The sequence below is a fragment of the Bos taurus genome, chromosome 3 (genome assembly GCF_002263795.3).
Source record: "Bos taurus isolate L1 Dominette 01449 registration number 42190680 breed Hereford chromosome 3, ARS-UCD2.0, whole genome shotgun sequence".
NCBI lineage: Eukaryota > Metazoa > Chordata > Mammalia > Artiodactyla > Bovidae > Bos > Bos taurus.
This window is the reverse complement of record NC_037330.1, coordinates 113,557,989-113,698,838: the sequence shown is the minus strand read 5'-3', so window position 1 is coordinate 113,698,838 and position 140,850 is coordinate 113,557,989. Positions and strand designations below refer to the sequence as shown.

Here is a 140,850-nt window from a genome sequence, read left to right as displayed (position 1 = left end):
CTTATTGCCCTCACCCAAAAGGTGTTCTTCCTGTAAGTCTTAGTCATCAGCACATTGGCACAAAGCCTGTGTCTAAAATCCCCAGAAAATCCCAGCGCCTAAATACCCACTGCCTTCCACCCTCCCCACACACACATCATCCTTGAGTCCCCCAGCTCCTGGCCTCCTGTTGGGCCACCCTCCTTCCTGCACTAGGTTCCAGCCACACCGGTATCCTTGAAGTTCCTCCAGGACAAGCGACTTCCATTCCTTGACCTTTGCTTGTGCCATTCCTTCCACAGGACATGGACATTTCTCTTGCTTCCTCACCTGCACATCTTCCTATCATGTGGGTTTCAGCTTAAATAGCACCTCCCAGGAGAGCTTCTCTAACCACCCACCTGAAGGTCACACATCCTTTCCCCCTACTTCAGCTGTCTGCTTCTTCCCTCCTAGCACTTAACACAAGGGGTAGTAATTTTGCTTGTTTGTTTGATATTTTCTTTCTCCTATAGACCTAAATCAAATTCCTTATGACTGTACAGTGGGAGTGAGAAATAGATTCAAGAGACTAGATCTGATAAACAGAGTGCCTGATAAACTATGGACAGAGGTTCGTGACATTGTACATGAGACAGAGAGCAAGACCATCTCCAAGAAAAAGAAATGCAAAAAAGCAAAATGGCTGTCTGGGGAGGCCTTACAAATAGCTGTGAAAAGAAGAGAAGTGAAAAGCAAAGGAGAAAAGGAAAGATATACCCATTTGAATGCAGAGTTCCGAAGAATAGCAAGGAGAGATAAGAAAGTCTTCCTCAGCAATCAATGCAAAGAAATAGAAGAAAACAATAGAATGGGAAAGATTAGAGATGTCTTCAAGAAAATCAGAGATACCAAGGGAACATTTCATGCAAAGATGGGCTCGATGAAGGACAGAAATGGTATGGACCTAACAGAAGCTGAAGATATTAAGAAGAGGTGGCAAGAATACACAGAAGAACTGTACAAAAAAGATCTTCACGACCCAGATAATCACGAAAGTGTGATCATTCACACTCACCCAGAGCCGGACATCCTGGAATGTGAAGTCAGGTGGGCCTTAGGAAGCATCACTACGAACAAAGCTAGTGGGGTGATGGAATTCCAGTTGAGCTATTTCAAATCCTGAAAGATGATGCTGTGAAGGTGCTGCACTTAATATGCCAGCAAATTTGGAGAACACAGCAGTGGCCACAGGACTGGAAAAGGTCAGTTTTCATTCCAATCCCAAAGAAAAGCAATGCCAAAGAATGCTTAAACTACCGCACAATTGCACTCATCTCACACGCTAGTAAAGTAATGCTCAAAATTCTCCAAGCCAGGCTTCAGCAGTATATGAACCGTGAACTTCCAGATGTTCAAGCTGGTTTTAGAAAAGACAGAGGAACCAGAGACCAAATTGCCAACATGCGCTGGATCATTGAAAAAGCAAGAGAGTTCCACCAAAATATCTATTTCTGCTTTATTGACTATGCCAAAGCCTTTGACTGTGTGGATCACAATAAACTGTGGAAAATTCTGAAAGAGATGGGAATACCAGACCACCTGACCTGCCTCTTGAGAAATCTGTTTACAGGTCAGGAAGCAACAGTTAGAACTGGACATGGAACAACACACTGGTTCCAAATAGGAAAAGGAGTACGTCAAGGCTGTATATTGTCACCCTGTTTATTTAACTTACATGCAGAGTACATCATGAGAAACGCTGGGCTGGAGGAAGCACAAGCTGGAATCAAGATTGCTGGGAGAAATATCAATAACCTCAGATATGCAGATGACACCACCCTTATGGCAGAAAGTGAAGAAGAACTAAAGAGCCTCTTGATGAAAGTGAAAGAGGAGAGTGAAAAAGTTGGCTTAAAGCTCAACATTCAGAAAACTTAGATTGTGGCATCTGGTCTCACCACTTCATGGGAAATAGATGGGGAAACAGTGGAAACAGTGGCTGACTTTATTTTTCTGGGCTCCAAAAATCACTGCGGATGGTGATTGCAGCCATGAAATTAAAAGACACTTGCTCCTTGGAAGGAAAGTTATGACCAACCTAGATAGCATATTAAAAAGCAGAGACTACTTTGCCAACAAAGGCCCGTCTAGTCAAGGCTATGGTTTTTCCAGTGGTCATGTATGGATATGAGAGTTGGACTGTGAAGAAAGCTGAGTGCAGAAGAATTGATGTTTTTGAACTGTAGTGTTGGAGAAGACTCTTGACAGTCCCTTGGTCTGCAAGGAGATCCAACCAGTCCACCCTAAAGGAGATCAGTCCTGGGTGTTCTTTGGAGGGCCTGATGTTGAAGCTGAAACTCCAATACTTTGGCCACCTGATGAGAAGAGCTGACTCATTTGAAAAGACCCTGATGCTGGCAAAGATTGAGGGCAGGAGGAGAAGGGGACAATGGAGGATGAGATGGTTGGATGGCATCACCAACTCAATGGACATGGGTTTGGGTGGACTCGGGGAGTTGGTGATAGACAGGGAGGCCTGGAGTGCTGAGGTTCATGGGGTCGCAAAGAATCGGACACGACTGAGTGACTGAACTGAACTGAACTGGCTGATAGACTGTGAGCTTCCCTGATAGCTCCGTTGGTAAAGAATCCACCCACAATGCAGGAGGCCCCGGTTGAATTCCCGGGTTGGGAAGATCCCCTGGAGAAGGGAAGGGCTACCCACTCCAGTATCCTGGCCTGGCGAATTCGATGGACTACAGTCCATGGGGTCGAAAAGAGTAGGCCACGACTGAGCGACTTTCACTTTCACAGTAGACTGTAAGTTCCACAGGGCAGGATCCACACCTGTCTTGTTGATGTCAAAGTGCAGCACCCAGGTAGCTCGGTTCAGTTCAGTTCAGTCGCTCAGTCGTGTCTGATGCTTTGCGACCCCATGAATCGTGATGCTAAAGCACCCAGGTAGAAACATGATTAAATATTTGTTGAACGAATGCGTAAATGAATGAATGAGTGAGTGAGTGAGCCCCCTTGGTCTCTCTGAACCTCAATCCAAGTCTTTCTGTTTGAAGCCTGCACAGATTTCTGGTGCACAAAATGTACACAAAACCATTCCCTATGAGATGACGACCGCTAAGGTTTGTGATTCTGTTACTCTTAACCTGGTTTGAACTCAACTCTGTTATGGCCTTCCAGATTTAACTGACTGCACCATCTGGCTCCAAACTCCAGGGTCTCATTAAATGAGCAGTAATAATAGAAGTAATTGCAAAAAGTAGAGGAGATTAAGGAGACAACAATAAAATAACATTGCCAGCACAGGGCTATTGATTTTGTTTGTATCCTGCTGGTGCGGAGGATAAATCATTTTATTTCTCAGATTCATTTGTTTACAATAAACATTGACACTGGGCATGCAGGGCAGCCGCTGATGAGTGCTAAAGAGCGATTACTACTAAAAATGTCTCTGCAGAGTTCCATCATGTCTGGTAAACCTAGAAGATTAAATAGAAGCCAACCACTTAAATTCAAGCCACAATGATTTCTTTCATTGTTCTTTTTCTGATTGGCAGAAATGTACACAGCAATAATTCCAGCAGTTTCCTGCTGTTCCAACAAAAAGGATTTAGTTAAGGTATTAAAAGTTCTGTGTCACTAAGGGAAGAGTACAGTGTAACTTTTCTTATGTGGCCTCTGGAAATTTATATAAAACTTATCATTGGAAGCTTAATGAGAAATTTGGAAAAGATGAATAAAGATGTATGACATCCATCATAGACTAATAATTCATTGTTATTACCTTTATCATTTCTCTTGAGACAGTTTCTTTTCATTGTGGTCATCCTTCCAGTAATATTATTTGAGAAAAATCACTAAATTTAGAGCAAGCATAAGCCATGTGTGTACACGCTAAGTTGCTTCAATCACATTCAACTGCTTGTGACCCCATGGACTACAGCTCACCAGGCTTCTCTGTCCATGGGATTCTCCAAGCAAGAATATGGGAGTGAGTTGCCATGCCCTACTCCAGGGGATCTTCCTGACCCAGGGCTCGAACCCATGTCTCTTATGTCTCCTGCATCAGCAGGTGGGTTCTTTACCACTAGCACCGCCTGGGAAGACCAAGCATAAACCATATCTTCATCCAATCCATAAACCACAAATTTTGCAGCTGTCTTCCAATTTATTGTAATAGCCTGGTTTCTAAACTCCTGAACTTCGCTGTCTTTTTCCATGTTCTCAAAACGTCAATATTATTGTTACTTTTATTTTATAGGGGATGGCATGTTTATTTTCAATCAAAGTGGCAGAAATCAGAAGTTCTCAAAGGGTGTTCCCTGGGCCAGCAGTTTCAGCATCACCTGGCAACTTACTGCAAATGTAAATTCTCAACCCCCAACCCAGACCTACTATGTCAGCCACCCTAGGGAGAAGAACCAGCCATCAGTGTCCCACAAATCCTCCAGGGGATTCTGATGAGCACTCAAATGGTTCTCAGTTGGGAGTCAGCTTGCCCCCCTACCCCCAGGGCATTTCACAACATCTGGAGACATTTTTAGTTGTCAACAACTAGGGGAGAGGTTGTAGTGGGCATCTAGTGGGTAGAAGCAAAAGATTCTGTTGAACACCTTACAGGGCACAGGACAGATTCCCATAACAGAGAGTGCAAGTCCAAAATGTCAAGAGCTCCAAGGCTGAGAAATCGTGGTGAAAGGAAAGAACTCTGATGAGCAACTCCGAGTTTTAATGTTTCCTATTCATTTTTATTTATTATTTTATTTTTGGTGTTCCACGTATCACAAATGATTTTACTTTTCATTTCTTATTTTTATTTTAAACCCACTCAACATGATTTCTATTAGTGTCATCTTTAGACAGTCTTCCTCCAGCTTGGAATAACATCAATGTTTACCTATGTGTTAGATTTCCTTTTTTATACTTAGTTAATCCATTTGGAATTAACTTTCATAAAAGTTGTGAAGTTTTAACAGTTTCTTTACTGTATTAAAAGTCTTCATACATGGATATGAATTGCTTCTATTTCCTGACCGAGCCACAGCTAAGAGGATGTGCTCCACAAAAACAATGGAATTAACTGAGCAAAAAGACCAGTTTGAATCAGCTTCAACCTCATGTGACCAAAAGCTTAATACTAGATTGAATGCCAGATGAAAGTATATTTCTCACACTAAAAAATAAAGATGTGGCAATGAACAGACTGGTGCTTGGTTTGTGGTGCTGTAATTATTAGGGGCTTAGACCTCTGCAAAATATCCTTGTCATTATGACCCAAAATGCCTGCTGAAGCTCCAGCCATCACATTCTATTATGTGCAGTTTGATGAGGAAAAAGACAGAAAAGGGTGAGCCTCTTTTCTTTAAGGACACTTTCCAAAGTTAACATACATTATTGTTTGTATCTCACTGGCCAAAAATAAGTTATAGAGCACACCTATTGCAAAGAAGGCCGGGAAATACAATCCACTAATTAGGACATTAGTTATAGAGGTAGGGATAATAATCTTTGCCAAGTTGAGTTGCAGGAACCAGGGGTTTAATGTGCCAAAGTTTTGAGATAAAGGGGATCTCCAGGATGACAATTCTGTGTGTGTTGGCAGTGGGGTGTGCTGGAGGGCAATCCTTTAATGGAGAGTCCCAAAGAGAAAGTGAAAGAAAGTGAAGTCTCTCAGTCGTGTCTGACTCTTTGTGACCCTGTGGACTGTAGCCTGCCAGGCTCCTCCATCCGTGGCATTTTCCAGGCAAGAGTACTGGAGTGGGTTGCCATGTTCTCCTCCATGTCATCTTTCTCTGCAGAAAAGGGAAGAGAGAGATGATTTGCATTACTGGCATCTTTGCCACACAACTCCAAGTGCTCAGCCCTGGAGCAAATCCTGAGTCTGTTTCCATTTTCACAACCAACACATAAGCATCACTTAAGAGCAAAGAAAACTAAAGAACTCAGTAACCCCCAACAAAGAATGATTTGCAAGCTTTTACCCTTCCATTTTTCCAGTAGTCATGTATGGATGTGAGAGTTGGACTGTGAAGAAGGCTGAGCGCTGAAGAATTGATGCTTTTAAACTGTTGTGTTGGAGAAGACTTTTGAGAGTCCCTTGGACTGCAAGGAGATCCAACCAGTCCATTCTAAAGGAGATCAGTCCTGGGTGTTCATTGGAAGGACTGATGCTAAAGCTGAAACTCCAGTACTTTGGCCACCTTGTGTGAAGAGTTGACTCATTGGAAAAGACCCTGATGCTGGGAGGGATTGGGGGCAGGAGGAGAAGGGGACAACAGAGGATGAGATGGCTGGATGGCATCCCTGACTCGATGGACGTGAGTGTGAGTGAACTCCGGGAGTTGGTGATGGAAAGGGAGGCCTGGCGTGCTGCAATTCATGGGGTCGCAAAGAGTCAGACACAACTGAGTGACTGAACTGAACTGAACTGAACCCTTCCATTAACCACATCTAGCCATGTTCCAACCCCTTGGAAGCACAATGCCATTTCTATGAGACTGGAATAAAGCTAATTTTAAAATAGCACACTTTTATTTTAAAAATGTAAATCAGAGGACCTGTTTGCAGGCTCAATCACTGAATGCACTCCAAAGATTTATTTAAAAGCTTCTGTGATTTTTCCAAATTCTTGAGATTGTTTGTACCTCTCTGAAATGAATTAGAAATATTAATTTTTTTCTACTTGATAAGATATGGATATTTTCATGACAGCCATTTTCCAAGCATATGCTTGTTTGAAGGACAGAAGGAATGGGACCTATTTGGAGCCAGCATGGCTCTGTCTCCCTGCTGATTCCTGGCAGGTCAGCCAACGCCAGGTGACTGAGGCTGTTAAACTCTTTCTATTGACTCACATAGATGTAAATAATACTGACAGTCTTTCATATTCTCACCAGATGCCCTGAATCACTCTTGTCTTCCTTCTAAAGACTGGTGGGGAGAAGACTCAGGACAGGAGAATAATAGAGTTTGTAAATTCCTCCTCTAGACAATATTCTGCCTTCCAAGGCTAACTGCTTACTCCCTAATCCTATTATGCATGTTAGAAACTGGGAATTATCTCTGCCTCCCTGCAGGATGTTGATATGTTTCTGATCTGGGCTCCCTCCTCCCACCCCAGGCAGATGGAAATGCTAGGCCAACTGGGGAAATGTTTGTGTTCTCAAAGAGGCAAAAAAGAAAGTTGTTTTTGTTCAGTGGCTAAGTCCTGTCCAGCTCTTTGCAACCGCATGGACTGCAGCATGCCAGGCTCCTCGTCCTCCACCATCTCCCAGAGTTTGCTCAAATTCATGTCCATTGAGTCAGTGATGTTATCTGACCATCTCATCCTCTGTCGTCCCTTCTCTTCCTCCCCTCTATTTTTCCCATCATTAGGGTCTTTCCCAATAAGTCAGCTCTTTGCATCAGGTGGCAAAGTAGTGGAGCTTCAACTTCAGCATCAGTCCTTCCAGTGAATATTCAGGGTTGATTTTCTTTAGGATTGACTGGTTTGATCTCCTTGCAGTCCAAGGGACTCTCAAGAGTCATCTCCAGCAACAAAATTGGAAGGCATCAATTCCTCAGTGCTCAGTCTTCTTTATGGTCCAAATCTCACATCCATATATGACTACTATATAGTCAAACCTTAGCTTTGACTATACACACCTCTGTTGGTAAAGTGATATTTGTGCTTTTTAACATGCTGTCTAGGTTGGTCATAACTTTCCTTCCAAGGAGCGAGCACCTTTTAATTTCATAGCTGCAGTCACCATCTGCAGTGATTTTGGAGCCCAAGAAAAGAAAATCTGTCACTGCTTCTATGATTCCTTGTTCTATTTGCCATGAAGTGATGGGACTAGAGGCCATGAATAATTTCCAAATTTCCCTGCCCCCATCTGGATGCAGGCACTTGGATGCTTGCCTTTTGCCAAGGTCTGTGTCAAGCCCTCAGGTCCCACAACCACCGGTCGTGTGCGTGCTCAGTCTCTCAGTCATGTCCGACTCTCTCTTGACCCCATGAACCGTATCCCACCAGCCTCCTAGGTTCATGGCAAGAATATTGGAGTGGGTTGCCATTTCCATCTCCAGAGCATCTTCCCAGACCAGGGATCAAACCTGCATCTCCTGTATTGCAGGCGAATTCTTTACGGCTGAGCTATCAGTGAAGCATGACCACCCCATGGGGGATGCTAATAGGATCCCCTTTAGGCAGACAAGAAGGCTGGGTCCAGACAGTAGGCTTATGGCGGAGGGGGGCTGGGCCCTTCACAGAAACCTCACACTGCTGTCCACGAGGTATACGTGGCCCTGGGGGTGATAAAGATTCTCCCCTGGGAGGGAGACGAGCACTAGAGGTTTGATCATAGAGCCAGAGCCTGGCAAGCAAGGATGAAAAGGGAAAGACTCAGTAAAAATTGTAGGGACTGCTTCCTTTGACTAAAGCCCCTGTCCTGGCCTTCTTCATGGCCAGTAGCCCGAGCAGACTGGGCTCAGGCCCCGGCTCACTCTGACAGATCACCTTCCTCTGCCCACTGCAGGGCTCTGCAGTGGCTCTCCAGGATTTCCTTTGATGTCACACTGTTCACCGTGGGAAGATCTTGAGTTCTCCTGTCTGCCTCATTAGACAGTGAGTCCTCTGAAGGCAGGAACAAAGTCATTTATTGCAAATAATTCAATAAGTGACTTGTTGAGTGAGGGAGGGAGTACAGATGAGGAAACAAGTTTTGCAACCTGCCCAGTTGCCCATAACCAATCACTCCTAATGAATGTAAAAGTTGTCTCCTAACTTCTGGCCCAGAGCTTTTTCTTTGATGCTTTATTAAACCCTGATTGTATGTCCTCTTTCAGAGTCCTCTATAAAATCTGGATAGCAGTGTGGGAGAAATTAGTTTAACCACTTGGAAGAGAATAGAGACTAAAGACCTAGGAGGGAAAAAATTGCAAAATTAGAAGGAGAAAAAGAAAACATATAAAAAAGAGATGAAAATCATTGGTGGCTTCAGAGGGTCTCAATTCAGAACAGTTCAGTCGCTCAGTCATGTCCAACTCTTTGAGACCCCATGGACTACAGCACGCCAGGCCTCCCTGTCCATCGCCAACTCCCAGACTGACCCAAACTCATGTCCATTGAGTTGGGGATGCCATCCAACCATCTCATCCTCTGTTGTCCCCTTCTCTTCCTGCCTTCAGTCTTTCCCAGCATCAGAGTCTTTTCCAGTGAGTCAGTTCTTTGCATCAGGTGGCCAAAGTATTGGAGTTTCAGCTTCAGCATCAGTCCTTTCAATGAATATTCAGGACTGATTTCCTTTAGGATGGACTTTAGGATGGACTCTCAAGAGTCTTCTCCAACACCACAGTTCAAAAGCATCAATTCTTCAGTGCTCAGCTTTCTTTATAGTCCAACTCTCACATCCATACATGACTACTGGAAAAACCATAGCTTTGACTAGACGGACCTTTGTTGGCTCAGAGGGTATTTCAAGGATATTATTTGTATGGAAGGAATAAAGGGATGGCCCTCAAAGCATTCACATTTCATTTCTTCACATCTTGATACTGAAATCCAAGAAACATGCAAAATGGATAAAATAGAATTGCTTTTCATGTTCATTATGCCCAGAACAGGATATGCTTAGTTGTATCCAACTCTTTTGTGACCCCATGGACTGTAGCCTGTCAGGATCCTCTGTCCCCAGGATTTCCCAGGCAAGAATACTGGAGTGGGTTGACATTTCTTACTCCAGGAAATCTTCCCAATCCAGGGCTCAAACCTGTGTCTCCTGCATCTCCTGCAATGGCAGGCAGATTCTTTACTACTGTGCCACCTGGGACTCTAGTTAATGTCAGGCCCTGGGAAAAGTCTGAAATTTTTCCCAACATGTAGCTGACATGGACGCTGAGAGAAGACCCAATACTCCTGCGACAGAGATGAGGCTCCATCACTCACAGCAGTAGCCAGGGTATCTACATCTGTTGCTTTGGTTACCTGAGCCCTGATTCCCAAAGGCAACATGAAAAAGAGCCAGGTGATACCTGCACACATGGTCAACCACATTACAGAAGAAGATCTTAGAGAATCCTAGGCTTTTCTAAGGGGCAGTGAGCATGCCTGCCATTTTTTTTCCAGAGGAAGATATTATCTTTATTATATGGAGTGTTAGTGGGCCTGTTCTTTTTTCTAAAGGGAGAAATGACTTCTATCTCCAAGGCTGTTCCTCATGCGAAAATCCTTGAACAAATAGAAACAGAGGCAAATGTGCAGACTCATGAGAAACCAGTGTATCCATTGCTGTCTCCCAGAAATTACCTGATTTATCCATTCACTCACACGCTGGACATCACTTAGCAATTATGTGCCAGGCACTGAGCTGCTTGCTGGACATACATCTGGGAGCAAACTTGACATGGTTCCTGACTGCAGGGAGCTTACACATTTAGCCAGGAAGATAACCATACCTTCAGGATCATATAAAGGCATGCAAAATGGCAAGAGTGATTAAGACCCTTTGAGGAGGGCTCATGCCACCACAGAGACGCATCATAGTGGACACTACAAAGTGTGATGTGGCAAGAAAGAGACTCCCAGACAGATGAGACACAATGAGCAAAGTCCCCGGAGTCAGAGGGCAGATGTCCCCTCTGAGTGGGTGAATAGTACAGTTTTCCCATGCCTATTGTCTCTTTCAAGCCAGTTGCTGCAGACAATTAACTGACCATTAATTGCATCCCTCTTCCCTCTAGAAAAATGCTACAGGTGAACCTATCTGCAAAGCAGAAATAGAGACACAGATATAGAGAACAAATGTATGAACACTGAGGATGGAAAGGGGGGATGAGGGATTGACATATGCACACTATTATGTATATGTAGAAACTAGATAAGTAATAAGAACCTACTGCACAGCACAGGGAACTCTACTCAGTGCTCTGTGGTGACCTAAATGGGAAGGAAATCCAAAAAAAGAAGGGATATGTGTATACATATGGCTGACTCACTTTGTGGTAGAACAGAAAATAACACATAAAGCAACTATACTCCAATATTTTTTTTAATAGTGCCTTCTGAGAATTTGAGAGGTTCAGAGTTCAGGGAGAGGGCAGCATGTTTCAGATGATGCTCTACAAAGATAAATGGGACCAGAGCACACTGAGCTTTGCAGGCACTGCTAACAACTTGGGTCATTATCCCAAGAACAATGGGGTGCTCTATGAGGGTTTTGAACAAGAGCATTACGTGAGCAGATTTTCATTCTGAAGAGATCACTTTGGTGTCGATGCAAAGAAGGATTTAGAGGAGATGATCAGGTCATCAGAATCTATGACTGTGGTTCAGGAAGAGAAAACAGTGGCTTGGATGAGAATGGTAAAGCTAGAAGAAGTTGGATTTAAGTGGAGAAGAAGGCACACGGCTAGACTCCAGATACTTAGGGGGTACAAAGGACAGGCTTTGACTTGGGAGTAAATAGATCATCAGTGACGACGCTAGAATTTCTGTCCGGCACTATCACAGGAAATATTAGTGAAGGAAAGGAGAAATGCTAGCTAGGCAGTGGGATGAGCAGGTATGAGCTCAGGTGGGAAATACAGGCTGGAGCCATACACCTGGGCACTGACATCATGTGGATGCTAACTGAAGCCAGGGTGTGAAGGAGGGAACCCAAGTACAGGAGAGAGCCAAGGATGGAGCCTGGGAAAGCCAGCATGGACAGATGAGCAGAGCAGGGCAAGTCTCAAAGGCAACTGAGAGGGTGCTTATCAAGTCAGGGAGAAGCCCAGACTGGGGTTCCAGAAAGCCTGGAGGAGAGAGGTCACAGGAAGACTGGCAAACACCTGTGGACAGAAGACTGGAGCACACTGGTGGTCCACACAAGCAGAGGGGTGTGGAGATGGTTGGAGAAGACTCAGTCACCTGTGTGTGGCAGGGGGCGGGGAGGGGGGAATGGAGCCCGAGAGTCCTGGCACCTCTGTGAGGTTTCAGGTGGTAAGAGGGAGGAGACAGAAGGGCCGTGGAAGGTGGAGGGCAGCAGAGCTTGATTCTGAGGATGGAAAATATGGAAGCAAGCAGAAACACTTCCAGTGGGGAGAATCCCCTTGAGAAGGGATAAAAGGAAAGTGAGGAAGAAGAGTAACCAGCCCTAGAAGGTTCCTGAGAAGCACAAGCACAGGATGGAGTCCAAAGCACAGGAGGAAGGAACTGACTTGGAGAAGACAAAGGGCAGCGGGAAGGAAGGCCCCTCAGTGGGTGTCAGGGTGTCCGAAAATCTGGAAGAGGGTGGCCGAGTGAGCCCATGGGAATGCGGGTGGGAGGAGGAAGTAAGGTTATTGACCAAGGGCAAAGAAGGAGATGGAGTCAAGGGGGAGCCAGAGGTTTCCAGGAGAATGTGTCTGGAGGCAGCCACTGCAGAGAACAAGTGGGACAGAGGAAAACAAGGAGGGTGCCAGATGGTTTGTGTGTGCATGCACACACACACGCACACACACGTGTGTTCACACACACGCACGGGCATACCTACAAATGTGCATATGCACAAGCACATGTCTACACATGCATGAACACGTGCACATGTGTATACATGTGCGCACACATGTTCATACATACACATGTGCGCACATGTGGGTGCATGGTCCCACGTGCATGTGCTCTCGCACATACACACGCATGTGTGCACATGGTGCCCACATACAGGCACACAGTCACACGTGTGTGCACATGCTTCACACACATGCACACACATACCTGCACACACACGTGCAGACATACACACAAGCACACTCACATATGCACATGTTCACATGCACACACATATGCATACATATGCATTCACACGCTTCACACACATTTGTACACACAAACACATACACCCAGGCCAGGACCTCAGTCTCTCCACACTCTGTAAACACTCCCTCACATCCGGGCTCCCTTCTCCCTTCCACTAGCCTGCCTGTGTCCATCCCCGCAGAGTCCTATCACCATAAGCATTCCTACAAGAGGTGGCCTGAGGAAGCCTCTGAAGCCTGGCAGGCTGGTGAGAGGGAAGGTCATTGCCAGCACTCCTCAGTTCATATTCACCCTCTTGTCCCAGACACATTTACAGAAATAAGCTCAAAGCCATCGAAATGACCCAGAAGAGAAAATCCATCAGCATTCTGGCCAAAGCCAAGCTCTACTCATCTACCCAGGGAGCCGCGAAGGCTGGTGTTTCAGAGAGGGGAGGGCCTGGGGAGAGATGAAGCTCAACTTCTCCTCCCTCTAATGAGGAGCCCAAAGCCCAGAGAGGTTTAAAGGCGGCTGCTCACCCACAGGTGTCCTCGTTCTTTGAGAATTAATCTGGGCACACTGCATCCAGAGGCAGGCAGTGAGTGCTTGACGAAAGTGAGTTTATCTCCCCCTCGCCAAACCCTCAAATGCTTCCCTCCAAGTCAAATGCACCACAAGTCTGAAAATGAAAGCTTCTCTTTGCTTAATCAGGGGAGAAACGGTGTCACCTCATTTCAGACGGATCAGAGGAAAGCTCAAGAGGAAGGAACACGGCCCAGGATTCTGAAGCCGGAAGGCCGAGTGCTCTCCGAAGTGGAAAGGAAATGACTCTCTTGACCTGGAAACAACCCTCATTTGCCATGAGAGTCTCTTGTTTCCAGACTCTCCAAGGACAGCAGGGGTCAGAGACTGCAGCTATGGTGGGTAGACAGCGTGGGGTCTGCAGGAAGAGAGAATGCAGGCTGTGCCCGGGGTCTCCCTGAGGAGGTGGGCTGTTAGGGAAACCCCGTGAGTGTGCTGATGACCCCCGCCCTCCTGCCACCAGAGCCAGGACTCCTGAGTGTCTTCTGTTCTGGGTCACTGAAGGCACACGGCTCCTTAAGCATCCATAAATCGCCTGATCTGCCTGAAAGAAACTGACAGTGGAGCTTGAAAGAAAATCCATTTCTGGAATAATAAGAGAGCTTGGCAGCTTCTGCGAGCAGATTCAAGGCAAAGCTGAGGGCGCCCGGAGGATTTTCACTTTGCAAGGCGTGGGGGGTGGGGGCTGTCTGTGCCCGGAGGTTGAACCAGGGGACATGAGAGGTGAAATTGGAGGCAAAAAGCCTCTCTGTCAGTGTGGAAGGGCAGCTTCGCTCTTGTTTTTCACCCAACCCCCAGAAAAATTAAGTAGACATCAGAGTCATCTGCCAGCGCTGAACTGGAAGGAGGGAGACAGTGAGGAAGGGAAAGGCTGGAGGAGGCTTGGGCGGGGGTGCAGGGGGAGGAGGCAGGGGGACAGGAAATGGGGACAGAGACCATTGCTGCTTAACATCTATTCAGCTGGGGTCACTGCAGCGCTGTAACACAATTTGTTGTTTTGTACTCGGCTCAGATGGTAAAGAATCTGCCTGGGGATCTGAGTTCGATTCCTGGGTCCAGAAGATCTCCTGGAGAAGGGAATGGCTACCTACTCCAGTATCCTTGCCTACGAAACCCCATGGACAGAGGGGACTGGTGGGCTACAATCCATGGGGTCGCAAAGAGTCGGACACGTCTAAGCGACTGATACTAAGACAACAGCAGGAAGGCAAAGGAGCACATGAGGTTTTACATTCATGCACACAAAATTACTGCAAACACTATTCTCCTACCTCAGAACTATGTATATATGTGTGTGTATGTGTATACACATATATTAAATCTCAATTTGGGAGCTACACCCTTTTTGGCTTATTTTTAAAATAAACCCCCCTGGAGTAGGAAATGGCAACCCACTGCAATATTCTTGCCTAGAGAATCCCATGGACAGAGGAGACTGGCGGGCTGCAGTCCGTAGCGAAGATTTGGACATGACTGAGTGAATGAACACACAAAATAAAAGCAAATGCTCCTCTGTATGTCTGTGTGAAGAGCACACTCCGGCTCGAGTGTGGGAAGGAGACGTGTCACAGTGGCCCCCACGCCGGTCCCCTGTGCCCTGCAGGAAGCCCCCTCCTCTCTGCCTGCATGAGCACAGCTCCCTGGAGGTGTCTGTTGGTTGCTGTCTTCCCCAGCTAAACTTTCCTGACATGTAAGGGTGAATTTCCCATACCATATGGTGAAGCGTTTTGCGGAGAATACAGAATCCAGAATTTAAAGGAAGTTAATAAGGGATTCACAGGTTCAAGGCTAACGTCCTGCAGGTCGGGGCTTCTTGCCAGGTCAGGTCTAAGTGTACTCTGGGGTCAGGATTTGAGCCCAGGTGAGCTGGTTCAAGGGCTTCCCAGGCGGCACTTCCCAGGCTTCCCTGCCTGCCAATGCAGTAGATAGAAGAGACGTGGGTTCGATCCCTGGGTCGGGAAGATCCCCCTTGAGAAGGAAATGGCAGCCCACTCCAGTATTCTTGTCCGAAGAATCCCCGTGGACAGAGGAGACTGGTGGGCTACAGCCCATGGGGTCACATAGAGTCAGATACACCTGAAGCAACTTAGCACACGTACTCGAGCTGGTTCAAGTTCCTGCTTTCCACCACATCCCTGCTGCTGTGTGTGTTCCCTCCGCTTCAGACACTCCCCTCCTCTCCTGGATTAACCCTCTCTATCGCTTTGCTGGTTCTGAGGAATCCCTCCTGCCTCTCCTCCAGAGCTAGGTCGAGAGGCCCTCATACCTGCCTCCTGGACCCCTGTATTACAGCCCCCATCAGCCCCCAAGTCTCAGGACTCCCTGCAGACAGTAAGATCCCTGGGGACAGGGTTTCTGTAATATCCAAGCGTGGTGAGGCACACAGCGTGTGTGTCTGTGAGCACAGATGAATGAAATCATATAAAAGACCAGATCTTTGTCCTACAAGAGCTCCTAAACCCGTAGGAGGAGAGATTTCTACACAACAACCATGACACCTCATGGACAGGCTGGGAGGGCTGCAGTCAAGTTTACAAATCATGTTCCAAACTCACATGGGAAGGACTGGTGACTTCTGCCTGCGGTGCAAGGCAAGGGCAGGGTGGCACTTAATTAGGGGTGCGTGTGTATGTGCTCAGTTGCCCAGTCACGTCTAGTTCTTTTGCAACCCCATGAACCACCAGGTTCCCCCGCCCATGGGACCTCCCTGCAAGAGCAGGTTGCCATTTCCTACTTCATGGGATCTTCCCCACCCAGTGATCGAACCCACGTCTCTTGCATCTCCTGCACTGGTAGGTGGATTATTTACCACTGAGCCCACCTGGGAAGGGATGAGTCATTCTAACCAGCCAAGAAGGGAGGAGGAACAGACTGATAAGGAGACCACAGGGCACATGGGAAATGGTGACTAGTTTAGTCCAGCAGCACAGGTGTCTAATTGAGCTCCCACAGTAGATCGGGCATCGTCCAGATGCAGTGAGCCAAACACGGGGGGAACACAAAGCCCTTCCCTCTGGAAGGTCACAGCGAGGGAGGGAGTGAGACCCACAATGGACCATGGTGGAAACTATTAACCACAGGTTCCTGGCCAAGATGCCCATCCAAGCAGGGGGTCAATGAGTGAGGTGCTCACCCTCCAGTTCCTGGGTGGCTGGGTGGGGACATGGCCAGGGCCTGTGGCCTCGAGAAGTCCCCTCTAGCACTCTGGTGACCCGTTGGTACTCATATCTTCCACACGGCCAGGAGGTAGAAAAGCTGGGAAACTCTCTCAGGACAGAGCTTCTCTGGGAGTGCAGGGTCAAGGTGATTCCCAAGTTGGGCCCTGACAATAGAGTAGGAGAGGTGGAGAGATTTTGACCAAAGAACAAACTAAGAGTGGTGGCAATAAAGAGTGCTAATCTTCATTGAATCACTTCATGGTAAATAGAAGGGAAAAAAGTCAATTCTAAAGAAAATCAACCCTGAACATTCATTGGAAGGACTGATGCTGAAGCTGAAGCTCCAATACTTTGGCTACCTGATGCAAAGAGCCAACTCATTGGAAAAGACTCTGATGCAGGGAATTATTGAAGGTCAAAGGAGAAGGGGGTGGCAGAAGATAAGATGATTGGATACCATCACTGACTCAATGGGCATGAGTTTGAGCAAACTCTGGGAGATAGATGAGGACAGGGAATCCTGGCATGCTGCAGTTCGTGGGGTCACAAAGAGTCAGACATGACTTAGTGACTGGAAAACAACAGGCCTTCACTGAGCAGTAAAGAAGCGCCAGCCTGGACCTAAGCACCTCTAAACTTACCTCACTTAACCCTCCCACCTCTCTGAAGGGAAGGAGGTCATTTTACACATGAGTAAATTGAGGCACTGGATCACTGAAAAAGCAAGAGAGTTCCAGAAAAACATCTATTTCTGCTTTATTGACTATGCCAAAGCCTTTGACTGTGGATCACAATAAACTGTGGAAAATTATGAAGGAGATGGAAATACCAGACCACCTGACCTGCCTCTTGAGAAACCTATATGCAGGTCAGAAAGCAAGAGTTAGAACTAGACGTGGAACAACAGACTGGTTCCAAATAGGAAAAGGAGTACATCAAGGCTGTATATTGTCACCCTGCTTATTTAACTTATATGCAGAGTACATCATGAGAAACACTGGGCTGGAGGAAGCACAAGCTGGAACCAAGATTGCCGGGAGAAATATCAATAACCTCAGATATGCAGATAACACCGCCCTATGGCAGAAAGTGAAGAAGAACTAAAGAGCCTCTTGATGAAAGTGAAAGAGGAGAGTGAAAATATTGGCTTAAAGCTCAACATTCAGAAAACTTAGATCGCGGCATCCAGTCCCATCACTTCATGGCAAATAGATGGGGAAGCAGTGGCTGACTTTAGTTTTTTGGGCTCCAAGATCACTGCAGATGGTGATTGCAGCCATGAAATTAAAAGACGCTTACTCCTTGGAAGGAAAGTTATGACCAACCTAGACAGCAAATTAAAAAGCAGAGACATTACTTTGCCAACAAAGGTCCGTCTAGTCAAGCTATGGCTTTTCCAGTGGTCATGTATGGATGTGAGAGTTGGACTATAAAGAATGCTGAGCACAGAAGAATTGATGCTTTTGAACTCTGGTGTTGGAGAAGACTCTTGAGCACCCCTTGGACTGCAAGGAGATCCAAACAGTCCATCCTAAGGATATCAGTCCTGAGTGTTCATTGGAAGGACTGATGTTGAAGCTGAAACTCCAATACTTTGGCCACTTAATGCGAAGAGCTGATGGATTTGCAAAGACCCTGATGCTGGGAAAGATTGAGGGCAGGAGGAGAAGGGGATGACAGCAGATGAGATGGTTGGATGGCATCACCAACTCAATGGACATGGGTTCAGGTGGACTCCGGGAGTTAGTGATGGATAGGGACACCTGGTGTGCTGCAGTTCACGGGGTCGCAAAGAGTCGGACATGACTGAGCGACTGAACTGAACTGAAATTGAGGCACAGAAAATTTAAGTAACCTTCCCAAAGTCACACAGCCAGAAAGCAGTGAAGCTAGGATTCACAGCAAGGTAAATGTGTCCCAGATTTCTGTTCCCTAGTAAACGATCCATTGAGGCACATAGCAAAACCACAGAAGCCGTGTGGCTTTCCTGGGATATAGGATGCTGGATGGTCAGTGGTAAGAAACAGGCTGGGAGGAAGACACAGCATTTGACTCAGACCAGGAGAGCTACATGGACAGCTGTTCCTGGAGGTTGGGGACTAGGCCAGGAGGTCACATCGTGTGTCTGCAGAGGTGGGTGGGGGCCAGGCTGCCCCAGTCATAAGCTCCCTTTTTGGGCTTTGGGCAGGAATTCAGTGGGGAACCATTGGAGACTCATGAGCAGGGCACGGGATGCTCAGTGGGGAGTGTCAAGAAGATGACTCTCAGGCAGGGCCAAGGATCGGGAGGAGGGGGTGCTGTGAGGGAGACACATAGAAGGATGTTGCAGTGGCCCAGCGTGACGCGAGCCCGTGGGTGGCTCCAGGTGCGATATGGTCCCTGCACGTGTTCTCTGTCTGCTTCCATGATTCCTTCCTGGTTTGTATTTCTTTCCTGATGATTGGTACCATCATAAAGAGGCGCTCCCAAGAACAACACCCTACACACCCCTTAATACACCCCTCCTGGCCTTCGTCTTTCTTCTCTGTCCCCATCTCAATAACCCTGTCACAATCCACCCCACCTCCAACAACTTCAAACACCTCAGCCCTGCTGGTGAACAGCAGTCAGTGACTAGCTTTAGCTACTTGGGTCTTGCTGTCTACCCCAGGGAGCTTCTCAAGGCATTTCTTTGATACAAACACAGAGGGATTTAGGGGAAGCCAGTCTCCTCCATCTGCCGCAAGATCAGGTGTCTCTTGGACCCTTCACCCCACACAGTCCCTCCTGGGTCCACACTCATGGCCTTTGCACTCAGCTTACTGCCTGCAGCATCATGCATGCATGCATGCTTAGTCATTCAGTCATGTCTGACTCTTTGCAACCTCATGGAATGTAGCCCACCAGGCTCCTCTGTCCATGGAATTCTCCACAAGAATACTGGAGTGGGTAGTCATTTCCTACTCCAGGGGACCTTCTTGACCCAAGGATCAAACCCAGGTCTCCTGCATTGGCAGGTGGATTCTTTGCCACTGAGCCACCAGGAAGCTTTCACTTTTCACTTTCATGCATTGGAGAAGGAAATGGCAACCCCCTCCAGTGTTCTTGCCTGGAGAATCCCAGGGATGGGGGAGCCTGGTGGGCTGCCGTCTGCGGGGTCGCACAGAGTCGGACACAACTGAAGACTTAGCAGCAGCAGCAGCAGCAGCACCAGGAAGCATCAAGTCCCTGTTTATCTTAAATCAATCTTGTCTCCCTGGTGGCTCAGACAGTAAAGCATTTGCCTGCAATGCAAGAGACCTGGGTTTGATCCCTGGGTCGGGAAGATCCCCTGGAGAAGAAAATGGCAATCCACTCCAGTACTCTTGCCTGGAAAATTCCATAGACAGAGGAGCCTGGTGGGCTACAGTCCTTGGGATCTCAAAGAGTCTGACACAACTGAGCGACTTCACTTTCATCTCCTCTAATGGATTGTAAGATGGTAGAGAGCAGGGCCTCCTGTTCCTTTCTTATTTTGATTTATTTTTTTTATTTTATTCTTAATCCCCAGGAAGTATTCACAGTGGCCACTTACTGACAACACATTGCACATTATGAGAAAAATAAGGGAAACTGCTCCTAGTCAAACAAGACTTCTGTAGGCGGAAAAACATTGATTAAAAATTTGAGGCTATAAATGAGCCCATGGAGTCCCAAAGCCCCAGCTTGATCCTAAACTATGGCTCAGAAACAACCACCAAGGTCTGACGGATGAGTGGGACAGGCCACTGAAGGCCGTTTTGCCCTCATGTTTTCCGTCTTCAGGAGAATTGAGACCTGTCCAGTCTATGTGTGCCTGGGTGGGGGTGGGTCAGAGAAGCAATGGGATGCTTGTGTCCAAAACCCGGCCCCAGCTCAGTGGAGGGCCTGACTCCTAAGACGTTTCTTTTTGAGGTGGAGGCTGTGGGCAGAGGCTGTGTCCATAACGACCACCGAGTCCAGTCCACCACATGGACCACGAAGGGGAGGGGCAGCGGAGGGAGACACACTCCCCAGTTGTGTCTGGAACCAAGGTGGCTTTGGAGGACTCTGCCTTCAGCAAGGAAACGGGGTCTGGGCCCCAGCCTCCATCAGCATGGGGGGCTGTGGACATAAGGTACCATCTTGGCCCCAAGACAGATCCTGAGCCCACAGGAGACCCTGTAAGCTCAGAAACAGCCACACATATCTAAAGGGTGGTGACCTAGCAGGGTGTCTCCAAGTCACAGAAGCTGGAGACCCTGGGGGTGTAGACGGGTGCCCAACCGGGGGCACCAAAAAGCGACCATGGATCCAAACCTGGCCCTGATGGCAAGAATCAGAACCATGGGGGACAGCCTTCTGCTTGCATGCGATCAGAATGCTCGAGTTATCTGCTTATCAAAGTCAGCTCATGTTAACTCTGCGAGTCAGATCCCCATAGAAATAAATCTGAAGGGAGGGACTGTATTTTTTTCCACTCTCAAAAGAATGACAAAGGCAACCCATGACATTTCCTCCTCATTTAATTCAACACAGTCAATTGAACCAAGTTGCAAGGCTAACAGCAGCCATGTACACACGCCCAGGACACCTTCAGTACCAGATACAAAGACAGCACCTTTGGTTAGAGGTGCAGCCAAGACACTGCTGTTGTCATGAGCTGCACCGAAACAAGGACTTGTCCTGCACAGAGACCACGGACAGGAACCACGCGAAAACCTCTGCCAGGCCGGCCGACCTGGAAGCACCGGGCAGCTCCCCCAAGTGGACTCCGAGCATCGTTCAAGCTCTCTGTCATTAGCGTCAACGGAGCAGTTGCTTTTACTCACGATGTTGATGTGCACACGGCCTATTTCTTACACTAACAAAAGCATAGTCTGTGAAAACGTGAACACAGGGACAAGCACATTTAAGGAGATCAGCCAAGAGTTATGCTAAGTTTCATCTTCTAGGAGGTTTTCAAGTTACTGATTTTATTCACATTCACCATCTGAATTGAGGACAAAAGGTTGGGATGGTTGTCATTCTCTACGTGGTCTTATGGACAGGGCCAAATACTTTGTTGTTTTTTTTTTCCAGTCACTATGGCGATAACACAAGCCTCGTCTTGGCAGTTCTTCTAGTTGCCATGGTGAAACAAAAACAAAATTCTCTCGCTAACAGAGAAAACTTGAAAATTCCATTCATCGACAATTTTTGTCAAGTAAATTTTATTCCACCTTTCAGAATCCAAAACCATGAATTGATCATCCCCACCACTATTCCTTGTCAGGTCATTAAAGAGGTTTAGGTAAAAAGACACCTTTTATTTGTGTTCATTCCCTACAAACATCATGAATGTTGTGAGGAGTCATTTTAACTACTGCCCAGACAAAACAGAAAAACATTTTTTTGGTTCATGCTTTTGTAGTTTTTCTAATGAGATAATCATTTAATAGCTTCCTTCTAAGATTTTCTTCTTTAGCCACTGAGTACATTCTATTCAAAGTGGAAAAACTAATCACGGATGTTTAAATAACTTTATGCACTTCTTTTGTGCAAAGATAACACCACTTCCAGACAAAGCTGGGAGTACAGGCGTTCAATAACATAATACCTTGAATTCTATACCAATGCCCTCACCTCTATAATACTGAAATAAGTATACTGGTTTCTTCCTAAACTAAGGATTAGATGCAATACTTTATCTTAGGAGTTCTAGGTTCTGTATCGTGTTAATAATTCCCATTTGCTAAACATTTCTGAAAAAGCCTTATAAATAGTTTGATAAGACTTATATTGAAGGCGGGAGGAGAAGGGGATGACAGAGGATGAGATGGTTGGATGGCATCACCGACTCAATGTACATGAATTTGAGTAAACTCCGGGAATTGGTGATGGACAGGGAGGCCTGGCGTGCTGCAGTCCATGGGGTCGCAAAGAGTTGGACACAACTGAGCAACTGAACTGAACTGATATCAAGCTAACAATTCCTATTTGCTAAACATTTCTGTAAAAAACCTTATAAATACTTTGTTAAGAAGTACATATTCCTGGGAATCTAGCCATGGGAAATTTTCCCAGCTGTGGAAAAAGATTCATACGCATAGATGCTCACCCCATTGGCCAACAAGAAACCACCTTCAATGACCAACATAGCAGAAATCATTAGAGACTGAACAGCAAGCAAGTGTTAATGTAAAGTTTAAGACCCTGTATATAAAGAGTACATCTTGGATAAAATATTAAGTGAAAAAGCTTATGTAAAATCTATATGCTGACTTTATATAAAATTTTAAAAGAGACATAAAACATGCATAGGAAAAAAAAAAAAGCAGACCTGAAAAAACACTCTGACTTGTTAGCAGTGATTATCTTCAGATAGTGAGACTGTTTATATTTTCTACTTTCCTCATAGTCTATGTTTTGTATAATACCCAGGAATTTCCTATCATACCCATGAATTATTTATAATGGGAAAATAATAAGCAAGGGGACACTCAGTGAAAATAAAACCAGATGCGCCTCTGGGGAGGTCATCTTCAGGTGCCTTTTCGCATTGCTAGGAAGGGGGTACTTCCGTCAAGTTGGGTTCCTGGGGCACGTGCAGGAAGATAATGCTTTATTACCTGCTTTAATGATTAAAATCGTAGAGAGCAATGATGAGAGTTTCTCCTGAAAAAAACCAGAGTGCTCTAGCTGTAGCACGTCTTAGAATCTGACCTGACTGCAGAAACGTTTAACACTGTGACAGCTAAGTAGTCACATAATACAAAAAAAAAAGGAAACAAAAGAGAATCAGTTGAAGACAAAGTAAGGATCCAGGAGAGAAAGCAAGACCAGGTTGCTATTCCTAGGAGAGACGTTCCCTAACATGCATGGGTCCAAGGAGGACAAGAGGAGGAAACGGGAGAAAACCGGGCAGCTCAGACCATCCACATGGGGCTCTGGCCCCGGAGACGCGGAGAGCAACAGGGCGGCCTGGGGGAAGCAGGAAATGTTCTTCCTTTATATCCGCCTTCTTGAGTGAAATCGGGGACACATTTTATCCTCAGACTGAGCACACTGGAGTGATTAAAGCCATCAAGGTGCACCCAGGGGCCTGAACAATTCTCGCTTAGTCAGGAACACAGCTGTTGTCAAGATGCAACTGTTCAGCAGGATCCCTTGAATCTTCTCCATGCAGACGTCTGATGCGACCTGTGAAAACAAAGGGAGAGCACTGCCTTAAGAGCCATCTCCCTCTTCTGTTCTCAGGACACTGTTGGCTCCAAAACACACTGGCAACATACTGACAGAGGGCCTAAGTGCCTAAACCAGGCACTGAGATGTTGCTTTTCAGTACTGGAGTGAGTACATGACCATTTTTCCTCCCTTAAAGAGGTGAGTTCTGACCTCTTTGCCAATGTAAACAAAATGACTATAGTTAAGACTCAACTCAAAGATAAGCTTTGCGTCCCAGAAAGCTTCCAAGTGCCCTATTTGTTAAGTGATTTCTGCACAAGGATGACTTGATAATAACATAAAGAACTGCAATAATGTACCGAAGAGATGAGCTGGAGTTTAAGTGCAGCCAACACAAGAACCGATGGATGATTATGGAGGGACCAAACAATTTCTGGTACCCAAAGGAAGTACCCCCTACCCCACCTTCACTCCATCTTGTCCTCAGGGAAGGTGTAAGGGTACGAGCAAACAAATAGCTTTCTCTCACCCTGCTTCTTACTTCCTTTCCATTTTAGCATGGGAGGAAGAAATATTTATACCCAAACATCTCATCCCAAGTTATTGGATCAAAGGCTGATTCAAGATGGAGAGCCCCGATGGGCAAACTGATAAAGACTTGTCCCCAGGTGTCCCCTTCTGCCCTGCCTTCACTGGTGCCCAGCTTACACCCGCTTGAGTTGGATTCCCTTCCTTGCCCCTGCTCCTAGGAAAGATATCCTCACCTCTCTAGAGAAAGCAGTATCAGAGAGACACTACAATAATAATATTTCAGCCCCATGTACCAGTGGGGAGAGGTAAGAGAGAGGGGCAGGATATGGGGAGGGGCGTAAGAGGTACAAACTATTGGTAGAAAATAACCTACGCGGATATATTATACAACACGGGGAATGTAGCCAACATTTATAAGAACTATAAGTAGAGTTAACGTTTAAAGAATTAACCTTTAAAATTGCAAATCACTATACTGTACACTTATAACATATAATATTTTATAGCAACAATACTTCAATTTAAAAAATCAAAAAATATATATTTTAGCAGCATGTAGGTGGTTGCCTATAAAATTACATTTTCTGTGAACTTCTTAAGGACATGCCAGACAGACGACATCAAAAAAAGAAAACGGATCTTCTACCCGGAAGTAAAAAGTATACCAACAAACTGCACGTGCCAAGCACACTGTTTCTAAAGATATCTGTGGTTAAGACTATCTTGGGCCTCTGTGTTCTCATGCTCTTCTCATCCCCAGGCTCACAGATGCCCACATGGACATGAAGTAATGTCCTTCTCCCCATTCATGTTCATTCACCAATGAATTAACTCTCGCTACCTTAAAAAAAATTAAGTCTAAGCAAGGAGCAGGTTGCTAAGAAACCAGTCTGTGCGCTCATTTTCCTCATAGTCAACACTTTTGGGAAAAAAAAAAAGAGAGATGAGATTAGAGCTTTAAGAGGTGGATGAGTACATCTTTTCTGATTATTACACCTCTATGGATTTTTTAATCATTTTGAATTGTTTCATCACCTCCTAATTGCTTTTTCTATGGCTCAGCTCATAAACAAAATAACAAATGCTTCAAAACTCGAATTATAATTTACTGTAAAGTATGATGCTGTGTTCGTGAAGTGCCACGATGGAAGAGTTGAAATGCGTTCTTCCTAAATGTACAAGGTTTGTTTTCTTGAGCAACTTGCGAGGCTATCCCTGCTTCCACACAAAATAAATATGCAAATAAAATATGAGCCAATCTTGCCCTTACAAAATCTTCCAGGAGAGAGGGCTTAGAATACGATCTGTAATTGTCAGAACCCAAGGAAAAGTGTTGAATGACCAGATAAACCAAATGGGTCCTAATACAGTTACCCTTATAACACAGCCACTCTGTGAATAGAAATTCTGCTGTGAGAGGATTTATGCAAAGGTAGAAATCAGAGTCTGAGCCTCAGCGCTTAGAAGGTGCTCAGTAAACACGAAGGGAAAGAGAGAAGGTGGAAGGGAGCCTTCATTGTGTTTCCATTCCGTGCAATTCACTTTCTCAAAAAAATTCTAATCAAATGGAATGCTCATAGCTGTTTCCTCCTAGCTCTACGACTCCCTAACAACATTGTTAACATTTGGTTTCAGCATTTGGACAGGTAATGAGAAAACTTAATTAAAGTAAATGCTCAGATCATGGTGCAAAGCCTTGGGCTCAATTTTGCCAGTTAACTGAATTACATTTTTATTGTGCAAATGAGCTATTGCTAAAAACCTTGAAAGTGAAAGAAAGCGTTAGTGGCTCAGTCAACTCTTTGTGATCCCATGGACTGTAACCTGCCAGGCTCCTCTGTCCATGGAATTCTCCAAGGAAGAATCCTGGAGTGGGTAGCCATTCCCTTCTCCAGGGCATCTTCCTGACCCAGGGTCTCCCAACATTGCAGGGAGATTCTTTACCTGTCTGAATTATCAGGGAAGCCCCCCAGATCTTAAAAGGTTTACTAAAACATTTTTGGTAGTAAGATGTGATCAACATGCATTTGTTGAGAGAAAATAAGCCAACCAAAAGACCCAGACATCTGTGTATCCCCTACAGCAATAATCATCAATGATGCACCATGAGAATGAGGTACATATTTGAAGCACAGATCTGTAAAGACACTCATGATCTAGAGTTAAGTTAAAAAAAAAAAAAGGCCAACTCTTTGAATAGTCTGATCTTGATTCAATTAATGTCAAAATAGCTGTACAATTTGCAAGTTTTTTTTTAAAGTTTCAAAAGGATGCTATCAGTGCTCACCTTGGACCAGGGAACAGTCTTGGAGTGTGGGCATGAGGGGGAGTTATGGGAGGTGGGTTTCTACCTGTATCCTTTCTATATCCCTTGTTTTTTTTACACCAGTGTTATTTTGCAAATCTGATCACATGTGAAAATAAAATAACTGAGAAAATATCATGATTTTGAATTAGTCTCAAAATATGTAAATTTTCAGATCAAAAAAAGAAGAAAGCTATTAAAATGACTTACCTTGCTAGAATTAAATTTTTCTCCATCAGAGTCCATGCGGTTTTATTTGATTTTATTAGCAATCTCTTTCAGAATACCTTTGAGGTCATTAAGCTTGGAAAGGAGAAAACAGAACCAGTCTTTAGATCAATTTTCCAACTTAAATTTTAAATCATGACTCTAAGGCTTTTCCATGAAACAGATTAACTATACATGAAATAAGAAGTATGGCCCATGCCTGGAGTACGGCAGAATATCAGACAGGTGATATTTCAGAGCTTGTTCACTACAGACTTTCTGAAATCAAATCACTAGCAAATAAGCATTAGCACCAATTAGGATTAGTTTTTGCTACTGTTGTTGTTTAGTCACTAAATCATGCCCGACTCCTTTGCGACCCCATGGCCTGTAGGCCACCAGGCTTCTCTGTGGGATTTTCCAGGCAAGAATACTGGAGCGGGTTGCCATTCCCTTCTCCAGGGGATCTTCCCAAACCAGGGATCCAACCTGTGTCTCCTGCACTACAGGCAGATTCTTTAACCGCCGAGTCATCAGGGAAGCACGAATCTTAATCACTAGTGATTCCCACACAGAAATGAGACGTTTTTAACAACACAGAAATAATATATAACCTATATACAGATACAAATTTACACATGTAAGTCATAATGTTATATGTAACTAATACCAATAAATGATATCAATAAAGCTTTGCTTTGATAAGAGTATAACACTAATGAAAATAATATAACATTAATCAAGTTTTTGCAAATAAAGTGTCTCCCCTCACCAAAAACACAGTATAAATAGCAAAACAAATTTAGGTAAAAGGCATGATAAAATTATTTTCAATACATGCATATTTCACAAGTTTTTACACAAGATACATGAAGATGATAAAGATCACTTCAAATTACAAGCCATATTGTTACACTTGATAAAAGCTATAGACATAAAGCAATCTCTGTACAGTTGGTTTCCAACGTGCTAAATCACTCACTCAAGGAAAACAAGTTTAACTATGGCTTCTTTCCAGTATTAACCTCATAATTTAACTGTGAGGTTAGAAAAGGACAAAAAGAAACCATGAGGGCTGCCTAAAATAAAGAAGGCATAGTAAGATTCCTACTTACAGATTTAAGGTTAAGGAATGACTTTGTTTTCTGGTGTAAGAATGAGATGGAGTTTTTGTTTTTGTTTTTTTTTTACTGGAGGGCTTTGGAGAAATCTCTATATTTGTTGCAGTAAAAGGACTTCAATACACTGTTTAGTATGGTTTACACTGTGGAAAATTCTGAAAGAGATGGGAATACCAGACCACCTGACCTGCCTCTTGAGAAACCTATATGCAGGTCAGGAAGCAACAGTTAGAATTGGACATGGAACAACAGACTGGTTCCAAATAGGAAAAGGAGTATGTCAAGGCTGTATATTGTCACCCTGCTTATTTAACTTCTATGCAGAGTACATCATGAGAAACGCTGGGCTGGAAGAAACACAAGCTGGAATCAAGACTGCCAGGAGAAATATCAATAACCTCAGATATGCAGATGATACCACCCTTATGGCAGAAAGTGAAGAGGAGCTAAAAAGCCTCTTGATGAAAGTGAAAGAGGAGACTGAAAAAGTTGGCTTAAAGCTCAACATTCAGAAAATGAAGATCATGGCATCTGGTCCCATCACTTCATGGGAAATAGATGGGGAAATAGTGGAAACAGTGTTAGACTTTATTTTGGGGGGCTCCAAAATCACTGCAGATGGTGACTGCAGCCATGAAATTAAAAGACGCTTACTCCTTGGAAGAAAAGTTATGGCCAACATAGATAGCATATTAAAAAGCAGAGACATTACTTTGCCAACAAAGGTCCGTCTAGTCAAGGCTATGGTTTTTCCTGTGGTCATGTATGGATGTGAGAGTTGGACTGTGAAGAAAGCTGAGCACCAAAGAATTGATGCTTTTGAACTGTGGTGTTGGAGAAGACTCTTGAGAGCCCCTTGGACTGCAAGGAGATCCAACCAGTCCATTCTGAAGGAGATCAGCCCTGGGTGTTCTTTGGAAGGAATGATGCTAAAGCTGAAACTCCAGTACTTTGGCCACCTCATGCCTACACATGAATTGACTCATTGGAAAAGACTCTGATGCTGGGAGGGATTGGGGGCAGGAGGAAAAGGGGACACCAGAGGATGAGATGCCTGGATGGCATCACCGACTCTATGGACGTGAGTTTGAGTGAACTCCAGAAGTTGGTGATGGACAGGGAGGCCTGGCGTGCTGCAATTCATGGTGTCGCAAAGGGTCGGACACAACTGAGCGACTGAACTGAACTGAACTGAAGACATCAAGAGCTTGCTCAAGAAACAAGTGGCCAGCCCTAAAATTCTCTTTGGATATGAAGGAGAATCTTTTTGTTGTTCAGAGGAGAAGGCACAGAGGATGGGGGAGGAGATAAAAGGGAGAGAGGGTGGCGACAGGACTAGAGAGGGGAGAAAGTGAAAGTGAAAGTGAAGTCGCTCAGTCGTGTCCGACTCTTCTCGACCCCATGGACTGTAGCCTACCAGGCTCCTCCGTCCATGAGATTTTCCAGGCCAGAATGCTGGAGTGGATTGCCATTTCCTTCCCCAGGGGGTCTTCCCAACCCAGGAATCGAACCCAGGTCTCCCACATTGCAGGCAGACGGTTTACCGTCTGAGCCACAAGGGGAGCCCCAAGAGAGGGGAGAGAGGCAGTGAAGTCCATGGGTGGGGCCGAGGGCTCTGTGTTGTGTGGTTTATGGTTTCCCAGGGATCTGCCTGCTGCTGCTGCTGCTAAGTCACTTTAGTCGTGTCCAACTCTGTACGACCCCATAGACAGCAGCCCACCAGGCTCCTCTGTCCCTGGGATTCTCCAGGCAAGAACACTGGAGGGATCTGCCTAAATTCTACCAAAACCTGAAAAATGCAGCGTGTGGGGGACTTCTTATAAGAGCCACAAAGAGGCTGAGCTCCACAGCCAGAGAGACGCCAAGGGGCCTTGACCCAAGGCCCTCCCCTGAAGGCCCCACAGAACCCAGGCTCACATGTATGTGTGGACAGCCCCCAACTGTGACTGCAACCATCTGGGGCCCCCTCAGCAGCCCCCACAGCCCCCACTGTTCAGGCCCACCGCCCCCACCACCGGATCACCCCAACCCTCCAAGAAGCTCACCAACTAGGAGGCCTCCCTGAACCCGGGAATCAGTTCAGCTGGACCAGTGCCCAGATGTCCAGCTGACCTCTGACCCCAGCCCCACTCTGCTCCGTCCCGGTGTTGCCGTCCTGCCCAGGCTCTGCATGCCCCCCAGCAAGGTACACAGAAGGTTGAGTTCAACCCCAAGTCCACTTTCCATCAACTCCCTCCAAAGCCACCTCAAGTGGACTCACAAGTAAAGCAACAGAATAACCAAAAATAGCCTGTTTTCTCTACATACAGACACACACATCTAGACACACGCTTCATACCTCTATTCCCAAGCCAAACTGTTTAAGTCCCTCTTATGTGGCCACTCTGACTGCCCAGAGGGCTCTTTGAAGGGAGTGTCCCCAGATGTTTGTGAGGGAGTAAAATGCATCCCTAAAGAGGCCAACAAGTTCCCTCACAGGACGAAATAGCTTCCCCCTTCTTCCCACTCGGGGTTCCCTCTCGTTCACACTGTCCCTCTCTAGTCTACAACATTCCATGCCTCTCTGGACTTAGGGTCTTCACAGCTGCTGACCTTGTTCCCTGATACTATAGACTCAGGCAATCTGGAAAACACTCCTGATACTGCAAAGTGTTATTCCTAATTAATCCTATGTAATTCGGCTTGAAAATGCTCCCACACCCAAAACATTCAACAAAGGGTCCATTCATGAAATTTGGGGGCCATGTTTGCTTTGATGGCACTTAGCCCAATGGTGTCTTCCTTGTTCAATGGCTCAGTCATCTCCAACTCTTTGAGATCCCACAGACCACAGCACACCAGGCCTCCCTGTCCCTCACCATCTCTTGGAGTTTGCTCAAACTCATGTCCATTGAGTCAGTGATGCCATCCAACCATCTCTTCCTCTGTTGTCCCCTTCTCTTCCCACCTTCAATCTTTCCCAGCATCAGGGACTTTTCCAATGAGTCAGCTCTTCACATCAGGTGGCCAAAAGATTGGAATTTCTGCTTCAGCATCAGTCCTTCCAATGAATATTCAGGATTGATTTCCTTTAGGATGGACTGATTGGATCTCCTTGCAGTCCAAGGGACTCTCAAGAGTCTTCTCCAACACTACAGTTCAAAAACATCAATTCTTTGGCCCTCAGCCTTCTTTACGGTCCATTTCTCACATCCATACGTGACTACGGAAAAACTATAGCTTTGACTAGACAGACCTTTGTTGACAAAGCAGTGCTCTGCTTTTTAATATGCTGTCTAGGTTGGTCAGAGCTTTTCTTCTGAGGAGCAAGCAATCTTTTAATTTCATGACTGCTTCATCATCTGGAGTAATTTTGGAGCCCAAGAAAATAAAAGCTGTCACTGTTTCCATTGTTTCCCCATCTATTTGCCATAAAGTGATGGGACTGGATGCCATGATCTTAGTTTTCTGAATGTTGAGTTTTAAGCCAGCTTTTTCACTCTCCTCTTTCACCTTCATCAAGAGGCTCTTCTTTACTTTCCTCTTCTTCCTTCACTTAGTTCCTCTTCACTTTCTGCCATAAGGGTGGTATCATCTGCATATCTGAGGTTATTGATATTTCTCCTGGCAATCTTGATTTTAGCTTGTGCTTCATCCAGTCTGGCATTTCTCATAATGTACTCTGCATAGAAGTTAAATAAGCAGGGTGACAATATACAGCCTTAGCATACTAGGGGTCTTCCTAGTCACTCAATTAAAAACCAGCAATAGTATAACATCAGAAGGAGAGCAGTTGAAACAGGATATACTCTTGTGTGATGGTGTGGTTCCAAAGATAGCTGTCACGTCTCTCCATGTCTACGCATCACTCCCACCTCGAGGGGTAGAGGATGGACGTGTGGCATTAACTCTTCCCCCAGCTAGATCTCAGTTGGCCTGGGGCTTCTTTACTCAACGTCATGCCAGGTCCAGGTCCCACCTTGGGGAGCACTTCCTCAGTCTTGGAAGCCAGCCCCTATGGAACAAAGGGAACTGACCCAAGATGCCCAAGCTACGTAGATCAGTGGTCATGTGGGGAGAAAAGCAATGAGGAGGAGCACCAAGGGGCCAGGTCCCGGCCTTACTGCCAGTTGAATCCAGCCCCGTAAACCCAGCTGAGATGACAAGAAGCAGAAGAACTGCCCAGCTGTTCCCTTCCCATACTCCTGATCCAGAAAAGCAAGAGGGAAATAAGATGGTTGTTTGAAGTCCCTAAAGTGTAGGGAAGTAAAGCTGATTGTGACAGAAACATTCTACACAGAATGTACCATCATCCTGAGTGGCTGACACCAATGTATGGAGCAGGCGGCTCCAGGGGAGGGAAGGCGATGAAGGAATTGACAAGCCATGGGGGCAGGGGGTGCAGGTAGGAAGGTTCCAGGCATCAGTTCAGCGTCCTGCACGGGACCAGAGTGCAGGAAGGGAGACCCATGGACACATGGCCTCAGATGTTTTACATGCTGCTGATAACACAGAAATACATATGCAAGGAATTGTGGACTGGATAAATCATCAGTTAGAGCTCTGAAAAGAGCAGTTTTGGTTCATTTATTCAATATTCCTTGAGACGCTCCTACAGGAGGGGATTTTGGTACTGGAGACCCTGCCACCCCTGATGGGGTATTGTCAGCAGTGAAACGGCACATCCTGGGGGCGGCAAGGCAGGAAGCAGCAAATGTGACATGTGACTGCAACACCCAGGGCCCATCCTCAAAACGCCATGATAAGAGAGACACCACCTCCTCCTCAGAGTCTAACAGGGAGCCAGTATTTATGAATCGAATGCCACCTCTCCTGAACCAAATCGTAATTTCCAGCTGCCCAGCTCAGGATGGAGGTGGGCATTCCCTCTCTAGGCTTGACATTTATGTGTGTATTCACGCATTCATAATTCAAATTCAGTAGGTGACAAATTAGAGTGGCAACAAAGACTGGCGTAGAGGCTCCCAGGCTCCCACGCTGATTCTCTGAGCCTGCCTGGTGCTCCTTGTCATTGCAAGCATCTTTCTCTTGAGAGAAAAAGAGAAATGGGGTCCTGGGTTAGACAGAAGCAGGAGAAATTTCAGACGTTGTAGAAATGGGACTCAGGACTATTCCCACGTGGGCTAGAAACATCTGAAGCAATTTTGTTCCAGCAGTCAGACTTCACACAGTGAACGAAGACAACTGAACACAGAAGAGGGTCATATCCATTTTTCAAAACAATTAACTTCATTTATTTTTGGACACCAGCCTCTAGCTGAAAGCTCAAAGATAATAGAGTTTAAAAAATATTTCCCAAACTATAAACAGGACCCTACCTTTGTATCCAGCTGTCTAAAACGATGCCTTATTCTTCAAAGATGTTTAAAAAGAGAGAAAACAGAGAAAGAGAGAAAAAAGGTTATTAGGCTCCATTTTAAAAAACAAAATACAGATCATTTTCATCTTCAACTAAATTAACATCAGCTACTTTTATCATTTTTACTTTCTTCCAAATATCCAATCAAAGCAGAATTGCATTCTTGTCCCAGTTGGAAGGACACCAAATTGATGCTACCTTTGTTGATGCGGGTGGGAGGTGGAAGATGACATGTAATGTCCATTCCTTCCTTCCAAAACTAAAATCTCTGAGTCCAGGGACAGAGGAGGATAGAGGCCTCTGCCTCATTGCTCGAAGAGAAAAAGCACACCTCACGTCCCGTGCTCCCAATAGCTGTGTTAAGCCTAACAAAGGGAGTAGTTGTTCTTATGTTTATTCTTCCTTAGACGAATTCTGAGGTGTGTTTGGAGCTCTCCGTTAGAATTACATTTGACTATTAACCCTGTTATGGGGAAGGCAATGGCACCCCACTCCAGTACTCTTGCCTGGAGAATCCTATGGATGGAGGAGCCTGGTAGGCGGCAGTCCATGGGGTCGCTAAGAGTTGGACACGACTGAACGACTTCACTTTCACTTTTCACTTTCATGCATTGGAGAAGGAAATGGCAACCCAGTCCAGGGTTCTTGCCTGGAGAATCCCAGGGATGGGGGAGCCTGGTGGGCTGCCGTCTATGGGGTTGCACAGAGTCAGACATGACTGAAGCGACTTATCGGTAGCATTAACCCTGTTAACCCCATTTTAAGCTCAAAGGGCATGCTCCTGGAGACCCTGCAGCCCACATTCTTCGTGGACCATCTATGGAGGGAGTGATGTGTCTAGTTCTATGGGATGTTTACAGCAACTCCATGTTCCTCATAGAGGATGCTCAGGACTTCTCAGGGACAAGAACAGTCTGTGACACATCAACCCAAGGGCTTTGCCATCTTCTAATCTCTCTGTTTCTTCCTCGCAGAGACACATGTGTGGACCCTGTAAAGTAATGACTGCTGCCCATGATCTGTGGATCTTCCCAGAATTCACCTCTGCAGCTATGGCACAGGGACCCATGCTCTGGTCACCTGGTCCATGGCGTTGCCTTGCAGGTTCCAAATATCAACATCTCTTTCTTCCCTGCAATCAGGAGGGCCATCAGATAGCAGGGGGGAAGGTTTTGCCCTTCCTGGAAGGCTGACACACCCTTCTGTTTGTCACCTTTGGCTGTCTGAGCCTCCTGATGCTGCTCTCTGGTGCAAATTTTCTTTACACAGAGTTTGTTCAAGTAAGCTGCCTGTGATCTGCTAGCTTCTGTACACAAGGGGACCCTCGCAAAGCAGGAATAAACGGCTGACATACTCCTCTGACGGGTCGCTGGCTTTTGTGTTGATCTTGACAAGGTAATTTTCTTTCATGACACCCTCCCATGCCAGAGTCATGTTGTCTTCATTTCTGAAACCTTGAATAATGAGACAAAGAAAAACATTCAAATTGTTTCCTTTACTCCTTTCCCTCCTAAATCAACACCTGCTAGGCATTTTGCCATACTCTGGAACCAAAGGACTTGGATTCGTCCTGCACAGGCTGATCTGACTAATGTTACTCACTAGTGACTGCAGCAGAGCAATGGAATAGTAATGAAGTTCTTGGTAATGATGAGAAATTGGAGCTTGCATGAAATAGGAATGTAATTTGCATTCCAAACCGAGATCCAGCCATAGCCCATCTGTGTGTCTTGTGACTTAACAAAATCACTTCACTACTCAGTTTGGTTCTCACATTTCCTATGTCCCATTTTGATGACATCAGAATGCTACACTGAATATTCAGTTGGATTATTACTGATGGATTGTCTATTCTCAACCTAAAGCTGGGGTAGAAACTTTGGAGGAGAGGAGAATCATCCCTGGACTTCATACCTATCCTCTTGAAATATGCAGCCTGGGTGTAGACCTCAAGGAAAATCTTATGTTTAGTCTTTTCCTCTCACCTAAGCCAGGTGTGCTGCAAAATTGGCCTGGGGAATGTTCCAGAAAGATTTTTAGTTCATTATTTTTTTTTTTTTAACAGTAGGGCTTTCCTGGTGGCTCAGACAGTAAAGAGTCTGCCTGCAATGCAGCAGACCCAGGTTCGATCCCTGGGTTGGGAAGTTCCCCTGGAGAAGGAAATGGCAACCCACTCCAGTATTCTTGCCTGGAGAATTCCATGGACTAAGGAGTCTGGGGCTACAGTCCATGGGGTCGCACAGAGTCGGACAGGACTGAAGTGACTTAGCAGCAGCAGCAGCAGCAGTGTTTAGTTTTAAATTTGTTCCTCAAGATGTTAGAGTTTAGGAATTATTATAAGGTTTTCCTAGGTATAAACAGAATTAATTGGGAGTCAGAGGCAGAACCAATAGGCAAGGGGCAGAATTGAAGCAGATCGCAGATAGCAAATCCAGATTTATTTTTCAATGGTGGTCATTCACTTAAAAAAATAATTCCTAACTGAATTTCTCTTAACTGAATTTTTCCAAGCAAAGTCATTCTCAATTTGTTTTCCTCAAACTAAAGGTATGTGGAAGCCCAATAGGAGAACTTAATAATCAACTGGAAAAGGATAGATGCTCCTGAACTAGGTGGCTGGACAGCAAAAATGGCCGGTGACTAAATGTCCAACCTCTCTAAGAATCAAGGAAATGTTCACTGAGACAATAACATAGCATTTTCATAACGAAACTGGAAACTGAGCAGGGTCTACAATAACGACTGTACCGTGTGTTGGCAAGGAGGTGAGTAAACAGGTTTCCCATATACTGGGAAAAATCTGTGAACTGTTACAGCGTTAGGGAACGAGGGATGGGATGGGAACAGACATATCAAAAGACTTCAACACGTACATACACTGTATCTAGAAATTTCTCCTTTGAAAAGAATTCAAAGGGGAAAAAAGTCACTGATGCACTCAAAAATGAATATATAAAACTGCTTATCATAGTGTGACATAGTAACCAAAGAGGAGAAACCATACATGCTTAACAAGGGATTGGTTTAATGAAGTACAGTATATCCACAGGCTGGAATATTCCACAGCTAAAAATTGTCATAAAGGTATATATTTATGGTGATGGGAGATGTTCTATGGGAGGTTATTAGTTAAATGAGCAAATTAGATTTTGAATGTGTATGTACACAGCAATCAAATTATCATACACCCACTAAGAATAACAGAATCAATACCAATATGCTATCAATATTTATCTCTAGATGTGTGTGCTGCTGTGCTTAGTCACTCAGTTGTGTCCAACTGTGTATGACCCCATGGACTGCAGCCCGCCAGGCCCCTCTGTCCACGGGGATCCCCCAGGCAAAAATACTGGAGTGGGTTGTCATGTCCTCCTCCAGGGGATCTTCCCAACCCAGGGATCGAATCCAGGTCTCCCGCATTGCAGGTAGATTCTTTACCGTCTGAAGCCCATCTGCTCTTGCCCTCAGTTGAGCTTTTCTGTATTTTTCAAATGCTCTATGAATAAATACTTTTTCATTCATGAAAAGCGATGGGTTTTATAAAACTGTAATCACTGGGTAGCATACATTTTACCATCACTTGAAAGTATCGGCCCAAAAGTACAAATCAGGGAAGCTTGGATTCTACCTTTTCTGAAAAGTTATTCGAAAAATCTTGCATTTTTCTCTAAAGAAGAGCCATGTGAAGCTTAAACCCCATGATTCTCCTATCACTGGAGGCAAATGCAAAGTAAATGTAGGAAATGAGTTACCGTGAGAGGAGTCGACGGCCACAGAATGCTGTGGTTCAGGAATTAGCCATCCCGAAAGAAAGACAAAAGGGCAGGTGGTGACCAGATGCCCCAGAATCTCCAGGGAGTAAAGAGGCTCTTGGGTCCCTGTCTTCTGTCATCATTGCGTAGTGGCTGGAGGATTCTGTCCTCCACCCCCATCCCCCATTATGTCTTTATTCCTTCCTGAAACTAAGAACTGTCTGGAGAGAACGTCGTTGGCTCACTGTTTTTTCCAATTGTGGTGTCTCCTTCAAGGAGACAGGTGCAGATGAACACAGCTCATTTCTGCCTTCTTTGCTTTCCCTAGTTGAAGTTCCTGTCAACTTGCTGGCCAGGTTGGGGGATTTGTTTTCACTTTATTTATTTATCTATTTTAATTGGAGAAGACTCTGGAGAGTCCCTTGGACTGCAGGAAGATCAAACCAGTCCATCCTAAAGGAAATCAACACTGAATATTCATTGGAAGGACTGATGCTGAAGCTGAAACCCCAATACTTTGGCCACCTGATGCGAAGAGCCAACTCATTGGAAAAGACCCTGGCTGGGAAAAACAGAAGGCAGGAGGAGAAGGGGATGACAGAGGATGAGATGGTTGGATGGCATCACCGACTTGATGGACATGAGTTTGAGCAAGCTCTGGGAGATGGTAAAAGACAGGGAAGCCTGGCGTGCTGCAGTCCATGGGGTCACAAACAGTCAAACACGACTGAGCAACTGACCAACAAATGTTGCTTTGCTGCTTTACAATGTTGTACTGGTTTCTGCTGTACAACAAAGTGAATCACCATACACATACATGTATCCCCTCCCTCTTGGGACCCCTCCCACCCCTCTAGGTCGTCAGAGAGCGCTGAACTAGCTTCCTGTGCTTTGTAGCAGGTTCTCTACTAGTTTTCTATTTTACACAGGGTAGTGTGTGTGTGCTCACCAAGAAACCAACACAGCATTGTAAAGCAATTATACTCCAATAAAAAATAAATGAATGAATGAAAACATATCCCCAAACCTGGCCAGCAAGTGGACAGGAGCTTCAACTAGAGAAAGCAACATGTCAGAATGAGTGGTATTATTCTGTACCTGTCTCCTTGAAGGGCTCACCACAATTGGAGGAACAGTGAGCCAACGACACTTTCTCCAGACAGCTCTTAGTCTCAGGAAGAATACAGAAATGGAACGGGAATGGGAGGCCACCAGACAGCTCATCTCCAATTCACCCACACTCACCTTCCTCGGCCCCCGTTTGTCCACATGCCTGTTTTCTACATTTACGTTCTTATTATGCTTAATCACAAATAAGTTTGGGGAGGATATCTGCATCTTATCCTGCCTTCTCAGCCCATCCTGAATCCAAAGGACTGATCTGTCCTCACCCATACATCACGTCTCCTGATTCTATTGATTCTGGGCTGGAGAGCAGACCTTCCTCCCATGGAGCCCCTCTACCTCCCCACCCCCAGCTGGAATCCCACTGGTGATGAGGAATTCCCTACCTCACAAGGCACCAAATTATTTCCAGACAGCACTAACTGTTAGACATGGCTTTTATAGCTCAGTTGGTAAAGAATCTGCCTGCAATGCAGGAGACCCTGGTTCGATTCCTGGGTGGGGAAGATCCCCTGAGAAGGGATAGATTACACACTCCAGTATTCTTGGGCTTCCCCTGTGGCTCAACTGGCAAACAATCAATGCGGGAGACCTGGGTTCGATCTCTGGGTTGGGAAGATCCCCTGGAGAAGGGAACGGCTACCCAGTATTCTGGTCTGGAGAATTCCATGGGCTGTATAGTCCAGGGGGTCACAAAGAGTCATGTATAGTCCAGGGGGTCACAAAGAGTCGGACACGACTAGGTGACTTTTACTTTCATTTTCACTTTCCTTCATACTTCATCAAACCTTCCTCCCCACAACCTTTCTCCATCATTTGTTTTTCCTCTGTAACCACTCAGGAAGAAGTATGAAACTTGTTGCCAAAGACTCTAGTTGGCAACACATTTCCTAAATTTACTTTGCATTTGCCTCCAAGTCTGCAGGCTTGGTTTGGTCCCCTGAGCCCTCCCACAGGTTCTACAGACATTCATCCATGACATGGCTTCAGAACAGACTCAAAGGTAGTTCTGAGACGCTTCATGACATGCCCCTGATCTTTGGGTGTAGTCTTTGAGTACAAATTCCAGGTCTCAGCTTTCAATTCCCATCCCTGATATAAAGACTTCTCATTCTTTTGGTTAGAAATTACTCACTCTGTCTTCCACAGCAAAACAATGAGAAGAAAGACGGTAACTTATCCAAATTGTCAAAACACTTTTCCTCATTAGGAAAGGCAATTACATACATGCGATAGCTAATGACATCCCCAAAGTGACATTGAACATCTTGAAATAATGCTGTTAAAAGAGTCGACAATGAGGATTCTTTAAACTGTGACATGAGATGGGGGTCCTTGTACATTTACATTCTGAAAGCCAGACTTTAGGGGATCATGGCTGCAGGAGTAACACAGAAGCAAATTATGAACAATACTGAAGGTCATATTCCTGAGTATCTTTCCCCCATTTTTCTTTGAAGGAATCAAACAAAGAAATGATGGTTCTTAGCAAATTAAATTTTTCTTAATTACAGCCAATTATCATATCTAGGTTAGTAAAATTCATGTTTTTACTTTCTGAATCATCAAAATATTTGGGATATACTAGAAAGACAGGAATGATTGGCCCAAAATGAAACATGAATCCCATGATGGTAGTCGTGCATTCTTAGTCACTCAGTCGTGTCTGACTCTTTGCAACCCCATGGACTGCAGCCTGCCAGGCTCTTCTGTCCACGGGGATTCTCCAGGCAAGAATACTGGAGTGGGTTGCCATGCCCTCCTCCAGGGGATCTTCCCAACTCAGGGATCAAACCTATGTCTCCCACATTGCAGGCAGATTCTTTACTGTCTGAGCCACGGGGGAAGCCCAGTCAGTGAGCAGATAAATAGTAGCTGTTTCAAGCAACCAGGTCTCATGGAGTTGTTAGATAAGATACAAGAGATCTTCTTAGAGACTCAGTGAGACCCTTCTTGGCTTTTCCTCAAAAAAAAAAAAAAAGAGAGAATGGAAATCTCACAGGTTCTAGGGCTGAGTCCAATCTGGGTCATCAACTCTGCATCCCTAGGCAGCACACAGAGCCACTGATGACCTCTGTGAGTCCCTGAACTGATGGAGTCCCTGGGATACAGGACTTCTAATTTTACAGAGATAAGTCAGTCACCCCAGGCCCTCAGCACTGGCACTTCTGCCATCATGGGCCCCTTCCTGGATGAAGAAAATATTTAAAAGATTATATGACTGGGTTGGTATAAAGACAAGTATATACCAACAGGGGTTTCCTGGACAGCTCAGTGGTAAAGAATCCACCTGCCAATGCTGGAGGCATGGGAGACACAGGTTGGATCCCTGGGTCAGGAAGATCCCCTGGAGAAGGAAAAGGCAACTCACTCCAGCATTCTTGCCTGGAAAATTCCATGAAGACAGAGGAACCTGGCAGGCTACAGTCCATGGGGTCACAGAGAGTTGGACATAACTGAACATGCACCCACATATATGAAAGTAAAAGTGAAATTGTGTCCAACTCTTGGCGACCCCGTGGACTGTAGCCTACCAGGCTCCTCCGACCATGGGATCTTCCAGGCAAAAGTACTAGAGTGGGGTGCCATTTCCTTCTCCAGGGGAATCTTCCTGATCCAGGGACTGAACCTGGGTCTCCCGCATCGTTGGCAGAACTTTACCGTCTGAGTCACCAGGGAAGTGCTGGCTTCCCACACATGTACCAATAGATTTTCTGTCACCTAAAAATTATTGCTTTTCCTTCTGACTTTTAAAAGAAATGGAAAGATCCGTGTGGACCCCAAAGGGTCTGGGCCCCGTCAATGTGCAGACAGCTGCCCTGCAGCTGCGCCCCACTCCCACCCCGAGATGGAGCCCCCACTTAAGCCTGAGGCTAGAGGACAAGCTACAGGAGCCGGTGGTGCTCTTTCCCACTCTTTCTTCATGTCCAAACATCCGGAGGAATGAAAATAGGCCTCTCTCTCCCTTGGGCTGAATCTGATGGAAACACATTTGTGGGTGAGGAAGACTTGCCCAGCTTAGTGGCTCAAGGAAGGGGCATTAGGAAACCCTAGGGTCTCGGGGGAGAGAGCCGGATGTGGGTTCTCTGCAGCCAAAAAGATGGTGGAACCAGGTGTGACCGAGGGTCAAGGGTCAGAGAGTCCAGCTCCCACAGCCGGGGCAAGCAGAGGGGCTGGTGGGGAACTGCCTGCCTAGAGTCTAACAGGGCTGAGGAGGTGGGCAAGCATGCAAGAGAGACAGAGCAAACCCCACGGCCGTGTGGACTCTTGCCTTCCAGAAGGCGGTGTGGGAGAATGTGCAGAAGACACCCCTGGAGACCAGAGGCTCGGGTCGGGGAGCAGCCCCAAGAGAAAGCATTGCCAGACCCCAGGAGCGGTGGTTGGTGTGAAGGGGTCGGGCAGGGTTCAGCTGAAGGATCCACCACGCGCCACACGATCGCGGGTCAGCTGGAAACACGCACAGGCCAGAGGGCACGGAGCCAGCCCAGGGCAGTGCCATTGTTTCCACAGAGGGTTTCTGCTCTTTCCTCTCCCTTCTCCCACACTCCAACCCACAGAAGGCCAGTTAGGGCAGCTGGTGAGTGAGTGGGCAGGAGGCAGGGAGAGAGGAAAGCCAGTGGCCCACCCTTCCTGACGAGTCCACCAGCTGAGAAGGGTGCTAAGCGGAGCCTCCCCTCTGGAAGACGGCGAACGGGCTGGTTAATCTATTGGACAGCGGGTCCCAATTCCTAAACTGAGATTCTTCAACCAAGTAAGGTCATTGGAAGATTTTCTCTAAGAGCCACCAGAAAAGTCACGAATGAAGAGGAAAAGTTAAAATTTGACATAACCTCCTTCTCGTTCTGCCTCTGTAACTCAGCTCGCCCCTTGCAAAGACTAGATCACGTAGGTCACGTAGTCTCAGAAGGTGGGGACTTGCAATATTAGGAACTTGAGTTTATCTCACTCACCCTTGTTCCTGCTCTTTGCAATCGCCCAGCCTCTGCAAACCTGCTTAATCATGCCTGTCCAGGCCAGGCATCCCCTTCCCCATCTTGACTGCTGTTCCTGCATGCATGAAACCCCTTAGTTTAAACCAGCCTATTAACAGCTAGTGTTGCCCACTACAGTCTGTCTATAAAAACTCTGTAACCCCTTTATTCGGGGCTCAGAGCTGAGAGTGTTAACTCCTCTGGGCCCGCCAGCGTAATAAACCTGATTCTCCAACTCTCCGAGTGTGGTACTTGGTTTCTCGAGTACTGGCTTCTGCAGCAATGAGCCTTGCCAGAATCAGACCTAAGGTTTCCCAGAGAATAAATGTCACGGAAGCAACAGAGAGCAAGAACCAAGTCACATTTTGACACTATCCCACCCATTGTGTTTGTTCAACATCCTACTTACACCATTATGATGTCCGTCCAAAAGCGAGCCCCCTGGAACAAGGCTGTCCCAGCAGATCTAGATGTCTTTCTTAATCTACTCTTCCTCCTGAGCTAAGTCACTAGGGGACTCGATGCCTGACCTTCACAGACGAACACTTGGGTTGTTTTTTTTTTTTCGGTTGTGTGGCACATGGGATCTCACTCAGTTCTCCAACTAAGGATCAAACTCAGGCCCCCCGCCCCTGCCTTGGGAGCTCAGTCTCAACCATTGGGCCATCAGAGAAGTCTCAGGACACATCACTGTGAGTGCTGAAATAACTGTGACTAACCCCGCCGTTGAGATGTGGACCAGACACCCTCCCAGAAACGAACCCTCACCTCTGGGCCCCGGCGCAAGGGTTACTCACAGCAGGCGGAGGGCTCCGTGCTCCTCTCTTTGCAGCAGCACCGGAAGCACTTCTTGGCCACCTTGTAGAAGTAGGCGAAGACCACGAAGGGGAAGGGGATGTTGAGGCGGCTGCAGTATTCCTGCACCAGGAAGTACCTCTGGAACTTCCAGACCTGGTCGTTGTTTTCCTGGACGGTGCCCACGGTGTAGCTGGCGGGAGGGGAGAGAGGGTCGAGACTCAGCCTTCCACAGGCCTGGCCATTCCAGCGCCGGATACGGCGACATCGGTATCAAGCTCTCACTGATACAGGAGAGAAAAATCCATGCTGGTATCAGAGCCTGAACAACTCAGGCACTCTTTGGTTCGTGCTGGGTCAAAATTAGATCTGGCTTTTGTCTTGTTGTTGCTAATCACAAAAGATTGTCCAATGAACTTTAAAATGATTCCTATTTCAAGACCTCTCAAGGGTTCTCTTTGTCCGTTACTCTGGTATTGTGTTTCATATTGAGAGGCCCAAGAGGATGACTCTCATAGGAATAACTTGCCTACGTCATTGTGGGAGTTTAATTATAAACGATCTGGGAGAGCCGTTTGTTAATATTTATCAAGGGCCTTAAAAATATTTATCCCTTTGACCCATTGATTTTATTTCTGGAAATCTAACCTAAGAATAAGGAGACACTGAGAAAAGAGAATATAGAAATGGTTATACATCATGGGTGTCTGGTGCCCCCACCATCCACCCAGCAGTGGAACAACCAAAATGTTCAACACTATGAAAATGTATGACAAATTATGGCTAATCCATAAGATTACATTATGCAGTCATTAAAAATTACGTTTATAACTAACTTTTATACTTTGGGAAAATGCTTATATGTGAGTGAAATAATAAGGCTTGGGTTTTTACTTACAATACCATCCCACTGTGTAAATCACAGTTCATAGGGAGAAAGAGATCCCCATAAGGAAAATTAGGATGTCTATTTACTGGGAAAATGTCTGATTATACTACTGACTTACCGGTTGCAAATTAAACCAAGATTGCAAGGTAGCCAACACTTGTATCTACCAGACGCTGTTGTCAGCATATAAGTGCTATGACTAACAGATCAGGAAACTGAGGCAGAAGCAGGATAGGTAAATTGAGTTGCCCAACTGGGAAGTGATGAAGCCAAAATTTGGACCTTGCGACCCACTCCAGAGCCTGTTCGCCCTGTCACTGCCCGATGCCATTGCATGACGTGGCGCATGAGTGTTCTGGGTTATGCTTGTTTCAAAAGGACCTGCTTGGTGGTGGTTGTTGTTTAGTCACCAAGTCGTGTCCGACTCTTTGCGACCCCATGGACTGCAGCACGCCAGACTTCCCTGTCCCTCACCATCTCCCGGAGTTTGCCCAAGTTCATGTCCATTGAATCGCTGATCTGCTTGGACTACTTAGTAAAAGATTAATGTGATGCATTCTACCATTCACTGAAGTTCAATCATCCAAGACAGTTTTACTGCTAACACCAAACCACCCCATTAAGAGCCAAAGAAGTATCAGTGAATGCTTAGAAATCACCTCCAAGCAAACCCTGATTGCAGATAGATTAAATTCTCCAAACTCTGGGTAAAAATTTCAGAGGCCAAACTTCTCAGGCAGGCCAAATGGGATTCATTTGTTGTGAGACCTCACTCTTGCTCTCTGCCACACTACCACCTAAGACTTAAATATCTTCAGGCAAGTGATGGTCATACACACAAGCAAAGCCCTAACCTACATGGAGCACGGTTGTGGCTTTGCCTGTAAGTTCAGCTCCTCTTATCTTGGCATTGACTGATGAATCAGACTCCTCCAGGTCCTGGGGTCTGTGCGGGGCAGGCTTTTGCAGGGAATGCCTCTTCAATAGGGGGTGGTTTTTAAAGTGGAGGGAATTCACATTTACTGAGTATCTACTATCCATAACCTCCCAGACTAGGCATGTAAAATGGTTTCTTGATTGATCATGTGTCATCTTTACGTGGTAGATTCTCTAGGTGAAAAGCAGATAGGACTGTGATGCGTGAGCATGCAGCAAACTGAACCCAGCAGGGAAGCTGCCGCTTCTTCCAAATGTAGGTCAGGTTGCTCGGAGACGAACACCCAGCATCATTATCTGTCCTGGCCAGTCCCTGCTGATTCTGCGTCTGCAAAGGACACCGCCGGCTTCTGTTGCTGCAATGAGAGAGGACGGCAGGCACGCCCGGGTTAACGAAGTCCAGGCGGGCAGCCTGCCAGGAATCACGTTTTACTCTATTCTTTGTGCTAGAACCAGTATCACCATTCAAATGGTAATGCCCTGGGAGCAGCATCTTAAATCCTTATCTATGCACCCAAAAATGGTTTCTGCCGATTGCTGTTGCAGTGCCCCAAATTTAAAAAAAAAAAAAAAAATGCATCAAATGTTGTCTTCTTAAGTTTTATCCAAAAGGAATTACTCCTTCCTATTGAAGGGAGGAACACTCAGGATGCCTAGAGCTGGAGAACATGAACCGTCCCTCTCTTCCTGGGAAGCTTTGAGTGGAACTATGGCCGAGAAGGGTCCTTCCTAGTGGGAAGAGATTGGCATCTTACCTCACCAGTCACTCAGAGGCAAAGGAAAACATCTCACGCCTCCCAGGTCATCTAGAAAAGGAACTGGCAATGTGACCCAGGGGCCAAAACTGCTCTGTAAGGGGCCATGAACAGAGAGGAGGGGATGGTGCAGGGCCATGAGGCATGGCTTCTTTCCGCATTTCTGGTCGAAGCCAGACCACGGCTGGCACATACCGAAAAGGCTGCCAAGCCCTGGTCTAAAATGCACTTAGACCAGTGCCCACAACAGAGGCTGGTGTTGGTAGCAGTCTTCACCTTGAAGAACTCTGCCTCCCGTCTCTGCCCCAGGTGCTCCTCAGGACAACCCAGCAGGCTCCATGGAGCCCCAGCTGGAATCACTGCTTCCTCTGCACTTCAGGGTCCAGGTGGATCCAGTGAGCAGCGTTCCTCTCCTGGGCAAGCAGTAAAAGCCCTGATCCGCATCCCAGGGGTTGTAGACGAGCTGGCTGATTACTGGACATGAATACCCAAAGGCCGCTTTGCAGAAATCACACATTTCCAGGGCTGACCATGCTGAGGTCCACCTTTACTCAGACCCACCTTCCCCCAGAGAGCAGCAGAAAAGGATAAACGTGACCCGGAGCCAAATCTCACCCTAGACCTTCTAGATTGCTCTTCTTCTCTCGAGTCAGCCCCAGCCTCCGCCAAAAAGACATGAGGACTACCCAGGGCAGGCTAATAACTGGGCACTGCTTCAAAGCACTTTGCTCGAACGATTTTGATGTTCTTAAACATGGTTTTCCATTTCCGTAGAGGAGAGGCTGAGTTCTGCTGTCGATGCATCTCAACCCCCTCAGCAAACCCAAATGTCCAGAGCAGCTCAGGGCCCCTCCCTCAGGTTCAGGCTCTCATCCACCCAACTCTGATGGTCCTCACTCTCCCTGCCAAGCACTGGCCATCTAGTGTCTTCTTTGGGAGAAATTCTGCAAGGTCTCCACCTTTAAAGAAAAACATTTAGCTGAATCACGCTAAATGTGGGATCTTAGTTCCCCAGCCAGGGATGGAACCCACGCCCCCTGTATTGGAAGCACAGAATCTTAACAACTGGACCACCAAGGAAATCTGAGCACAGTCCCCTTTGACTAAACATCTCTCGTGATATCTTGTGCCCTCAGCTACCCAGCCGGCAGGATCTCTGTCCCCTAGGAGCAGCTGAGTACGAGAGGATGAAGAGACAGGAGAGACGAACCCTCAGACATCCCTTGACAGTGAAAATGTTACTGAGAGATAAATGTTTAGGATTCAGATAGCCTTGTAATACACATGGCTGAAATTCAGCATTACGTTAAAAGAGTAATGTGCCTGACCAAAGAACAAAAGGATGACTAAATATTAAGGTCACTTATGTAATTCATCATTTTCATAATACATCATAGATCAAAAGAAAAAATACCATTTCAATTATTGCTAGAAAGTTTTCTGGCGACATGCAACATCCATTTCTGATTAGGAGGGGAAAAAAAGAAGTAGAAGAAAGAAGGAGCTTAATAAATATGAAATAGGAGGAAACTTCCATGACATGAGAAAAAGAAAAGAGAGAGAAAAAAAAGAATTCAGTAAGGAGACATGGAATTATTTTTTTCTCTCTTTTCTTTTCATCACATCATGGAAGTTTCCTCCTGTTTCTTATTTATTAAACTCATTGGAAAAGACCCTGATGCTGGGAAATATTGAGGGCAGGAGGAGAAGAGGGTGACAGAGGATGAGATGGTTGGATGGCATCACCAACTCAGTGGACATGAGTTTGGCAAACTCCAGGAGATACTGCAGGACAGGGAAGCCTGGCATGCTGCAGTCCATGGGGTTGCAAAGAGCCAGACATGACTTAGCGGCTGAACAATAACAAAAGAGACTTATTCCAAAATAAGTTATATTTCATAACCTCCCTACACATCAAAAAACAGTTATCGAAAAAACATAATAGAAAAACTATATCACTCACAACCACAAATGGCTAGGAAAAAATGTACAGAACATTGACCATATCCACGTGGAAAAAGTCCACAAAACTGAGGAACTATATGTATTTAATTAAGTGGAGAAAAACCCATTTTTTTCTGGCACTTCTTTTAGATTTCAGCTTCCCCTAAATGAATCTACAAAGTTAACATCAGCACAATAAAATTCATTAACAAACTTATTGGAATAGGAAAGAAAAACGGATTTCAGAAGATAAGCCTTAGGCCCTCCATCTGATTAAACATACAAGAAAAGCCAGGAAAAGTCTAAGTAAGACTAATGAAGGGCCTTCATACAACAGATGTTAAAATGATTTTTAAAGATCAGTAATTAAAGCCGTTTGGTAGTAAAAACAAAAAAAAGAAAGACCAATCCACAGAGCAGAATGGAAAGTCTGCAAAAAATTCACAAAGAAAAAGTAGACGCTAAAATGTCAGAATCTAGAAAAACTTGCCAGCTAGACTGCAAGCAGATCAACCTCTCTTCCAAGCTTTTCACAGATTTCAGGCATTTTCCACCTGCCCTTCTTTGCCTGACACACTAGCCATATCCAAGGACCCCGGATCACCCTGACGTTTTGCACCCATGCAGTGCCCCAGCGGGTGTGTTAAAATGTTTCTGCACATCCAGGCTCCCCTCTGACTCTGCAGCACCAAAAATGCATCAAAGCGACCAGTAAGAGACAGTCAGCGATTTCATGGCACTGGTTTTTGTGATGCTAAATGTTGAGTTTGTTTTTGTCAAAGTAACACAACTAAGATTATGCTGTTTGCCTGTGTGCTGCTGCTGCTAAGTCACTTCAGTCGTGTCCAACTCTGTGTGACCCCATAGACGGCAGCCCACCAGGCTCCCCCGTCCCTGGGATTCTCCAGGCAAGAATACTGGAGTGGGTTGCCATTTCCTTCTCCAATGCATGAAAGTGAAATGTGAAAGTGAAGTCGCTCAGTCGTATCCGACTCTTTGCGACCCCGTGGACTGCAGCCCACCAGGCTCCTCCGTCCATGGGATTTTCCAGGCAAGAGTACTGGAGTGGGGTGCCATTGCTTTCTCTGGCTTGCCTGTGTAGAGACCCATGAACACCTCCCTTCATCTGCAAGAAAAATCCAAATTCTTTGCCACGGCAGAAAAGACTCCATAAGCTACCACTTCAACTTCCTCCCCTCTGTAGTCGCTGGTCCTCCCCAGACCGATTTATCTCCTCTACCTCTCCCTCTCCAACCCAACCTCAAAGGGCAAAGGTCTCACCCACTCACTGCTGCCCACCTGGGATCTGTCGCAAGTTATGACCCCCACTCAGCACCATGATCCTTTGTCAACAGCCTTTTCGCGCTGTTTATACTGTTTGTATCACATCACATCGTCTTATATCACTATGCCTCATGCCCATCACCCTCAGATAGCAGGGATTTCTTTCTCTTTTTTTTTTTTTGGAATATAATTGCTTTCCAATGCTGTGATAGCTTCTGTTGAACAACACGACTCAGCCATAGGTAAGCATACATCCCCTCCCTCTTCAGCTTCTCTCCCTACTCGGTCCCCATCTCCCTGCTCCCTGAGGTCATCAGAGCACGGCAGGGCATATATGTCAGCCCCACTCCATCAATTTGTCCCAGCCTCCCCTTCCACCGCACATCCCCATCTCCACATGTCCGTTCTCTACGTCTCAAATAGCACAGATTTTAACCTCTCTCTGCCTCCAACTCCTCATTTATAAATGGTTATAAAGCCACGCCTACACAAAAATGATGACTAATTTACACAAGGCCACACATGTGAAGCACTTGAATGTGCCTACCCCAATAAAGTGTCAATAAATATTAGCTATTATTATCATTACCATTATCTGCTCCCTTTTCATCCTGATTCAGTAGCCTGCCTGGGACTAATGAAGTCACCCCAACGCTTAAGTCTGTACCACATGATATTTTTTTTTCCTATTCTGCTCCATATTTGTAACGAACATACATTAGTCCTAAGACTAAAAAATCATTCTTAGAAATCACCCTAGACAGGGCATGTCTTGTGGGTCCGTTTCAGCAGAAAAGCCTCTGGTGGATTGATCTTCAGGACCCAGTACCTGCAGGCGCCTCAGCTGTGTGTTAACATGACCCCGAGTCATCTACTGACAACTAAGTTCACTCCGTGCTCTGATAAGCCTCACATGGCCTGTGATCAATAATTTTAATGTGGAATAATCACAGATGTTCACATCCATTTCCTTTCCCTGCTGAATACCATCTAGAGAACACTCCAATATCGCTTTAAAATCCCAAGTGTTCATTTACTTTGAGTTCAAAAGGCTGCCATTGTGTATAGTTAAGCTGTTACACGAATATTTTGATGTGAAGCCAGATGGGGGTCATAGCCCAGAGCTGTGGGCTCGAAAAGTGAAAGTGAAAGTCGCTCAGTCGTGTCTGACTCTTTGTGACCCCATGGACTATGCAGTCCATGGAATTCTCCAGGCCAGAATAGTAGAGTGGGTAGCATGTCCCTTCTCCAGGGGATCTTCCCGATCTAGGAATCAAAATAGGGTCTCCTGCATTGCAGGCAGATTCTTTACCAGCTGAGCTATTAGGGAAGCCCAGAACAACCATTACAACCATCTTCCAAGACAGTGTTCTGATCAGTTAGCCTAAGGATAGCAAGGGGACTGTTCTCAAGTGCCCAGACAGGGATTAACAAAGAAAAGGCCTCTGCTTGAGCCCAAGAGGAATCTGGGAAGCCCCCCTGGGAAGGGAACTCCTCCAGCTTTTACACTTAAGCACTGAATGAGGCAACAGTGGGCTGTAGCCCAGCCCAACGGCTCAGGTCTCACGGGGAAAACACTCAGGTTGAAGTCTCAAATGGACACAGCAAGCTGGACCACAGTGTGGCCAGCACAGCCCAACGGCTCAGGTCTCATGGGGAAAACACTCAGGTTGAAGTCTTGAATGGACACAGCAAGCTGGACCGCAGTGTGGCCAGCACAGCAGATGCTGAGCTGCCCATCTTCCACTTCCTTGACCCAAAAAAAATAGGCCAGACTCCTGTCCCTCTCAGCTCCAAATTCTATCATTTTATGATTGTCAAGGGCATAATGAATTACAAACTGATACAATCCTGAAGAATGGCTTTGGAGAACACCTAGAGGAAGAAATGGCAACCCACTCTGGTATTCTTGCCTGGAGAATCCCATGGCCAGAGGAGCCTGGTCACAGAGACGTCCGCCATAGGCTATAGTCCACGGGGTCATAAAGAGTTGGACACAACTGAGCACGCGCGTGCACACACACACACACAGTCACAGCACACAGACTCAGGCAAGCTCTAAGCACTACTCCACATTGCCTCTTGAAATCTCCTGAATTCACGTCACTCAGAGTCCACAGCACTGGGAGCTGTCAGCCTTTTTGTTGAATGGTTGTAGATGTTATATCGGTGGTCAGTTTTTACAGGGGCAGCCCAGTGTTCAACATAAAGGTTGACAGGAGAGGCTATCACTGTCAAATAGAACCCCAGTCATCTCATTTCCTCCCCACTCTTGCTTCAAGTCTGGGACTTGGTCTTCCCTTCTCTGCCCTCACATGGATACATAATCACTCCTCTTGCCATCTCTCTCTGCAAGCTCAGACTTGGGGACGTTTGGCGGCCTGACATGGTCCAGCTTCCCTTAAGCAATACAGGTATCTGGATCCCTAAGTCCTTTTCAGGACCCCGTTAGAGCCAGTGATGGTTGAGGGAGGGGAGTGGTTGCACACTCCCTCTTTAAGGCCAGTGGGACCAATGGCCACGTGACCTCCATGGCCCACACACCTGACACAGAGCAGATGTTATCCGTGTGATGAACCCGTCACTCATTTGACATTCACCATTAACACTTCCCTAGTGGCTCAGTCAGTAAAGCATTTGCTTGCAATGCGGGAGACCTGGGTTCGATCCCTGGGTCGGGAAGATCCCCTGGAGAAGGACATGGCAACCCACTCCAGTACCCTTGCCTGGAAAATCCCATAGACAGAGGAGCCTGGTGGGCTACAGTCCATGGAGTCGCAGAGTCAGACACAACTGAGTGACTTCACTATTAACACTTCAGCCTGACTAACAGAACAGGAAGCTAAGCTCCTCACTGGTGACCGAATAAGGAACTAAAAGCAGAACGAATTCTGTTCTTTCATCCATGGAACAAAACCAGGAAGGGCCAGGCACTGAGACAGACACAGTCTCTGCCCTCCAGAGCTTACAGTCTGGAAGGAGAGGAGGCTATGGCTGTGAAGAGGGTGCATGGGGTCATTATGCACAGAAGGGAGGGCACATGGACCACTCAGGCCAAGGATGCTGCTGGGCTCCTTAGAGGATAAGGAGGAAGGGGGAGGGAGCCACCAAGATGGAACAGGTGATGCCGACAGAGAGGTGACATCTGCAAAAGTGTCAGGCAGGACAGATCACCTCGTTCAGGGATGAACAGGTGGGATGCCTGCGGACGGAATCCTTAAGGTGTTTTCAAAGTTCAGGTCACAGACGGCCTTGGAGGAGGTTGAAATTTACCCCGAACACTGTGGGGAAATACTAAAATACTGCCAGAATTTTAAGCAAAGCAGTGACATTTTGGAAGCACCTGGACTAGAGGTGGATGTCTCTGTGCTCCTGAAGGCCGGATGACCACTCGCTGACCAGTGCCATGGATGCGTGATGTCCCCAGAGGCACGCGTCCCCCCCACCCAGCCTCACTCCAGGGCGGGCCACTGACCAACAGAGAAACATGACCCTCGATTACAATCCTGGCACCCCTCACGGCTCTGGGTGACAACTGACTGTTTTTTTAATTATAGAAGTAATATGTGATCATTGTGAGTTTTTAAATTTCTTTTTTATTGTCAGAAAATAAGATTATAACCTAAAATAAGTCTGCATTTTGCGTTTTATATTTAACAAAATATCCTTCCAAGTCAATAAACAGAGGCCCCACCTTTTCTTTTTAAGGGCTGCATAATATTCCACGCTGTGGCTAGAACATGTTTTGTTCTGTTATCACCGTATCGTCAGGCATCAAATGATGGATCTAATAAGTGCTCTTACATATGTGCCTTTAGTAAAGATTCCCAGACGTGAAGGACTTGGGCCAAAGGTTTGTATATTTTTAATAGCTATTTTCAGATCACTCTACCAAAAGCTGGAGACAAGTCAGACTCCCAGAACCACCCCCAACCCTTCCTGTGATGTCTGTTTACCTGACAGATCCTAAACCAGCACCTCGCTCTTGGTTTCATCTGACTTTTCCCACAACAAGGGTGAGCCCCTTTCCATATGATTAGGGACCATTTAAATTTCTCTGAATTGCATTCCCCTTGCCCATTGCCAACAAAGGTCCGTCTAGTCAAGGCTATGGTTTTCCCAGTGGTCATGTATGGATGTGAGAGTTGGACTGTGAAGAAGGTTGAGCGCCGAAGAATTGATGCTTTTGAACTGTGGTGTTGGAGAAGACTCTTGAGAGTCCCTTGGACTGCAAGGAGATCCAACCAGTCCATTCTGAAGGAGATCAGTCCTGGGTGTTCATTGGAAGGACTGATGCTGAAGCAGAAACTCCAATACTTTGGCCACCTCATGCGAAGAGTTGACTCACTGGAAAAGACTCTGATGCTGGGAGGGATTGGGGGCAGGAGGAGAAGGGAACAACAGAGGATGAGATGGCTGGATGGCATCACTGACTCGATGGACGTGAGTCTGAGTGAACTCTGGGAGTTGGTGATGGACAGGGAGGCCTGGCGTGCTGCGATTCATGGGGTCGTAAAGAGTCGGACACGACTGAGCGACTGAACTGAACTAAACTGCCCATTTTCTACTGGCTCATCTTTCTTTTTCCAGTGTGCAGGAGCCCATTCTATCTTAAGAACTGGAAGCCTCTGCTCACATTCAGGCGAAGATTGCCCCCAGGCTATCATTTATCACGTGACTCTATCTGCGGTCCCCTGTACCTAAAACATTTGTTTAATGAAATCAAACGTATTTCTTGTCTGTCATAGTTTCCCAGTTTGGGGGTTCAACTATAGTTTTCATTCACTCCAAGGTTTAACAAATAATTTTTTAATTTATATTTTGTTTATAAACTATGTGTCTCTCTCTGTGCCAGGATTCATGTACTCAATATAACCAGCTACTTCACAGCAACAGCATAAAAAACCAAGGTACTTCCACTGTAACCGACACATGAGGCTCTCTGAAACCCTCTTAAGAAAGAATAAGGGGTGAGACAAACATGATTTTCTAAATGTATTAAAGAGAATGGCCAAAGGCAATAAAAATGTTTCAGAGTCCCATCGAGTTCTCACGCCAACCTTATTAGACACAAGCCCCAAAGAGAATCACTCTCCTGACCCTGTGCTCTGGACTTGTACTTAAACTCAACATTTTAAAGCAGTGATTACCTAACAGCTGAGTCCCTTAAGCCCTGGAAACCATCCATCTGACTCCATAGAACGTGAGGACCTTGAGCTGAGCTGGGATGCAGTCACTGGCAGGCCAGCATCGCGATGCTCGGGGGAGGTAGCTAAGAGGATATCTAATAGTCTGAACATGCTGGAGGGGGGGTCAAATAAGCTCAGGTTATAGCTTACAGGGACACACTATATTTGTAATATAGTCCCTTCAAGGCCTCTCCCTACCCTAGACCACCAGTGCCCTAGAGACCTCCAACATGCGTTCCTCAAGGGAGACCTTTGCTGCCTCCCTCCCAGTGCCTCCAGCCCAGCCCAGCACGGGGCCTGGAATCGCATGGACACCCAGCCAGTGCATCACCGAGTACGTCCAGTGTATCTCCGAGCACGTCCAGTGCGTCTCTGAGCACGTCCAGCACGTCACCGAGCACATACCCGAACATGGCGACCAGCAGATTGACCAGCAGGATGTTGGTGGACAGCATGTAGATGCACACCAGGGGGATGGTGATCCACTCGGGGAAGCGGGGCAGGTTGTGCTCGTCCAGCTCCACGCACAGGGGCTTGGACTCGTTCCCAGTGAAGGTGCAGTGGGAGAAGTCGTACGTGGTACCTGAGGATGCAGCAACCAACAGGCAAGGTGAGGACACTCGGAAGGGCGGCACCAAGGCACCCCAGCGGGCCACGAGGTGAAGACCGGGCACTGTGTTGGGCACTGTTCCAAGACACTCTACCCAACTGGGCATAAGCCTCAGAATCACACTTCATTCACTGACTCATATTTCACCGAAATAACGCCACTGGTAGCAACACGGATGGACCAGAGACTATCACAGTAAGTGAAACAAGTCAGAAAGAGAAAGACAAGTATCACGTGGTATCACTTGTAGTGAAAGTCACTCGGTCGTGTCTGATGCTTTGCGACCCATGGACTACACAGTCCATGGAACTCTCCAGGCCAGAATACTGGAGTGGGTAGCCGTTCCCTTCTCCAGGGGATCTTCCCAACCCAGGGATCAAACCCAAGTCTCCCACATTGCAGGCAGACTCTTTACCAGCTGAGCCACCAGGGAAGCCCTATCACTTATATGTGGAATCTAAAAAGTGGTAAAAAGTGAACTTATCTACAAAACAGATAGTCACAGGCGTAGAAAACGAACATGGCTACCAGGAAGGAAATGGTGGGGGGAGGGGGGGTGTGTAAATTGAGAGGCTGATACGCATCTGTGTGACCGGGGGCAACAGCCTAGAATGGGGGCCATGGAGAAAGTCTGGATCTGGAAGAGAGGATGAGGAGTTTTTCCTGGGAATCTTAGAGAAGGCAGTGGATGTAAGCGTCTGGCCCTCCAGGAGTCCCGCTGGACTCGACCCTCCGCTGAGCGTGCGAGTCTGACCTGCCGGCTGGTGACACACCTGTCAGAGAAGATGGTGCCACACCCATGTGACCTGCAGCAGGACTTAGAGGCTGAGATGCCAACTGCATCCCAGGTCACACAGCACACGAGTGACGGAACCAGGACTTGAACACTACCTGTCACTGACTCTTTAGGTCACCATGAACCGCCTCCCGTCGGACTAAGGCCACCAACATGTAGGACTGTTGGGAGGACAAAACACACCCACTTATGTAAACTGGCAAGTGCAGAGTGCAGATTGGGGAATGATAATAACAAGCTGCCTTTCCATCGGTGCATGGAAAAGAGCATTCTCTAAGGTCTTGGAAGAGACTGCAGCAGAAGACACCAGAAAGACCACATGAGGCCATGGGGATAATTGAGAAAACACCAGGGAGCTAGGAAATACAAGGCTAGGCCCGGGCGAACATCAGGGGGGTTTTCTTGTGGCAGGACAGAACGCGATGAGCCCAAGCTACTGCCAGCATCACAAAGATGTTCTACAGTTTATCCAAAACACACACCAGTTTGCACATGCCCCATGCTTTCCTTATGCCAACTGGCTGTGATCAAATGAATGCCATCTCTGCTACCATTAACCTGCCTCCAGATAGTTGGCAGTGAACTCATACCAGAAGCTTAAATCCCAGGTTCCAGGGCAAAATTTTTCACTATTGCACTTTTTGAAATAAATGGGTACCCTGTCACTCTGGACAGACCCACAACACTCTTTTCTACACCAGTGAGGATTCTGGCTGTCATCGGCCATGCTGCTGTCATAAGTTTGAGAAACACTCTTTTTAAGAAGGTTTAAAAATTGCAGGCTGAGATGCTGGGGACAAGCTTGCCAGGGTACATAAGATCCTGCTCAGGAGAAGGAAAAGGCTTTGAGGGTTAGTGTCCACTGCCTGATGTTGGCTGGACTCCAGCAGCCTGTTCCTAGGACAAGTCTCAGGATCAAACCAGGAAGCCCTGGAGGCTCCCTGAGAGCTGGTTCTGGAAGCATCTTTCGTGTCCCAGCTGTCCCCATCGGGACCATGTCAGGCTCACCATCCACATCGCTGGGCACTTGGCCAAACATGGCCAGGTAGGGCTCATAGATGACTGAGCGGAAGATCCACCTCCAGCGATGCTCGTTCTGTCTAAGGATGCCCTGCCTGGCCACACCAAAGGCCACCATCCACACGGCAAAGAGGAACAGGAAGAAGAACACGTCGATCAGCTGTCGAGGGAGGAGGACAGAAGAGCAGCGTCAGGACTGCACCAGGGCGGCTCGACTGCTCCGCTGACCACAGAGAAGGGCAGAGGGGCCCCAGGGACCTGCGGCAGCCAGCATCATCCACCCACCAATTTTTAGACATGCTCATCATCACCCCCGGGTCTCAGGGCATGCACTGATGGGTGCATCTTTGCTTGCAGGTTCCCAGGCCATCTCAGAGCAGAGACTTTCTGAATGAGACCTGCCTGGGAGCAGAAGAGGGCCCCAACTCCACAGTGCCCCACTCCTCTCCAGCCAACCCCTGAGCTATTGCTTTTTTTTTTTTAAGGAAAATAAAAGCTCTCTTTTTTAAACAACAATACACCATTTTATTGTTTTTAATGTTCTGCACACACAGCATGACTTCATGGTGACTCGATGCCCCAGATATGCTTTGAATTAAAACCACAAACTCAGAGGAGCTCAGCGCTGGAAAGGAACCTCGAGATGAGCTCATTCAAACGCCCATCCGATTTAAAGACAAAAACATGGAGGTTTGGGTCACGTGGAGAACGAGCTGGGAGAAGCAACGTGGTCAGCGTGTAATTATCTTTCTGTTCTCTGGCCCCATGAGATGGGTCTGGTGGTGCTTCCCTGAGGTCTGTATTATGTGGTTATAAGATTAAAGTTCCAGACCTCGCTTTGCTCCTAGCTCACTGCATGTCTCCAGACAAACATGTGAACCTCCTGAACCCAACTGTCCACATCTATGAAATGACTGTAAAAGTCCCTATCCTGCCTACGCACACGTGCTCAGTCGTGTCTGACTCTGTGACCCCGTGGACTGTAGCCCACCAGCCTCCTCTGTCCACGGGATTCTCCAGGCAAGAATACTGGAGTGGGTTGCCATTTTCTATTCCAGGGGATCTGTTCCACACAGGGATTAAATCTGAGTTTCTTGCATCTCCTGCATTGGCATGTGGATTCCTTACCACTGTGCCACCACTAGTGAATACTTAAGACTCAAGTGAAAGTACTTGGTAACATGGACAGTCTAAATAGAGATCTTTACTAGGAATGTGCTGAGTTATGCAGTTTGCTCCCAACAGTCATCTTTCATTAAATTTTAACCTGGAAGGGGCCCCTGAGGAAAACAGATCAAAAAAAACCAACGCTACTGATTATGAAATGCCACCATCCCTCTGTGGAGAAAAAGTTCCTCTCAGCAACGAAAGGAACTCTGGGTATAGTCAGAAGAAGGACAACTAACCACAGATACTCTTTATTCTTACCATCCTCTGCAACATTATAATCTTGGGTCCTAAATTTCTGCTGACCGTGAAAATGTGAATCAACCTTAGGGTGAATATAATGTAATCCAGGCAAAAAATCACTCGTCCCGAGTACAGTGAGGTTTTGTTAGCAGGGTGGAGCCTGTGGAAAGAAGGGAAAGACTTTGTGAGATGCTGACAACACATTTCAAAGCTGTGCTTTTGTATCACTTTTATTTATTTCTGGATTTTATTTGCTATATTGTCTTTTAATTTTACTGAAGTGTAGTTGATTTATAATCAAAGTTTTAGTTTTAAAAATAACCAAACGTGAAGAAACAGCCAAAAGCCTGGGAACTGAAAGTGGAAATAGACCAGGGTCTGCACCTGCCCTTCAGCCACTGAACACCAAGGGCCGTGTGCACTGCCCTCGTGACTCCAGGAGAGACGAGGACATCACACACGGCAGAGCTCCCAAGACTCCCGACACTTCAGCCCTTCAGCCTAAATACAGTAAGTCCCCTCCACATGGACCTTCAAGATGTGAACTTTCAAAGATGCAAATATGGGTTCCCACGTCCAGTTGTGTAAGTGAGTTCAGCTGTCTGGTGTGCACTGTCAAGAGCACGCATCCTGTAGATTGGGCTTTGTGTACTGCACTGCACAGCTCTGTGTAGCGTGGGCTTCCCAAGCAGCTCAGCAGCAAAGAATCCGCCTGCCCACTCAGGAGATGCAAGTTCAATCCCTGGGTCGGGAAGATTCCCTGGAAAAGGAAATGGCAACCCGCTCCAGTATTCTTGCCTGGGAAATCTCGTGTACAGAGGAGCCTGGTGGGCCACAGTCCACGGGGCCGACAAGAGTCAAACACGACTCAGTGGCTAAACCACAGTGTCGAGTACAGTCGTGCTGTAACTTCACTTCAAGCCCAGGATGTCCGGAAGCAAGCGTAAAGGAGCAGTGATACAGCTGCTTCGAGCTGGACTGTGAGGAAGGCTGAGCCCCAAGAATTGATGCTTTTGAACTGTGGTGTTGGAGAAGACTCTTGAGAGTCCCTTGGACAGCAAGGAGATCCAACCAGCCCTTCCTAAAGGAGATCAGCCCTGGGATTTCTTTGGAAGGAATGATGCTAAAGCTGAAACTCCAGTACTTTGGCCACCTCATGCGAAGAGTTGACTCACTGGAAAAGACTCTGATGCTGGGAGGGATTGGGGGCAGGAGGAGAAGGGGACGACAGAGGATGAGATGGCTGGATGGCATCACTGACTCGATGGACGTGAGTTTGAGTGAACTCCGGGAGTTGGTGAGGGACAGGGAGGCCTGGCGTGTTGCGGTTCATGGGGTCGCAAAGAGTCGGACACGACTGAGTGACTGAACTGAACTGAACTATACTTTTCAAGGTACTATATTGTAAGATCAAAAATGTTTCATTTTTTGTGTTTGTTTTTAATGTATTATTTGAGTGAAAATTACTATCAATCTATTACAGTACAGTACTATATAGCAGATTGTGTTACATGGGTCCCTAGGCTAACTTTGTCAGACTTAATGAACACACTCCCCTGACATAACATGTTCGAAAGGAGGGGATTTATTGTACTACTGTAGGACCCAATCCTGTTGTCGCTAACTTCCCGGCTCACAAGGCTTCCACAATGATGCCAACCACTTGGCACCTGAGCCTGCCAGGTTCCCCCGAATGAAACTTACCTCATTTGCACCAGATCATTTGATTAACTAACCATCTGCTAGCATGTTCATTGAAAACCTTATGTGCTTTCTAACTGGAATGATCCAGAAATCACGTCCAACCGTGATCCAAAAGCTGAGCCTTTAACCCAAGCAGAAAGGGAGGATTTGAAGGAGGAAATTGAGCTTTATCCAGTTCACATCATAGTGTGAGCACTCACTGTAAAGCTTCTCATTCTCAGAACAGATCAGATAAGTCGCTCACTTGTGTCCGACTCTTTGCGACCCCATGAATCGCAGCACCCCAGGCCTCCCTGTCCATCACCAACTCCCAAAGTTCACTCAGACTCACATCCATCGAGTCAGTGATGCCATCCAGCCATCTCATCCTCTGTCGTCCCCTTCTCTTCTTGTCCCCAATCCCTCCCAGCATCAGAGTCTTTTCCAGTGAGTCAACTCTTCGCATGAGGTGGCCAAAGTACTGGAGTTTCAGCTTTAGCATCATTCCTTCCAAAGAAATTCCAGGGCCGATCTCCTTCAGAATGGACTGGCTGGATCTCCTTGCAGTCCAAGGGACTCTAAAGAGTCTTCTCCAACACCACAGTTCAAAAGCATCAATTCTTCGGCGCTCAGCCTTCTTCATAGTCCAATTCTCACATCCATACATGACCACGGGAAAAACCATAGCCTTGACTAGACGGAGCTTTGTTGGCAAAGTAATGTCTCTGCTTTTGAATATGCTATCTAGGTTGGTCATAACTTTCCTTCCAAGGAGTAAGCATCTTTTAATTTCATGGCTGCAGTCACCATCTGCAGTGATTTTGGAGCCCCAAAAAATAAAGTCTGACACTGTTTCCACTGTTTCCCCATCTAGTTCCCATGAAGTGATGGGACTGCATGCCATGTTCTTCGTTTTCTGAATGTTGAGCTTTAAGCCAACTTTTTCACTCTCCACTTTCACTTTCATCAAGAGGCTCTTTAGTTCTTCTTCACTTTCTGCCATAAGGGTGGTGTCATCTGCATATCTGAGGTTATTGATATTTCTCCCAGCAATCTTGATTCCAGCTTGTGTTTCTTCCAGTCCAGCGTTTCTCATGATGTACTCTGCATAGAAGTTAAATAAACAGGGTGACAATATACAGCCTTGACGTACTCCTTTTCCTATTTGGAACCAGTCTGTTGTTCCATGTCCAGTTCTAACTGTTGCTTCCTGACCTGCATACAAATTTCTCAAGAGGCAGGTCAGGTGGTCTGGTATTCCCATCTCTTTCAGAATTTTCCACAGTTTATTGTGATGATCCACATAGTCAAAGGCTTTGGCATAGTCAATAAAGCAGAAATAGATGTTTTTCTGGAACTCTCTTGCTTTTTCCATGATCCAGCAGATGTTGGCAATTTGATCTCTGGTTCCTCTGCCTTTTCTAAAACCAGCTTGAACATCAGGAGGTTCACGGTTCACATATTGCTGAAGCCTGGCTTGGAGAATTTTGAGCATTACTTTTCTAGCATGTGAGATGAGTGCAATTGTGTGGTAGTTTGAGCATTCTTTGGCATTGCCTTTCTTTGGGATTGGAATGAAAACTGACCTTTTCCAGTCCTGTAGCCACTGCTGAGTTTTCCAAATTTGCTGGCATATTGAGTGTAGCACTTTCACAGCATCATCTTTCAGGATTTCGAATAGTTCAACTGGAATTCCATCACCTCCACTAGCTTTGTTCGTAGTGATGCTTTCTAAGGCCCACTTGACTTCACATTCCAGGATGTCTGGCTCTAGGTCAGTGATCACACCATCGTGATTATCTGGGTCGTGAAGATCTTTTTTGTACAGTTCTTCTGTGTATTCTTGCCATCGCTTCTTAATAGCTTCTGCTTCTGTTAGGTCCATACCATTTCTGTCCTTTATCAAGCCCATCTTTGCATGAAATATTCCTTTGGTATCTCTGATTTTTTTGAAGAGATCTCTAGTCTTTCCCATTCTGTTGTTTTCCTCTATTTCTTTGCATTGATCGCTGAAGAAGGCTTTCTTATCTCTTCTTGCTATTCTTTGGAACTCTGCATTCAGATGTTTATATCTTTCCTTTTCTTCTTTGCTTTTCGCTTCTCTTCTTTTCACAGCTCTTTGTAAGGCCTCCCCAGACAGCCATTTTGCTTTTTTGCATTTCTTTTCCACGGGGATGGTCTTGATCCCTGTCTCCTGTACAATGTCACGAACCTGATTCCATAGTTCATCAGGCACTCTCTCTATCAGATCTAGGCCCTTAAATCTATTTCTCACTTCCACTGTATAATCATAAGGGATTTGATTTAAGTGGGTGTAAATACGAATAGAAAAGCTTCTCTGCTCCATCAGAACCAGGAATTTCACCTTGAAGCTACTGGGGAGGCAGGTCTGGAAGGAGCAGGACTGGGCAAGGGGGTTCACGGTTTGGGTGCACCCCAATATCCCTATCAGGTGAAGTCATGTTGCTTTTTCCCTCCAAACACAATTTCCAACTGGTTTTTCCAATCATGAGTTCTGAGATTGAGGAAACCTTGCAGCTGGGAGGGCAGGCTCCAGAACCAACATTCGAGTTGAAGTTAAATGCATGTTAGATTATATGGCCTCAAAGCAAAACGCTGTGTGATATTTACACCTTCATCATTCTCTAGGGCCCTCAATTTCTAATTCCCTCTCCCCAAATTATACAAGCACAAAGAGAAAAACCATGAAGAACCCCTTTCCAATTACAGATCACCAAGAGGGGGGATGAGAGGAGACACAACTTTATATCAACCAGGCTGTGTCTCTAAGAGGCAGAGACAACAGGCATTTGTAATAATCTCTAAATGGGGGGGACAGGGAGGATACATAGCAACTGGGCAGCCCCAGACCAGCTCACCCTCCGGCCACGTGATGGGAAGAACTGTAAGCAAACCAATTCTGGGGTTCAGAGGGACTGCTGTAGTAAGAAAACATTTTTTTAAAGGAATAGCCACCGCTTTTCTGAATGGTGTTCTGGAGATAGTCTACTCCCTCATAGCTCAGTTGGTAAATCATCTGCCTGCAATGCAGGAGACCTGAGTTCGATTCCTAGATCTGAGTGGGTGGAAGATCCCCTGGAGAAGGAAATGGCAACCCACTCCAGTATTCTTGCCTGGAGAGTCCCATGGACAGAGGAGCCTGGCAGGCCCCAGTCCACAGGATTGCAAGAGTCAGACACGACTTAGTGACTCAACCACCACCACCATACTCATAACGTTGCTGCTGTTGCTGCTTAGTCGCTAAGTCGTATTTGACTCTTCGTGACCCCATGGACTGTAGTCCACAAGCTCCTCTGTCCGTGGAATTTCCCAGACAAGAATACTGAAGTGGATTGCCATTTCCCCCTCCAGGGGATTTTCCCGACCCAGGGATCGAACCCCTGTCTCCTGCATTGGCAGGTGGGTTCTTTCAGCACTGAGCCACCAGGGAAGCCCTGTATTCATAAAATATCAGGACCATATTTCACCCTATCTCACTTATCTCGGGCTTGAAATGTCTCTCCTCCACCTTTCCAACTGAGAGAATCCGCACACTGACACTTGAAGATGTGCTGAGGACTACTTACCGAAAGACAATCCCCGCTATGAAGTAGAAAAGCCCGAGTGAATCCATGACGTTCCACAGGTCGGTAAAGTAATTCACGCCGTTCACGCACCACTGCAGAGCAGAGGGACAGAAAGGACACAGCAGCTGGAACATCAGCTGCGTCCAGGTTTATTCACGCTCACACATTTCTCTCCAGATCCATTTTGAGTCTGTGATGTACCAAGTATGCCCTGCAACTGACCCCTGTGATTCCCGGGGGATTGGAAAGTACGGTCACATGCCTGCTGTTCTGTTGCTCATATGTTGCTAACAAAGTCAAGGAAAAAAAGACACAGGGATCCTTACTGTTCTTTAAAAAGGAACCTGCAGAGCCTGTGTGGGCCAAGTTGGAACCCTCCCCCAACCGCCACGTACAGTGGTGTAGGCTGCACACTGGACAACTCTTCAAGGCTGTTACCCATACTGCCGTCATCACAGATTTGTGTGTTTCCTATAAATATTTTCTGACACATGACAATAAAAGGTCTTTAAAAAGGGAACTTTTTTTTAGAAGTTTAAAAAACCCTTTTTTGCACGCAGGTGCTACACATGGCACCTAAGGGAACAGATGTGGTCACAGAAATGACTGATGTGAACAATGTGTCTTAAGGATCTTTTTGTCATGATGTGCATTTATCAGTCATGATTTCTCAGAAGAAAGCATGTCAGGGAAACACTTGAAGAGGGATAAGATTCTCCATTAGAAGAGGCTGCATCTGGACAGCCTCTCTGGCAATCCATCCACTAGATTTGGGTGATTCCAGGGAGGTCATCTCACCTGTCATTTGCTTATCCAGTCAGAACATATTTACTGAGAGTCCACAGGATTGCAAATACCTGTGGTGGGCTCCTGAGACACAAAGACATCAGATTGGGTGCAACGTGGACTTTGAAGGAATCCACTGGCCCATGGGAAAGATAGATGTTAAACATGTTTAAAATGAAACGTGATAAGGGTCGGAGGGGAGGTAAGACCAAAGGTCCCAGTGAGCTCAGATAAGGAAACCATGTACCTGCCTTACTCAGGGAAGAGGAAAATAACAACAAACACGCGTCATCAAAGGAACACGGCACTTTTCAACTCTACTACATGAACTCACCACCATGGGCCACCCGCTATCCAGATATCTCCTTTCCTATTCTACACCTGAAACCAGGGCCTGAGAAAAAGAAGCAAAGGAACTCGCCCAAAGACAGAAAGGCAGCAAGTGGTGGGTCTCGGGGTTCTGAAATCCGGTTTCCTCTCTCCAGCATCACCCTGCTTCTTTACAGTCCATGGGGATCCCCCAGTCTTAGACTTGGAAGAGATTCAAGAAACAGCATCAATTTCTCAGGAAGCCCTTCTCTTCATTCGTTAATAAATGCAAATGGCAACTTTAGTGGGCAAGGCGGTGAGAACATTATGAAATCAAACACCAAGAAAGTATTACAATCCCTCAGGTGTACCAGGGGAAGGGGTGGTTAGGGAGTTTGGGATGGACAGGTACACACTGCTAAATTTAAAATGGATAACCAACAAGGACCTATCATACAACACATGGAACTCTGCTCAATGTTGTGTGGCAGCCTGGATGGGAGGGAGTTTGGGTGAGAATGGATACATGTATTTGTACGGCTGAGTCCCTTCACTGTTCAGCTGAAACTATCACGACATTGTTAGTCAGCTATGTGCATGCATGCTCAGTCGATTCAGTCATGTCTGACTCTGCGACCTCATGGACTGTAGCCCGCCAGGCTCCTCTGCCCATGGGATTCTCCAGGCAAGAACAGGGGAGTGGGTTGCCCTCTCTTCTCCAGGGGATCTTCCCAACCCAGGGACTGAACCTGGGTCTCCTACATTTCTTGCATTTGGCTGGTGGGTTCTTTACCAGTGAGCCACCGGGGGAGCCCTTAATTGGCTATACCCCAATACAAAATAAAAAATTTAAAAAAATACGAAAAAAAAAAATCCCCCAGATATAAGCAGCCTGATCTGACCCTGTTCCCCTGTGGGTGGCGGATCTCATGGGCTCAGAACGGTCCATTGGGTGAGCCCAGTGACGTGGGTCCCCACCCACCCAGGGCAAGATGAGGGCGGCTGGGACAGGCTCTCCCTGCCACCTACTTCCCTCTCTGAGACCTTGGCCTGCGAGGCAGGTAGGCACAGGGCAACCGGACAGCGCCAGCTGGCTTAGCCTCTGAACCCGTGATGGGAGGAACGGTAAGTACATCAATTCTGCAGCTGGGAGACACTGTTACAGTAAGAAGACATCTTTAAAAAGGAACAGCAGTCTCTTTTCTGGAAGGAATGCCAGGGTCAGGCTACATTCATAAAACACCGTATTTCACCATCTTTCTCAGGACTGGGGGATTCGAGGCCCTGAAGAATGAGTGTGCTCTCCACGAAGGGATGCTGGGACTTGCCTCATTTTAAATAAACATTCACAGACTGCTTAACAGACCTAAGAGCTATTTAGCAACTAACTCTGTTTGTTCTCATTGATTGCCTTGGTTAAAAATTCCAATTAACAGAGCAACCTCTGCCACCACCATCCCCCCACGGGCAAGGGGACCCAGGCAGACACCGAGGAGCATGCGTTTGACACTCAGACACGATCTGAAACAGGTAGCATCCCGCCTGGTTTTGATTTTCGCTAACAAGTGTGAATTGGGTTAATTAAGACAGTACCAGGCTGGCAGAACTGATGGTTTGAGGAAACCAACCGCATGGAGGATTCCAAAGGCCTGAGACTGCACACCTGAGGGGAAACAGCGATCTCTAGTGTCAGAGTTCTGTAATGACAAGAATCAGCAAGGCTGGCTGGCATCGCAGACTGGCTCACAGACCACACAATCAGAGCGGCTCTCGGATGGCAGGGCTGGCCTGGGCCCCGCGCTCCTGACCCTAAGCATGTCCTTCACCATTGCCTTAATACGCAAGGTTGCTGGATTCAAACTGCCCCTTCAAGAATTTTTACAGGATGAACCTAGAACCTGTTATACAGAATGAAGTAAGTCAGAAAGATAAAAACAAGTATCGTATATTAATGCATATATATAGGCCTTCCCTGATGGTTCAGTAGTAAAAGAATCTGCCTGCAATGAAGGAGACGCAGGGGATGTGAGTTCGATCCCAGGGTCAGGAAGATCCCCTGGAGGAGGAAATGGCAACCCACTCCAGTACTCTTGCCTGGAGAATCCCATGGACAGAGGAGCCTGGAGGGCTACGGTTCATGGGGGTCGCAGAGTCAGACATGACGTGACTGAACATGCACGCGTACAATGCATACATGTGGAATCTAGAGATATGATTAGATATGAATCTAATCGCAGGACAGGGATGGAGACTCAGACATGGAGAACAGACTTGAGGGCACAGCTGGGGAAGGACGGGGTACAAACTGAGAGGGCAGCATTGACACACACACCAGCACGCGTGAAACAGACAGCTAGCGGGAAGCCGCCGTGTAACACGGGGAGGTCAGCTCGGTGCTCTGTGATGACCTAGAGGGGTGGGATGGGCAGGTAGGAGGGAGGCTCGAAAGGGAGGGAGTGTATTTATACTGATAGCTGATTCACGTTGTACGGCAGAAACCAACACGACATTGGAAAGCAATTATCCTCCGACTAAAAATAAATTTAAAAGAATAACTTTTTACAGAGAAAGAGAGGGCAAACTTGGACAGACCTGCTGCTGCTGCTGCTGCTAAGTCGCTTCAGTCGTGTCCGACTCTGTGCAACCCCACTCTGTGCCTACCAGGCTCCTCCGTCCATGGGACAGAGCTACACACGGTCCAATATCACCCATTTGGAAGGCAGGACAGCTGGGACCCAGTCGGACGCTGTGGGCATCACGTCAGGCCTGGGGAATAACTGGGAGCACACTAGCCCGCCGTCCTCCCACGCAGAGTCCCCCGTGTCTCTCCTGGGCAACTCTCCATGCACTCCGCCTGCCCAGAGCCCCTCTCCAAGCTAAACACACCTGTCCTGAGACTCCTTCCTGCATGACCCAAATCAGTGATGAGCAGTTGATATGCATCCGAATCTGAAGGGACACGCTTGTGCTGAGAGGACTTAGAATTTCACTCTCTTGGGTCCTCTCCGCCAATCTCCCCATCAACTCAAAACTCGCTCATTCTACACTACCTGCCATGCTCACCTCCTCTCCTTGAAAGCTCTCAGAAGTGACCCTGACGGTCATCTCTAACTGGTAAAAAGTCTATGAGGACAGAGATGTTTGCCTGCTTGGTTCATCCCTGGGGTCTAAACACTGCCTGGCACCCAGTAGGTGCTCAATAAATATCTGTTCAAAGAAGGAGGGCATGGATGAAGTGTGTTGGCTTGAGCCAGGATGACTCTCCCTGCGTCCTCCATTCAGGCCCAGCTCTGCCCCTGAAGCAGTCCAGGAGACGCCCTCTCTCTGGACCTGATGCTCCTTTAGGTGCCTGGAGGATACAGATGACCTTGGGAATCACATCGCAGGCTCTGTGATGAAATGCAGCCAGGAGGCAGGGTCAGGAGTGGGACTAGGGGAGAAATGTTGGGAGTGTGAGTAAAGGGCAGTTAAGAGCAGGAAAAGAACTTTTTATCAATTGTTCTAAGAAGCAGCTGCCAACAGCACCCACTGCCCAAAAAGCTACCCCTGAGCCCTTCCTGCAAGCTTCCTCCCCAAAGCCTGGCTCTGGTCTCAGGGCTCCCCACTTATTCTCAGTCACAGCACAGCTCTGGGGTTCAGTCAGGAAGACCCTGCCTTCTCAGTTCATTTATTAAAAAGATACACACGCTTGCCGGAAACGCAATAGCGCCAGCTGCTATGCTAGTACCCAAGGATTAAATGTGAATAAAAACCAAATGTCTGAATGAAGTCATTCCCCTGCCACCCACTTCTGGTCAGGAGCAGAGTTTGGGCGAGGAGCTGGAACTCCCCAGTAGAGTTGATGCGGATGAGATGGGCGAGGTTGCCTCACAAGGCATCCGGTCCTGTGGCTCCTCTCTGGGACTTCCTGTGGCTATCATTTCATAGTTCTATGTACGTTAAGTCATTATACTACATACCTGGAATGGATACAGGGTTATGTCACAATATTTCAATAAAACAGAAAAAAATTACCGCTTACAGTAGGAAAGATGCCCATTTAAGGACAGGAAACCAGAAGATCAAAGAAATTCAGTTACTACCATGCTATTGAGAGTCCCTTGGACTGCAAGGAGATCCAACCAGTGCATCCTAAAGGAAATCAACCCTGAATAGTCATTGCAAGGACTGGTGCTGAAGCTGAAACTCCAGTACTTTGGCCACCTGATGCAAAGAGCTGACTCACTGGAAAAGACCTTGATGCTGAGAAAGATTGAGGGCCAGAGGAGAAGGGGATGACAGAGGATGACACGGCTGGATGGTATCACCGATTCAATGGACATGAGTTTGAGCAAACTCTGGGAGATAGTGAAGGACAGGGAATCCTGGCATGCTGCAGTCCATGGGGTCACAAAGAATCAGACACAACTAAACAGCTGAACAACAACCATGCTGTTTGCAATTCCTGCTGGTTTTCTCTTTCTCTCTCCCTCTCCACTTCTTTGGGCTCATGACTTATTTCCCTGCTGGGCATCCCCCACCCACAGAGGACAAGAGGTCTGCTAGCCTCCAAGATGGTGTGAGACTCAGGGCTTTCCCCCAGCAGCCAGCCAAAGCCCCTCAAACTCACCCTTTCATCGTCTTTCTCTGCAGTAGCTAAACTTTCTCTTTGATGTGGCTTTGAAAGGTAGTCAACCACACCCGGGAGTGGAGCAAAGGCAGGGAGGCAAGGCCCCAGCCCCGACCCCACTGGTCTAGGAGGAAGCATGTGTGACCCTGGGCAGTGCCAACTCCCATGACAACATAACTCAAGAGGTGCTAGTTTAACTTGGTTAACTCTCACGATGGCCCATTTCTAATTGTTGACTCTCCTTCCATCTTTCTCTGATTCTCTCATGCAGGTATTTTCATACCCTGGCTGCTGATATGCAGTTAAGTCCAAAAAAGAGAGAGAGAACTAGCAAGTAAAGAAAGCACTGATAGACTGCATGGAAGGAGTTGTGGGTCAAACCATGTCCCCTCCAAATTGATACTTCTAAGGAATCCCCCCCCCAGCACCTTGTTTGGAAGTAGAGTCCTTGCAGGTGTGGATTAGCTAAAATGAGGTCATACTGGAGCAGGATGGGCCCCTGACCCAACGATTAGTGTCCTCATGACAAAGGGAGGCTGGGACAGAGACACGCACATGGGGAGAAGGTGGTGTGGGCATGAGGACAGGGATCAAACAACACATCGCCAGCAGAGGAACAGCAAAGATGGCCAGCAAGTCTCCAGGAACCAGGGAGGGGCCTCAAACAGGCTCTTCCTTGCATTCTCAGAAGGAACCAACCTTGCCCACAACCTGATCTCAGACTTCTGACCTTCAGAACAATGAGGTGATGAACTTGCACTGTTTCAGCCACCTGGTGGTGCTTCATCATCGCAGCCTGCCCTAGCCCTGCCATCATCGCAGCCCTAGCCCTCATGGGCTCATACAGAAGGTCCCTGGGCTGAACTGTGACCTCCTGATCCAGTGCTGGGGCTCCCGTGAGGCTGATCCGAAATCACAGAAGCCTTTTGCACTTTAGCAGGACCAGATCCTGGGGGAGACCTGCTGGGGGAGATTATCAGACCAGAAGCCTGATAATCTCACCATGCTCAACACACTTCCACCTGTACCCCATCTCCAGTCCACACCTGAAACTCCCACCTACTGGACAAGCAAAGGCAGATTCAGGGCACTGGTGCCAGGACTTCTGCCATTCCTTGTGCCCATGGCAGATGCTGCTAATTCATTAAGGTGCGCTCCTGCTGAAAACAGAGCCTCAGAATCTTTCTCAACCCAGGGATCCTACTGCTGCTAAGTCGCTTCAGTTGTGTCTGACTCTGTGCGACCCCATAGACGGCAGCCCACCAGGCTCTGCCGTCCCTGGGATTCTCCAGGCAAGAACACTGTAGTGGGTTGCCATTTCCTTCTCCAATGCATGAAAGTGAAAAGTGAAAGTGAAGTCGCTCAGTCATGTCCGACTCTTAGCGACCCCATGGACTGCAGCCTACCAGGCTCCTCTGTCCATGGGATTTTCCAGGCAAGAGTACGGGAGTGGAGTGCCATTGCCAGGGATCCTAGAAGGCACCAAAAAGTATTAGAGTTGGCATGATAATTGAAACCAATTTAGGATTCCCATTCTAGGCAGTGACTCTGTGTGGTCAAAACCAGTATCCTTTGCCCCTCCAAACATCTTGTATCACTTGGCACAGCACCTCACAGACTATAGGCACCTAGGCCATACTTGTTGAATGGATATGTTTTTGCATTTGGGCTCATATGGGACGAGAGTGATGGCAAGAGCAATTCTCATACACTTTACAAATTACCATTTTAAAAGGGTTTTCTGGATGACTTTTTATGATGGTTTAAGGACAGCACTGACCTTCAACATCAACATTTATTTATTCAACAACTATTAACTGAACACTGATACATGCCCAGCCTGGGCCAAGTTTGGATTCAAGGGTGGAAAGAGCATGTCAAACAATGCAGATCCCAAGAAACTACAGAAAAGCACCATGAATAATTGAAACGAACTCCCTGAAATTCACAAGAATGAATATGAATTCTTCCCAACATTGTCAATCTGACACACTGCACATTGAGATGCTCTTAAACGGCAAGTCCTTCCGGTCTCCCTGCCATGCATGGTGCCGCCTCCCCCGGCGATGGTACTGACAGGGCCACAAATAGCTCCCAATCCCTAAACACAGGAGTGGGTTTAGAGTCCAAGGTCAACCTGCTCTTTGAACACATTGCTGATCCCGAGTAATTCATCTCCATTAACATTAATTACAGAGCAAAGCCTGGGCCTGGGGCTGAGATCTCACGGAAGTGCGTCTTCATGTTCACGGGTGATCACCTAAGGAGAACGTTTGTTTGGGGGACATAGTGACTTTGGAACTTCAGGAGCAGCTTCTGTTCCTCCATGGCAGTAGGAAGCCCCCACCCACTGAGGACAGGAGGGGGCACGCACGTGAGGGCTGACCTACCTGTCTCACTTCATCACAGAACAGGACAAAGACGAGCGCGTAGAGGACGAGCTCTGGGGCGTGGGGCACAGAGTGGAAATCCATGAGCAGCACGTAGGCGAAGAGCAGGAGGAAGGCGATGTAGAAGACCACGTTCCAGGAGAAGACCACGAACGGGGAGGTGAAGAAGGCCACGTAGTACCACAGGAGCCTCCTGTGCTTGTCCAGGGGCTTCTTCCTGGACCGAGAGGAGAGAGCCCTGTCACCATCCCAGCCAGCATCGCTGTGTGGGCCTCATCTCCCCTGCTGAACGCAGATGAACACAGACCCACAGCCGGGCTGGGGCCAGGCAGCCAGAATTCAGCCTTGGCATTGCTTGGCTACCAGATCCAAATTCTGCCTCAGATATAAGGACATGACCCCACTTCTGCCTGTTTCAAACCCAGGGAAAACCCACAGAGATCCCAGACCTAATGTGTGCAGGCACTAGAGTGGACGTCATAAATTCCAGGCCTTACAATGCTTTCTTTACACAAGAGCACACACTGAGAGATGTGTGCACAGACACAGACACTTGTACAGACACAGATGCTTGTACACACACAGAAGAATGTACACACACATATGCATGTACACACAGATGCTCATACACCGACAGGTGCGTGTACATACATAGATGCTTATAAACACACAAGTACATCTACACACAGACACTTGTACACACATGCTTGTACACACACAAGTACATCTATACACAGAGAGATGTATGTACACACAGAGAAATGTTTGTACACACATAAGTACATCTATACACACAGATGTCTGTATATACACAGACACTTATACACCCACAGGTGCATATACACACACACAGATGCTTGTACACACACAAGTACATCTACAGCCTCAGATATATGTATACACACAGACGATTATACACCCACAGGTGCGTGTACACACACAGGTGCGTGTGCATGCACATGTATGTTTGTACACATGCAAGTATGTCTACACACATAGATGCATATACACACACAGATGCATGTGCACGCACACGTGCTCACACATTCACAGATGCATGTACACACGCACACACTATTGTGTACCTTGGTTTCATACCTAAATGATACAAAGCCACAGCCAACCAAGGGTATAATAAACAGACACAGGATAATCTTCCAGTTCTTGGTGTCTCGGGAAATCTCTCCATACCACTGCTTGGAAAGAAAATTCTAGAGGAAACAGACAAAGGAACAGGTCCTTATCAGTGCAATGACTTGCTGGATGGTGTGCAACCTTTCTTCCCAGCCCTCAAACCTCCCCTCACTCTCTGAATTGAGATCCTTATTCTTTTATATTGGTTACCTGGATTCTAAGGGGCTATGATTAAACCACTGAAACTTCTGCTTGATTTTCAGTTCTGTGGACTTTAAAATAGAGGCTGTATGAGTCCAAATTCACTAAACCTACGAACCTTAACCAAGTGTAATTTTTATTGTGCAAGTCTTCGTCAGTAAAACAGGATGATGTTGACCTGCACGCATGCTGTGAAGATAAAGCGTGATTGCACATACGAGGAGTGTGTAGGTGAATGTCAGTCTGTCCCCTTCCCTACCTTTCCTCCAGCTGGGATGGTGGGTGAAATATCTCCCCTCCCAAACCTGAGGCACAAGACACAAATTGCTGTGAGTGTAATTCAAGTCAGAAAGCACCTACAGTGGCTGAACCCACTTCACACTAAATTCCCTGCTCCCAATACTACGGATAACGGCTGTGACAGTAACTGCTACCATAAAGGGCCGGCTCCACTCACAGACTGTCTCACTGAATCCTCATAGCAAGCCTTTCTTTACCCCCTACTCTGCCCATTTTACAGATAAGGAAACTAAGGCTCAGAGAGCTTGTGTAACTGGCCCATCCCTACACCGAGCTAGAGGTAACCCTGGGTCCCGAGAGCCAGCTGATGAGAAAGGCCCATTTTTAGGCATGCCGTTTGGTGACGGCATGCTGCTCACCTGGACCCCGGGCTGGGCAATGAAATGCTGGTCGGTTGCCTCCACTGCCAGCTCCAAGCAGCTGCTTCCCCCCCAGGCTTCACAGGAATAGACCAGGAGTTGTTCCGCCAAGTCCTCATCGCTGCTGTAACACTCTGTGAACAGCTCTAAGCGACAGCATCCCCAGAGAGAGGGAAGAGGGAGGCAGGGCTGGCCAATGCATAGCACTTTCTCACCCTGTCCCCTCTGCCCCAGCCAAGCCCCGGCTTCCACAAAACCCCGGCTGTGACTCTCCTGGTTTATAAAAGGCAGAGATAAGGCCAACAGAAGAGAATTCTCCACAGGGCAAGGGGTCTTCTTTGGGTACCCCATGCCCATTACATGCCCAGGAGGGCATAGCACCTCCTGGTGGCAGATGTCAGAAATGCCCATTGAGCTGTAGTGAACACAGGGAGCCCCCACCTCCGCCCCCGCTTTGATGGGGCTCAGCCACAGCGGGGAGGATTCAGACCCTCAGCTATCTCGTTTACCTTTTGTGCTTTCTTGGTGAGGGTCTCTGCAGTTAAGGCACAGGGCCAAAAAAAAAAAAGCCAAAATGATGTAATAAAAAAACACTGACCAATTGCATTGAGGATGTCTCGTATTTTGACACGTAAGAGTTCATATTTTGTGCTCTTATGACAAAGAGATTGGTGTGTTGATCCTCAGAGGAGCTATTTTAAAAGTCAAATGTTAGGATTCATTGACTAGCTAAATCAATCTGAAATCAACATGGTATCTTCAAATTTTAAATATATTAGAAGAAAAAAATCAGACACCTTTTTTTTCCAGTGCAGAGAAGCTCAACTCATGAGGATTTCTTCATTAGATAAGACAACAGATAAGCACGGCTGCAGTTGGCAATGTGCCACACTGCAAACTTAAAACTCTCAAGTGGGGGGGAAAAAAATAGAACTGGCCTAACATTCTGCGTTGCTGGGAGGCAACTTGGTCCTGGATTTCTCACACCTCGCATGGCCCAGGCCTTCTGAGCAGGGGCACCGATAAGCTTTGTTCAAGGGCAGGTGAAGCAAATGGAGGACAGATGTTCCGGGAGCATCAGACTCAGCAAGGCCTCTGCCCACCTCTGTTCCTGGTGATGAGAAACCTCCCCCTGGAGGGCGCTGGGCAGCTCACCTGTCGTCTTATATTATAGAGGCCCTGAGTCTCCTGATTTTGGGGAGCTGTGGGACTGTCAACACCAGCTCTTATTCACATCACCCCGTGGGGAATCGAGGCACAAGGAACAACCCTGGATGCTGTTCTGAATGCTGCCTTTCCCATAGTAATAAGCTATCTGCGGCCCCTAACTAGGGCTCTGGGGTCTTCCCTAGGTATGGGTATGGGAGACTGGCAGGCTAACCCATCAGCTCACATGTCAGGTGAAACCTCAGACCTGTCACGGTTTCTGAATAGCAACACTCCAAGGCTCTCCTACGGTGCTGAGTTACTTAGACTTGACCTGGATATGGCTCTGGGAGGCTGTGGGGTGAGGAAGCCCCCATTTTTCCCCACCTTCAATCTTAGGAAAGTCAGTAAATGCCCCCTAGCGTGCCTATGCCACCCCCGGATCCCATTCCAGGAGGCTTACCCACTGCCCGGGTCTCGTACTCGTTTGCCAGCTCCTCCGACTCCCCTGCAGCGTTGATGTCATTCTTCACCTTAGCCAGAGTCTTCAGAAGTTTGCTGGCCCCCAGGGCGGCCAAAGTACAGCCCCTGGTCTTTCAGAGAAGTGAGCATGCTGCCGTTAATTCTAAATCCCTTGTGGTCAAGCCAACATCAAAGTCAGACAAGGAAAAAATTGTGGCAAAAGCAGGAAATGGGTTCCCAGCAAGATGTGCAATGTGCACCAAGAGTCCTGAACCTGAATATACTCACAGTCTTGAACACGGAATTAACAGGCAAAAAGACAGTATCAAGATCAATGTAGGACAAGCTGATAGTTCGATGGGGCAGTGGGAGGTCTGAAGACCCACCCCCATGCTATAAGAGCTCAGGTGGGAAAGTGGCCAAGGACACGAAGATCTGACAATGTAGTTAGTGAGACTGTGTGTGAATTAATATTCAGTACCTAATTGTAGGCTCTAAAAATGGAGAAGGTAACTGCTTTTCAACTGCTCATAAATCATTTAGAAAAATCATTATGTAGGGAATCACAGAGAAAAATATCAATCATTTCCCAGAGAAGATTTTGTACAGGCCATACCTTCCTGTCTATAATGTGATAAAGCTAGAAATTAATTTTTAAACTAAACTTAAAAACCTCATCCACTTGGAAAACAATCGCACATCCACACACACCTAAGAAGTAAGTGCTTTCTGGATTGCCCACAATGGCCAGCACTTTTCAGAGACCTCCCCTCCCAAACACACCTCTGTTCACATTAAAAACAAGCCACAACCATTTTCGTTACATCAAATATTTCATTTCATTAGTGATGCTTTAAGATTAGGCTCCCCAGGTGGAACAGTGGTAAAGAATCCATCCACCAGTCCAGGAGATCCAAGAGACAGAGCTTCAAAGCCTGGATCAGGAAGATCCCCTGGAGAAGGAAACGGCAACTTGCTCCAGTATACTTGCCTGGAAAATTTCAAGGATAGAGGAGCCTGGTGGGCTACACTCTCTGGGGCAGCAAATAGTCAGACAGGACTGAGCGTGGACACATATGCGCACACATGTGTGAGTTCTGAGAGGGTCAGAACAACCACAGCAAAGCGCACATTTGCCAAGGAATTGGGCGTTTACCTGCTCCCAAATGACTTTGGAGAGTTCCTTCTTGTTCTGAAGAATGGCCCAGATGAAGAGCGCTTGCAGGGGGTGCCGAGTAATAGGAGACACATCCTGGGAGGGTTAGAGCAGGGAGTCAGCACCTGCAGCTGGAACACCACTTTAGCAGACACACCAGTATGAGAATGAAAATGCGGTCAGGATGCCCTAGGATGCACCCCGTGTTTGGAGGGCTCTGTAACTCGGTGCCTGAATCCATTTTCAGAGAATAGGGATGAGCATTTCATCTCCCCAGTGCACCAGGTGGTATAATCTGACACGGAATCTTTGATCTATCACAAAAGGCAATGTACAAGTAGATGGAAAAGTATAAAGGCTGAAAAAAATGTGCTGACAGCAATTTAAAAACTGAATGACTCTGACAGCCAGAAGAGAAAGCAATTCCTTCTCACCATATAACTCTCCTTCTCACCTAGAAAAATGCTCAGTCTAAATTCCGACTTTCCGATAGTTAAAGTTCAATTATCACAATGTAAAACTATATTTATTTCTTTGGAGTGTTATTCAAAGTTCCTAATGTTTCAGCTAGAATCCCAGCTTCATTTAGCCGCCTAAGGGAATCTTTTTCAGATAGAAAAACAACTCTATGTATAGATTCCTTTTAATCTTTCCTTCAAGTTTTACCAAGATACAAAATGTTTCTGGCACAGTTATGGATACTGTGGAGAGTTTCACTATAAATAGAATCAAACAGCTTTTTAAACACTTCCAACTTCTTCAAACACCTAGCTCATTTAGATTTTTGCAACACACACATATATTAAAATTCGAGAACTATAAAAGATAATGACCTAGCTTGAGTTTTCCCAGAAGTAAAAGGATTTGAGACAAGCATTTTATTTGAGAAGTGATTCCGGGAAAACCACTCGGAGGCTGAGGAAACGAAATTAGAAAAGGACGGACCTACAGGTTATCATGGTAAATAACCAGAAACGAACCCCACCAGGTGGGGCTTCCCTGGTGGCTCAGCGGGAATCTGCCTGCCAATGCAGGAGATGTGGGTTCAGTCGCTGGGTCAGGAAGATCCCCTGGAGAAGGAAATGGCAACCCACTACAGTATTCTTGCCTGGAGAATCCCATGGACAGAGGAGACTGGTGGGCTGTAGTCCATGGGGCTGCAAAGAGTCAGACATGACTTAGCCACTGAACAACAACTGTCCCACTAGGCAACTCTAGGGGGCAGTGTAGGACACAGGCCTCAGAATTATCCCCTCTGAGCAGGAAGGTTGCTGGGGTATTTATACACCAACTTGACCCTCAGTGGGCTCTGAGCAGAGCAAGCCTTCAGCAAAGAGTTGCTGGTGCAGGAAACTGGCCCTGCCTGTCCTTTAAGTAGAAAATCTTGAAAGAATATAAGTAGTACATCCATAACATCCTCTCAAGTGGAAACCAGGATTATCCTTTTGGAAAGATTTGCTTCCCTTTTCATTCACAAAGGAAAACTTGGCAGTTCTCCAGTCCTTTGCATGGATAGCACAGAACTGTTTTAGGCAGATCACATCTAAAAGGCTAAGGCATGAACAGGTTGCCATTTCTTTGCCCCTGTTCTCTGTTAGATACCTTCAGAAAGTGATCACACCAACCTCTGCAATTAATAAACACTGCAATAACTACTTGTAAATATAGCACAAAGAATAAAGCAAGAAAATGCACCATTTATTATCTCAGTAGGATCTGCTAGCTTAAATAAATGAAGTAGGGCAAGAAAATTAACAAACCCAATATGTTGACTACATGATGGTGATTAGGTAGGAATCTAGGGAGTAGGAATCTAGAGAGGTAGAGAGATTTTTCTGAAGGAAGACTCAAGAGATCAGAGTATTCAGGCAGACAGCCATCCCAGTACATACATGGAGCTCTATGTCTATTTCATCTCTGCTATTCCTGTCTTCCTTCCGGAAGCCTCTTCGGAAGTTAGCAACCAGTTTCCAGACAAAGGTGAGGAGGGCATCATTATAGGAATTCTTGGCGATCTGCAGGTTTCGATACACCAGGGAGCTGAAGTGATTGGAGAAGAGCTCCGTGAGGACATCATTGGTGAGGAACTTCCGCAGGTTCAAGCCATTCTCCAGAAAGAGGCGGACAAACTTGGGTCTGTCCTTTATAAGAGCTGTAAACATGACTTCCTGAAGGTCAGCAGACTGAGGAGAAAGAGCACAGAGAGAGGGCGCACACACTAAATCCAATTAAAGAAGCAAGCCATTTTCTTTCTCAGCTTCCATCGCATTTTCAACCACAAAGTAACAGGATTATCAGATTCTCTTTCAGTTCTGCTTTGGAAATAAAATTTATCTTTTCAGTTGTAACACAATGTTGGATTTTAGCTCAAGCGTTGCGGCAGGAGAAGGAAGCAGCATGGTGGGATCTGAAATCAGCCAGACGTGGGTTTGGATGGGACTTGGCCTTGTGCTATGGTAAAGTGCAGACGATGGCACCATATAGGGGTGACATTGATCAAGAATTGATCCCAATGTCTCGTACAGAAGCACTGGCTCTGTTAGGGGGCAGGGAACCTGCCATCCAGCTCACACCACTTCTCTGAGGTCTACAGTAGACACCATTATGAGCCAACCACCAACCAACTCTTCTGTCTGTGCCGTGGGGTCACCCTACTGCCCTTCACACACCATGAGGCAAACGCCTGGCCATGTTCAAAAACCATGAGTTACTGGAACACCTGACAGTGATACCCAGTTATTATTTCCCTTTATCTCTACTGTCTGGGCTCCTGATAAGTCTTATCCCATAGAAGCCTATTGAAAATCTTAATAATGAATACATTCTTCAGGCACAAACCAGTGGTCCACAGATCACACCACTGGTTCCCAACGTCCTCCTTAGTACTGGGTCGCCCAAAAGTTCGCTCGTGTGTTTCAAAACCTGAATGAATATTTTGACCAACCCAATATTTTTTACAGTTTGATTCAGTTGCCAACATTAACAATTAGACTATGTATAAAATAGAAAACTGATAGGAATATACTGTATAACACAGGAAACTCAATGCACCATGGTGTCCTAAATGGGAAGGAAATCCGGAAGGGAGGGGACATGTGCACACGTACGGCTGATTCATTTTGCCATGCAGCAGAAACTAACAACACTCTAAAGCAACCATGTGTGTGTGTTAGTCGCTCAGTCGTGTCTGACTCTTTTCAACCCCATGCACTGTAGCCCACCAGGCTCCTCTGTCCATGGGATTCTCCAGGCAAGAATACTGGAGGGGGTTGCCATTCCATTCTCCAAAGGATCTTCCCGACCCAGGGATTGAACCCTGGTCTCCTGCATCACAGGCAGATTCTTTACCACTTGAGCTAAAGGGAAGTCCTACAAAACCACTATAAAGTCCTATAAAGCAACTATACTGCAATAAAAATTAATAAAAAATTAGATGGTTCATAAAAATCCACAATTCCAGCATTAAAATCCAGATGCCTCAGACAGTAAAGAATCCACCTGCAATGCAGGAGACCTGGATTCAATCCCTGGGTCAGGAAGATCCCCTGGAACAAGGAATGGCAACCCACTCCAGTATTCTTGCCTGGAGAATCCCATGGACAGAGGAGCCTGGCGGGCTACATACAGTCCATGGCGTCACAAAGAGTCAGACATGACGGAGCGAATAACACTCATGAGTAAACACCAGAAGATCTGACACCACAGAGAACCATCAGCTGGAGCCAGTGGGGGCAGTTCCAGGAGCCTGGGCGCTGCAGCGCCAAACCCACACACATCTCCTTGCCGCCCACCCAATCCACTCTCCTCACTGGACGTGACTGAGCCCCAGTTCAGGGGAATATCCCCGGCCAAGGGCAGCATTAGCGGTTTCTGTTTCTGTCTGATGTTGGTCTCAGCAGGATCACACGTTACCTGCAGAGGAACTGCCGGGAGCCGGAATATTGCATACTGAGTGCATATTGAGTGCAGCACTTTCCACAGCATCATCTTTCAGGATCTGGAATAGCTCAACTAGAATTCTATCACTGCCGGGAGCCAGTGTGAGGAACTCCGCCCATGGCAAAGGTCATGAGGAAGGAGGCTCAGCATACGCAAAGGCGGGATCGAGCCTCAGGAGTCCCCCTGGAAATTCTCGAGCATCTACCCCCAAAACCAGAGTCTGCCTACTTTCTGCTTTGTGCTCTCACCTACACCTCTGACTTTATGGGGGGCTGTCCCCCACTACCTCTCTCTGAAAAAAGAGTTAGCTTACAGCTCCAGTTAACAATTCCTGGGTGTGACAGTGTTTCAACCTACAAACTCCTTTGGAAATCCTAGCCTGCCTGAATAGGTTTTTCCAGCCACATGTGATTGTTCAGAGCCTCCCAACTGTGAGAGGCGGGAGATGTTCTAAACTGTCTAATACAGAGTCCTTTGAGCAGTTAAAAGATTGATTAGAAATTGTATTGGTGAAGGGTTTTTCACTTTTTGGGCCAATGTTTTCTGCTAAGTCTCTGCATCCCTTACCTGCTGTGTCCCTGGCAGTGTATTGATTAATATAATTGGTGTAAGTAGTAGCTTTAATGTTTGTAACCTTGGACCCTTGAGTTAATTCTTTTCTTGATTGAGCCCACCACACCTTTGCCCTATAGGAATGCAACTTTATCTAATGCTTTTGGAGGGTGGCTCCTGACTTGGAATAATCACCTTTAGAGAAAAATAAGTTTCTTAAAATGTTAACAGGCCTCCTGGCCAGAAGATGATGTAATTCACCTGAACTTTTGCATATGATAAGTTTGAAAGCCTGGCTTCAATTAGAACCAGGAACTGCTGTCCTTGCATGACTCCACCCCTTCCCCCATTATCCTCTATGCATGACTTAAGGTATAAAAACTACTTTGGAAAATAAAGTGCGAGCCTTGTTCACCGAAACTTGGTCTCCCCATGTCGCTCTCTCTCTCACTCTGGCTGAGTCTCCATCTGGAGCGCGGAAGCCACCATGCTTACTAATTATGCCTGGGCTTCTAAGATCCAACCGGGGAGGCCTCAGTGTCTCCTCTCCTTCGGGAGAACGGAAGGACGCCTGCGGCCTACATAAGTGGTGCAAACTTCTTGTCTTGAAGTTTTACTGGTCTCCCACGTAAACCAAGCTACTCAGCCTCTTTTCTCCACTGAATTTCCTCACTGAGCTATCCTCATTCTATTACTCTTTATATCTTTGGTAAAATATTTAAATAAATAGGTCGCCTATGCTGTCTCTCCTTTGAATACCCTGGATCAGCCAGGGCTGGACCCCGGCAGGGAACTGGCAAGGGGCCCTTCAGTGCCCACACTGTGGCTCCCAGTGGGACAGAGGCAGAAAGCAGTGGCTGACCTGACAGTCTGCACTGCTAACCAGCTTCCAGGTTAAGTCCATGCTACCCCCGGTCCAGGGATCACTCTTTGAGAACCCCTGGCACACAGGGAAAGAGAACAGCTTCAAAGTCAGACACACCTTTGTCTCCACACCTTGGTTTTACCATTACCTTACCTTATGTGCAACCTTGAATGAGACTGTGTCTCTGAACCTCATTTTTCTCATCTGTAAAGTAGGTGTTTGTGGGGATGAAATGAGGTAACACAGGTCAAGATGCCTTTAGAGATTCAAGTTCAGAACAGGCTCCCAAAATGCCATCACAATGCCACCCCTGCCCCGCCCCCGTGGTACCCATGGCTGCTACTGCTGCTGCTAAGTCACTTCAGTCGTGTCCGACTCTGTGCGACCCCAGAGACGGCAGCCCACCAGGCTCCCCCGTCCCTGGGATCCTCCAGGCAAGAACACTGGAGTGGGTTGCCATTTCCTTCTCCAATGCATGAAAGTGAAAAGTGAAAGTGAAGTCGCTCAGTCGTGTCCGACTCCCAGCAACCCTGTGGACTGCAGCCTACCAGGCTCCTCTGTCCATGGGATTTTCCAGGCAAGAGTACTGGAGTGGGTTGCCATTGCCTTCTCCAAAAACAGTATGAGCTGACCCCAACTCACCACTGTGCAAGGAAATGGAGGCATGGAAAGGTTAAGTAACTTGCAGAGGTTAAGTCATGCAGAGGAGCTGGCTCCAGAGTCCATTCTCTCAACCATTAGACCCTTCATGCTTAACTATCTTTATCTAAGCTAGTAAAATTAAATGATCAATTCAATATGTGCCCAACTTTATGTTTATTTGTACCATCTAACCTCACTTAAATAGGACAGTTCACACACATGGGTTCATTTACGAATCAATTAACTAAATCTACTTGCAATTCTACTTTCCCTCAACTAACTCAAGGCTTGCCATATGAGATAGGGCTCATTATACTGCAAAAACCAAACAAAGATAGTGTTTGCTAAAGAAATGAATAATTTAAATGTCCATAAACCATGACTTTATTTGTATTCTATTATTAAAATTGATCACGTTAGTATAAATGAATTCTTCATCTTTGATTATATGATAATGGGCCTAAAAGTTTTCTGAGTCTGACTGGGAAGGATACAAAGTTATGAAATACACATGCCTTATACTGTTATACACATATAAAATGAAATTCTCACTGCCCACCAATGACTGAAGAGCTGAAAACAAAGAAGCCCCTGCTATGTGGATCCACGTGTGACATTTTATAATTGTTCCTATGAAACAGAATTCCTGAAGTGGATCTCAGTTGAGTTGTATACAAGAGGATGCTGCTGGAAAGTGTAGCCTTACAGCTGTCATCAAATTCAAAGTGAGAGGGACTTCCCTAGCAGTCCAGTGGTTAAGATTCTGTGCTCCCAATGCAGGGGGCCCGAGTCTGATCCCTGGTCAGGGAACTAGATCCTGCAACTAAGAGTTCCCATGCTGAAATGAAAGATCCCGCATACTGCAACCAAGACTCAGTGCAGCTGAATAAATGTGAAAAAAATAATTCTAAATGAGAAAAGTCAGCTTACTGGGGAAAAAACACAGATTTCCTGGACATACAACTTCCATATTGGAGGCACAGGTTTGCCTGGGGGAGGCCCAATTTTCTATGATATTCATTGTATGTCTTCAATCAACTTGTTCTATTTGTCTCTTATGCATCTCACGTCTGACAGTTTTCTCATTAGAATTTGGCTAGGAAGGTAGAGTAGGGCACAAAATGAGTACCGCTGTCGAGCATATACTTCCCCCAAGAGGAAATCTTCACCTCTGCACCCAGATGGAGAATTGCCTCTCACGTCACAGCTGAAAAGCTGTAAACTTTAGATGATATTGGTGGCTTGATGCTACCTTACATTAGTGTATTTAGTTTTATTATCTCTTTACAACCAACCTACGAAGTCAATGTTATTATCCCATACTACAGATGAAGAAGTGCTGGAGAAGACTCTTGACAGTCCCTCAGATAGCAAGGAGATCAAACCAGCCAATCCTAAAGGAAATCAATCCTGAACTTTCATTGGAAGGACTGATGCTGAAGCTCCAATACTTTGGCCACCTGATGTGAAGAGTCAACTCACTGGAAAATACCCTGATGCTGGGAAAGATTGAAGGCAGAAGGAGGAGGAGGTGACAGAGGACGAGATAGTTGGACAGCATCACCGACTCAATGGACATGAGTTTGGGCAAACTCCGGGAGATGGTGATGGACAGGGAAGCTTGGCACGCTGCAGTCCATGAGGTCGAAATGAGTCAGACACAACTTAGCAACTGAACAACAGCAAGAACAGATGAAGAAAATGAGGCCTAGCAACACAGATGCACCAGACAGAGCGTCCATTTTAAGATTCAGTATCAAAGGCCTTCTTAGAAACGGACTAGACCTGCCTGCCACTGGAGTCACCAAAGAGGACTTCTTATTTACCTCCCATCGGCGGTCATTGGTGAAAATCTCATCATTGGCTATGTCCAGCTGGTTCCACTCCAGCAGAAGCTTCAGCTGCCCATTCCAGTTATCCTTATCTTGTTCATTGGTGCTAAAGGCTGTAAGAGGACAGGGAAAAAGTCAACTTACCAAACACCCAGAAACAAGAGCATCAGAACCATTCCATACAGCCAACTACCAGAGCCATTTGTCAAAGGAGATTCTGAACATGTTCTCTTAGAATCAAACACTTAGAGGGACTTTACTGGTGGTCCAGTGGTTCGGACTTTATCTTCCAGTGCAGGGGGTGTGGGTTCAATCCCCAGACAAGAAGCTAAGATTCCCACATGCTTTGCAGCCGAAAAACCAAAACATAACAAGCAGAAACAATATTATGATATATTCATTAAAGGTTTTTTAAAAATGGTCCAGATCAAAAAAAAAAACTTTAAAAAAAAAGGAATCAGACACTCAGAGCTGTCATTTCACTGACACTTTATTTTCACTGATTCTTATCCATATTCTCCATGTCCCAAAGTATATGATGAGGATCAATTTAGGTGATAATATCTTTCCATTCCATATCCTAACAGTGTAACTATGGCATATTGATATTTTCCTATAGATTCAGATTCCATAAATATTACATATCCAGGGCCACATCTGACTTATACTATATCTAAATCTATGAAATAAAGAGCTATATTATAACAATGTTCTACTTGTCTTTTCCAGAGCTATTATTTTCTGTATCTGTGTATCTCTACAGATGTAGCCCCATTTCAATAAATATCCTTACAACCACATTTCTGACAAGTACGACAAGAATGTTTCTAATAAATAGTTAATGCTAAAAATGCACTTCCGAGGTGCCTTGCGCTGCTCTGCATACCTTACAGATATTAATCAGGCAGTTCAACTCCGCACAGTCTTTGTCAGGTAATTCCACCTGGATGGGATTCTCAGGAAGCAAAGTTCACACATGAGAATTTAAAACTAAGGTTCATTCACAAGCTTCAGGAGATGTGTTAGCCCCTGAAACTGAATGCAGAATCATCTGTGTGTGAAGTGTGTGTGTACATGTGTACACAGATGTGGAATCCTAGGACAAAGGTCCACAGCTTTTATCACATTCTCCCAGGTGTCTGAGGCTCAGAAAAAGATTTTAAACCACTACTGGAGACAATTCTTTGGAAAGCACTGTGATCATATTTAACCAGTATTTCAATGACATAAAAATTCTTGTTCTATTAAATACATACATCCAAGGAGGTCAATAATAGTTATTCTAACTTTCAACCTATGATAATCAAAATTAAATGCAAGATTATATTTCCAGTAAGTCTGTTTAAAAAATAAATGCCAGCCATTAAAAGCCACAGAAAGTCACATTTCTAGAAGAGCTATTTTTACTCACCTTTGTACAACGCATAGGAGATCGCATTGCTCACAATTTCATCCCCTGCTTCTTCCATTTTAATAACTGTTAATAGGTGAGAACTTTCGACAATTTCTTTGAGCTGGCAAGATTTAAAGAGCAGAATTGTCAGCCAACTGATTTCAGGCCCGAGGAGTATAAACTTCTCTCTCTTCTGGTGAGGAATGTCTCGTTCCATTTTTTTTAAAGACGACCTATAGGAATGTTTCAGATTTCCTTCCCTCCTCTCAGTGCCCATACTCGCAGCATCTAATTTCTAAATTGAAACAGTGAGTCCTTGACCACAATGAGCATAAAGCACTGCTTCTATAAGGACAGGTATATCAAAAGAACCTATCAGAAAGCTGCAAGATAAAATGACTAGGGCTGAGTGTGAGTGTGTGTATGTGACACATGGTAGATACTCAATCATTGATTGAGTGAATAAATCAGGAAAAGACAACAGAAAAACCACAGAAATTGTCCAAGTGTGGTCCTAAGGGCTTAGACTATAGAAAGGAAAATTCAATGTGAATAAAAGCCAAGACAACGTGGTGATTAAATAAAGAGATGAGGGATTCTCTATATTTTCCTTTGTGATTTTCTGTAATGTTTAATTTTAAGACATTTTGTAAGATTCACGAGCTGGGGGAGGGACTTCCCTGGCAGTCCAGTAGTGGGAAGCAGGTTTGATCCCTGGTCAATAAAAGACAAAAAAAAAAGAGCCTGGGGAGAGGCAGAGCCCCTCCTGATTCTAAGGTTTCAGGCCAGCTTGGAGGGAGCTTGCAAATGAAGAGCTCCCTCTAGAGGAGGAAGCGAGTCTGGCTGTGGTTACACGGAGTTCAAGGCGGTGGTGGGTTTTCCCGGCAACATTTGGACATGAAGATCTGGAACTACAGTCTTGGCTGGGCAGAGAGGGAAGCCTCAGGTCAGGTTGGCTATATATGCATTCTTGCATGTATTCAGAAAAGATGAAAACCCTGATTTGAAAAGATACACGCATTCCAATGTTGAGAGTAGCACTACTTACAATAGCCAGGTCATAAGCAACCATAGCAGATAAATGGACAAAAAAGATGTGGTAAATATGCACACACACACACACACAATGGAATATCAATCATAAAAAAAGAATGAAATAATGCCATTTGCAGCAACATGGATGGTGCTAAGCAAAGTAAGACAGAGGAAGACAAATTATATATCACTTATATGTGGAATCTAAAAATAATACAAATAAGCTTATTTAGAAAACAGAAACAGACTCACAGACATAGAAAACAAACTCATGGTTACCAAAGGGGGAAGGGGAGGGGACGGATAAATTAATAGTATGGGACTGACAGATACATGCTACTAAATATAAAACAACAAGGACTGTCCAAATGATAAGGGTTTACTGTATAGCACAGGGAACTATATGTAATGTCTTGGTTTTTTTTAATTTTTTTTAATTTATTTGGCTGTTCTTGGTCTTAGTGGTGGCATGTGGGATCTAGTTCCCTGACCAGGGATTGAACCCAGGCCCCCTGCATTGGGAGTACAGAGTCTTAGCCACTGGACCACCAGGGAATTCCCTGTAATGTCTTTTAATGGAAAAGAATCTGAAAATAATATATACATATTCTTTACATAAAAATATGTGTGTACATATATTCTTATTCTTATATATAGACACACACATATATATGTACAGAAAAACATCTGTCTCTGTTCATCAACTATGCTAAAGCTTTTGACCATGTAAATCATGACAAACTATGGAAAGCTGAGAGATGGGAATACCAGACCATCCTACCTGTCTCCTGAGAAACCCATATGTGGGTCAAGAAGCAACCGTTAGAACCCTGTATGGAACAACTGACTGGTTCAAGATCGAGAAACGAGTACGACTGGGCTGTCTGCTGTCACCCTGTTTGTTTAACCTATACACTGAGCACATCATGAGACATGCCGGGCTGGGTGAGTTACAAGCCAGAATCAAGACAGGCGGGAAAAACATTAACAACTTCAGATATAGCACTCCAATCGCAGAAATCGAAGAGGAACTAAAGAGCCTCTTGGTGAGGGTGAAGGAGGAGAGTGAAAGAGCCGGCTTAAGACTAAATATTTAAAAATCTAAGGTCATGGCATCCGGCCCCATTACCGCATGGCAAATAGAAGGGGAGAAGGTGGAAGCAGTGACAGATTTCCTCTTCCTGGGCTCCAAAACCACTGAGGACAGTGACTGCAGCCGTGAAATCAGAAAACGGTGGCTTCTTGGCAGGAAAGCAATGACAAACCTAGAAAAGCAGAGACGCTGCTCTGCCGACAAAGGTCCACAGAGTCAAGGCTATGGTCTTCCCAGTGGTCACGCACAGTTGTAAGAGCTGGACCACAAAGAAGGCAGAACACCAAAGAATTGATGCCTTCAGATCGTGTTGCTGGAGCAGACCCTTGAGAGTCCCTTGGACAGCAAGGGGATCAAACCAGTCAATCTTAAGGGAGATAAACCCTGAATATTCCCTGGAAGGACTGATGCTGAGGCTGAAGCTCCAGTATTTTGGTCATCTGATTCGAACAGCTGACTCATTGGAAAAGTACCCGATGCTAGGAAAGATCAAGGGCAGAAAGAGAAGGGCGGTCAGAAAATGAGATGACTCGACAGCATCACTGATGAAATGAACATGAACTTGGGCAAACTCCAGAAGATGGTGAGGGACAGAGAGGCTTGGCGTGCTGCAGTCCATGGGGCACAAAAAGTCAGACACGACTGGGTGACTGAACAACAACAACAGTAAGTACATTTATTTATATATGCATATATATATTTCAATCACTTGGCTGTACACCTGATAGAACACAGTATTATAACTTGAGTTCAATTTTTTAAAAAGAAAAAAGGAGCACCCTTGAATTTTGACTTTAGGAGGTGACCTTAAGGTTGCAGTTTCCTGGGAAAGGTGGTGTCCAAGGGCTTCATTCAAGAGGCATCTGAGGGTGACGAGGAAATAGATGAAAACTGCAGGAAGGCACAGACCACAGTGAGTTTGATGGAGAGGGAGAGGGGCTGACGGCAGGAAGGGAAGGGTCCTCCCACCACGCTGGCGGCCTTTGTTCACGCAAAGGAAAGGGGTCTGGCCAGAAATGACAGGTGAGGAGGGGTCCAGGTCCCAGGATTCTGGGGCCAGCTGGGGGTGGGCAGCACAGAAGGGCCAGGACAACTTTTCCTTTGGAATTAAAAGGAAGAAGGAGAAGATGAACATGGATACAGAGCAAATGGATGGAACCCAGAGGACTCTGCAGGGGCGCCCACCCGTACTCCGTCCCCCTAGGATCCTGACCCCTAACTGCAGCCTGTGTGAGCTCAACTGCAACAGTCTCAGATCACACCTCGCCCTGCCTCAAACTCCTTGGTGACTTCCTGACACACCTGAATGAGACCAAAAGCTCTAGACAGTGTTCAAGGAGCTCCCTGGCCTGGCCCCTCCTAAGTCCTACAGTCTCTACCTCAAAGCGTCCACCCTCACCGCCATCTTTCAGTCCCTTTGGGAGCTGGGCTTATCTCGAGTCTCAGGAGCTATGCCCCAAACAAGCCCAGCCCTCACCCTTGACCCTCACCCATCACTCAGATCTCAGGTCCCACATCACCTCCTCTGAGAAGCCCTCCGCTGAAAGGCCCTCCCACACCAGGCCAGGCTCCCTTGGCTCAAGCCCAGTGTATCCACGCTGCTAATTTTCTTTAAAACTCCCTTTTCTGGTAGGAAATTAAACAGCACACTGTACTGTAATCACTCAACAGGAATTTTTTTTTTAATTTCCATTTTCTTTCTGAAGACAGGCACTCCCTGTTGTGTACTCTCCTTTTTGAAATGTCTGTTGCAGGATCAGGCATCAGTATGTGCTCAATAAATTACTACTGAATAAATGCAAGTGTTGGAAATGAATGATACCGGGTTGGCTGGCAGGCTGGGAGACGCTGAAGGGTCAAGCTCTTGAGAAGGTGGGAGTGGGCAGAGTGGGGAACTATGAGAGCCCTGGTGGGGAGGAGGGCCTGGGCCCAGTGGGCAAGCATATGGGGTCTCCTGAGGAGGATGAGAAACTGTGACGCCAGGCTTAGGGGCTGCTTGTCCACATGGCCAGTGAGGCCACCCACAACTCCCCCGAGAGCTTGCTCAACGAATGTCTGGCTGAATGTATACATTCATTCATTAATAATTCCACTCTTGAGCTTTGTCTTTTGGGAAGTCTCTACCAACTGCCAAACCCCATATAAGTGCACAATTAAAATGCCAGGCTAATTTTTATTATTGATGTATGTCTTCTGATTGACATGACTATAATTATGATAAATCATTAGCATATGAATATGAATTAGATACGCATCCCAGAAAGGGCAATATAATCATAGAAAGTGAAATGTGTCTGACATTTAGCCTGCTTCATGTGACTTTCCCGTAGCAGTTTTCTTGAAGCAGAAAATCAAAACCCTTCATAAAGGGACTTCCCTGGTGGTCCAGTGGTTAAAACTTCACCTTCCAATGTAAGGGGAGCCAATTCAACCCCTGGTTGGGTAGCTAAGATCCCACATGCCTCGCAGCCAAAAACCCAAAACATAAAACAGAAACAATATTATAACAAATTCAATGAAGACTTTTTAAAAAATGGCCCACATCAAAAAAAAATTTTTTTTAATATCCTTTATAAAGGGTATGGGGACCCATACAGTGGCGTGGCCCTTTGGACATGACCTTGTCTGGGCTCTACAAGCAATGTGCATAAGGAATAAGAGGAAAGTCACTGGAATGGACCCAGGGCCATCTTTGATGGGTGAGTTAAGAGTTGTCTATTCCTTTGTCTGCGAGCATCCTTGAACTGACCGCTGGATTTCTTCCATCCATCCCAGGAAAGTATCTTGACGACACTGCTCAACACACAAAGTCTTAGGTTTCTATCTGTGCTTTGGGGTTGCTCCCTTGATATGTTTGGAAAGACTCAAGCTGTTTAGGTCTGAATATATGGGGAACAGAAATAACCACTGTGGGTTATACGTATTTCTCTCACCCACATATTTTCACCCGGAGGGCACTCTATTCAAATCGGGCTCCTGGGTATTCAGGGTGTTTGTGTCTATGCATGTTCAGCCATGTCCAACTCTTTGTGACCCCATGGACTGTAGCTCACCAGGCTCCTCTGTCCAAGGGATTCTCCAGGCAAGAACACTGGAGTGGGTTGCCATTTCCTTCTCCACAGTATCTTCCCAACCCAGGGATCGAATCCACGTTTCCTGCATCTCCTGCACTGGCAGGCGGATTCTTCACCTCTCCCTTGATTGGCTCGGGGTTGGGGAGTGACATAGGCAACTGACCACTTTGGCTGTGCCCAGCCAGCCCCTTCCCGCTTCTTCGTTGGGATCTGCTCCTTGCAGGGTGCTAGTGCTCTAGTGTCAGCTGTCACTACGTGTAGCCTGACAGCGGGCCGGCAATCCTCCAGGGCTGCCTCTGTCTGGGTGGGTTCCTCTGTCTCATTCAGGGGCTCAGCACAAGGAGGTCCGTGGTGGCTGCACCCCTAAGCCGCATCTTTCAACTCGGCCTTCATCATCAATGACGCTAATATCACTCTATTCCCCTCAACTGGACTTGAACAAGATACAAGCAAACCCCAGCAAGAACTTTCACAGAAAACCACTAGCTTTGCCCTTTTTAGCAAAATCTGGGAAACACAGATGTTGTAGGAACATCACGTGGGCTTTTTTTGGACAGTGCATCATTCAGCACCAACAGAGACTCTCGGGTATAGGAAGAAGATGCAGCTGCCATCTTCTGAGTCTTAGTAGTGAGACTTAATCCAGAAAGGACTTGTGTCCTGATCACTTTGATCCTGCCGCACCTTCCCTGGATCATCACCTAACTGCCCAGTCATGTGAAATTAAATAAAGCCAAGAGGGTCTCATTGTTCATTAATTTAATACCGAGTACCGGTAGCCTAGACAATGGGCTTGATTCTTCTCATTATTTACAAGAATTTGATTTGTTCATGCTTGCTTTAAATAATGACAAAGACCAATACACACTACTCCATATAAAATAAACAAGGATTTACTGTTTAGGACAGGGAACTACATTCAGTATCTTGTAATAATCTATAATGAAAAAGAATCTGCAAAAGAAAGTTACATATATATGTAACATATATATATATGTAGGGGGCTTCCCAGATGGCCCTAGTGGTAAAGGACCTGCCTGCCAGTGCAAGAGACATTAGAGACAAAAGTTTGATCCCTGGGTCACGTAGATCCCTTGGAGGAGGGCATGGCAACCCACTCCAGTATTCTTGCCTGGAGAATCCCATGGATAGAAGAGCCTGGCAGGCTATGCTCCACAGGGTCGCAAAGAGGACATGACTAAAGCGACTTAGCATGCATGCACATACATATACTTTTGTGCCTATGTATATATGGGCTTCCCCTGTGGCTCAGTGGTAAAGAATCTGCCTGCCAATGTAGGAGATGAGGGTTTGATCCCTGCGTTGAGAAGATCCCCTGGAGAAGGGAATGGCAACCCACTCCAGTATTCTTGCTTGGAAAATCCCATGGACAGAGGAGCCTGGTGGGCTACAATCCATGAGGTCACAAAAGAGTCAGACATGACTGAGCAAATGGACACAGCATATATATATATGAATCTCTTTGCTGTATACCTGAAATGAACACAATATTGCAAATCAACTGTGCTTTGATAAAAGGAAAAACATAATGACAAATGCCACCAAGAACAAGATTGTCTTCACTACTCCAGGATTTCAGTTTGCCAAATTTGACACTTCGAGGTTCTTCTATAATGAAATGCTGCTGAAATACCAAGTTAATTAAAGAACTTATAAAAAATATTTATACTAAATTCAACCTTTCACTCTAATGATGAAATGGGTTCCATGATTAAAATAACTCTTGCTGTCTACATCCTGTTATTTCCTTTATGGCAAACTTTCCAAGTGGAAGCACACACTCCTAAGAATACCCAAACATGGAAGGCCACTTTCAGATGAGCTGATGGGAATGTCCCCACTCCCGCCAATGTGAACTCTATCACAAACTGAACAGTCAACAAGATGAAAGTCATTTCAAGTCAACACCAGTCATGATTCAGAGAGAAATGTGAGAAAGCACAGCACTCTGTTAAAATACAGGCTTAGCAACAAGAAGCCGGAGATATTTCAATCAGTACACATTTCTTACATGATCCAATAGGAAAGATGAGAGATTGTGGATGAATCACAGGCCAGTTAACTTAGAAAGGCAATCTTTCTGTAGTAACAGCTTCTCCACTAGACACAGATTCGAATTAGAATCTGCATTCCTAAAACATCATCACAGGGATTTCACCCCCCACCCCCCACCCCCTCAGCCCCCACTGCTGATACGAGACACAGAAGCTCAACGCATATCATCAGGGTATGAAAGAAGGAGTATCAGCTTTGAAAACAGGCGGACTGGAATTTAAGCCCCATCTGCTACACCTTATGAGGTATGGAGACTAGGCAAGTCATTTAATGTATGTGAGCTTCAGTTTCCAAGGAAAAACCTGTTTGGGCTGGAGTGCAGTTTCCAAGTCCCTGAGAAAGTATAAACGCCCAGAGCTGCTAGTAGAGGCTGGCAGTGGCGGCGCCCGCCCCCTCCCTTCCCATGAACTTGCCCCCGCTGCAACTCACCCATCTGATCCAACTCTCGGTCTCCTCCTCAGGCAGCCGGGACACCGTGCGGGGCAAGAAGCGCACCAGCTTCTCCTTGATGATGGATGACGTCAGGACATCCTCCACCTCCACCAGGCTCGCGATCACATCGGCGATCTGCCCCGAGCCTTCCACCACCACGCAGGGGATCTTACTTTTGACGGAGGTATTGATGGCCTGAGAGAAGGGAGGTAAGAGTCGACCAGAGGATCAACAGAACCCAGCCTGGAGCCGAGGCTCTAATCAAGCTGGTGAACAAATCATACGGACACATCTCTGCACTGTATCCTTCTGTGGGGGCAGGGGAGGTTCATTTTCAATCAGAAGCAAACCAAATACTTGCAACCATTTAAGAATCAAAAATGTAAGCCAATTGTCTTACATCCTGTGTTAGTATCAAATTCCATAGTAAGGACATGTGCAGCTGGCAAGTTTTCCATAAATAAGTGCTTCAAAATATCCCTCTATACAAAACTGATCATTCCAAATATTGACATCATAGATTTAAATGACAACTCTTAAGATGGTACCCAACATTGTCATTGATGGCTTATCTGCCAGAGGTGAATAATATGCATAGATTTAAGGCATGAAAATACCTTCCCAGAAGCTGGCACACTTTTTTGACTCACATATTTCCCTCCTCAAATAATTTTCTTTTCTCCTTTTATGAAAAGAAAAGAAAAATATATTTGTTTTCTGGATAAACAAATACCACAGTTTTATTTCCCCGATAAAAACCACAGAGACCAGCATAGGGGAATCAGGTCTTAAGAATTTTAATTACTTGACAACTAGACAAAGTGATGTACATGTGAGCACAGCCCCTTCCTTTAGCCAGGAGTGCTGTCTCCCTTACAGAAGACGTTGCCCACAGAGTGTGGAGCCTTCATCAGATCAGGCTGGGATCCATCTTCACCTCCCTACCTGAGCCAAAGGTGGGTGTCAGGGCTGTGCTGGGGCGGGAGTGAGGATATAGGAGACTGAGCTGAAGGATGAAGAGCTCAGTGGGTAGTTTCTCTTCCCTTTCTCCTCTCTCCTGTAGCATCTGTGGGTTGTGAATTGCCTGAACAGACTTTGAGGGAAATGCTATAGAAATGCGATACTCTAGACCGGCAGCACCTCGCTGAAAACCTTAATTCTAAATCTAAAATCTGAGTGATAATAGAGGCAACCATCTTCAATTACTTTTTCTCCATCTCTCTTCCTCTTTAATGTGACTGCCTCTTCAAGCATTTCCATACTGACTATTTCACACTGAAAAAAATCTCTAATTTTTCTCTGAAAAGTCTTTCCCTGAAAAATCTTTATTTAATAATGTTTTCAACAGTAGGTCTCATAGAAGGTACAATAAATACCTGCTGATGAAGGAATAAATGAATGGATCATTGTTACAGAAAATAATAAACAAAGAGAAGCATTAGTTTATGATTCCAACTAACTCTGCCAGAAATTTCATGTAATTCTAAGTGCGTGTGATCACAGGGTGGCCATGGTTTTCCAACATACGTGTTGGTTACCATTCCTGAGTCTTGTGAGTTCAGGTCAAGCCCTTCTATTTGGCTGGTTGATGGCCAAAGCCAACAGTAAGGACAGAGACTATTCGTGTTGCTACAAAGTCTCTTCCTAAATCTTCTCAGCTGAGGAGACAACATAAGTCTGTTAGGGCAACGCTGTGTGATTGGAAAAATGCTACTTACTTGCTGTAGAAAAGAAAGCAACCAGATTAGGTTAGGTGAGCCCCCAAAGCCATGAAAATAAAAACTGGTTGAGCAAACTTGTTGACCGATCTTCCAGAAAACCAAACCAAGACTCACTTTCAAAGTCTCTTTCCCACCTCCTTGGGCAAAACACACAATGGGGATCTTGCCACCGTAGTTGGAATCTGTAAAATATAAAACATAAAATATATTTTGGGCTCATCAGAAATACTCACCTACCTCAAGGGAACTTCTGCCCCTTGAGCCCAGGGTGGGGGTTCTGGCTGCATACCTAACGAACCTGACAATCAGTTGATCACAATGGATCATCTCTGGGCTCCAAACCAGTAGTAGCATGACATGAGTCACACTGCATGACATTTATTTAAAATGCTAAAGTCTGTGAATGATTGACTTTTGTTAATAAATATTTTGGACTGCATGGAGATCAAACCAGTGAATCCTAAAGGAAATCAGTCCTGAATATTCATTGGAAGGACTGATGCTGAAGCTGAAACTCCAATACTTTGGCCACCTGATGCAATGAACTGACTCATTTGAAAAGACCCTGATGCTGGGAAAGATTAAAGGCAGGAGAAGGGGAGGACAGAGGATGAGATGGTTGGATGGCATCACCGACTCAATGGACATGAGTTTGAGTAAACTCCAGGAGTTGGTGATGGACAGGGAGGCCTGGAGTGCTGCAGTCCATGGGGTTGTAAAGAGTCGGACAGAACCGAGTAACTGAACTGAACTGACCTGAATATATTAAGCCAGGTTCAAATTTATCCTGACAATAATTATACTTTCACTCATTTGCATAATCTATGCATGAAAAATTTGCATAACTATGTGTTTTCTCCAGAGAGATGACTGCATATACAAATGTCTTCCTCCACAGACTTCCCATTGAGAAAAGAAAAGATTGAGATTATCTCCAACAAGTCTCTGTGATGGAGACTGTCCCTAGACGATGTGGTAATCTGGTTCCACAACAGGACACATTTCAACACCAACCTCTCAGCAGTAGGAAGACATTATTTATCACTTTCCATAGCAAATAAAGGCTTTCACTCCATGGTTGCATTCTCCCCCTGAAACCAATGTTTTAGGAGGTTTTGGTTGGCTCAGTGGTAAAGAGTAGGAGACACGAGTTCAATCCCTGGGTCAGGAAAATCACTTAGAGAAGGAAATGGCAACTCATTCCAGTATTCTTGCCTGGAAAACTCCATGGGCAAGAGGAGACTGGCATTCTACAGTCTATGGGGTCACAAAAGAGCTGGACGGGACTTAGCAACTAAACAACAATGGTATAGAGAAGTAGCCAATAGTCAAAGAAGTAAATCATCTAACTGTGAAGCTAGCGGGTTGGTTTTTTATCACTTCTACTCTAGCAAATCCCATTGCTTCATCAGTGCAATTTTATACCCTGAATTTTACCAGGTCTTAAATGTTATCAAGCAGAATGGACAGCAGGTCTCTTTATTGCCAAGCCAGAGTGGGACAAGGCAGCATTCATCAATGTTCTAGCACACTGGAGGGTACGTATCATAGGAGCAGAAGCATTTCTAGTATATTAAGAAGAGATACAACGGCTCTTCTTTGGCAGTAGAGCATCTGATAGGATGGGTTTACCACGCTTCACTCAGTAATTGGAGCTATTGTTGATGCTGCTGCTGCTTTTGTTCATATGTTTTTCTAACGTCCCATCGCGTAAGCACTGACCTTGAATCGTGCGCTCAGAGATGTACTTCTCCAGCTGATTCCGGAGCTTTGCCTCCACTGTGGGGTGCCCGTGGCAGCCGTTGTCCACGAGCAGTAGGTGGGTGTGGTTGTTGTCCAGGATGTACAGAGGGTCCCTCTTGAAGTCATCCATAATGTACTGAGCTGAAAAATATCCCTGAAAAGCACACAGCAACTTGTCTTTGAGACTTGCTTGTTGGCCAAAATGCCTGATGACATCTTTATGGGTTCACGAAAGGCTGACTCTTTGGGTTCAACTATATTGATGCCTCTTTCCAGATTCCTAAGTGCAGAAGGGTCTTAAAAATCTTATAGTTCAGGCCATCATTTTAAATATGAGGAAATGAAGGTTCAAAATAGTTGGATCACTTGCCTATTGTCACATAAATGACCGGTGGCAGTATAAGAATCAGATTCCCAATCCAGTTCTTATTCCATCACCCTGTGCTTTTGTATAAATTCACTGAAACTGATAGCATTCAGGAAAGTGTGTGTGTGTGTGTGTGTGTGTGTCCAGACATACATATTTGTGTGCGTGTGGATATGATAGAGGTAGATATTGATATACACATATTTGTCTAGAATCCATCATATGCCAAGACCTACGCCAGGGTCTAGGGATTAGAAAATGAATAAAATGAAGTCTTAGCTCTTGAGGAGCACATAGTTACAGGATTATGAAAAGAAGTAATTAAACATATACTTTGTCATAAGACTTAGTACCAGAGAATAAAAAACTAAAGAACTGACTCTAACAGGATTTGCTGGGAACAAATTTTCATGAACAAAACACATCTATCGGTAATTCCTTCACAGAACCACTTTGATTATGTCATCCTTGTTTTTAATTCCTGAGGTTCCAAAGGAACCTTGTAAGGCCAACTTCCTACAAGTTGATGGCATCCCAGAGCCCCATGCCAGGGCCACTCTCCCCCGTGACCCCGCAGACCTCCTCATGTCCTGCCCGTACCTCCACATCACAATTCCTGATAAGGGTGTCCCTGTTGGAGACCATGCCCCAAGCGGCGATGCCAATGGCCACAATGTTCTCCTCCGAATTCCTGCTAATGGTGTTGTCTCTCACCACCTCCCCGATGAACTTCATCAGCCCATAGTGGGTGCCTCCAGTGAGAATCCAGGCACCTGCCAACAAGAGAGGAGAACAGAGGCTCTGAATAAGTTTTTCATCCTGTGCTCAATCCCTAAAGAAGCCCCACCTGTGAGCACCAGGACCCAGCATCGCTGGCCACACTTTGGACTATGTTCAACCTAAGACACGGACTTAGGAAAGAGAAGAGGATGTCCGAGTGTCTAGAGATGCCGCTTAAAAAGATACAGATTCTAGACCCCACTCTAGACTCACATCATCAGATTCTCTGGGAAGTGGGGCCAAGAAATCTGTCCCTTTAATCATCTCTCAGGTAAATCTTTTCAGGGCTAATAAGCACCTGCCCTTAGCTGTTGAGCAAGTTAAGCAATGTCATCATGGAAAGTGGAACGCTCTGCTCCCACACCTCCCGCCCCATGGATCTGGAGTGATCTTCCCAGCAGGACCCTGGTGCCTACCATTTAATTTTGGGCTTCCCTAGTGGCTCAGATGGTAAAGAATCGGCCTGCAATGCGGGAGACCTGGGTTTGATCCATGGGTCAGGAAGATCCCCAGGAGAAGAGAATGGCAACCGACTCCAGGATTCTTGCCTGGAGAATCCCGTGGACAGAGAAGCCTGGTGGGCTACAGTCCATGGGGTCTTCTAGCATGACCCTGGTGCCTACAATTTAACTTTAAAATTGCACAAGCTTGCACACTGGTGTTTGAAGGTTTTTATTTGATGATCTTTGCAAGGCCAAGAATTTTTCACAGTTTTGTTTTCAAAACTGTAGTAAACAAAATACCTAAAAATATGACTTCACATAATAATGGCATCTAAAGCTGAAAATGTGCCTAGGCCAGTGTGCCACCCAGGCAGGAATCTAGCCTGAGGCTTGGCCACCAGTCTCCTTGAATTCTGAGGAGTCCTGAGGCAGCCCCCTCCCCAAACTGTTAGAAAGTCCTTTTGTTCATTGTTGTCTCCATTCTCCAATTTTGTTACTGACTTCCCGACAGGGAGCTACTTTAGTCATCTTCCACAGAAAAGTCCTTCCAATATTTTACGGTAAATGTGATGTAGTCCCTAGAACATTCAGATCCCATTCCTTTGGCCAGTTCTCACAAGATGTGAATTCCAGACCCCCTGGCACCCAGTCTCCTTCCTGCAGACAGATTTCAGTTGTCAATACCCCCGTTTCAAATGAGGCAATAGGAGACAAAGCAGCTCTCCACATGGCTGACCCAGAGTACAAGAAGACAATGAACCCCCAGCTCCGCCCATTCACTTCATCTAAGAAGAATCCCGGCCTGGGCACTTTTGTCTGCTTTGTTCTACTCTATGTATTCCCAGTACCTAAAACAATTTCTGACACATGGCACGCATTTAAGAAGTATTTGCTGAAGGAAAGCATTATGCATGTTCGGATTTAGTGGTGAGGAAGTCAGCTGCTGGGTTTCATAACAAAGTATCTACTGTGGTCCCATCTGGTTGATCAGGAAATTAAGAATAAATACGGGGAGAAAGCAGCCTTTCTTCTTGATTTTAAGAAAAAGCATATTTAGAATAAGACATGCTACCTTAGTTCTGTCAACTAACATTCTTAATAAAATTGTTTTCAAGGGACTTCCCTGGTGGTCCAGGGGTTGAGTCTCCAAGTTTCCACTGCAGGGGGCAAGGGTTCAATCCCTGGTCAGGTGGGGAACCAAGATCTGCACGCTATGCTGCATGGCCAATAAATAAATAAATGTAAAAACTGATGCCCAAAAATCCATGATGAAAAAAATTAAGTTTTTACAATCTTAGCATTAGATAAACTAATAAAATAAATATTAGACTTTGATAAACAGAATCAAATCTAAAGGAAATATCAGTCAAGCTCAAATGAAAGGAATTCTGGAGAGAAAAAAAAAGTTGCCTATAGTCTTCAAAAAGGTCCTGAAAGGCCAAAAAGATTAAAGAACATTTCCAGAGGAAAGAAAGCTTTTCAGCTTCCAATGATATGAAAAGCTAAATGGATTGGAATCCAGGTGGAGAAAAAAAACAAAAATCATTTTTTTGCTCGGAAGAACATTGTTGGGATAATTAGCAAAATTAAAACAAGAACCTTTTGTTAGATGACTGTATTGGTCGGTGTGAACTTCCTTGGGTTTGAAAGTTATACCAGTTACATGAGAAAACAAGCTTGTTCTTCAGAGACATGTGCTAATGTGTGTGCTTAAGAGCTAAAGCTCATGATACCTAAAATTTACTTGCAAAGGATTTTTTTTGTTTTTTTTGGCTATTGCACCCCACGGTTTGGGGGATCTTAATGCCCTGACTAGAGGTTGAACCTGTGCCCTCTACAGTGGAAATTCAGAGTCCTAACAACTCTTACTCCTTGAAAGAAAAGTTTTGACCAATCTAGATAGCATATTGATAAGCAGCCAACAAAGGTCCGTCTAGTCAAGGCTATGGTTTTTCCAGTGGTCATGTATGGATGTGAGAGTCGAGCTGTGAAGAAAGCTATGTGCCGAAGAATTGATGCTTTTGAACTATGGTGTTGGAGAAGACTCTTGAGAGGCCCCTGGACTGCAAGGAGATCCAACCAGTCCATTCTGAAGGAGATCAGCCCTGGGATTTCTTTGGAAGGAATGATGCTAAAGCTGAAACTCCAGTACTTTGGCCACCTCATGCGAAGAGTTGACTCATTGGAAAAGACTCTGATGCTGGGAGGGATTGGGGGCAGGAGGAGAAGGGGATGACAGAGGATGAGACGGCTGGATGGCATCACTGACTCGATGGACGTGAGTCTGAGTGAACTCCAAGAGTTGGTGATGGACAGGGAGGCCTGGCGTGCTGCAATTCATGGGGTCGCAAAGAGTCCGACACGACTGAGCAACTGAACTGAACTGAACTGAACCACTGTATGAGATGGTTAGATAGCATTACCAAAGAGTCAGACACAACTGAGCAACTGAACAAGAACAAAACTCGATTAACAAGAACCTGGGCAAACTCCGGGAGATAACAGAGGACAAGGAGCCTGGCATGCTGCAGTCCATGGGATTGCAAAGAGTCGGCTACAACTTAGCAACTGAGCAATACCAACAATAACCACTGGACTACCAGGGAATCCCTCAAACGATTTTTAAAATCATAATACGAGAATATCTAGAGAGAGGGAGAAGACAAACATGAGAAATTGTTAACAATTGGTGAATTTAAGTGAAGGCTGTACAGATATTCACTAGATTATTCTTACAACTCTTCTGTAGGTTTACAATTTATCATAACAAAAAATCAAAAAAGAAAAAAATAAGCAAAATATTTCAAATAACAAAGCCAGGGTTCTGTGTTTTGATCCCCATCAGACACTCACCTGGCGCTCACAACATGCCAGGCACGGTCACTTTTTTCAAAGCATATTATTGGTCCCCAAATGAAACAGCAAAAATTAAACTTTCTTTTTTTGATTGGCCAGAATACTCTGAATGTTTTACGTAAAAACGACTAAATGAAAACGTTAGGTTAAGAGAAACATGCAACTACCCACATGCAATTTCCTGAGCTCTGATTAAGGAAATCCTCCCTCCCTCCCCGACCCCACCCCACCCTCCAGAATTCCGGATCTGTTTCCTCATTTAAGGGTCTTGTTTCTAATTAAGATCAGGATTAATCATACAGCCCTAGAGTATCTGCAGTCTTGCGCATGAATGGCAGAGGACAATTTCGTTCAGTCTCTAAAGACGTGGCGCAGCCTGGACGGACAAACCCGGCGGGCGCCACGTCCCCGCCCGGGACGGTCCCGTCGGCCACCGCGGGACCCGCGCACCTTTCGACTGCGCGATGTAGATCAGGCGGCTGAAGATCTTGCGCATGCGCGGCTTCAGGGCGAAGTTTCTGGCGCCGCCAGTCACGGAAATGACCAGGTTGGGTGTTTTCAGGTGCCAGTGCTGGGTCAGCAGCTCGTACAGCGTCTCCGCGTCCGTGTCGCAGGACAGTCGGATATACTGTGGGGAAGAAGAGAAGCATCAGGATCCGCAGGTGCTCTCCTGATGGCGGGGGCGTGGCCCAGTCTACCTGTTCCTTTGGGAGGGGAGCGCATGGCAGGTGAGGAAGGTCCCCTTGGGGCAGTGGAAGGGGACACCCCAGCCAGCTGGAGAGCTGGAGACTTCATCCTAAAGGCAGTGGCGCACCCGTCAGGCGTTCTAAGCAGAGTAGAAGCCAGAAGGGATTTACATTTCAGGGAGCCCTCCAGCAGGAGTGCTAACTACAGACTGAGCCAAGACAGGGGGGAGGCAAGACAGTGGTGGCCCATTCCGAGACAGAGGCCTTGGGAAGAGACAGAGTGGACAGAGGAGAATTTAAGGAAACTGTTAATAATGGCCAACTGAAAACGGTCACCTGCCATCTGCCTCTGAAAGGGGAAATATTAGTCGCTCAGTTGTGTCCGACTCTTTGTGACCCCATGGACTATAGCCCGCCAGGCTCCTCTGTTCTTGGAATTCTCCAGGCAAGAATATTGGAGTGGGTTGCCATTCCCTTATCCAAAGGATCTTCCCAACCCAGGGATCGAACCCAGGTCTCCTGCATTGCAGGCAGATTCAAGCCCTAACGGGACCTACCGGGGAGGTCGGTAGGTGGCAGGGGGAGAGGAAGAAGAAAGGCTTCCCTGATGGGGAATCAAACCCCGGCCGCGGGGGTGAGAGCACCGGATCCTAACCACCAGGGAGCTGCCTTTACAAGGATGCAATCAATCACTGTCATCACTGACATTCCACACATCATGAAATGAGTTCAGGGTGGAGATCAAGAATGAAGCTCACTGTGCTCTGGGGAAAACCCACAGAACTGGGCTTCAGACAGTTAGGTATTTTCAGCATATTATAATGAGCCCAAATTCTTGCATCTTCTCATATCTACAAAAGCACTAAAATCATTCATGGAGACACCTGCTTCTCATGACTAGCAGCAAGCGTCTACCAAAGTGGGTGCCTGACTGCACGTACCCCCTTCACTAAAATCATAGGTAACACTGACCTTGCCCCCCTACCTCTTTGGAGCAGCTCCTCAGAGCTATCTGAGATGCTGTCTCCTTGGCTATAGTCCTCATTTGCCCCCAATAAAACTTAACTCACAACTCTCACATTATCCTTTTTGTTTCCATTCGACACAATCCATTAAACAGCTTTGTAAAATGCTGTATAAGAGCCTGCAGTGTGGGTGTGCAAAGCAAAATGTCACCTTATTCAAGACCACATTTACTGTCAAAAATGTCATATGCCAAACTAAACCATAAATGCATTTGTCTGTAGCAGGGAGGGTCAACGAGGATATCACATGAGCCTGTGCTGTGCCTGGAGAAAGGACACTGTATGACAAGCCAGCCATCCTGGGTCACAGGCCAGTATTTCCAGAATGAGCCAAGCTCCACGACCACTATTGTCAAAAGCCATCTTGTTTGTCAAGAGCCAGCCTGCCCCTAACCAGCCAGCTCCCATCTCTATATTAAGTAACACGTGTACATATAGAACCAACGACTAAACGCCAACCCTTCCCTTAGGAATTTTCTTTGTCCTAAGGCTATAAAAACTGGCTGCAAGCCCACAAAAGCATCAGCTCTCCCTTGAAAACACCTCAGGATCGGCCTGCTGGTCTAATAGCATCTCCCGCTCTATTCTCTCTTTGGCGGTCATCTCTCCCTGGTCTGTCAGAAAGCCGGCCTGCTGTCTTTGCAGCACCTCTCACTACCTCAGTCCTTTGTTCTCAATGAATCCTCTCTTCTAAAATATTCTGTGTCTGGAAATTCTTTTCCAGCCCATGCCCAGACAGTCATAACATTTGGTGGCCCATATGGGAACTGAACCCGCCACCTTGGCGTTACCAGCACCTTACAGATGGAACTCATTCTGCTCTTTCCTCGCTACTCACTACCGCCTTAACAATCACCTGAGGAGTGTTGCCATGGCACGTGATCTAATCACAGTGCTTGATTTTTCACAAGATTTATCTTTTTCTGCAATCATGTTTTGGGTGACAACCCATCTCTTCTGCTTTCATACATACTATCAGACAATTTGAAGTAACTCAAGGTACTTCAGTAACCTACCATGTTAGCATATGGATTAGCTAGTTCAAGTAGAAAACCATCGCTTACCTTCCCTTTCTTCCCCTGAGTCTCAAACTGAACATCTCCAAAAGCATCGGTGGGAAATTCCTTGGTATGTTTCTTGTAATTCCATTTCTCGTTTTGGTTGATCTGGGTGCCTTCTATGTGTTGGTTCTGGGCGTAGCCACACTTGCACACATTCTCCCTGAGCAGGAGGATATTGACAGGAAGGAACAGATTTCATTAAACCTACTTTAATGTTTCATCACGTCTCATAGACCACACATGATTAGCTTAAATCAACACAAAAAGAGATTTTAGCATCACATCTAATTTCCAGACTGTTTTCATCATCTCAGTTGTTTAAAAACTATCTTGATGTTTTATCCCTGTGACATGGAAGATTCAGGCAATACACTTCACTTGCATCTCCACTGAGAAAGAAGAAAGCAGGAGTGTAGGGAGGCATGGAATAAACGACAACAGAGAAGACTTCTTGAGCCTTCACACACTCTGGCCATAGCCCTAACTATTCTAGATCCCAGCCACTTATCTCTCAGGTTCTGCAGGGAACTTCCTTTTCTTTAGAGTAAATTTCTTCATTTAGGTTAAAATAACCTGGGTTCCTTGTAACTGAAAGTCTTAAGTACTAACACTGTGTATGTGTGTGTGCACAGGAATGTTCAGTCGCTCAGTAACATCCGACTCTTGCGACCCCGTGGACTGGAGCCTGCCAGGGTCCTCAGTCCATGGGATTTCCCAGGCAACAATACTGGAGTGGGTTGCCATTTCCTGCTCCCCAAGATCTTCCCAACCCAGGAATCAAACCCATGTCTCCTCTATTGCAGGTGGATTCTTTACCACTGAGCCACCAGGGAAGCCCAGATCTTAATTACTTTAGGGTATAGAAATTATCTGTATTGATATCAAAACATTCTATATTTTCTAGAGTTATAAAAAATTGAGCTAGAACCTAGAATCCAAAATCACTCCTCCACCAGTAACCTTGCCTCTTTTTTTGGAACAGGTCTTTCAGGCATCACTCAGTTTGGCCAAGAAAAATTGTAAAAAGTCAACTGGACTTGATTGCAGTTGCTTTAGGCTTTTCTCTGACTAGCCCTGGGGCACTTCCTGAGCTGAGGCTGCTCCTGGTGGTTTCAGGATCCTCCCCACTGTTGTGGTCCAAGGTGGCTTCCTCCCCTCTCTAGCTGTTTCTGTGCCACTCTCCTTTGGGGTCCTTCCACACCCACCCAAGTTCATTGCAGGACTGGGGAGGGAAGCCCCTGTCCCATTTGTCTTTGCTACAACTGAAGAGTGACTCTCAAACCCTTTTCCCTTCCAAGAATAGGGGTGTGTTTTGGGTGACCTCGAATGAGAAGCTTGTCTGGCTCCATCTTGATAATTGGGTTCAGTTCAGTTCAGTCGCTCAGTTGTGTCCGACTCTTTGCAACCCCATGAACCGCAGCACGCCAGGCCTCCCTATCCATCACCAACTCCCGGAGTCCACGCAAACCCATATCCATTGTGTCGGTGATGCCATCCAACCATCTCATTGTCTGTCGTCCCCTTCTCTTCCTGCCTTCAATCTTTCCCAGCATCAGGGTCTTTTCAAATGAGTCAGCTCTTCACATCAGGTGGCCAAAGTATTGGAGTTTCAGCTTCAGCATCAGTCCTTCCAAAGAACACCCAGGACTAATCTCCTTTAGATGGACTGGTTGGATCTCCTTGCAGTCCAAAGGACTCTCAAGCGTCTTCTCCAACACCACAGTTCAAAAGCATCAATTCTTCTGTGCTCAGCTTTCTTTAGAGTCCAACTCTCACATCCATACATGACTACTGGAAAAACCATAGCCTTGACTAGATGGACCTTTGTTGGCAAAGTAATGTCTCTGCTTTTGAATATGCTGTCTAGGTTGGTCATAACTTTCCTTCCAAGGAGTAAGCGTCTTTTAATTTCATGGCTGCAATCACCATCCACAGTGACTTTGGAGCCCAGAAAAATAAAGTCAGCCACTGTTTCCACTGTTTCCCCATCTATTTGCCATGAAGTGATGAGACCGGATGCCATGATTTTAGTTTTCTGAATGTTGAGCTTTAAGCCAACTTTTTCACTCTCTTCTTTCACTTTCATTCAAGAGGCTTTTTGATTCTTCTTCAGTTTCTGCCATAAGGGTGGTGTCACCTGCATATCTGAGTACCAATGTACGTAAATTGGTTTACAAATGGAGAGGAGGTGGGAAGAATGCTAGGAAGGCGTTAGGAGCATAGATACTTGGAGGAGGCACAGAAGTGACAGACAAGGGAGATAGAGAGGATTAGGAGAGAGTCAGGATGCTAGTTCTACCCCTTGGGACAAGTCAGACTCCTACAGAACTACACTGTTAATATAGTAGCCACTAGCCATGTGTGGCTATTTAATTTAATTTGAAAATTCAGCTCCTTGGTTGCACTAGCCAATTTCAAATGCTCATATGGGCTGATGCAGATAAATATTCCCATTATAGTAGAAAGGTCCATCACACAGAGCCCATTACAGCAAAAGCAAAGTTCTTCCTGTCTCTACCTAGAATCCAGGATAGCTGAGGCAGTGAGAACTGAAGAGAACAAACCCAGATCCAGGGACCTACAGCCTCGGGAGTGCCAGGAGGCGACCCCTAACTGGCAGCAGTGTCTCAGAGGGTACCCTCAACAACAGGGGCCATAGTCAGGCATCACTCTCCCGTGACCACACAAGAAACAGACATCCGAAAGGGGTTAAAGAAGAAAAACATGAATGGTCTGGGCTTAGCATATAAGGGACAACTCTGGGGAGATTTGCAGTAGCTTACGTCAGCTGGTGTGCCAAGCAGCAACAGGATTACAGTATCACTGTTACCAGTCACTTCCCTTGATGAGTAATTTAGATTACACAGAGCATCCCCGCTGCCAATAGACAGATGAAAATAACAAATATGAGGAGTTAAAAAGCTTATGGAGTCTTGACTCTGGTCTGTAACCTTGGGTCTCCTCTGAGATAGGCACTGGGAGACCCCGAGGTGTTCCTGTCCTCAGCTGGTATTGTGGAGGGTGAGGGCTACTCACAGCAAGTCCCTTCGTTTGGGGTCAGAGCTGAGCTGCAGTCAGACACCATCAGCTGGGCAGTTGTAGATTTCCCTATCCTCCATCCACTTCTGCTGCAGCTAGTAGAAACACCCTGTCTTTCCTTTGAGGACCCATCCTTCCCACACCAGGTCCATATGGACACAACACCCAGTCAGTCAGTTCAGTCACTCAGTCGTGTCCGACTCTTTGCAACCCCATGGACTGCAGCACACCAGGCTTGCCTGTCCATCACCAACTCCCGGAGTTTACTCAAGCTCATGTCCATTGAGTCAGTGATGCCATCCAACCGTCTCATCCTCTGTTGTCCCCTTCTCCTCCTGCCTTCAATCTTTCCCAGCATCAGGGTCTTTTCAAATGAGTCAGTTCTTCGCATCAGGTGGCCAGAGTATTGGAGTTTCAGCTTCAGCATCAGTCCTTCCAATGACCCAAGACTGGCCAATTACATATTCCATCACCTTCCCAAGGATTAGAGCTGGTCCATGGCCCATACCAGGCCAATAAGAGCCATGAACTCCAAGATCAAGGTTACAGGACTTTGGATAGAATTGCTAGGAACCAGGCCCTCTTTCCCCTCAGTGGTAAGCTGAATTGGTATCAGCCAGAGCTGTGGTGTCCATTTTGCATTACAAAGGAGGAGACTTCACACCCAGAGAAGGACAGACTCACAGGTAAAAAAAGAGGCAAGGTCTTGGTAATATTAAGCCCTGGATCTGGCTGTGCTTTCCAGCCACGAGGTCCCATTACAACCGCCACTCATTTAAGCCAATTAGATTGGATATCTGCAAGTGACAAGGTACTGATGAATACAGTCAGGCCAAGGCAGGGTCGTCCTTAGAAGGGGCAGGAGCTGGGCCCGAAAAGAATGCATGCATGGTTGCTTCCACGTCCTAGCTGTTATAAATAGTGCTGATCCAGCGGGGTGGTCTGGGGGCAGGCGAGGGAGGCTCAAGAGGAGGTGATATAAGCATAATTATGGCTGATTTGCATTGCTGTATGACAGAAACCATCACATTGTAAAGCAATTTTCTCCCAATTTAAAAATAATTTTAAAAAGAATGCACAAAATCAGAAAACTGGGTTCAATCCTTTATTTCTCTCCTACCAGCAATATGAAAGTGAAAGTGTTAGTCCCTCAGTGGTGTCTGACTCTTTGCCACCCCGTGGACTGTAGCCCGCCAGGCTCCTCTGTCCATGGGATTCTCCAGGCAAGAATACTGGAGTGAGTTGCCATTTCCAACCAGGGGATCTCCCCGACCCAGGGATCAAACTGCATCTCCTGCATTGCAGGCCGATTCTTAACCATCTGAGTCACAAGGGAAGCCCAGCGATGAGACCCTGGGTAAAACACTGAGCCTCTCCAGGCCTCACTTGACTTGTCAGTCAAATGATAACAGCTACCTTGCAGGGCAGTTGTAGAATTCGTGATCAAGTATGTAAAGTCCCCTTGATACAGTTGATGCTCAATAAATATTGATTGAATGAGTGAATGAATCCAAATGGTGTTTTCTACCAGTCAAACAAATTAACACAAAATCTTTCAGGGAAATATGGGGGGTAGATAGCTGACTCACAGAATTTATACTCTGTCAAAATGCTTCATAATGACTAAGTTTATACCAATGACAAAATAGAAATCTCTTATTTTTTCTGATATTCATTTTCTAATTTATACAAAGAAAGAAAGCACACTGACTGAGAACTTTCTAGAGTAGGGATTTTATGAAACATCCCACTGAATCCTTACCACAACCCAGAATGTATACTGTGCTGGATTTCTAGGATAAGAAAATTCAGTTCAGAAGATAATAATTAGTTCCAGTTCATGCAGTGAACAGGCAGCCAAGCCAAGGTTGGATCTAAGGCTGATTGTAACACTCCTGATCTTGCTGTAACTGCCTCTGGTCAACAGTCTTTAAACATAAACTATGGCAGCAACTACACCATCAGTTAGTAGCTAGACTACTATATAGAGAAAGGATAAACAACAAAGTCCTACGATATAGCCACAGTCAACAGCCAGACAGAGGAGCCGGTCAGATTGCCACGAGTGTGCATGCCTGCTGTCGCCTGCCAACGGCTATGAAATAACAAGGCTGACTGCCACGGCCACTCGGGCGGGCTCCCAGGCCCACGGGAACACCAGGAGAGTGACAGCCTGTCTTGGAACCTTCACCCACTCCTGCCAAAGCTTAAAATACGAAATGATACCTCTCTAGGGACAAGCTGCTTGCCAAATTCTTCCTGCTCGCACACCATTTCTGAGAACTGCAAGATGCAAATAACTTGAATAATGAACTAGTCTGTTGTCGTGGTTGTTAATAATTTATCTTTGAACATACTAGCAAAATCGGAGGCAAAAGAGGTGCTTACGTGGCCTTGGAATCTTTGGTAAAGAAGACACACTCCCGTTTCTTAAAATTTGCTTCGATGAAATTCACCAAGTCCTTTAGAGAGAGAACATGGGAACAACATATCACTAATTTGCTCTTAACCCCCGCTGCTCTTCATGAATGAACTAAACCTACTTCAAAGGGTTTAAGGATTCACTGCAGATCGGTGGCACCCAGTATCCCGTCACACCTTTAGAGCATACAGAGCTTGTAAAAAAGAGGCATACGTTTAAGTTTTTATAACTAAATATAAATTTTTCTAACAGTTACTTGGCATTATCTTGTAACCAATGTCACACATGCAAAGTATGTTTTTTCAACTCTAAAGCAACCAGGGGAAAATAAGGATCTGTTGGTAGAGTATCGTAAATAATGTACTACTGCAGATTCCCATTCCTCTAATGCTTGCTTTTCCAAAGACGATAACGTGTAGATGCTCTTTCCGAACTTTCATTTGTCCCCCCACGGGCAGGTGATCAGGCATATTCAGGACCTAATTCTGACACATGATGGAAAACTTCCCTTTAGGTGACAGAAGCAAACCAAATGGCAAAGGTTGAAAACTACTTTGAAAATATGTATACTCCCCAGAGTGGGAGAAGATATTTGCAACATGTATTGATCACCACAGGCTTGGTCAATAGAATATATAAAGGATGATGAGACACCAAGAATAAGACAGACAACGTCATAAGAGAACGGAAGGAGACGTGAACAGGCATTAAATAAAAGAGGATATACAACCATAAATGTGTGAGAAGGTGCTCGGCCTCCTCGGGAATGAGGCAAACGTGAAGGGAAACCATAATGATGTCCCACGACACTCGCACCAGGCTGGAAAAATTAAGAAAGCATTGACACCAAAGGCCTGGGAAGGGCAAGGCAGGGGCCTCAGACCCACTGTGGGCAGTGAGCGAATTGGCACAACTCTTGGAAACTGGTCACCGCTGTCCCTCGAAATAGTCCCTGTGTCCTGGGAATGCCCTGCACGCTCAGATGCCTGGCACAGGGCTGTCAGCTTTAGGGGACTATCTTGCCCCGTGGAGGTGCAGTTGGCAGCCCAAACCCACTTCCATCAGGTCACTAGGCACCCACAGTTCTCAGACAGTGTCCTGTGGGTTTTCCTCCTGTCTTTGCACCAAAGCCAAGCCTGACTCCTCATCCCCCACAGCGAGGCCACCACAAAAAGGGAGGGGACAGTCCCTGTCCTGGGAAAAGGCCCACCGTGCCTTCAGCAGTCTCTTCCAGCCATCTGGCGCCCACCACTGTACATTCTGAGACATCAGAGAATAGGAACCACATGCCCCCTTTACCTGGCCCTTTAAATGATATTTTGCCATAAATCCTGTGTCTTAACCCCAATTCCCATTAGGGAGAGGTGTTCACCTTCACCCAGCAGCCTCAACCCAGAGAACCTTCTCCAGGGACCACCTCACACATCCAGGAAGGTTCAGAATGGCCCTGCTCCTAAAGGCAAAATCAAAAACTCAAATGTTCATCCCCCTTAAGCTGGACAAAGGAGCGCGAGAGAAAGCCCAACCCAGCAGGACTGAATCAACAGCCACGACACACGGTCACTCGGAGAACCACGAACACAGGACACTAGCAAGAAACCGAACCCACAGAGGAGCTGATGGTGGGGCTCCACAAATGTCAAAACAGATGAAACGGAACCATCCACTGTTTACACACATATATTCAAACCATAACTTATGAATAAAAGCAAGGAATGGGGAACACAAAACTCAGGAGAGCATGGAGGGCTTTGACATGCGGGGCACACGGGAGTCTCCTGAAAAGTGCTGGTGATGGGTGCAAGAGTGTTAGTTGTATTGTTTTTCCTTAGGCTGGGAATTTAGGTTTGTAGGTTCTTTTCTACCAATATTAATAATAAAAATGTAGAAAGCAAAAATAAATCTTACATCCTCTGAATGAATAAGTTTTGAAGCCCTGTGATGGCCTTTCCTCTTCATAATTTTTTCTAGCTCTTCACTAGTTTTAAGTCTACTTCACACAGATAAAGAAAACTCCACAGTATATATAAGCTTATACGTATAAGCTTTTGAAATTGATGCTAGTGATGGAGAAGGGGTGGGGACAAAAACTATCTTGTTGCTAATAGTTCCGTCTGAAAAATGTACTTTGCAGAGGTATGTGTTCTCAGGGATAAAAGGGACCCTCAGAACTGGGATGTACCTGTGTGGTCTCAGAAATCCTACCCACATGACAGCTGGCATCTCTGAGCAGAGTGGGAAATCCATCCAGAAATTCCGGGGGAGCCCAGAGGAGCAAAACAGGAAAGAGTCAGTCTCCAACTGCCAACAGCACCCATGCCTGCCTCCACGTGGGATCCGGAAAGACCTTTTCTGCCCTCCCAGGCGTCTCACACTGCTGGAGGCCAGAGGAGAGGGCACTGGAGAAGCCACAGGGTCCTTGCCCATGGTGTAATTCTCACAGGGCCAGGGTGCCCACAGCAGTTACAAAACCTAAGTGGGCATGGGGTGGTGGGAATGGCAAGAGCCTGGGTGCCCAGAGAACCTCACCCTGCAGATCAAAATACTGGCATGGGGACTTTTCCTGGTGGTCCAGTGGTTAAGACTCTGAGCATCCACTGCAAAGAGCACAGGTTCAATCCCTGGGGGAGCGAAATAAGATCTCGCATGTCCAGGGGCTAGGCCAAAATAAATAAATAAATAGCTTTAAAAAAAAAATACTGACATGCCCAGCACCCCAGAAGCCCCAGCCCAGTCCCTCCTCCTCCTTCCCTTTTCCAGAGTCAGCCACCACCCCGACGTTCACCACTCTGGCTGAGGGGGACCTTGGTATCAGACTGGAATGTTGTCTTTATTTCCTGACATGTGAGAGTGTTCTCTAGGACCTGAGAGTGAGTGGAAAGCCTGCGGGCATCACTGGAGCTGCAGGTGGGACTGGATGGGAGGGGCGTGCAGAGAGGAGCCTTCTGCCCCTCCCCACCCCGAGTCCTAAGCAGCAACTCAGTGTGCAGGGACACAGAATGGCGAGAGGTGAGACGGGCACCAAAGAGAAGGGTCAGAAGCTACAGCCAGGACAAATGCAGATGCAGAATGAGCCACCAGCCACGGAATTAAATAAAAGGACTTCAAAACTCACTTCTAAGGTGAACCCACAGGGCTGGAAGCAAGAACACCAAGCATTAAGTAGTAAAAACCAAATATTCATACTATGGTGTTTCACTATCGTGTGTAAAATAGATACCATATGTAAAATGGCCAGTGGGAATTTGCTGCACGACTCAGGGAGCTCAAACAGGTGCTCTGTGACAACCTAGAGGGGTGGGATGGGGTGGGAGGCGGGAGGGAGGTTCCAGAGCCAGGGGACATATGTATACCTATGGTTGAATCATGTTGCCGTATGGCAGAAACCAACACAATATTGTAAAGCAATTATCCTCCAATTAAAAATAAATATTTTTTAAAGTGCAGTATTTAAAATGTTATATAAGTCAGTTAATAGGTGCACTCTTGAATGGATAAACAAGGTCCTATTGTAGAGTACAGAGAACTATATGCAATATCTTGTAATAAACCATAATGAAAAATATGAAAAGGTGCATATATGTGTTTGTGTGTGTGTGTTAACTGAATCACTGTGCTGTCAACTACACTTCAATAAAATCTACTTTGGCCTTTTTAAAAGGCCAAAACAAATGCATTCTTTAACAACATAAGGTTATAGTTACAAACTTTAAAACAGAAATGCTTGACAAACAACACAGAAAAGAAAACATCTCTTCGTTCGACAAAAGTAATCCACAGACAAGAGTGAGATGATACATGAACTTTTTAAAGAAGGAGTACGGGTCCCCAAAGAACCTTAACTGCGTGTTGCAGGGGACGCGGTTAACTCACGCTCTCGGCGTAGGACACGTCGGTGCTCCGGGACGCGCTGGAGTACAGGGTCCGGGTGCTGTCCGGGGTGCCATTCCTTCTGTTCCTCATGCTGAACCGTGCACCCTTGAAGGACATCTCTTCTCCTGTGGACAAAGTGGAGCGGGGAAGATGGGGTCACCAACGTGGACAGGCTTCACTGAAGGCTTCACCGCAGTGCCCTCCCCGAGCCCCTCCCGTCTCGCCGTCTGCTGCCCCCAGAGCCCCATCCCTACCCGCCCCCACCCTGGCCCCCCTAACGGGGTAGTTGTCCCCCCGCCTCTGCTCTCCTCGCTTCATCTCTCCTCCAGGACCCAGCCTGAGTTCAGTCCCTCCGTATGTTTTCCCTGGCCCTTCCCTTGTGGGCAGGGCCCCTCTGGGTGCGCCCTCTTGTCTGGGGGGTGGGATCCAGCATCCCTGACCACCACATAAGAGGGGAAAGGATGGCTCCTTTCAAGCTGATGGCCCTGGAGAGAGCTGTAACCAGCGGCTTGCAGCAAGAAGACCAGCTGACAGGTAGGAGGACTCCTGCCCTGATCCAGTCACAGGAAGGGGGAGGAGGACTTTGATCGACAGGGCAGTAGGGTCTGAGGACCAGTGAGCTCTGGGTCACCCCAACACTTGGAGCCAGCACATGAGTCCCAGGGGCCCCTGACAATTTCCTCCCAGGCTCCAGGAGCAGGCCTTGAGCCGGGGGTATCATAGAAGCCTTGGTTGCCATGAAGATGTCCGTGAATACCCCTGCTCTTCTGGGAATCCGAGTCTCCCATCCCAGCTGCAGGAGCAACCTGTCCCTCTTGTCTCCCGAACATTATCTCAGACCTGTATCCACCAACAGCCACACCACATCCCTGGGCGGTCGAGCAGACACAGCAAACATGGGGTTCCTAGAACAAAGGCATCATCCTTCTCCTACACTCCCCTCTGCCCCGCCCCTGGCCCTCTGTCTGCTCCTGGGACCAAGCTCCCCCAGTTTCCCATGACCTCTCCCCCCACCACCCTCGCCTCTGTCATCACCACATCCAAGGGGTAGTCCCACCCCTTCGCCCCTCTCTAGCTCTTCCAGTGGCCCACAGCAGCCCCCCAGACCCAGGTACCTCAGCCTGACCTCACTCGCCTCCCTCTCCTTCTGGGCCAGGCTCCTCACTGGGCCCCGACTTAGCCGTGTGAGTCCCATGGTGTGTCTGCAGCCCTCTTCCCCAACTCCCCCCACACCCAGCTGGTTATTTCCTGCTCACCCTCCCGATCTTATGCACCATCTCTTCAGGGAGGTACCAATGATGCCCAGGCTGGCACAGGTGCCCAGTGGCCTATTCTGGAAGCACCGTCTACTCTCCACCAAGATATGAGTACCCTGATATGTTTCATGATCTGTTCGGCCCCCTGTCTGTCTACTTAAGGCTAAAACCAGATCTATCTGTTCAGCAAGGAGATCAAACCAGTCAACCCTAAAGGAGATCAACCATGAATATTCATTGGAAGGACTGATGCTGAAGCTGAAGCTCCAATACTTTGACCCCTGGATGCGAAGATCCCACTCATTGGAAAAGACCTTGATGCTGGGAAAGATTGAAGGCAGGAGGAGAAGGGGCCGACAGAGGATGAGATGGTTAAACAGCGTCACTGACTCAATGAACATGAATTTGGGCAAACTCCAGGAGATACTGGAGGACAGAGGAGTCTGGCATGCTGCAGTCCATCGGGTCGCAAAGAGTTGTACATGACTGAGCGACTGAACACCAACTGTATTCCCAGAGCCTGGCACAGAGCCCAAAGCAGAAAGTATTAATACCAAGATTGATGGAATACATACGCGATTATATGACACTCTCCCTCACCCCCAAAATCCTCCTTTAGTTTGCAAATTACTTCCACCTTGCCTTCCGCACCCCCTGCGCGTGGAAAGGCTGAGACCCACGGCTCAGCCACTCGGCTCCTGACTTCTCAGCCCGGCTCCTCCTCCCAAATCCCCAGTCCCAGCCTCAAAACCTTCCCAGGCCACAGAGATCGGACGCCTCTTTAAAGCCCGCTGAGAACCCTCAGGCCAGGCTGTTTAAAACAACAAGCGCTTCTTTTACTTCTCTCTCTAGGCGTTTCACAGAGAGACTCGGAGTATTAATTGGTACTTTACATACATTATTGTAAAACCACAAATCAATCCTGCCAGGGATTTACTGCGATTCCAATACAGCAGCAAATGGCTTCTAAGTAGGGCACCGACGGTCAGCAAGTGATTTCCTTTGCTCGCAATGAAAAAACTGCTTATTTCATTGCAGCAGAAAATGTCTATTTTTGCTTTATAATCACAGTTCAAATAAGAAATGGGAAGGCTGTGTAAAAAGGGCAGGAAGCAGTCCTGTTCTGACATTTCAGGGGCCTTTATTCCATGTTAGCTTCTAATTGGTTTTCTGAGGTCAGCTGATATTCTAGTTGACTAATTATGGGTCTGGACCACCTTCACACTGCCTCACAGGTGAGGTATTCCAGGTACAGCGTTTATCCATCTCCTAAACACAGTTGGGAGTTAAGGCTTGGGTGTGAAAGGGATATTAGGAGAGGAGACATGGGGTCAAGGACCAAGGGCTTCTAGGGAGGTCTGAAGAGGAGAGGAGAGGGCCTACAGGGGCCCCCAGGATCCTTGAAAGGGGGCGAACTGGAAAAGCAGAATGAAAACCACGAGGAGGAGAAAGTGAAAGTCACACCAGGGAGAAACCCGTTAATGCATCAAATACTAAGGAAAAGTCATAAAGTCATACCACTAGGTCGAACAATACAAAACCCTGTAGAAAAATGGGTGAACGAATCCAAAGCCATCAAACAAGGAAACTCAAGTCACTAATACACACAGACGTATGCTCTGCCTTCCTAGTAATACAAACAATAAACCTTCAGTGACAGTGAAGCGTCCAGGGGAGACGGTCTCAGATGATGCGTGTGATGCTGAAAAGAGCTGAGTGCAAACTCTCTCTTATGGTTGGGGGTCCGGGGGAGGTAAAAATCATTTTCCAGTTTGCAAACCAGTGTGGCAACAATGTAGCAAAAGTTCAAATATTATCCTTGGGGCTTTGGAGAATTCTAGATAAAAGAAGTCATCAGAAAGACGTTAAAGGGTATACTTAGATATTTATTTCATAGAAAAGATTAGAAATGACCTTAAGTCCCAGCAATAGGAGAACATTACATGCAGAAGGAGTAAGAAGATGGTGCCATGAATGAGGTGTATTTTAATGACACAGAAAAATGAATAAGATTTATTGTGGGCAGAAGAAAAGCAGGAAGTAAGAAATTCCAGTGGGCAGGAGCTCTGACCTTAGAGAGACAGTCCGCTTGGGTTCAACCACTCACCCTGTGACCTTTAGTGGGTCTTCCACCCTCTCGGCTTCCTTATAAAGGTGAAGGCAGGAGGAGAAGGGGAGGACAGAGGTTGAGAAGGTTGGATGGCATCACCAATTCAAAGGACATGAGTCTGAGCAAACTCTGGGAGATACTGAAGGACAGGGAAGCCTGGCGTGCTGCAGTCCATGGGGTCGCAGACTCCGACACCACTGAGTGACTAAACAGTAGCAACAGAGGAGCCAGCACACGATGCACCTTCAGGAAGGGCAGCTGTCGAAGAAGGGGGCGTACAGTCATGACGCACAACGTGTATAAGGCTGCTGCTGCTGCTGCTAAGTCACTCCAGTCGTGTCCGACTCTGTGCGACCCCATAGACGGCAGCCCACCAGGCTCCCCCGTCCCTGGGATTCTCCAGGCAAGAACACTGGAGTGGGTTGCCATTTCCTTCTCCAATGCATGAAAGTGAAAAGTGAAAGTGAAGTCATTCAGTCGTGTCCGACTCTTCACGACCTCATGGTCTACAGCCCACCAGGCTCCTCCGTCCATGGGATTTTCCAGGCAGGAGTACTGGAGTGGGGTGCCATGTATAAGGCACATGGAAGCAAATGCACCAAGATGGTAACCACTGCTATATGTGTGGGTGGGACTGAGTGACTTTAATTGTATCCTTTTGCTTTTTATATTTGGGAAAATTAAATGTATTCCTTACGTAATCCTGAAAAGACACTTAATAAACAGGAAACGTTTCTAGAGACTAGGTAAGGCAAAGATAACCATTGACCTTAGTGATAACGTTTCAGTAAGTGAGGGTGAGAGGCTGAGGACCATAGGACAGACCTCTCCATCCACAAGAGCGCATGGGTGGGGTTAGCCACAGGGGAGGGGAGGATCCCAGGCTGACTTGTTAACTCCCAAGGGGTGGGATCATGTTTAAATCTTGGGGGATGGAAACTAGCAGAGACAGAGAAACAGTTATGACAATATAGAGCACAGAGTAGGACTTTGTGGGGTAGTTGGGAGCAGTAAGACTATCGGCATGGAACTGATCAACTGAGGGTAAATGATAAATCAAAAATAAAAGGAAAACAGAGTCGAGAATAACATAGTAAATGCTGATGACAATTTGGGGGATCTTTTTTTTCCCCCTCGCATCGTATTCTTTGAAATTATTCCTGGACATGACACTGGCGTCCTACGGCCCCAGGTCCTTGGTCTCAACTGGACTGTCTGACACGTACTCCAGAGAAGAAATGCCAAGTCTGCCCCAGACGGGAGGCTGGCTGGGGACACTGCATGCATATGAAACTGCACCTGTGAAACTCTAGAGCAGTCATTTAAAAAGCCAAGTTTAGAGTGGTGGTCTCAAAGGTGGAGCTTAGGGCTTCCCGGTTGTGGGGGCTCAAGGACCCCTCCCCACACCTGTGGGGAGAGTGCCGCTCCTTCAGATTTGCATCTTCAGGGTCCTAACAGGCTCCCTCTGGGGAAGGGTTTGTGCTGCCCAAAAGCATCTGCACACATCTGCTCTGGAGCTTGGCTGCACACACACTCCCGGTCACCCAACCCCATGGGCAGCCAGGAGACGTCTGCGGCTTCCGTCTCTTGGAATGGAGAAGAAAGAACTACTTTACTTGAGGAGAAGTGAGTTTGTAAATGGTTTGCCAAGCTCCAGAAGTTAAAGGTGATGGGCTGGTTCCCCAAAACCCGAACACTTAGGGGTCAGAGTTTCACATATGTCTTGAAATACATGACCAGGTACCTCCCAAACTGTAACACGACACAGAGGCACGCGACATAAGCATGATATGTAACTCTTATGCTCTTAAAGCCTAAACAAAGTTCTCTCTTGGATATTGCTTTCTCTGGGTCAGAAGTGAGGTGTTTGGGACTTCAGAAATGAGGTGTGGTGGTCCAGTGGTAATTCGCCTGCTAATGGAGAGGACACGGGCTCCACCCCTGGTTCCGAGGAGCAACTAAGCCCGTGCGCCACAACTACTGAGCCTGTGTGCCACAAGTACTGCAGCCCGCATGCTCAGCAACAGGAGAAGCCGCTGCAGTAAGCCCACCCACCGCAAGGAAGTCTAGCTCCGCTCACAGCAGTAAGGCCTGCCTGCAGCAGTGAAGACCCAGAGCAACCAAAAATAAAAGTAAATCAGTTGTTTTTTTAATGAGATATTTGGTATCCACATGAAAGAGACATTCCACTCACTTGGAGGGCAGTGGAGTATAATGTTGTCAAGCATGAGTTTCAGGCCTAGGGCCATCTTTTTGCTTTATCTGAGTGTAGTTCTCTAAATTAATGAAATTCTCACTGAGGAGAAGGAAAATGGAGTCAGGAAAGTGATAGCACCAGATGTGGACTGATCCCACCCGGGGACCTCCCCAAGTAAGAACCCACCAGTAAGATGACACCGAACGTGCTCCGTAATGTGGGCATGATGTCCGATAAGGTGGATTTCATGTATTCACACACACAGTTTATTATTCTACTTCTTAAAAGACTGTAGGGTTGGCCAATGCATCAGGAAGGCACTAGCTTCATAACACAGGCCAGGACTTCAAAAGTGAAAGTGTGAAAGTGTGAAAATGAAAGTCCAAATTGAATGCGACTCTTTGTGACCCCATGGACTACACGGTCCATGGGATTCTTCAGGCCAGAATACTGGAGTGGGTAGCCTTTCCCTTCTCCGGGGGCTCCTCCCAACCCAGGAATTGAACTGGGGTCTCCTGCATTGCAGGCGGATTCTTTACCAAAAATTCAGGCAAAAAAATGAAAGATGTACTTTTCTTCAATAATGAAACACATAATGTCAAGAGGAATTCAAATAAACACACCAAGCATGCATGCTCAGCTGTTTCCAACTCTTAGTGACTTCATGGACTCCATGAGCCCACTAGGCTCCTCTGTCCATGGGATTTCCCTGGCAAGAATACTGGAAAGGGTTGCCATTCCCTTCTCCAGGGGATCTTCCCAACCCAGGGATCGAACTCACATCTCCTGCATTGCGGGAGATTCTTTACCACTGAGCCACCAGGAAGCCCAGATGTTGATTCCTGTAGGATCACCCTCACCAGCTTCAATGTGAAGTCTCTGAAGAAGGTATGTGCTGACCTGCAGAGGCATGAAGGAAAAGAATCTCAAAGTGAAAGGCCCTGTTTGGATGCCTCCCAAGACTTGGAGAATAACGACGAGGAAAACTCCTTGTCATCATGGTTCTAAGACTTGGGATTGATTCCAGATGAGGATCCACAAGCGACTCATGGACCCACACCGTCCTTCTGCGATTGTCAAGCAGATCCCTTCTATCAAGACTGAGCCAGAAGTCAAGGTGGAAGCTGCCATTGCCAATGTCTAAATCAACCTTTTTAATAAATTAATAGTCAGTTGTTTAAAAAAAGAAAAGAAGAAAAAGTTCCACACAGCAGATGTAGCAAAAGTCAATAGGATAAATCTTCTTCCCTGGAGTAGGGAAAGAACTGAAAGTGAAGTTGCTCAGTCGTGTCCAACTCTTTGCTACCCCATGGACTGTAGCCTACCAGGCTCCTCCATCCATGGAGTTTTCCAGGCAAGAATAGTGGAGTGGGTTGCCAACTAAGTCTTCAATATTAAAAAAAAAAAAAAGTCTCATGCCAGGTGAAATTAATAGGCTTAAAGGTACCCAGTGAAATTTCTTAAGGATAAAAAGATAAAGCCATACAAGCAGCTAAAACAGAAAATTTCTTGGTATGTATGGATGTTAGGAATGGTTTGTGTTCTTTGTCCTTTCACATACATTTTAATGTCTAAATTTGAAATTTTATTAAGGATGTCTTGATTTTTTACTTTTAAAAATGTTCAAGACAATGAATTTTCTTGAATTAAAGGTTACAGTAGCTTTAAAAATGACCCAGATACATGTGGAGAAGGAAATGGCAACCCACTCCAGTGTTCTTGCCTGGAGAATCCCAGGGGCGGGGGAGCCTGGTGGGCTGCTGTCTCTGGGGTTGCACAGAGTCGGACACGACTGAAGCGACTTAGCAGCAGCAGCAGCAGCAGCAGATACATGTACAAACTAAATCTCAGATGTTCTTGGAAACTTTACAGGCATAAGACTCTGATTGAACTTCACAATGTAAGGACTGTTAAGTGAAAATTGCCCAGTGAGAGGAAAGCCCTACATCTAAAAAAAGACATTGTGAACAACCCTTAAAGGTTTTAAAACCTTAAAGATTTAAAACCTACCCAGAAATCCACCTCAGTATCTGAAATTTCCCTCTGTGTCTTCCTCTAATTAAGTTTGTTATTGGTTATAGCATTCAAGATAACAAAAAGCATTGCATATAAGGCGAAAGATTGTGATGTAGGAATTGCATCCTCAGCCAATACAAATGTGAATGCAGCAGAAAGCACCCTCAGGAATTGGAGGAGGAGGTCAGAAGGCACCCACACAACTTTCAGCCGTTCAAAAAAAGGGTTTTGAAGGGAGTGATGAGTTTAAAGAATAAATGGAGAAGATATTGGAATTTTTTTTTTTTTTTGCACTTATCTGGGTGCACAAATATTTGAAGAGACTTACTAAGATATTATTGAAAACAAAGGAACCAGAGAGAAAGAGGTGAGCAGAGATTAAAATGAAAGAGAAACTAGTAAGGCGAAGGGCTCCTGCAGAGCATGGAAAGCCTGCTTGTAGTGCATGGCTACAAACTGCAACCTAATTGCAAGAGACATTGTCACCCTGCTTATTTAACTTCTATGCAGAGTACATCATGAGAAACGCTGGGCTGGAGGAAGCACAAGCTGGAGTCAAAACTGCCGGGAGAAATATCAATACCCTCAGATACGCAGATGACACCACCCTTATGGCAGAAAGTGAAGAACCAAAGAGCCTCTTGATGAAAGTGAAAGAGGAGAGTGAAAAAGTTGGCTTAAAGCTCAACATTCAGAAAACTAAGATCATGGCATCTGGTCCCATAGCTTCATGGCAAACAGGTGGGGAAACAGTGGAAAAAGTGGCTGACTTTATTTTTCTGGGCTCCAAAATCACCGCAGATGGTGATTGCAGCCATGAAATTAAAAGATGCTTACTCCTTGGAAGGAAAGTTATGACCAACCTAGATGGCATATTAAAAAGCAGAGACATTATTTTGCCAACAACAGTCAGTCTAGTCAAGGCTATGGTTTTTCCAGTGGTCATTTATGGATGTGAGAGTTGGACTATAAAGAAAGCTGAGTGCTGAAGAATTGATGCTTTTGAACTGTGGTGTTGGAGAAGACTCTTGAGAGTCCCTTGGACTGCAAGGAGATCCAGCCAGTCTATCCTAAAGGAGATCAGTCCTGGATGTTCATTGGAAGGACTGATGTTGAAGCTGAAACTCCAGTACTTTGGCCACCTCATGCAGAGAGCTGACTCATTTGCAAAGACCCTGATGCTGGGAAAGATTGAGGGCAGGAGGAGAAGGGGACGACAGAGGATGAGATGGTTGGATGGCATCACCAACTCAATGGACATGGGTTTGGGTGGACTCCAGGAGTTGGTGATGGACAGGGAGGCCTGGAGTGCTGTGGTTCATGGGGTTGCAAAGAGTCAGACACGACTGAGCAACTGAACCGAACTGAAAGCAAGGGAACACAGTCAATTACATGTTTCACAGAGTCCATAAAGCAAGATCAAACCCATATTCCCTGATCCAGAGTCCAGTATACAAACAGCTCCTGCAGTTTGGGTGGGATGGGGCAGGCGGCGAGATTGTGAAGGAGCAGCATGGGGGGTATTTTTCTAGCAGTTGCAGTAGAACAGTTCCACAATGTGATTGTGGTGGTGGTTACACAAATCTACTCATGCTAAAATTGCATAAAGCTCTACACCTGCTTCCTAGGTGGTGCAGTGGCAAAGAATCCACCTGCCAATGCAGGAGAGGGTTCGATCCCCAGGATGGGACGATCCCCTGGCTTTTCCCATGGACAGAAGAGCCTGGCAGGCTATAGTCCATGGGGCCGCAAACAGTCAGACATGACTGAGCACGCAGGCATGCACTGCACATGCAAGTGAGAAAAATCTGAATAAATAAAGGCTGCGGAGTATACCAGTGTCAGTTTCCTGGTTTTGATATTACACTCTGGTTATGTGTGATGTAACCTTTGTGGGGAACCAGGTGAAGGTGACCTGGGATCTCTCTGTACTATTCTTGCAATTTCAAATGGATAATCCTCTGTGACTGTTCCATACATATTTGAGTATGCATGAAAGGCAGCAATCTGACTCTTAGCATGTGCAAAAGCAATGACAGTTTCCAAACTACAATTTAAGAGGGCCTCAGAGGCAGCAATTTGACTCTGACTGGTGCGCTACTGTGGGTCTGTTATTATCTCAAAATAATAAGTTAAAAGAAATAAACCTGTATAAAAAGAACCCTGGGCCACACGATAGGAGACATCGTGACATAACCCTGTAATACCTACAGCACCAAACTGTGTGGCCGTCTAGTAGAAAGTCCTGAATGCCAGTGGAAGATGCGTGACTAAGGTAAAATCCAGTGCAGGCAATTCTGTAGTAGGGACGAATGATGGCTCCGGTAGAGAAATGTCTGAGAGTTTGGCCAGATTTAGGACGTACTTCTCGTTCAGTCGCTCAGTCATGTGTGACTCTTTGTGACCCCATGGACTGCAGTACACCAGGCTTCCCTGTCCTTCACTGTCTCCCTGAGTTTGCTCAAACTCATGTCCATTGAGTCGGTGATGCCATCCAGCCATCTCATCCTCTGCCGCCCCTTCTCCTCCTGCCCTCAATCTTTCCCAGCATCAGGGTCTTTCCCAATGAGTTGGCTCTTTGCATCAGGTGGCCAAAGTGCTGGAGCTTCAGCTTTCGCATCAGTCCTTCCAATGAGGATTCAGGGTTGATTTCTTTTAGGATTGACTGGTTTGATTTCGTTCCTACTTGTGGAATGATGTAAAATCTTTTTGTTTTCATTAATATCTCAATTATTTTTACTTATGGTCCTTATTCTCAGATTGCAGATGACTCATTAAATTAATGGAGTCCTAATACCCACCAAGAAGATTATCTCAGTGACAATTAAAGCCACAGTGGATTCTGAACCAGCATTCATGGTTTCCAGCTTTACAATAGATTGTGAAGACACTGCTTACCATCCACATCAGGACAGCAGCAGCTCTGTGCTAACCACTGCCCACTTTCTCCAAATTCCCACGTGAAAACACATGATGACTGGGCAACAAAATCACTGGGGCCTCACTCAAACTCAGACTTGTGGGCCCCACCCACAGGGACCCCACAGATGTGGGGTGGGACGCAGATTCAGCAACTCTAAAGTGTTTCCTGAGGCTGCTGAGGCTGCTGCAGAACCACTCAGCTCAGCCAGGAGGCAACCAATAACACCAGTCAAAGCTTGTACTGGAATCTTTTTCAAGCACAAGCATGGAATTGACTAGACACTTCAGAGGAGGTCACGTGTTATGTATTCCGTGTGTATTTTTGTTGCTGAGTCGCTCAGCCGTGTCTGAATCTTTTGCGACCCTATGAACTATAGCCAACCAGGGTCCTCTGTCCATGGGATTCTCCAGGCAAGAATATTGCAGTGGGTTGCCATTTCCTCCTCCAGAGGGTCTTACTAATCCAGGGATCAAACCACATCTCCTGCATTAGGAGGCAGATTCTTTACCACTGAGCCATCAGGAAAGCCCTCAGTCTGTATTTAGAGAAACCCTAGATTCATAAGCCTTGGGTGCAAAAGTGTATTCATCCACCTTCTGCCACCTCTTTTCATTCACACACAAAAAAAGGAGACCTGGGAAGGGGGAGAGGGACTTTTTGGAGCAAGACGTGGAGAAGCCTAAGAAAGAGATTTTTACCTCTCTGGAAATAGTCTGGAATTAAGAAATCCAATAACCCTCCTCTCTTCATCCTGTTTCAACCTTTAATTTCGTTATGTTGGCTCTATCCATTAAAGTTCTATGGTCAGTTATAACATTTTTACAAACAATAATGCTAGCATTTTTGTCTGAAAGCTTCTACTAAACACTGCATTGCTAAGAAGCACAGGCTCTAGACCTGAGTGGTTCAGTCCAGCAGGCTTGAGCCACTTGTGCCTGGGGCACATGTGACATGCGGATGGTGTAACAGATACTCTGTGAGTGTATAATACACAGTGGATTTTGAAGATTTAAAATGAAAAAAAAAATAATGTAAAACATGGCATTTATAATTGTTATATTGGTTACATGTTAAAATGAAAATATTCCGGGTATATGACTAAATGAAATATGGTACAGAAATTTTAGAAAATAAAAGAATCTTTGACTAGAAAAAAATAAAAGTATTCTCAAGAAAACTTGGGCTGAGTGTTCTTTCGTGGTTGCAAGTTGAGTTTATAAACGACACGATTTGTCCTGACGGCATATGACACATACGTCTTCATGAAGCTCGGAATAAATAACAGCTTCGTCTTATGTGAAGCTGGTTACGTGCCAGGCACAGTGCTATACTCTTCACATGGGTCAACTTTTCTAATCCTCCCATGCATTATACGGATTATTATTTTCCCTCTAAATGAACGAGGAAACCAAGGCACAGGGCGGTTAAGTAACTTCCCCAAAGTCACACAGCTGATAAGTAGGGTATACAACATTCACACCAAAGCAGCCTGGCCTAGGAATCTAATCCTTAAAATTTAAGCTCCTTTGACCACTTTACTAAGCCCTTGTGAAAGAAAAGATTGTCACATTTACTGTATCAACACCCTATCAAAATTTAAAGAATTAAAAACCTTGTTTTGTTGATTGAGGGGAGTAGGCTGACATTACTTTTATCGCTGACAATCACGATAATTTCAAATAGTCTAGAAATTTCAAATGGTCACCCATCAACAACAGAATACTCTTTTGTCCTGTAAGCCCAAAACGAAAACAAAAATCAACTTGCTATGTTATTGTTCTAACACATGAGTGGTTTTTGGCATGTTTTTAAAATTGTGTTTCGGCGTGCCTATCACCACGTTCAAACCAGTTCTAAGATGCCATTTTCAAGTTCTAAGTCTCTCTCTGATTTCTAAAAGAACAGAAAGAAAAAGAAGAAGAAGAATTTCTCCTTACTAACCCTGAATGAGAGAGGAAGTAAATTGTTCATGTTCTGTTGAAAATGTTCCAAAAGGCCCCAAACCAAACCCCAGCCATCTCCACTCTTCCCTCCCATCAATTATTCATTGTAATGAGTGTGACACTTGCAGAGGCTTCAAATATAAATGACACCATCCAGAGAAATCTTCTTAATTCTCATTTTGGCAACAGTGTTACAGCGATGCCTGCAAAGCTACAGACCTGCAAGGTCTGTGCACAACTTTGTCTCCACGCCTCGTTCACCCGTAGAGGAGAACTGAGGTTTGTTTGGTTACAGGAATTGTCCTGCTTTTCTAATTGCCTCTGTCGACCACATTTTTTTGTGATTTGAATAGATGGCTAAAAACTGGGTAAATGGCAGAAGCCAATGGAGGCTCCTAAAGTCATCAGTCTCATGTGAAGGGAAATAATAGTGTTAGTCGCTCAGCTGAGCCTGACTCTTATCCAACCCCGTGGACTGTACCCTGCCAGGCTCCTCTGTCCCTGGGATTCTCCAGGCCAGAATACTGGAGTGGGTAGCCATTCCCTTCTCCAGGGGATCTTCCCCACCCAGGGACTGAACCCGCATCTCCTGCATTGCAGGCAGATTCTTCACCATCTGAGCCATCAGGGAAGCCCCACGTGTCCTGAACCAAACGTAATAGGAAAGAGACAGGAGGCAGGACAGGGCAGCAGATGATGCTTGAAGGAGAAAGGCAGAGGGTCCCTGTGGTGCCTGGAACTGTTGTCTGATGTGATGCCAAGAATCACATCAGTTCTTAGGCAAAACCAAAAAAAATTAATAATGGATGATAACAACTTTGTTCCAAATTTTAAAGAATTGTACATCCAAAGTCCTAACCTTGGAAGAAATTTCTTTATCCTCTACGATACTGACATGCTAAAACTCCTGCCATAATAAGCATAGTTGTAGGCATACATATAGAACAGACCTGAGGAATAACCATTCTCTTACTTTCTGCTTAAGAATTTTTACACCGAAAAAGTCAGCACTAGCAATAATGGCTTCAAAATTAAGCAGAAATAAAACCTTTAATTATTCATACAACTCCTCAGAGTTTCTTTCTTGCTTCTAAATGATACAAGCAATGAGCATGTTTGAGAAGCTGAAAAAAAAAAAAAAAAAACTAAAGGAACCACAGTGTGTAAAAGTAAGTCAAATATACCTTTCTCCTTTTATTATCAAGACCATTGACCATCTGAATGCATACTTTCTGAATGTTCATTTATATGTCACAATAGTCTAGATTTAAGAACAACCTGTTTTAAGGACCTACCGTATATCACAGAGAATTCTGCTCAGTGTTATAAGGCAGGCTGGATGGGAAGGGAGTCTGGGGGAGGATGGATTCAGGTATATGCATGGCTGAGTCCCTTCCCTGTTCACCTGAAACTATCACAACATTGTTAATAAGCTATACTCCGATACAAAATAAAAAGTTTAAAAAAATTGAAGTCATAAAAATTAAAAAAAATAAGAACAACCTGTTTAGCTCCCAATAGGTTTGGAAACATAGGATTGGTTAAGGTAGTCAATTGCAGACGTAAGAAGCTGGCAACTTTTTAGTAGAACTCATCTGAGGACGTTTCTGACTCTGCCGATCAGAGGGGAAAATACTGCAGATCTATTTTAAATCACTCAAAAATCCAGCACAGATTTCTACATTTCTAAATAAATCCGAATGAGGCTAAAGACACCTGTGCACTAGCATTTTGCTTATCCACACAGATCTTTGAGAAATTTCCAATTTCATCTTCCTTTAGTTTCTTACCTTCATAGAAAAAACAAAGGGTATCCTCCTCAGAGACACTAAACTCACATCAATTTTGCAAGCTACACAATTGCAAAACTTACGGAAAGATGAAAAGCAAAAGTTGGTACCTTACCCCTGGAAGTTTATCAGACAGGATTTGCTTTACTCCAAGGATCCTGCTCTTCTGATGCACTTGCAAAAGGAAGAGGCTTTTTATAACTTGAGCCTTCTCAGCCCCGCCCTCTTCTCTGAAGTTCTTTTAAGAGGAGGAACCGAAAAAAAAAAAAAAAACCTCCAGGCACCAAATACAATGTAAGTGAAGTCATTGACTTTGAGTAAAGAATGCATATTCACAGAACAGGTATTTTAAATGCTCATAAAGCGGAATACCAAATCCCCACTCTTGGCTTGGCAGTTGTATCATCGAATTAAACACACTAAAGCTGAATTTCTACAATTATGGCACATATTAAAAACCACAAATGAAATAGAAAATGCTCATTATGGAACGTCATGACAAGATTAATTAATAGATTAAAAGCTAATGATTAAGATTAAGAAAATTTCTTAAGTAGAGGAAATTCAACACATGTATTTTCGTCGGTTTTGTTAACTTTCTCCACACGGACATATATTCAGTATTGGGATGGCTGGCAGGGCTGAGGTGCAAGTCACAAGAGATCTCAGCAAGGCCAGGGGCTCCCCAGCCAGCCCAGTGGTTAAGACTCCCTGCTCTGAATGCAGGGGCCTGGGTTCCATCTCTGGTCACAGAACTAAACCCCACATGCCACACTTGCATGCTGCAACAGTCAAATAAATAAATAAATATTTTTTTAAAAACTCAGCAAGGCTGGCTTTATTAAGTTAAGTTCAGTTGCTCAGTAGTGTCCAATTCTTTGCGACCCCAGGAATCGCAGCACACCAGGCCTCCCTGTCCATCACCAACTCCCGGAGTTCATTCAGACTCACATCCATCGAGTCAGTGATGCCATCCAGCCATCTCATCCTCTGTCATCCCCTTCTCCTCCTGCCCCCAATCCCTCCCAGCATCAGAGTCTTTTCCAATGAGTCAACTCTTCGCATTTGGTGGCCAAAGTACTGGAGTTTCAGCTTCAGCATTATTCCCTCCAAAGAAATCCCAGGGCTGATCTCCTTCAGAATGGACTGGTTGGATTAATTCATAGTCATTTCCATATCCCCTTTAAACTATACTTTGTCTTTGTGACAACTCAACTAGGAGAAATAAAATAATAATCAATGGTGGACAATTTTCAGTCATTTTATTTAAATGATGTACCACTAGCATAATTTAAACAGTTTTGTTATAGTTAATGTTCCTTGAAAAATGAAGTGAAAGCCGCTCAGTCACATCCGACTCTTTGCAACCCCATAGGGTACAGTCCGTGGAATTCTCTAGGCCAGAATACTGGAGTGGGTTACTTTTCCCTTCTCCAGGGGATGTTCCCAACCAAGGGATCGAACCCAGGTCTTCTGCATACAGGCGGGTTCTTTACCAGCTGAGCCACAAGAGAAGCCCAAAGATACTGGAGTGGGTAGCCTATCCCTTCTCCAGCGCATCTTCCCAACCCAGGAATCTCCTGCGTTGTGGAGTCTCCTGCATTGCAGGCGGATTCTTCATCAAGTGAGAGATTCTGTTATGTAGTCATATATGAAGTATACATTTCAGGTAAGTAGAAATAGGATGGTATAATTTAAAATTTGATTAAAGGGTCAAACGAATGCCAAGAGGATAGAGATTAAATATAATGGAAGTCAAGGGGCAATTTTGTAAAGACAGAAGGGTTTGATCAAGATGTGAAAGGAGGGTTATGACATAATTAATTATAGTGGTAACTCCTAGAAAAAGCTTATTCAATTCAGGGAAGAAATCCTGTTGACAAAGAAAATCTTTAAGAAAAACTTAAGATAAGGCCACAAATACTCCAAGGGTCAGACAGGTAATGAATAATGTGACCTAGTGTGAAGCAGTAGGGAAGGGTGAGGACTGTGGAAAACTGGGAACATCGGGGTTGCATCTGAATGAGGACCCACGTAAGCAGAGATCTAGCCAGAAGCAGAGAGAGAATCGGAGAAACCTCAAAATCGCCGCAAATGTGGACCCTCGGACTAAAAACTCTTACACCCTTAACCCCCACAACTTCCTTCCCGACATACAACCCAAGTACACGCACATACAGACAAGGCCGTGGATCTGTTCCTCTCTGTCCTCAGACTGCAATCTGCACAGCATCCTTCCCGGTATTTTTAGAGGTGCAAAGGAATTGGAAAGCAGAGCCTAACGTTTAGTTTGAAAACCAAGCTATGAACTGAAAAAGGCCGCAAAGCTAGGAAATTACAGAGACTGAAGTACCAACTGCATACTGCTCTGCTGTGGAGGAATAATCCTTGTCAAAGGTGGTGGACCAGTGACCCCAGGCTGGCAGAAGGAAAGCTGAGAGCAGAGGGGGATGAGCACAGAGTCGGGGGAGGTGAGAGAGATGGGGGGAAGGAGGAGGCGCTCCTCAGTGAACCATCGTAGAGCCATTGCACATGGGGATGTAGAGCTGTGTTTGCAGGGAAAGGTTCAAAATGTGTGTTGCCAGCACTTCCCTGATGGTCCAGTTAAGACTTCACCTCCCAGCACAGGGAGTGCTGGTTGGATCCCTTGTTGGAGAGCTAAGATCCCACATGCCTTGTATATACCAAAACATATAACAAATGCAATATTGTAGCAAATTCAATAAAGACTTTTTAAATGGTCCACATAAAAAAAAACTCTAAAAAAAAAAATATATATATATATATATATATATACATGCTACCAAGTAATTGGTGTGAGTTACAAAACAGGGTGTACAATTACATCTGGGGTTTAAAATATACCTAGGGAGAAAGATTGAAGGCAGGAGGAGAAGGGGACGACAGAGGATAAGACGGTTGAATGGCATCACTGACTTGATGGACATGAGTTTGAGTAAGCTCCGGGAGTTGGTGATGGACAGGGAGGCCTGGCGTGCGGCAGTCCGGTCACAAAGAGTCGGACATGACTGAGCAACTGAACTGAACTGAGGGAGAAAGAACCAAAGGAGAAGGAGGCTGCCTTGATGCTGGAAGGAGGGGGACTGTGTTGTGGAGAACCAACCGGGCTGACACTGCAGGAATGTCATGGTCCTGAGGAATCAAAGAATGACCCGGCTTTGAGCACCAGGCTGCAGGGCTTAGACTTGGGTTTTCCAGGTTTTCAGGGCAATCTCCTGTGGTCCTCGACAGTGACAGCAAGAGTCACAGCAACAGGAGCTGGAGGGGTCGAGACCAGAGGAGACGAGAGTCCCCAGGCAAATAAATGCAGGCCCTCCGAAGTCTTGGACAAGCCGGGCTCTCTGAGCAAGAAGAGAACAAGACAGGCCTGGACACTGCCTACCCCTGTTATGGTCTGAATCATGTCTCCTTCCAAATCTATGTTAAACTTCTACCTCCCAGGACTTTGGGACTTCCCTGATAGCTCAGCAGGTCAAGAATCCACCTGCAATGCAGGAGACCCCAGTTCAGTTCCTGGGTCAGGAAGATCCCCTGGAGAAGGGAAAGGCTACCCACTCCAGTACGCTGGCCTGGAGAATTCCATGGACTGTATAGTCCATGGGTTCACAAAGAATCAGACACGACTGAGCATCTTTCACTTTCACTTTCCCAGGACCTCAGAATGTGACTGTATTTGAATATAGGATCTCTGCAGAATTAATCAGGTTAAAATGAAGTTGTTAGGGTGGACCCTAATCAACTCGTGTCCTTATAAGAAGGGGAGATGAGGACACAGACAGACACAGAGGGAAAGCCATGTGAAGACTCAGAAAAAAACATGCCAAGGAGAGACCTCAGAGAAAATGAAACCTGCAGACTTAACCTTGGGCTTCCAGCCTTCACAACTGAAGAAATGTGTTATTTAAGCCCCCAGCCTGGAGCTTTTTGTTCAGGCAGCCCCAGAAAACTCCTACAGGCCAGATGTAGGAGGACTTGTCAGTCCTTCCCTGCGGAAAGCCAGGACCACCACAGATACCCATAGAAAGACCAGAGAATTCCCAGGGGAGACTTGGGGGCACCCCCACCTCCAGCCTCCATCTTCAGCACTGTACAGCAAGCGTGTCCTTCTGAGGAGAGGTAAAATGGGCTTTTATTGTAACCGATAGAAGTACTGGGGGCCAAGTAACCCTGTCTTGGTCTCAGAGTGAGATTAATGAAGCAACAAAGGACTTTTCTCCTTTATTTTCTGATTATTAAACCATCAAGTTCTTTGCTCTATCCCAGTTTTCATCGTAATTCCAAACCTATATCCACAACAAATAAAGTATCACTTGGCCTAAACAAGTTCTATGCAAATGTTTTCAGTACGACCTGAAATTCTTCAGTGAATGGATCCTTGACGTAAGTAAACACTGTCATTCAGTGGGAGGGATGGAGATGAAAATGAAGATGGAGGTGAAGATGGAGATGAGGTGGAGATGGGGATGAGGTGGAAATGGAGACAGAGGTGTGTGTGTGTGTGTGTGTGTTAGTTGCTCAATCGTGTCCAGCTCTTAGTGATCCCGTGGTCTGTCCATGGGGTTCTCCAAGCAAGAATACTAGAGTGGGTAGCCATTCCCTTTTCTAGGGGATCTTCCTGACCCAGGGATAGAACCTATATCTCTTGCATTGTGGGCAGATTCTTTACCATCTGAGCTCCCAGGGAAGCCCAGATGTGTATAGGCATATATGTGTGTATATATCTGTGTGTGTGTATATGTATATATATATACATATCTGTATATATATACAGATATATAGGTATAGATGTAGAAGTACAGGCACAGATTTGTATGCATAGCTATAGAGGCATAGGTATATAGCCTACAACTTTGTCATTTTATCCAAGACTTAATGAAATGCCCAAATTCCTCTACGGAGACAAACGTGATTTTTTAGAGAATTTTAAAATACTGTACGAGGTTGCGCTCTCTTTCGGTACCAGCAGGTGGCTTCTCTGAGCAAATTCAACGGCTAGCAGGAGAGACATTTTCAATCACCTTTATCCCCAAAACAGGCTTCACAGGTGGACAATGGCATTGGCTTGCCGAATCCCTCAGAGCCCTCTTGGTCCCACAAGAGTGAGCAGAGAACGTCAGCTCAGTGAGTGGACCAGATTCTCACTTTCGCTTCCCTGTTTTCTGCACTGTGAGAAAAATAAGTCAAAATTGAACAAAGTAGAAGCTGATGGTGGTGTGTGCTAAGTGGCTTCAGTCGTGTCCCACGCTTTGTGACTCTACGGACTGCAGCCTGCCAGACTCCTCCAGACAACGATACTGGAGTGGGTTGCCAGGCCCTCCTTCAGGGGATCTTCTCAAGCCAGGGGCTGAACCTGTGTCCTTTACGTCTCCGGCACTGGCAGACAGGTTCTTTACCACTAGCTGGCGATGCTGAGATACAGTGTGGACACACGTGCTGACTCCTGCTGAATTAGACGCTTACAAATGGGGAAGATGGCAGATTTTATGTCAGGTCAATGAAATGATTTTATATGTCAACGAAAAATAATGTTTAAAAATGTTGAATGAAAAAATATCTCATTGTAGGCAGTCTTGCTTCATGTATTACTTACTGGGTCGTGTTTGTTTCCTGCTACTCATAAATGTATGTATTTTATTTCCAGATCTTTTTCCCCAAGTTGCTGTTACAAAAGAGTACTCTGCCAAGTGTGGATACAATTACACATGTTAAAGCACATCTGGAGTCTGAAGTAGCTAAGTGGCTATGAAACTGAGAAATATATTCATAGCTGCAGGAACCATAATAGCCAGAGAGCTTTCCTTTTGGTTTTTGTTTTTTGGTTTTGAAAAGAAGAGATTTTTATTATAAAGAAAAACAATTCCAGCAAATTGTACAGAAATACTGGTTTTTACACCATCCTAAAGGAAAACTTAGGGGTTTTTTTAATGTAGAAAAGTTATTAAAGTTGGGATCTTAAATTGTGCAGGGAGGAAAAAAAAACACCATTGAGTGTCAAAGTTCTAAAAGCAGAACTCATTTTGTGCAATGAACACATGGAAAGACTACTGTATAATTTTTGTTTTGTTTTTTCTTTGTTTTATTTTTCTTTTAAATGAGGGAAAGCTTTGCTTAAGGGTTGCCTACTTTAATTGGAGTAAATCTGAATGATCCTACTCCTTTGGAGTAAAGCTTAGTGCTCACCCATTTCCAATTGTATTTAGCTTCTGGTTGGAATTTGAATAAATGAAAACTTAAATGAAATAGATGAAAGTTCCCTGACTGTTCAGGTGAATACACACACACACAAACACACACACACACAATATTAAATGAAATTGGTTCTGAGCTTTTGCTAACTGTGGGAGCTCGAGAAAGCAGCTTAACCCCTGACTCCCAGCTCCTTCTCCCCATGGGGGATCCTAACACTTGCATCTCAGGCTGAGCCAGGATTTGGGGAGAATTTTGGGAGGACAGCTGCGATGGAGGCACCGACCGTGTTAGCATCCTTCCTCCTCTGACTTCTTTTGTCCGCTCAGCTCGGCAGCCCTGTGTCTGGGGCTCCTCTCTGCAGACCGAGCAGGCGCCTTTTTCTGTCTCCCAGGGCCCACGGAGGCAGAGAGGCGAGCCCCAGCATGTTTCCAACATGTTTCCATTTGTGACCCATGACCTCCTGCATCAGCCTCTCAGGGCCTCAGCTTGGAAAGGACATCCACACCCCCCACCCCTGAGACCTGCTGAACCAGGAATCTGATGTTTCTCAGATGTGACAGAGTTCAACCACCACGGCTCTGAAGAAACAAGCGCCAGCAGTTGAAATGCAGTCAGCTGAACAAGGCCGAGCACGGCCAGTGGGTGTCGGTGAATGTGCCGTCCGGGGACAGGGAGCTGGGCCACCACACAGAAGAGCGGTCACACTCCCTGGGGGACCCCCAATGTCACCCCTAAGGCTCCTTGTCTGCAAGGGTAGGAGAAGGTCAACATACGCACTTTTCACCCAGAGCTAGGGTTCTTTCTGCTATATGGGCTGTCTCCTTATTATATGCTACACTATACTATATGTATGTATATATATGCATGTCTGCTGCTGCTGCTGCTGCTAAGTCGCTTCAGTCGTGTCCGACTCTGTGCGACCCCATAGTCGGCAGTCCGCCAGGCTCCACCGCCCCTGGGATTCTCCAGGCAAGAACACTGGAGTGGGTTGCCATTTCCTTCTCCAATGCATAAAGTGAAAAGTGAAAGTGAAGTTGCTCAGTCGTGTCTGACCCTCAGTGACCCCATGGACTACAGCCTTCAAGGCTCCTCCGTCCATGGGATTTTCCAGGCAAGAGTACTGGAGGGGGTGCCATTGCCTTCTCCGATATATATATATACATATATATATATACACATATATACTACCATACATAAATATTATATATTCAGTATGAGAGAGTGAGTGAGTGAAAGTCGCTCTGTCGTGTCCAACTCTTTGCGAGCCCATGAACTAGTCCATGGAATTCTCCAGGCCAGAATACCGGAGTGGGTAGCCTTTCCCTTCTCCAGGGGATCTTCCCAACCCAGGGATCAAACCCAGGTCTCCCACATTGCAGGTGGATTCTTTACCAGCTAAGCCACAAGGGAAGCCCAAGAACACTGGAGTGGGTAGCCTATCCCTTTTCCAGGGGATCTTCCCGACCCAGGAATCGAACTGGGGTCTCCTGCATTGCAGGTGGATTCTTTACCAACTGAGCTCTCAGGGAAACCCAAATACACAGTATAGTATAATCAATAGCCCGAACGTACTATGTGCAGTATATATACAATACGTACTATATACTGACTCTGAGCTGCTTCAGACTCCACAGGTCATGGGAGAGATGTCTCGGCCAGTCGTGTCCCCGAAAGTACCCATCTTCAAAGCAGGGCTGTCCTGCCCTCCTCCCCAGTCCCCACCCCTGGTACGGAGGCTTCCTATAGGAGATGTACAGAGGCCACGAAACAGAGCCCAGATGTCAGCAGGTGTGCAAGGGCCCTGCCCTGGCTCCCTTCCATCTCCCCAAGCTGCTCCCTCTGTAAACTCCCAACTTCCAGGTCCACTGGGGCCTCCTCCTCTCCAGGCACTTGGGCCAGCTCTCCCGCCTCCCTCCCCACAAAGACTAGGCACAGCTGTGCGTGGCCGCCTCACCCTCTGACTGAGTCTGCCCCACTGGAGCTTGTTGCGAGGACACAGCCTCTGCCGCAGGGCGGGAGGGCCCATGTGAGCACTACATGAAGAGCCCACCCTTCAGGGAGAGGCTGCACTTGCAACTTCCCACGAGCTCATGAGCCCATCCTTCCCTGACCATCTGCCTACACTCGCCCTGGCCCTGCCTCAAACTTTCATATGCGCGTGAACCACCTGAGGATCTTGTTAACGGCAGATCCTGGTTCAGCAGATAGAAGTCAGGATCAAGGATGCTACGTCTTTAACAGAAAGAACCAGATTTCTGCCAGGACCACAGTCAGCCCCAAGACCAGCAGCCATGAGAAAGGTAGGAATCAGAAAAGTGGTCAGGATAAAGTGCCGCCCACCTGAAAATGGTCCTTCAGGTGAACCCAGGAACCATCTCTGCCTAGGAGAGAAGGGGTCCCTCTGGATTTTATGCTCCTCAGTCATCTCCCCAGCCCCCCAAATTCTGCTCCCCTGGCAGAATCAGAAGTAGCCAGCTCACTAAGGCACCAGTCTCTCCTCTGGTCTCCAGTGAGAGGCTCCTGTTCTAGCCATGAGTTCAAGGTGTCTGAGCACTGGCCGGCCTCAGCCTGACTTGCCCTGCACCACTTAAATTTAACTGCACCCCACTTCCATTGTAGGTGACCTGACAAGGGAATTGTGTCGCTTGACAGCTCTTTAGAGATGAGAGTTTTCCAGAGTGATTTGATAAGAAGCAGGGGCTTGAAACTGTCTCACACTCATGGCTAGCCCTCCTCCATTATGCCAGACCTAAGAGACTCGATGAAGCTCTTCGATGGTTTTGCTGTGTCAGCCAAGTCGCTTTTCATGTGAGAAGCAACACTGGGACCAGATGCAAGAATGAACAGGAGTTTTTATAGACAAATGGAAATGGAGATAAAAACAGAGACAGGGACAGGTAAAGAGATGGAGAAGATGAGGATGGAGATGTGGATGAAGATGAAGAGAAACAGAGATGATAGAGATGGAGATGAAGATGAGAGAGGTACCAAAGCAAAACGGACCAAGAATAATTCAGACTCGGGGAGCAAGCATTTGATATTCACTAACATGAATGTAAACTATGATAATGTTCCTGAGGCTTTTACAAGAACGCTCAGAATAAGACAGAATACTGTAGCACCAAGCACTCCACCTCTGGAAGACAGGTCTGGATTCAAGCCCAGGCTCCAGGGCAACCTTGGTTGGACAAGGCCCCTGACTTCCCTGACTCGGTGTCTTCCCCTCCAGCACCCCCTGTAAAGCTCTCAGCTCAGGGGTCATGATACAGGGTAAAGAATCAGTGAACATCCAGCACTGCTGAGAGAATTAAGCTCCTTACACACCACAGTGAGCTCTCTGACAACAAAGCACAAACACTCCATGACTGTCAGACAAGCTTGTCCGTGACGCTGATGGACAGAACTCAGAAAGTGGGTTATGAGACTTCAAGTAGATTCCTTCAAAAAGCCACGGAGGAAAGTGCACTTTGAAATCTGCAATTCCAATAGACGAAGCAAATGGGGTGGTGAGATGGAAGAATGTCTTTTGAGGAAATGTTTTTGGCCTGCCTCCAGCCTGAGTGTGCTCCAGCTCCCAAGTATGAGAAGAAATGAAACTCTTTGAATATTGAAAATACGCACAGTGGTCCATTTGGCCTATATGACCTTTCTCCATCCCATTTTAGAGCTTCGGGCAATAAGAACCCATTTCTTCCCTTTTACCCAAATTACTGAAACTTTGCTCGAGAAGACAAAAGACGCTTTGAGTGATTTCTGACCACTTTTATGTGGTAATGGTGTGAGAAGAAAAACGCATTCCAGGCCCACTTGGATTAGAGGAACTGCTTCGTCTTCTTTCTCCTTTGGGGGAGGGGAAATCCATCCAAAGACAGAAAGGATGCTTGAATGCTATTTAAAAGCGTGATGGCTATGGGTGATGAAGTGTAATGGAAAAAAGAACATGCAAACAGTAGACAATTAGGATTATTAGAAGTATTACCATCCCACAGAGTGGTCCCTAAGTGGAAAAGGGTTCAAGTGTCAGAATCAAAAATAGCCAAGTGATCCCAAATGATAACTAAATATTTGTCCCCAAAGTAACCTGACGGGAAAGACATTTTCCAAGGTGAGACCAACCACTACAGTTTGCCGACCCCTAGAAGTCCCATCCAGCCAGCCAGCATTGGCTGGCTGCCAGGATCCGGGCTGAAAAGTGAAAGTGAAAGTCGCTCAGTCGTGTCCGACTCTCTGCGACCCCGTAGACTATACAGTCCATGGAATTCTCCAGGCCAGAATACTGGAGTGGGTAGCTTTTTCCTTCTCCAGGGGTCTTCCCAACCCAGGGATGGAACCCAGGTCTCCTGCATTGCAGGCAGATTCTTTACCAGCTGAGCCACAGGGAAGCCCAGGATCCAGGCTAGGAGCTGCAAATTCAAACACATTGAAGAAAAAGACTGGACACGATGAATTCAGTCCAGTAAGAAGAATCTTGCAGGAGAAACCGGTGTCTGAATCGGAATTCTGGTCAGTTTTGGTGAGGCAGTCCATCCAGCAGCCAAGGATAGGCTTTCTGTTAAGCTTTCCTCCTTATACCCATTCTGCAACAACAACATCTCAGGTAAGAAAGCATTGGACCACTCACTCAATAATGAATTTCTGATTTTACCAGAAATTTAAATTCTGAAATTTATCATCACAAACTCGCTCTACAACTATGTGCACGTGTACACCTGTGACAAAAGCTAATATTTATGAGAGCCTGCTCTGTGTCAGGCACACTTCTTGGTTCTTGACATGTGCCGAGTTATGGAACCTCCCAGAAAACCTGGGGGGGAGGGGCGCCACCACTACCACCAACCCCACTTTACAGATGATGCAACCAAGGCGCAGACGGCTTAGACAACCTGCCAAAGCTTACATTATGAACAAGCTCCAGAACCAGCTTTGGAATCCAGACTGCGTGGTTCCGGAGCCCTTCTGTCTGACCTCTCTGTTACAGGCACATGTGCAGATGTGCACACACAAACATGTGCCTACCCACACATGGATACATGCACACACACAAACACATGCCTACACACACATGGATACACGCACACACACAAATAGCTGCTTACACACAGACACATACAAACACATGCCCACATACACAGATACACACACAAACACGTGCCTACACACTCATAGATGCATGCATGCACGCAAATATGTACCTACACACTCATCATAGATACCTGCACAGACACAGACACATATCCACACACACATAGATACATGCACACACACACAAACACAGACCCACACACACACACCCAGTCAGAGCTACTCAGCTCAGAGTCATGGGGAGGCAAGGTGGCCCAAATCAAAAGCAAAGAAAGGCCAGGGCTCTTTCAGCTGTCCTTTCCAGCCTTCCTATTGTGAGACAAGTTATGTTTTCAGGGATTTCCAAGGACTGCCCTTGACATCTTCACTGACGTGTCCAATATGCACATCCCAGACTCAGTAGGTCCCATCCACGGTGTCTGAGTCCTAGCCATCTCCTCCCTCCCTTAACCTGCACCCTCCCCAGGGCAGCTCACAGGCCCCTGGAGTCATCCTCCACCCTGGAGTCATTCCCAGTTCTTCTCTTTCCCCTGTGACCCAACCCACCTGTAATCCCTGTTGTCTCTGCCTCCAGTTCCAATCCTGCAAACCCCAAGCCCGCCACCTCTCTGATACCTGCCACTCCCTCCTCCCGCTCAGGCTCTGCCACCTCTCTCCTGGAAGCTGATTTGCCAGTTTTGCTCCCACGATCCACTCTCCCGCTTCTCCAAAGCCATCTCGTCAAAGCCCTCATCAGACTGTATCAGCCCCCTCTTTACACTCTTCGGGTGGCCTCCCGCTGAAGTCGGGACAAAACCTACCCCTCTTGTCCTCACCCAGCTCCTGGTGTTTCCCATCTTCCCCAGATCTTCCAGCACGTGGCTGCTTTGAGGATGCGGAGGGCAGAGGTTAAGAACTCAGGCTCCAGGAGGGCACTGCCTCCACCACTGCCCCTGGGTGATCTTGGGCAGGTTTCCTAACCTCCTTTGTGCCTGTTTCTTCACCTAGAAAACAGTGAAGATAATCATAGTATCTATCCAGGGCTCTTGTGAGAACTAATGAGTGAACCCACGTGAAGCACTTAGAGCACTGCCGTTCCTAAGCAATGTGCACTGTGGTTATTGTTATTACTATTCTCATCAAATCAATTGTGAACTTTGACTCTAGAGTCAGACCACCACTCACTGCTGGCTGTGTGACCTTGGACAAATTCCCTGACTTCTCTGGGCTCAGTTTTCTTGTTTGTACATGCAGATAATAATTACACCATCCTCACAGATATTTTGTGAGGATTTTATTAGTTAATCTGTGCCACACACTAAAGATGGTACTTGGCACCTAGGAAGCATTCAGAAATGCTTATTATCATCATTGTTGTATTCTTAATAGCCTTCTCCTGCAGGTCTCCGTTCAACCATCCCCTCAGTCAGGAAGTCCTCCCTGATCCCCCAAGTCAGTCACTGTGTGTTCTGGCACCTTGTCCTGTTTTCCATCCCTGCATCGATCACCACCAGCTGTTCGATTCTGCTGCTCCGTGTTACTGACCACCTCTCTCTCCCTCTAACCTTTACTCAGCTTCACCAGGGAGACATCAGCCTTGTCTTCTTGACAAGCGTTTCCCCCGGGCCTGGAACAGTGCTTAGCACATGGTGTTGTGTTAGTTGCTCAGTCATTTCAGACTTTGTGTGGAGCCTGTAGCCCGCAGGCTCCTCTGTCCATGGAATTCTTCAGGCAAGAATACTGGAGCAGGTAGCCATTTCCTTTTCCAGGGGATCTTCCCAACTCAGGGATTAAACCCAGGTCTCCCCCACTGTAGGCAGATTCTTTACTGTTCTGAGCCGCCAGGGATCAGTAAAAACCAAATAAACAAAATAAGTCACAGAAGTCAATTTTCCACATATGGAAATACCCCCTTTGTTCCCTGGGGTGATGATTCTGCTGCCCAAGTTCCTGTCCAGTCATCGCTGCACCTCAAACCCTAACGGGAGGTCTTGACATCGTGTTGTATATTCTGCGGTTCTTACGCGCTGCCGTCCAATCAGCGCTCTCTGTGGTCTTGACATCGTGCTGTATGCTCTGCGGTTCTTACGCGCTGCCATCCAATCAGCGCTCTCTGTGGTTCAACGGCAAGTCTACCCTGGTGCCCAAGTGCAGACACACCTCCTGGTATTTCCCTCTCTCCCCTCTCTCTTTACTCACTGATTTATTTCTTTACCCATCCTTTGTTTCATTCATCAACCCGCCACTAACTGAGCACCAACCATGAGCAGATCTAACACTGAGCACCCAAGTCTCCAAGACTGGTAAGACCTGGTACCTGCTTTAAGCATTGCAGTATAGCAGAGGATGAAGGTGCCACATCACAGAATAGGAGGATAAGAAAAACTACCCGACCATCATGTTCCTACAGGAGCAAGAACCAAACACAGGATTTGTGTGTGTGTGTTAGTTGCTCAGTCGTGTCTGACTCTTTGCAACCTTACTCCTCTGTCCATCGGATTCTCCAAGCAAGAATACTGGAGTAGGTGCCGTTCCCTTTCACCAGGGGATCTTCTCGACCCAGGGATCCAACCCGGATCTCCCCAACGTCAAGCCGATTCTTTAGTGTCTGAGCCACCTGAGAAGCCCAAACATGGAACGCCTGCCAGCAAACAGATGGGTGTGGCTAGAGTTAAGGGT

The 140,850-nt window shown here is 46.2% G+C and overlaps 1 protein-coding gene and 1 non-coding gene across 5 annotated transcripts; both read right to left on the bottom strand.

Moving 5' to 3' along the window:
• Nucleotides 1–20,936: 20,936 nt before the first annotated feature.
• Nucleotides 20,937–112,973, bottom strand: TRPM8 (transient receptor potential cation channel subfamily M member 8). Of its 4 annotated transcripts, XM_005204960.5 has the most exons (25): nt 112,666–112,973; nt 108,759–108,832; nt 103,335–103,491; nt 101,010–101,187; nt 97,081–97,253; nt 96,093–96,267; nt 94,485–94,552; nt 92,647–92,844; nt 84,958–85,060; nt 83,541–83,659; nt 77,609–77,899; nt 75,717–75,812; nt 74,562–74,691; nt 72,953–73,098; nt 72,057–72,169; nt 70,959–71,175; nt 62,865–62,956; nt 57,613–57,754; nt 56,173–56,344; nt 54,164–54,341; nt 42,764–42,954; nt 34,473–34,572; nt 33,078–33,111; nt 26,642–26,734; nt 20,937–23,610 (listed from the first exon to the last, which is right to left on the bottom strand). In XM_005204960.5, exons 1-24 carry the CDS (start codon nt 112,780–112,782, stop codon nt 26,684–26,686), a joined length of 3,315 nt encoding a protein of 1,104 aa, XP_005205017.1. In that variant the 5' UTR covers nt 112,783–112,973; the 3' UTR covers nt 20,937–23,610; nt 26,642–26,683. The 4 variants fall into 4 exon arrangements, with proteins under 4 accessions (XP_005205017.1, XP_024845437.1, XP_059740821.1 ...); NM_001206066.2 differs by lacking the exon at nt 20,937–23,610 and having other exon boundaries at nt 26,684–26,734; nt 112,666–112,782; XM_024989669.2 differs by lacking the exons at nt 103,335–103,491; nt 108,759–108,832; nt 112,666–112,973 and having other exon boundaries at nt 100,557–101,074.
• On the bottom strand, nt 86,457–86,529 carry TRNAG-CCC (transfer RNA glycine (anticodon CCC)). Its single transcript has one exon. It is a non-coding gene; the product is annotated as a tRNA-Gly (tRNA).
• Nucleotides 112,974–140,850: the final 27,877 nt, after the last annotated feature.

Coding starts and splice junctions, on each gene's coding strand:
- TRPM8 (XM_005204960.5), bottom strand. CDS start 112,782: ATGTCCTTCAAGGGTGCACGGTTCAGCATGAGGAACAGAAGGAATGGC. Junction 101,188..103,334: donor CTCAGGGGAAGAAAGGGAAG/GTAAGCGATGGT, acceptor TCTTCCCCACAG/TATATCCGACTGTCCTGCGA. Junction 56,345..57,612: donor TTATAATGTTGCAGAGGATG/GTAAGAATAAAG, acceptor CTCCCTCGACAG/CTGATCGACGTGTTCTTCTT.